Consider the following 144179-nt stretch of genomic DNA (forward strand, 5'->3'; position numbering starts at 1 on the left):
AGCCACTGCTGTAAGGCTTACCTTAGCGAGTCTACAGATCGAACAAATCTGCCTTGTTTCTAGATTTGCGCAATGTTTCGTTAAAAGAAGCTTCTATTGCAGCCTCACGTAACTTTTCATTTTTCATTTCCGTTTTTACCACTTTGTGAGACGTGGGTGAGACAACTTCAGCACTTACGTTGCTGACACGTACCTTTTATCTTGTTAGCGAAGGTCATCCTCACCTAGATGTGTTTCAAAACGAGCACATACACGCGGACACACTCATACAAACGTGAATGAAGACACGACTGAAAAGTGTTACTTGCCAAACATTATTTTTCAAGCGGTCATTCAGCTACGTGCCCTAGCCAGTAGAGAAACGCCATAACCAAATATATCTCTCTAGTAATTTTCAGGAGGCAATATGTCCCGGCATGACGGGCAGCTAAGTATTCAAATGTATCGGGAAGGGGCGGAACGAAGCAAATGGCATTTATTGTCTACGAAAGAAGAAGTTCAATAAGCACAGAAGGCACACGATGACTTTCCAAGTGATGATCAAAGCGATATTTAATACGCGTGCAATGGCTGTTTATGCTATCGTCTATCACCAAACACAGAGTTAGAGTATCAGTGAAGTACTGACACAAGACGGCACATTGTTTAGATCTACTGGTTGGTTGCTTTGGCCGTATTTTTTTCGCATTCACTGCCTTTGGTCACCGCGTCTCCACTAGGTGCATTATGAGCCTTTGTCTCATGTGTCACCGCCCTTGTCAGCAATGACAGGAGCGCTACTTAGGCTGTACATGTGACTGATATATGTCAGTCACATTGATCACATTAGCGTTGACTGACGCAGCCAGGAGTGGTTATGGGAGAGTGGGTAGCTTAGAAGTCATGTGCGTTCGAAAAATGCAGAGACATTAGCAGTCACCTTTGTGTTGCGAAACACCTGATGCATATTGGGTATGGTATTTAAATTATGCGTACTATCACTTCAAAGATGAAACACGCTGGCGTTGCTTAACATTTTGATATTTATACACAGCTCTTAGAGACTATGAAGAGAGAGAGAGAAAGGTTAAGTGAAAGGCAGGGAGGTTAACCAGATGTTTTTCGGTTTGCTACCCTGCACTGGAGAAGGGGTAAGGGGGGATAGAAAGGTAAGGAAGGAAAAAGGAGTAAAAACGCACACACACTCATGCACGCGAGCAACATAGTCGTTTAGCGACGTTGGTTGAGGAGAGAAACTTCAGCAGCGCCTTCGTCGCTTTCTGGTTGGAATCTAGCTTCTGCCCGTTCTTTCTCAATGCGGCATGTCTTTTCCCATGCCTCTGCGATCCCATGCCTCTTCGAAATCAACTTCCGAAATTGCGCAGCGGATCTCGAGTTTCCTCATTTTCTGACTCACTTCCACACCGAGCTCTTCCGCCAGAAGCAGCAATTCGTCTTTTGTTAGCTTCCTTATGTCCATGGTAAGCAAGAGCCGACTACACCAACTTTCGAAATAACCACACACCCTGCGTTGGCAAACGAAAATTTATATGCCCGATCGAACCCGGTTCTAATCGTCTGGCAAAGAGTAGACGCTACAGCACTCACCGATACCACGAGCGTGCGATGGTCTTGTCTGCCGGAGACGTTGCCTCATCTGCCGATCCCATTCTCTGATTGAATCTCCGCTGGGAAACCAAGGCGAGACTATGAAGAAGATAATGAAAGACCACGCAACGAATTGGCTTGCACGCAATTGAGGATTTTATTTGAAAAGTTTACCGTTGCTTCAGAGAAGGCTTTTAATGTTGGCTAAAATTTTCAGGTGTGGGGATATTCTGAGTAAGACCTTTCTTAGTGGCTATGGGTCGGGCTTCTTTTTGAATACCTCACCTGAAATTGACCTGGGGAGCAACATAAACAAGTTTATCTATTCAAGTGCTCTATATTTTGGTATAGCCATGCATGCCGACATTTCATACAAAACAACGACGCCGATGCCATGCGTGCCTCATAGGCGGGCTCGTAATGATACGGTTAGTGCGAGCAGCTACACGACCCTGTCGTTGGCGTTGACCCGTGTTAAACAGTAAGGTAATCTAGGCTTGAGGCCATGTCGATTTAGCCTGAACAAAGAATGATGAACTCACAGAATTAGAGTGCGCCAAATATTCGACACCTGCATAACAATGTCTGTAGAGCACGGAAACAGTAATAAATAGCGGATTGGAGCAGTTGATGTAGGAAGAAAAAATAAAAGAGCTGAACGGAAACAAAGCAGATTTTGTCAATTTCTGTCATAAATCAGAGACGCAGTAATATCCATCGATCCCCCTTTTCCTCATGTATTCCTATTTCTTTCTGACTCGTAACCCTGGGGGTACGAGTGCGGCGAGTTGTTGGACCAAAGATTCGTGTGCGTGCCTGGGCGCTCTACCACCACTTGTCACATCGTATCTTGTATGTTTTCATTTTTCTTTTGTTTTTTTTTTTCCCTCTTCTACCCGTGTCGTTACAGACGCTCAGGCACGGTCGCTCGTCGCCTTTGTTCCCCGCTTTTACGACAGTGATAGATCGTGTCGCACAGCGCTCCGCTGACGTGACGAGCTGCGTTTTCGACTGTGTTCCATTCCTTGTTCACACTGCGGCACCGCTATTCGTTGCGGCCAATCTGTTGCCTGCGTATTTGTTTACGCCATCTATGTCTCCCCCCACCCCCCTGCACACTGTTCTTTTTATTACGATGATGACTTTCTTTCATCACGGCTCATCGCTTCGCCCAGTGCAATGGTGCGATCAATGACCTTATCTCACTATTGGCGCTGAGATATCGATGATTTTGTCGCAGTGCAGTTTCCCGTACTTTATTTACATTCCCGGGATTGCGAAACTTTGTTGTCCCATGCTGCTTTTCTTAAAAGGCTGTCATTGTCGATGAGATTATTCGTCTATTACGGTTGTTCACCTACATGTCTCTTATTGTGTGGTGGAAACCTTATACTTTTATGTTTCGAAGTCGCGTGCGGTCCAAAATATATGGTTCAAAAATATAAATGTATGTGAGCGCGTCACCTGCGTGTCCACTTCGCCCACCTCGTGTTTGCGGCATCGCGTGAGTAAGAAAGTTGGAGCCATTTCAATCTGTGAAGGTGGGTGAAAAGCGGAGCCGCCAGGCACACTACCGTCTCCGCTCTCGTCGCCGTTCTACATAGGTGCGCTGCTCCTCGGGTGTTCGTAAAATGCTCGGTTTACGCCTACTTGCCACGCACGACCGCGTCAACGAAGCGCCTGGACTCGGCTGACGCGGCGAAACACTTACGAAACGAGTGCCGCTGCACTGAAGGTTTCTGCGAACCACGTGGTGTTGCATTGCCTCCGGGATCGGCCCACCTTTGAGCGATCAAGGATGTAAGTTGATTACGTCATCACCTGACGTCATGCAGCCACATCATCGTGTGACGCCATGACGACGTCAAGGTGATGCGACAGATTTTGTGATCTGTGACGTCATGGTGACTTACATGATGGCGTAATTATGTGACGTCATCAGAGCAGGTAACTTGGATTCTTTTTCAGTTCCTCGACTGAGGTCGCAAAATCAAGAAAGTGTGATATTTACAGCTTTACTGTAAAAATAAGAACATCGCGTGAGCGAGCGCACTGCATGTCTTCATCATTGCACGAACAACGGCGTGAAGGGGGGTGAAGAAGGGAAAAATGAGTGCTCCACACTGGTACTGCGGCAAGGGCCCTGCCACGGTCTAGACGAGGGGAGACGTGGGAGTCACGTTCGCTTCTAGTCGAGGACGGTACCAATTTGGCTGCGTCCGTTCGCTAGGCTGTTGAACAAGATATAAAGTTGGGCTAGTTGGTACGCATCACTCGTCTGTGTGTTTTACCTTCTTAGTCTACGTCTTTTAGCGCTGATTCAAAGATGCTATTGGTTCTTGCGCTGCTGTCGCATTCTTGACACTATTTCACGCTGCCTACAGGTCCGCCGCATGGGCTCAGAGCTTCATTACACATCGCCATGGGTCCAACCAGGATTTGTCCTTCGTATTATTAGATAGTTGTGATCATCACCGGTAATGTTTTTTTTTGTTTTGTGTTTGCTAAAGCAGTGTGCAAAGTAATGTTTGTTAAAACAGTGCACTTATAAGCTTACTGGGGGGCTCCCACATGCCCCTAGGTCCCTTGAAGTGATATAGTTGTGTTATGCCACTATAGGAAGCTCACAGCTAGGATAAACACATATGCAAAGATGCAAAGATCCCGGCAAACATGCGATACGTGCAATTTGTATCCGCATTAGTAAAGAGTCCCTCGCGACCCTCAGTACCGCCGGCTTATGCTAGAGACTGATGGCAATTTAGTGCCACCCGCTTCCAGAATTCAGTTACAGGCGGCCCTTTAATACACGAATTTTCTTTGTGCAGGTCCGCGCAGTAAATGTCCCTGCTTGCAACAGAGTTACAGATGCGCAGCCACTGTGTTCCTGTATGTGGCCCCTCCTTTTAATTATAGGCGTGCCCGGGGAGCAGATTCAATCAGCCTAAACCAACGCCTGATGTTGCAACACCACGTGTTCCGTGTCCGTAACGACCAATCTCGCAGTCTCAAATTATTATGGTTGTGCATTGCTATAGGCGCCTTCTCCATGGGCCATATTGCAACTAGTTAAGCGTCGAGCCCTTGGTATCGAATACTAACGCATTATCATGCGAAAATTTAAACAAGGAGGTACACCTGCGTATAAACCTGATTCCGTTGATCACGAAGCATCAGAGTGATCTGTTATAGTATGAAGATCATTAAAAGAAAACTACATAGGAGAGACATTTCGCAGTGACTTTCCCAGTGCTTTGTCACTTGTCATGAACTTGACGCAGTTCAATAGGTGTTCCAAGCAGTTTTACGGTCTTTGCTTTAGCACGATTTACAGGAAAGGCGGAACTTCTGTGATTACACCGTGTTAGTTTTTGCTACGAAGCAATGGGTGGTCGAGTTCTGTTAACGGCTGGGGTGTTCTAAAAAGCTGCGTGCTGATGTTTGCGGCTGGTCTTAAATTAATCACCTCAATTAAGTGTCCGCCGCTGCGTTCTCTGCATCTGTCATCGCAGGTTAGTGTCGCTGCTCATACGAGAACATAAATCTCTATTTTTACTCGGACACGCTGACAACTGAAACAAAAATGATCTTGTAACTCGTTCACCACACTACAATTTATATACATTTTGCATTGCGTTTGGGGATTGGTCATTTTTATAATTTATTGACTGATATCAAGTGTGTAGCGTGGACGTGTGTAGTAAAATAGTAACAGAATGCAAACACTCTGACATTGGTAGATTTAGTTATGAGAGCGTTCGCGTAAGAAAATAAGAGCTTTATACTATTTCGAAACTGGCCAGAGGTCTGAAAAGGGAAAAAGAAACATTCCACCATTGAGCCAGGCTTAAGCGTATTAACAACGAGAAATGACTGTTGCGAAATCAATTATTGAATACGCTTAACTAACGAGGCAACCGTTCAGCAGGATATAAATATTTAAGTGCAAGTGCTTTCGTATCAATGTTTTCATGCTTCATTAAAGTCATTCAGTTGAAAATTGTCAGGCGTTGCTAATTCCATGTCATGCCCCGTGATGCGTCGTAGTCTTGTGAGCAGGAACTGGTGCCACCAGGATACCCGCATGTGGAGCAATCTAGTAATGGGGCGAATTTGTCTTTCTTTTCTGCCAAACTTGTGGAGATAATAATAACGTTGAGCGATCTACCAGAGACGAAAATGAATGTTTACTTTTCCCCAAATGTTGAGTTAAATAGAAAGGGAATAGCCGCTCTTCGACACAAATATTACCCTTACGCGTAAATACAATATAACGTGATGCATGAAGCAAAGAAAAATGAACCAACGCCCTACACTACACCGATGAAGCAACACTACAACCCCCTTTTAGTTGACTGGTATTCCGTTTTTCTCGGTTTTAGGGCGTCTGCGTTGTCCTCCATATATCTGCCTTTTCTCTGTCTTTTCTCCTCTTTACTTTCTGTGAAACGACGTGCAAAAACACAGAAGAACGATTCATGTTCGCTGCTCAGCCGAAAGCTTTCTTACTATTAGCCGTTTATATATGATTGTGCATGGCTCACATTGCACTCAGAGTACAATACCATGGCGCGGCTGTTCAGAGGGAGAAAAGATGGTGGTGGCTTCGAAGTTGTCTGCACTGTGAGTTCCTTCGGTTTCAAAACGATGACGAGATTAGGCTTGACCTGGAACTGCTGTTAAGGTTTGAACTCAGCGGTCATCTTACTTCAGAGCTTTCCACCTTTATCTCGTCCCAAGGGAGCTGTCACTTAGTGTATAAGGCGCAAAGCGCATGCGGGGTATGGCCTGTCTCCGTTACATCCAGTTAGAGATATAATACAGAAAGCGAAAGCCGTCTTGCTCCATGGTAACGTTACGAAAGGAAGCGTTCTTGCCCTTGTACTTAGAAGCTAATGTGCGTAAGGTATTGGTACTGCTACGTGTATTCATTCTCTCTCTTTTTCTTGCTTTCTCTCTCGTTGTTACCTTGAGTTTGCGGTTCACCCCTTCTTAGATTATTTGAAGCGATCCCATTCCCCAGAGCGCGCAAAGACTTCCCTTGGATCCGGGAAATTGGAAGGTTGCTCATTTGGCTGCTATCAAGCGAATAATGCCTCACTTGGGACATGCTCGCCGGGAAGCATCCGTATAATGTAGTTTTCTGTTCGCTCTTAACACACAGTTCTCCTTTCACGAGTGGCCCTTCTTGGCGTTTTATTGAAACACTTCGTGTTCATTTTTCTTCTATTACCCGTTCTCATCTTTACTGTTCATTGCGTTTTGTTTTTTACTAGATTTGCGAATAGTTAGATTAAGGACGGTAGACTCTCTCGTTGCCAAACATTTTGTTTTACCGCAATCATTAAAACAAGAGCGTATCTCTTCTTTTTCTGCGTGGTTTCCGAGATTTATGCGTCGGGTAAAAAATATGGTATTGATTGTCTTGTTTACTTTGTCATCTTTGTCTGTATAACTTTATGAGTTCACATTGCTGGGCTAAAGCAGACGTTGCAGGATATGAGGCTCAATATTGAGATTTCACTGTCATTTTAGCCGAAATATGTCTGCGAAGGTAGAGTCATCAGTCTAATTTCCCGGTGGCTTTTGCCGTCTTGCCTCTGTCAACCAGCTTCGCCCTGTCAATCAGCTTCAGCTGTTCTTCAACCTTCGAGCAAGAGAGCGCATGCATCCCACTGCTCCGGTGCTGATGTGTTGTTTATCAGCACTACTTTTGTTTTTCTGCTGGCCCATGTAACGTTGTGAAGTGTTAGGTGTTCCCCGTAAAGCGGACATTTATTGTCATATGCTGCCACATAGATTTAGCAAGTAGACTCAGGTTTGGATATCTACTCGTCTGCAGTCGTCTCCAGGCAACCGAACGTTCACAACTAAGGTACTTTCGGGGAGGGGGTAGATCCTCCTTAGAGGTCTTTGGTGTCCTAAAATTGCTCCATGGCGTCTAGTGACTGTCCGGTTCCCCGTCGTTGTGCGCCCCCGGTTGGTGTATGTTCGGGCGTTGGCGTCGGTACGCTGCTGAATCATTCGCGCTTACAGCCTGAAACCGAGGCCAGTAGTTTTGTCGCCCATGGCGCGGCAATTTCGAACCACCGCACGGTTCAGTCGCTGCCTCCGAAGGCCATCTCCCTCCCTTCTTTTGCTTTCCACGTTCGGCGCTAGTCTGGGCAACGGCTCTGCCATTTTACGAGTCGCAACCACTGCTGGTGGAATGAGAGATAAAGAAAGTCGAAGGGGCGTGGTTTATCCCAACTGAGCTGTTTCGCTCGTTTAATTCGTCTTTTGAGGCAGCGTCGCGAACACTTTCATTATCTTTCTCACACGTCTACGCGGAGCCAACGCGGGAATCCTGACTCACCCGCTTCGAAATGGCGACGCCTTTTTTTACGAGCCCGTAAAGTGGTCTTATTGCCTAATCCCATTGCCGTACAGTCTTCTGGTCAACTCGCCGCGTATCAGCCATCTATCTGCCAGTATAAAGTGTACCATCTCTTTGTGAATATCTTGTTCTGAAACGTTTTGTTTCTATCTTTGGTGAATGTGTTAGTCATATGTTATACTAAATATCGATGCTTTGCTCATTTTCCTCACTTGTCCTTTGCAGACTTGTCCTCAGGGTCTTGTAAAGGATGGCCACTGGCCTGCGCAATGCCTCAGAATGTGCACACGATAACGTAAATATCACGCATAGCGTTTTCCCAAATGACAAAAAGGACGGCCTAAGAAAGCCTGTTAGCATAAAGTGGCGAAGGGAGGTTGTCTTTTCTCTGCGTACAACGTTTATGTAGCTCATTCGTATTGCCGTGAACAAAGGCTTTCTGCCCCGCGGACGTGTCCTAAAAGGTACACCTGCCTAAAACACTCATCGAATGAATACAGCAGAACTGTTATTTTACTGCAAAATGGGGATAACTGTCAATCTACCATTCCTTTCATAAGAAGTGATAGCGATTCTTTCAGAAAGCGGAAAACGAGTTACCACTCTTCAGAATTCTTTTACTTGTAAGGGAGTGGATCGTATAGTCCAGGCAGTATCGTAGTTATACAAATATTCATGTTTCATTCGTACCCGAATCCTAACTAGCAAAATCGTTTCACATGGCTGGTATCACTAATACAACTTAAAAAAATCGCTAGACACAAAATTTAAGAAGTTACTTTTAAGCACAACCCTTTCATAATTTCTTACGGGACGTCGTAGTAAAGACAAATAAAAAAGATGGTGTAGTAAACCGTTTCAGCTTCATTTTACTGCACTTATCCTGAATGAAATGTTACAAGTGCAGTGAGGCGAAGAACGACGTCCAACATGAGAAATATTTCAGTGTTAGAAATGTCACTTAAGAATTTTATTTATCACCACCCACATACTGTTTTGCGTAGAACTTCCTGCCTAATCGATTTTATTTTTTTTGCTCCTTTATTTTTGAGCTAGTCTTTACTGTAATATATAAAAAAACATAATGGATCCACACGGAACTTTTCATTCCTTTCGTCGTGGGCTACAACGTGACATTATCCGCTTAGCAACAGTAATTCACTTATCCCTGCCTACGTCGGTGTAAAAGAGCCCAGGGAACACATGAAAGAACTGGCGTTTCCGACAGAAAGGAAGTCTATAAGCTTCATTGACGCCTCTGAGGAGAAATATAAGGAAGCTCGCATGAGGAGCAGGCGCCAGGGGAAATCAAAATGTTAATCAGTATCAAATGCAAACGGTAGAATCAGGCCCATTTTTTCTTATTTTTTCCCAGTACGTTTCAACGATCGGGGTAATAGCAAGAGGTTCCTGTTGGTGTCCCTTATCAAGATACCCTGGCAAAGGAAAAAAAAGAAAGGCACGTTACATAGAAAGCCCGAAACGCCGCTGAACGCTTTCGCGGAATCCCTGTATTAGCCATCTGCTCTCTGCCTCGATTATATAATATAACAGGAACAAAGGCTCTACTCAGCCCAGCCAAGCGGGGAGCGCAGAGAAGAGTATCGGATGAAATCTTGTTTTGTAACAGCCAAAGCCTGAACTCATGTAAGTTTAACGAAACGATGACATTACGTACGATGTTGTTTTTGTCAAGTCGCTAACAAGGGCAGTTATAACTACGCGGAAACGGGAGAATTGCAGTAAACCTTGAAAAGAGTGAATTCCCCATCATTCACGAAGCTAAGGTACACTTCAGCGAATGAACATGGTTAAAGGAACTATGTTTTTTTTCTGACTTTCATGTGTCAGAAAATAGTTGTGCGAAATAACGTTTGTGTGCGGATGTCAGCGTATATGTTTGAAAACAATGGTCGCAAGCTTCTCCCAACAAGTGTGATGTCACTTGTAACATCTTTTATTTCATTACAAGTCTAGCATACTCAACAGTACCATTCAGCAGATACATATTAACATTAAACTACGGCAACTACGGCCGCTCAGTGAACCCATGTCCAAACTCTGTTGAGTCATCTGGCTTCCACTTTTGACAGCTGCACCTATTTAGCCCACTTTAGATATGAATAAGCGCAGGTTTTGACAGTTAATGGCGACAAAGTGGTGCGTGTTTCAAGCAGTAGGACCGTCAATGAAACAAAGATAAAACGATTGTAAAAACATAAAACATCGAACCACAATGAAGCATACAGAAGAGATTTTTCCTCGCCTGTCCTGCTTGGGAAAGTGGGGCTCGGTAAGAGGGAATGTAGTTTCAAAAATCAACAACGAAATGCAGCCATCGATTGGGAAGAACAAGGTGAAAATGGCAACTTTTCGTGGTGTTAAAAAAAATTTCATGCTTAAAGGAGCAGGGGAGCGTGTCAGAACTGATTTAAACTTAGTTATGCAACACTACGGTACATGCATCCTAGAACCGTCTGGATTATTGCGCAGCGATGCGAATAAGTGACGCACGAAATACTCTTGAACTTTATATTGCGCATTTTTAACTTTTGTAACCGCGCCAGCTTGCTTTAATAAATAACGCCATGTGGCTGAAATAAAAAAAAGAAACGTTGCGTTGCCTGTGTGAATTGAATGCCTTTGATCGAGAGACGTATCATTTTTCATTTCATATTACATTTGGACTTCACCTCTTGCGAAAGCGTTTGGTTGAAAACAGACTAGAAGCGTGTTTTTCTTTTTAGTTTTTTTTCTGGGTGTTGGTAATGTCGTAATAGTGGCTGGCTGGAAAATGTTCATCCCACCATGTTTTCTTAGGCGCATTTTTCTATACTTGTCTTCGTAAGGAAACAGCTACTCCCTTCCTGAACATTTCGTGGGCAAGATATGTCAGCGTGACGTATCCTACAAACAGATGTTTCGCAGCCATATTTCTTCACGTCCAGTTTAGGAAAGATATTATTCCGCCTCATATTGCTTATGCGAGAACGCGCGCTGCAATTCTTGTTTATAGGTAATGCTGAGCTATGGTTTCGACACAGATGACTTGAACTTTATTCCCAGCCATGACGGCCGCATTCTGATCGGGGCGAAATGCGAAAAACCATTACGAGTACCTAGATATACATGCGCAGTAAAAAAACTCGATGATTTTTATTTATTTATTTATTTTTGCCGTTACTCACTATGGCGAGACTGATAAATATATTGTTGTTTTGGCACGTATAACCCAATAATTTGTTTCATATAATTTCAAACATTCAGCCTTGTGCGCTAAGTTTAGTTTTGAGCTATGAAGTGTTTAGAGGGGCTTTTATGTCTGTTTATAACGGGTTAAAAGCAAGGGTATCGGTTACACAATTTCTAAACAGGCACCTTGTGCAAGGCAACAACGCGCACTTTTAATATAAAAATACTATAGTCTAGAACCCAACAGCTTATCAATAAGGAGGGCAGTTGAACATCTTCTGAAAACTCAGGCCTCCAGGCATAGCAGTATCACTGCGTAGCAATTGGCATCGGCAATGCAGCGCGCTGGCTTATGATGAGGTACGCCTGAAACAGTGCCTCACTTTCATGGCAGCGGCTTTCCTTGGACACACGTGTATCGGAACGTTGAGGGGTCTTTCATATTAGATATCCTTAATCAATTGGCCGAGTGTTTCGCTAATTTTTTTCGTCGCCTGAATGACCCGAAATGTCTCTGACGAACGATTTCATTTTAACATCGTTTGGTGAATGCGGGCCCAGGTTAACAACTATTAGTAAAATAATATTTGACCCTCAGCTTTGACGCTATTTGACGGTGGGATGTAAACACTCGCCAAGTGATGAGGTTTGTGGTTATGGCTTTCGCAGCTTTCTGATTGTCGTCTGTGGCCAAGCACGTAGAGATCACGAAACAACCGTTCCGTAATATTTATACGACCTACTGGGACTATGCACAGTATATGATGGCACTATATTCCGAGCCATCAGTGAGTAAAATTGTCCTGCTAGCTTGCAATGAGAAAAACGAGATTGCTGTCACATGCCCATGAATGTATACATCTGATAATCGTACAACGTGTTCTAAGGGTCCTACGCCTTAGCATCGGTCAGACATTTATAACATGTTAAGGCTAGATTCTGATAATTGATATTTTAGGTACAAGATGCGCAAGGAGGCACAACCAGAGCTGAATTTCCCATACAGTTTTAATATTTTAGGTAAGACACGTAATGAGCTAATTCCTTGCACCAAACCTGCATCAAACTGAGAAGAACTTATTTTATATGGTGGCGAAATCATACTGGCACTACGATGTGCTTACTTGCTAAGTATTGCTCATTTCTGCAAAGCGCCAAATGCCTTGAACAGAAATTAAGAAACGGATTGGTGGCTATCACAAGCTGGAACGAGCAGAATTAGGCGCACTTTGGCAGTTTTATTTCTTTCTACACACAAGACAATGCGCAAGAAGAACGTAAAGAGCAGCAAATCCCGAAGCCCAGCAACGGTATCTGTTTACACCAAGTTTGCACACGGCTCGTGCCTGCAGCAAATTGGAACTTCTGCGCGGTAAATCGCACACATAGACTTCGGGGACATAAATTACATTTAGGTCTGCTTGTTTTTCCTTAAATTGAGCGTAGGAGTACACAAAAAAAATCCAACACAAAGGCGAGAGCACTGGCGCGTCACTGCGAGGAAGATGAACCAATTAATGCACAGTGGAAAAAGAAACAGTGCAGAGGGTAAGGTCACGGAGGCGAACAGTGCAAATGAGAAAAATTCGGCTTGCTATCCAACACTAGATAACAAAAAAAGGGGAAGTTAGATATACATATAAATGTACAGGGGGTGAAAAAAGGAGCAAATATACGCGATCACAGGCAGTCACTAACAGCACAGACTACCACAGCACGGAATCACTCCTGCATCACAACAAAAAAATTAAAAATCAACGCATCTCCACCAAGTGAATGATGTTGAGTTGGCGAAGCACCTGGGGATCGTTCGGTGTTACCGTAAATCACCCGTGACTCTCGTGTATTATTCACTGCAGTGTGCATTGTGCTCTCACATGCTTGATTGATGGGCGCCCAATGTCGGTGTTTTACGGTGTTTTGTCATATTATTTTTTGCTTGTTCGCCTTTTGTTACCCTTTACATGTTTTGTCTTTACGGTGTTTTTTCATATCATTTTTGTGCTTGTTCATCTTTTGTTAACCATTTTTCACAGATGATTTTGGTTTCGATTGTACACGGTGCTGTCGGTTTCGGTTTCGTGTACCTTGACGGCCGGACGCGGATGGTCGGACAAGCCTCGGCCAACAAGAGGAAGCTGACTTCTTGGCGCGAGCGCACGCTCACCTATCATGATCAAGGCGCTCGAAGAACAAGAGGAAGTCGACTGCCCCTTGGCGCGAGCGCACGCTCACTTATCATTATCAAGGCGCTCGAAGAACAAGATGAAGTCGACTTCTCCTTGGTGCAAGCACGCGCTCACTTATCATAAAAGCACCCGAAGAACAAGAGGAAGAAGACTTCTCCTTGGCGCGAGCACTGTCGGTTTCGGTTTCGTGTACCGCGACTGACCGTGACGGCCGGACGTGAATGGACGGACAAGCCTCGGCCCTAAGGTGCTTTGCCCGTAAAATCAATTTGTGCTACTATCACATGTGCAAATATGCTATCCTGATAACCGTAACAATGCCTTTATCGGCCTGAAATGCAATGCTTTCTAAAGTCGGTATTTTTTAGTGACAAAGAGCAACGTGACTTTGCGCCGTTGTTCATATCACTACAAATTCTAAAAGTGGAGCTGTTTATACCAGCCTTTGGTTGAAATCCATCAACAGAAACCTATCATCATAATGAACCGGCACGCACTATGTTCCTCCTCTTCTTACTCTTCATGTTCCGCTCCGCTCCCAAAACACATGGGACGATTTGTCCGGCAGGAGATGGAACTCTGGTGGGTAAGAGAGAGAGAAATGAAGGCATAACAAGAAAGATAGATAGTGGAAATCAAGGCGAATAAACTTACTTGACGAGGCGGCATTCGATCCCGCGTACCCACGATCCGAAGGCGATCATCGTAACCACTCGGCTATCCAGGAGCACTAACAGAACATAGCACAGCATTGCATAGTATAGTATAGTATAGTATAGTATAGTATAGTATAGTATAGTATAGTATAGTATAGTATAGTATAGTATAGTATAGTATAGTATAGTATAGTATAGTATAGTATAGTATAGTATAGTATAGTATAGTATAGTATAGTACAGTATAGTATAGTATAGTATAGTATAGTATAGTATAGTATAGTATAGTATAGTATAGTATAGTATAGTATAACAATGGGGTGGGAAAGGGGTGTCAGGGTCAGGAGGAGAGATGTGAGAAGGGGGCGAGGAGAAGGGGAGAAGGTAAGGTATAGCATAGAAAGAGAGAAACAGAGAGAAAGGAAGGGAAGAAAAACAGAAAGAAAAAAGATAGAAAGCAAGACAATCAAGGAAAAAGAGAAATATATATAGAAAGAAGCAGGAAGCGAGAAACAGAGAGAGAGTGAGAAAGAAAGCGAGGAAAGAGAAAGAAAGAAGGAGCGAGAAATAGCATGAAAGAAATACGAATGACCAAAAACAAAGAAGATAAAAAAATAAAGCGAAGAAAGAAACAGGAAGAACGACAATAGCAAGAGAAAAATGAACAAAACAAAGAAGGCCGCCCAGCGCCGCACTTCCCTCAGGCTCGGGACTCCTACAGCGAGGCTGACTAAATTTTTGTGACTCTATCCAAAAATAGTGGCGGCTGCCAAAAACATTGCTCCCGCAGAGACATTCCGCCTGTGTGCCTCTCTAGCCGAGCTCTTCTCTTTCTGTGTGAAAATATATACCAATACATCACAACAGATTCCAGAAGAACTGCTTGAATTCACACACAAAACAGGCCTTACAGCACACATCTAATACTTATACACACACACACAAACTATTACGCCTTAAGGGCAAGCCTTATCGCTGTAAAAAAAAAAAAGGAGTGTGAACGCTGTGCGATGAGTGCGCCAATGCTTTGAATTACAAGTAATTTCGAAATAGTCTCGAGCTACATTAATCCCTGAAATTTTACTTTTCTTAGCGAAGAGGAATGAAAAGTTGGACTCATTTAACCTTTTCGAAGAAACTGACAGGCAATTAAACGAAAGACTGTTTCTTAATTTGGGCCTCGAGTACGAGGGGTAAAAAAACCTTATCGCAAGAAACCTAAAGGATACTTGCGATATAACTTTTATAATTTTGTTCTCCACCTTTATGACGTCGTTCGTACATTATGCGTATATCATTCGTGAGGCAAGCAAACAAGAGAGAGTAAGCTCTCGACAGAGAGCTTACGGGAAAGTGCCGAAATGTTCTCTGCAGCCCTTTGAGATGTCGGGACCAACTATGAAGGCGATGTTAGATATGACCTTTCATATTCTCTTCCTGGCGGGTGTAAATTAAATCGTTTGTCTTCGCTGGTGGGAAAGTTAATTCTCCGCCACATCGGTGGGCAAAGGGCGACTGCGGTGCCGCTCCCATAAATGTTGGCTGTTCCGTAGGAAAGTTGGCATTATTATTCAGAAGTTACCTGCTGCATATTTCAGGGAGTATTGGGGTCGAGAAAGGTTACCATCGGCTTTGTTTGCTCTAGTTTAATCTTCAGCAGCTGCCTCGCAAACACTCAGTAGGTTACGTATCTTAAAAAAAAAAATAATCGGTACTACGTTCTCCTTATATCGCTCGTAAGCCTTTCATATATTCGCTGTTCGTGATGTTCTTATAATTCTTGAGTAGCGACCAGAATGAATGATCGAACATGGACGCTAAGTAACATTTTCCTCTTTTCTTCCTCGAGGCCGCGCTGCACGACCCGGTAATCCTTTCACAATACATGTACACTGGGGTATTATTGTCGAAAGAGAGGTATAGGCATTTTGAAAGTAGTTGAGCTGATTTTCGTGTTGCCTATTGGGCAGTGTCTTTTTCTCGCGATATTTTGAGTGAAAATAAATGTTCTCTTAAGATAAGGTCGTAAAAAGCAATGTAGCAGAGACGTAATATACCGTTACGAGCATAAAACGTAAACTTCACGTTTTTCAGAACATAGCGCTGGTGCATCGGCCTGTAAGTCTTCGTTATATGTGGACGGCCGCGCTGGAGGAGTTTTTACCAGAAAAACGCGTGTTCGATTCCGACCACGGCGGTCGCATTTTGATGCAGGTGAAAACGCTAGACACCCGCGAACCCTGCAGTCTCAGTGCACATTAAAACCCAGGAGAGGGAAATTAACCGGAGCCCTTCACTATAAGGCGCGCCTCCTAATCATATCCTGGTTTTGGCGCGTAAGTCCTCGTAAAATATTTTAATTATTCTGCTATTTATGAAAACAAAGTTGAAGGCACGAAAGAGGTCTAAATGAGAATGATCGTGCATCCAACATGGCACAAACCTAATATAGAATATTCAACAAGGCTACTTACATTAGGGTACTACATTACCTTTCAACACGATGTTGGGTTCGAGTGGGGTTACTTAAAATATTAACACCGCTTAACCCCCCGAACTGAACACGCAGAAAGCTAGTTAGATTATTAGGGGCTGCCCCGCTTGCAAAATTTCTCTTCATCTCGATAGCTTGATTGTAATTCTGTAACTAGCATGCCAAAGTCATTTGGGTTTGAAGAATTCACAGCGTTTAGCGGCATTTCGTTTATGTACAAGGCACGTACACGTACAATTATACGCACGTACACGTACAATTATACGATTTCATTAAAGTAAATCCGGCTTAACCAGTGGCGATACAGCATCGAAAAGAGCAGGTTTAAATCGAATATGCATAACAGCTTCATCAGCAATCAACTTACAGTTTCTTGAGCGGATTTCTACGAAGTACTTTGGGTGATTTAATCCTTTTTAGACAAAGGAATGCATTATATTGTGCATGCGGGATTGCCGTGGGGAGAGGACTTGAAGCCGATTATAGTTATTCTTCCATGAGAAGTTTGAGCTTCCGTAATTCAGCTAGTTTGGTCATCGTACTTATGAACGCACTCCACTTGATCTGTGACGCAACCATGATGTGAACACACAGGCAAGATTAATTAAGCGGCTTGCTTACAGATTGGGTTCGTTGCTAAGAGAGCACTCTTCACTAACTCCACTACGGTGACCACTAAAACCTTTGAAGAAGTGTAAAGGTCTTTTTTTTTTGGTAAACAACGCTCATTTTAGAAGAGCTCCGCTAGCAATGTGGGAAAAAGAGCTAATCTTAGAGCGAGAACCCTACAATTTTGGCAAAAAGAAAACACAGCAAATCACAGTTCTTATTGTGCTCAAATGAAACTTCCAAGTGTAGCTGCGAATCGCTCGTTGAAAACTGGCCGTTCATCTTTGCTACAGATTCTGCTAATTACGCTCATCGCACATACATCACCTAGTAACCAGCATGTTTAGCAACATAAAACACATCCCACATACCTCTTTCAAGCTGCCGGACCACCTCTCAATATTCATTAGCAAAAAGACGACTGTGCCGCCTTCCTCACTTTCTACACTCGATCACATGTGATGGACTGAAGAAACCTAACCGTTGGCACCGAAATTTCACTTTTGGACAGAAAATGGTTAATTTATAAATGAAAGCTCACGCAACGTATGAGACAGGGGGTATGTGTAGGGAGCAGTGGCGAGAGTATATATAAGTATTTAGGACCCTCAATTGTTGCGATGAGTCGAGCTAAGCTTCTAGGAATGGTCGGGATGGCTGCGGCTGCACAAATGACTTCCCCCGGCATGCACTGGCTGTACGTTTCTGGGACACCTGAATCGTGACGCTGATCACAAAATCGATGGTTGGAGCCTAATAGAATGTTTGCGTTTCTTTTATATTGCTGGTATATTCCCGTTCCTGGCGTTCCTGATTCCCGCGCCAACACCGGGCCTCCGGAGTGCTCATCCGAGTGCATGTGGCGATCGTTGGATGATGAAGAGCGAACGCAGTCAGCGTTCGGCAGAGTTGCTTGCTCGCCCGGCAGTGGTATCTATGAGCCAGAAACGCGTGCAGTTGTTTTTCGCTGAAGCTCACTGGTCTACTTCCATCCGTACTTTTGCGACAGTTGGCTCTCAAACACCGCAAGAACCACCTGAGATACAGCAAGAAAACGCAGTGGTCGTAGTGATTTCATCATTTCGTACCGGCGGCTGTTTGAGATTGCAAGGGGATTGGTTAATGTGAAGCCCCTTGGCAACACGTCCTGTGACAACGCTCGCAAGACTGAGTCAGCGACTCGGATAAATTTCTAAAAAAAAAAAAGAGAAGCAACTTCATAGAGTCCCTTACACATCCGCCTCGGTCGGCTCGAAGGCGAAAGGCATTTTCTTTTTCTTCTGAGCCTATGTATTGAACGTCTCCCGTACCCCTCCGAAAGCTTTCTGCAACTAGCGCGGTTTTGCACTGCCTCTGGGAGTGACCCACCTTTGGCCAAGCAATGATGTCATGTGATGGCGTCATGTTCTATGACATCAAGGTGACGTCATGAGGACGTCACAAATATTGGCGATCTGTAATGTTATTATCGCGTCATATGATGACGTCATCATGTGGTGATGATTTTTTGCATCACTCGCGTTCACGCCGCCGACGGGGGATGCCGATGCGGGACGCCGCTCAATTTTGGCGCTTGATGAGGCATCTATGGCTTCCGCCTTAAAATAAACAAATAAATAAAGACTGAACGCGTAGTGCGGAGTGCGACAGCTAGACGGAGAAAATGTGAAAAACAGCTTCAAAATATTGTACAGCGGTCCCTACGACATGCCAGAGACGTCGCAGTTAATAACCCCTTTTTGTTGTCTAGTATTTTGTTCAGAAGGTATGCCTACATATGCGAAGTTAAAAGAGAGGCAGAGGCATAGATTTATTTATTGCATTGGGGCCCTATTGCACGGTGTTGGGTCAACAGTCTCACGACGACTGTTAAGGAGACAGCCTGAGATGCCTCATCAAACGCGAAAGTGACCATCGGCGGCAGCGGCATCCCGCGCGGTCGGCGGCAACAGGAGTGATGCAAAAAATCACGTGCTGACGTCACCGTAGGCCGTCATCATGGCGTCACTAAGATGTCACATCAATTGGTATCACATGATGAGGCCATCACATAACATCGTAGCTTGGTCAAAGTGGGCCGATCACGGAGGCTGTGCAAAACCTCGTGAGGTGCAGAATCCTTGCAATTCCTCCGATCGTGGAGGCAGTTCAAAACCACGTTAGGTTCAGAAAGCTTTTGGAGGCGCCGGGGAGTGATGAATGCGTCGATTGAGAAGAAAAATAAGACGGCTTTCGCCTTCGAGTTATTTTAGGCGGATGCAAAAGGGACCCTATATGTTTTTCTTTGAGAGAGAGAGACATTATTAATGCATTTCGGCTGTGCACTCGTTTGCTGTTGCGAAATTAGCGTTAGCTCCTTCCTACCAGCAAAAACTTAATCTTCTTTCCTTGCGCCGGGGATACTGATAATATTTTAACTCAATAGCGTTATTGAAGTCGTGTGGCCTGAAGGGCGCTGTCGGCGTTGGCGGTGTTGGTTATGAAAAATCCGCATTCTCGGTGAGCAAAATATCCTGATGGATGAAAAGAACGATTATCAGGATTTGAGCCGGATTTGAAACCTGGTATTCTGCGCTGCAGTGAAGAGCCACCAAGGTGCTTGAGACTGCTTTGGAAAATTACCTAATACAGATGTCATATCGGACGAGGGGACATGTTAACCGCAGTAATGTTTCACGCTAGAAGCGTAGGCGTTACACCTTGTGAACTGATCAATGAGTGATTGGCTCAAAGTGGTCCGCCCATTACAAAAGGCTCAGCCATAATTCATCATCATCAACCATAGCATCAACAACGCGGGCAGCTGCGCGTATTTTCTTACAGACTCGTAGAAGGTACGTTGCCAATTCGCAATGGTGAGTCATTGCGTCGTGGGTACTTCGCAGTTGTACTTGCAGTAGGCGCCCATGGAGAGTTTATGATGGCAAATTCCACGTGCACAGACATTTCCTTCCTCATGGCATGGTTCAGGGGCCCACCGACAAGCGAAACATGCCAAGCGAGTGAGAACGCGAGGCGAACGAGGCCGAGATGGTATCGCGTTCCACCTTTAACGCTAATTCTTAAGCTTTCATTATTTCCCTTATTGCAATAGCAATTATAGAGACACTCTCAACAAATTTTTGTTGCCGCCATCGCCGTCGCCGTCATGTTCTGTATAAAGTCCACATTGATAACATCACCCTGCGCATCGTATGTTCTACCCGCGGGTAAAAGCGCGGGATCGGTGGCGACGAATGCGGCCGAAGCAAGGACCAAACCAGCCGGCCCATTTCTATCACTCGGAGGCCACATGCACTCCGGGGGTCTTTCGAACAGCAGCTGTGAACTTTCATTTTAAGGGTGCAGTCGCTATCGCTGGCGCGCGCGCGCACTATCTCGGCTGATACGGACGCCTCGTATACCCTTCTACGTGATGTGCTGTCAACGCGAAGAGTGTGCGAAATCTAGAGCGCTTTCTAGAGTTACGGGAGACTGCATTCAGAAGAGCTAGCTGTCATTCTAACTTCGTCTAGGATTACACCTGTTGATATCGCATTCATTGCTTCGCGCTTGCGGTGAAATTGTGATTTTTTAGCAGCGGAGGTCTTTGAGCTATCGGTAACTTGGGCTTCGTCGTGCAAAACTCCACAGATGGGAAGTGCAACAGGAAATGGGCAAGCCCCACTGCCGAGTACAGCAGGCGCGAGCGTTAAACGAAAACTGTGCTCGCTGAAATGATCATGTGAAACACGTAAGAGAGAGAGAAAGAAAGAGAGAGAAAAAGAAAGCGATATGAAGAAAGAAGAAGAGAAAAACAGAGCGAAATAAAGGGATTCAAGACATAAAAAGAAAGAGAGACAAAGAAAGACAACGCAAGAGGGAGTAAATAGATAGAAAGAGACAGGCACGAAAAATAGATAGAGAAAACAGAGAGCAAGACAGAAAGAGAGAGAACGAAAGAGACCGGAAAAGGAGTCAGAAAAAACGCAGAGCAAGAAACAGATACAAAAAAGACGTTCAAGAAACAGAGAAAAGAAAGAAAGAAAGAAAGAAAGAAAGAAAGAAAGAAAGAAAGAAAGAAAGAAAGAAAGAAAGAAAGAAAGAAAGAAAGAAAGAAAGAAAGAAAGAAAGAAAGAAAGAAAGAAAGAAAGAAAGAAAGAATTGGAACAAGGAATGCCAACCGGCTTCGCTCTTCCCACTAGTGCGAAGTTGCCGTAATTTTATCTTCTGCGTGAAATAAAAATAAAGGGTACAAGCAAAATAACTTTTAAGAGCAGAGCTGTTTAAGCTCGGCAAACCCCAGTTCGCTAAAACTATCATCCTGCTGGCGCGTACTCTCTTCGTTCTATTCTTGATCTTCGCTCCCCGAACACGTGCACCCGGCGCGCAGTGTCCGGCTGCGGCAATTTCTCCACCCTGAGAGGCAATAACTCGGATGGGTGATAGAACGAGTAAAAAGAGAGAGAGAGAGAAAGAGATAAAAAGAAAGAAAAAGAGAGACAGAGAAAGAACGGAAAGAAAGAGACAAAAGAGGTAGAAGAAACGGAGATCAAGACAGATAAAGAAAAAAGAGAGAAATATAGCAAACTAAAGAAAGACGAAGAGAGAGAGAGAGAAAATAGAAAGAAATAGGAAGCGAGAAGGTACTTGAAGAAAGCGTGCAAAAACCACAACACAGAGAAACGAAGGAGACGAAGAAAGGGAGGTGTTGTAGTCTTTTCATGATTTTGTCCAATATGAATTTTCACCAACTTGCCCTACTGTTTCTCTTAGGATGGGAAAAGCAGAGAGAGTGACATAAAGAAAGGGCGGAAAGAGGAAAGATAGAACGAGCGAGAAAGATAGAGAATATGGAGATAGGGAATACGGACAGAAAGAAAGAAATAGACAGAAAGTGACACAAGGAAGAGATAGAAAAAACAATAGAAACAGAGAAAGAGAAAGAAAGAGAGGAAGAAAGAAAAATCAGAAATAAAGAGAAGCAAGGAATTCCGTCGAGCTCCGCGGTTTGCTCCAGCCTTGTACAACTTGTGCTAGCTGCCCCATTTTTTTTCTCTTCCCGGTGTCCTCAGTAAAACTTAAAATGCATACGAGAACCTCGAAAGTCCTTTAGGTTCTCATTCCACGAGCTAGCTAACGAAATGGAAATCTCGTTGCGGACCTTCTCGTGACTTTCCGGAATTGTTATGTATAAGTTTTACTGTAGATATCCTTGTAAGGCTCATCATCTTGGGAAGGACGAGAACTGAGATCCACTGGGCTAACTACATTAAGAAAAATATGTTTCTACGGCACTCCGGTCACGTTGCGGACGCCGGGATGCGCAACGCCGACGGAGGAAATTGGACCTTCGTATCCAGGCTCAAATATAAAAAAATGGATTGTGCATTCTCTCTTTTGTTATCCCGCCAGAGAAGTGGAAATGTAAGAAAGAATGCAAGAAAATCAAGTCTTACGAGGAATAGAAATGTTACTCTCGCTCAAAAAACAAAGAAACAAAACCAAAATATTATTGCAGGACGAGCTTGTCTCAATGGGAGCTGCGCTCCTTAACTCGCAAGAAGGACGAAGCACTCGCTCAAAATACAGCGCAAAACTTGATGAGAGTCTTATTAAAGAATCGGAAGCAGTACATGCTCTGATAGAAAGCAGCCAGTCGTAAAACAGTCGAGAGTGATTGACATAGTCTCAGTAGTGAATACATTGCAAATAGCTTTGTTTTAATTCCATCGCTTCCTGGGTTACAACTTTTCCAGAGGTGGGCAGCTCCACGGTTCGTCGTAATTTGTATCTTTGTTCTGTTTGCCGGGAGCCAAACCACTTTTATTCCTTATCTCGAAGAATGAACTTTAATCGCGGAAGTCTCGTTTTCGCTCGGGGACAGCGTAGGCCACACACACCAGGACGTAGGACGTGGAATGAGCTAAAGAACAATCTTAACACCACACGCCGGTACACGTTCCAGTGCACGATGGCTGCCCTTCTGTTCCCCTATGTCAGTTTTCTATCATTCTCACTCAAGGCAAATTTACTACCTGGTTTATTCTTAATGCTTTCGGAGGTGTCCGCGTACTAGGGTGATTCTACTGCAGGGTTTTCAAATAGTAAATTCAAGAAATGTAGTTGATTTGGAAAATCCCCATATTTCACATAAGCAAGCTCTGCTAATCGTGTAGCGGTGCCAGGGAATCTTGAGGCATGCAATTGTTTTTTTGCGACTGACACCACATTGATGATGTGCGTTTGTGTTTTCCAGTAGACAGACAGACAGACAGACAGACAGACAGACAGACAGACAGACAGACAGACAGACAGACAGACAGACAGACAGACAGACAGACAGATAGATAGATAGATAGATAGATAGATAGATAGATAGATAGATAGATAGATAGATAGATAGATAGATAGATAGATAGATAGATAGATAGCCTACGTACACCGCCAACAGAGAGCACCGTGCGAGAGAGAATGTGCGGAAGATATAAGGCGCGTTCGTGAAGTGTACAGCTTTGCCAAGGTAGCTCAGTCGGTTGAGCGTCGGGCGCTTACCGCCGCGGCCGCAAAGTTGCGGGTTCGAATCCCAGCGGCGGATCTTTTTCTTGGTTTTTTAGATGCGAAGAAGCTCTTTGACTAGCCTGTGTAACGCTGTCCCTCCGTCCGCACAAACGCGAGGCAACGCACTTCCCTCGGCGCCGGTGTTGGAGCGGTGCCAAGTAGGTCACGCAGCAGCTAGGCGTTGACGTCGCGCTCCCCTCGCACGCTTCCCTCGCAGGTGCGCGCGTACGTCACTCTCTCTCTCTCACCCGCCGGAGCGCCCGCAGCTGCCGGCTCCAACGCCCGCTCACCTTCCGTGTCTGAGTTTCAAACAAACGTTTGCACCAGTAAACGCTACACCGAGTTTCGCTTCAAACGAATCTTCCGGTGCTCACCGCAGCACCCGCGTTAGAGCTGTTGAACCCGTGACGCCACCCGTGCGCAACGCTGCTGCTTCGCATCCCATCAGGGTTCCCTTCGGGGAGATGGTCCAATTTTTTTTTCTTTCTCACCCGTTGGTGTACATTTTATCGACTCACATCCGTAACGGATGTACGTACTTGGTGGAACCCGGCATAAAACACTTTCGCGTTAAAAATTACTCAATCTTTTAAAAGCTGCTAAATAAGCAGAAATTCACAATCTTAGCGGCATTGCAAAGTAAAGGGTTCAAATTTCATTTCAAAAACTGATGTTTTCTTTAGCTCCTGATAACAAGTTTCAACATAATTATTCAGTGAACTTTCACTTGAACGCTTTTCTGGGGTCGCTTGAAGTTCGTTCAAGTGAAATTTTACTATTCACATGTTTCAAGCGTGGCTGTGCAGCCCAGTGGTTAAGACACTAGCCTTCGGAGCGCAGTAGCACTGACTGTTTAGAAAAATTCTCAGCGTCGGCTTTACACATTGTCCTGCAGAGGGCTTTTGCTGAACCACCATCGCACCACCGTATAAGAGCAGCAGCAGCCACGGCGGCCGCGCCACCTCATCGGCGAATAGGGAGACGGCAACCACTGTTCTCAGTCTACGCACGCAGCGATCCACTGGGAACTAGTGTATAACAGCTCTGCTGTAAAAGGAAAATATTTTACAGCACTGCATACTATACTATTGTGACGGGAAGAACTGTATACAGTCCCCACAACACAATCTGAATGTGTTTTTGTGTTTAGAACAAGAGGTGAACGATTTAGAGCGCGATTAGTACTCTACTATGGGAGAGCAGTTTGGCGTCCCACAAATTCAAGCAATGTGTTTAGAAATAAAGGTCAAAGGTTTAAAGTACTTTCTACTCGACTATGGGAGAGCGGCAAGCCCTCCCTAAATTAACAAACTCTATTCTGGGGACTCAGAGGACGAAGGAGTACCGCCAGTAACGTCATACATAAAGGTTTATACGAGGGCGTTCTACAACTCATGCAGGTTCGAAATAAGATATGTCACCCCCTTTGTGGCCATGTAACGAATGGTACTCTAAATAACGTCTTTACTGAAATGATTTTTCAAAAGCTGGTACACTGCTGCTTCGAAAACTCATTTAGCTCATAAAGAACAACCTTTATGATAGATTCCTCTGAGTTATGGAACCAATGCCTGAGGCGTCACGTAGGTATATTGCCATGAAACACAAATAACAGAACAGACATCAACGATGAAAAAGGTGGTAAATTAGGCTTCATGTTCAACAAAATTCGTTATAGCGCCACAAGGGGAGACGTAGTAGAAATGAAGCTTAGAATAACAGCGAGCTGAGCTAGTTGGTAAGTTTTCATTCTAAAAAGACAGGGCGTGTTTGTGTCCGTGTTTGCACGCCCTGGTTTTTTAAGGAGACGTAGGGCTCGCGCACTGCGGCTCCGAGAACTACTGCGCCGTCTGAACAGGGAGGACGCGTATTGTGCGCGTCGCTTTCAAAAGGCAACCAAAACCTCGGAGGAAAATTCATGACCACCAAAACTTTGTCGCGGTGGTGCTTAAAAAACATGGCGACACGGTAAATGCGCTCTCCTTTAGAGAGTCATCAGTGATGGAGGTGAAAACTAGGGCTATCGAGTTGGCTATACATACGGCTAAATGTAGAGGACATGACAGTACCATCGTCACGGACTCTTAGACAGCCTGTGGTATCCTATTACGAGGCAGGATTCGCAGTGGATGTCGTGGTGTAATGAAAGACAACCTTTATAACGACCACACAATATCTTGGTGCCAGGCACACCAAGGAATGGAGGGAAATGAGAGGGCGGACGCCGCGGATCGTGCACTAATATTTCGACCAGCGATACTGGCCACCTCAGGAGACACCTCAGGAGACTCAGGAGACCCAACGCCTCATGAAAATTATAACCCTACAATTGCGAAGGACCTGCTTGCCTGTCAGCATTTTACCCGACAAGTATACGCCCCTCGCCACAAACATCTATCATTCAAGGGGGCCATCAATTCGAGAAAAATTCAAAGTGGGGTTGATCCCCACTTTAAAAGATTGCGCGTCATGTTCCTGACGGACTATTGAGGTTCCTGCCTCTGGTGTGGAGGGAGTCCTACCCGATATCACATAACCTAAGGCCGCTCAAAGCAACCCCCACACCTGACACACACAGAAATGACACCAACACACTCTTCGGAGCAGTGGGAGGCGCGACTGTCAAGCTCTGTCCTGGCTGACCAGCAAGCGCTGATCGATCTACCTGAACAGGCAGATATAAGGCCAGTGGGGCCGTCGACTAATTCTCCGCCCATTTAAATAACTGATGTTTCAAGTTTCATTAAAGTTTTGTAGCGTTAGCTACACTGGCCTAGTCGAACCAGTTTCGCGTGGCTCCTCAAGAGCCGTGCTGCGCATGCTGCAGGATCAGTGATGTCACGCAGCTGGCGCATCGGAGCCGGCACCTCCCGCGCACTCCGCCGCTGCCGCCGGTCTGCGCTTTCCAGAGGAGTGGCGTCGTAGCGGAGGTAGACGTACTGGCACCGGCGTGCGCGCTGCTATTCGCCTTCGCTGTGCAGTCGCCGTCTGACACTGTGCTGGAGCCGCTTGATAGCGCCTCTGACTGGCGTTTGCCAGTGTGGTTTAGCCACGGAGAAGGAGAGCGCAAAATCGCCCCGCCACGGTGGTCTAGTGGTTATGGCGCTCGACTGCTGACCCGAAGGTCGCGGGATCGAATCCCGGCCGCGGCGGCTGCATTTTCGATGGAGGCGAAAATGTCTGAGGCCCGTGTACTTAGATTTAGGTGCACGTTAAAGAACCCCATGTGGTCAAAATTTCCGGAGCCCTCCACTACGGCGTCTCTCATAATCATATGGTGGTTTTGGGACGTTAAACCCCAGATATTATTATTAAGGAGAGCGCAAATGCTGCTAAACGGCGAAGAAGAGCGGAGAAGCTTAACTCATCGGATCCCGAAGTAGCTAATAGCCTAGCAAAATAAATATACATGTACCACGTATGTATACCATGTGTGTGTCATTGGAGCAGCACTAAGCATGATAATCAAGCTAATCCTAGACAATCAGGAATGCTAAGAACAATCAGCTGAACCTTTGCTAACGCCACGATATCCTGACATAGTCGAACTAAGCCGCTGCAACATATTTTTTTGTTCTGTTTCTGTCCTTACATAACGGAACTGTGAATCACTGAGTACTGGCGAATGGAAGGTGCAAAGCCTGCTTCCTTGCAGTGGTCTCAACAATTGTTGGTTTCATTTCGAACACGCTGGTCGTTTAGTGTTTAACGTTTGCGCAATGAAAACTTTGGTTGGTACATGTGTTGCCAAGAAGATGGACATTATGCAAGCATTAGAATGATTATTTTCTTAGAGGCGCCAATTCCACATTCTGTTAACTTGCGATGACAGCTATGCAGAGATTACGAACGATTTTCACCGACTTCCTATAAGCCCGAATTAAGCAGTAAACAAGTGCCTTGCGTAAAAGAGCATACGAAAACAAGCCAATCAGAACACACGCTATGGAAGTTTTCATATGGATCAATGCGTATCCCTTGAAAGGGTTTTGTTAATAAGCGCCAACCTACATTTACAATAATGCACAAGCAAGCTAACGTAAAACTGGAGAAATGATCGCAGCCTTTCAAACGCTCTGCCACGTCACCGTCACCACACCAGTATCGATCTAGAGAGAGCGTTCTAACGGCGCTTTCTTTTGAATAATGGCACGCTGATGACATTATTCGATCATGTTACTGTCACCTGCCTCCCACTGCAGAAAAAAAATCAGCGATGATACGCTGCATTGCGAAAAAAATAGGACGCTAGAGTACAACATACTGTAATGTGGCAAAGCCGTTACATGTCCCGTTTGTAAATGTTCGACGATAGTCTTCGTATGTTTATTCCTGCAATGTGGAGCCCTTGTTGAGAAGAAAAAAAAATGATTACTTAGAGGACTGTATGTACTCTATAATGGAAGAGCAATAAGTCCTGCTTGACATGGCGTACTTATTTTTGTACACTCGGTTAAAATTGAAAAAAAAGACGGGTGAAAAACAACGTAGCACTGCGTGGCCTTAGAACGAATTGGACCGGATTTGGAGTACGAGGTACTTTACAAGTGGAGAGCGCTGAGCTATCCCTCATTTAGCCTGCTTGACGATAATTGAGATCGTGGTTCACGCTCAACAACAAGCGTTGCGTTATTGGTGGCACGAGCAACGAGTACACACTTACCTTTCTCTGCCAAACACTCCAGGTCGAGCACTTATTTGCGGTTTTCTGAATATTCAGGAAATGCGTTAAAAAACTGGTACAAAATCGATGGTTCTGGTTCAAGACAGGTTTACATATGATATCAGACCATAAGGTTACTTAACGGGGAATTAACCGGCGCGATAAGTAATGTAAAAAGTTGAATGAGTTCATTGAAAGAGCTGAAGCTTTCCTTGTGATCAGCTCTGATTGTTGCGCCATTTGGCCGAACACATCTGAACCACGTGCTTCTTTCTACGTAGCCTCTGAGATCCGCATCGGCAGCGCTCGAAACAAAGTTATCCCAAGGCGCCGCGTTTCGTTTGCCTTCGTGTTTTCGTTCTTTTTCGCACCACAGCAGTACGAAGCCAAGGAATACAGTAGTACACACGAACGCTGATGTGCGTGTGCCACTACGAGCAACGCAACCGAAAGAAGTTTCGCGGTTCCTGTAAGTGGCGTTGCTACGAGACACCCAAATAAAGGGTTAGTGTGCCACTACGAGTAACACCATCAAAGCAACTTCGCGGTTCCTTTAAGGCTCGTTCACACCGGCGACTAGCAACGGTAGCGCGACTAAGTTAGTCGCAAAGCGACTGGTCGCAAATGGTCGCAAATGGCCGTTTTGGTCGCAAAGCGACTGCTGTGGCTCAGTCGCTCGCTACTCGATTTTTCAGTCGCGCGACTTCAGTCGCAAACCTCTGAACCAATCAGATGCGCAGGAACAGGACGTCAGCCTATTTTACGGGGCAACGGCAATGGAAGCTGTATACGAGCAGGCGTGAGTTCTATATGGCGACGCATATAGGTCGCACGCAGGTGTGAAGATCGGTCGCTTTCAGTCGCTTTTTGACCGCCAGTCGCAAACGGTCGCGCGACCGTTGCTAGTCGCCGGTGTGAACGAGCCTTTAATGGCGTTGCTACGAGACACCTAAATAAAGGGTTAGTGTGTCACTACGAGCAACGCCACCAAAAGTAACTTCATGGTTCCTTTAAGTGGCGTTGCTACGAGAAACCTAAATAAAGGGTTAGTGTGCCACTACGAGCAACGCCACCAAAGAAACTTCGCGGTTCCTTTAGGTGGCGTTGCTACGAGACACCTAAATAAAGGGTTAGTGTGCCACTGCGAGCAGCGCCACCAAAAGAAACTTCGCGGTTCCTTTACGTGGCGTTGCTACGAGACACCTAAATAAAGGGTTAGTGTGCCCTCCAGATTTTTCTTTGAAAAAAAAAATGTGAACGAATGAGAGCACTATGTACTCTACTCTATTCAAGAGCTTTAGGCAGCTGTGCCTTCGTACAACGCAGCCTAAGACTCGCTTAACGTGCTATGCACAAAGATCATTGAACCAATATACGCAAGCGCTAGAGGCACTACTACACTATATACATACTGATAAATTGATTAAGTATAACTTATACAAACACTAGACGCAATTTTACGATGAGTGCAGTAATACACTGTGCGCTACTAAGACACTATAGAACAGAAACATGTGAACAAAAGCATCATATGCGTGACTATTCGCAAGGCTCCATTTCAATGAAAGAACGTTAGATGGCTATGTGAGCCTTATTTTTAAGCAGCCGCTATTGCCTTACTGGGGCGCGCGTTTTGTTTCGCGCGAAATATGCTAAATGGGTGTCACAGTGATTTAGCAAAATTACTAACATATAGGATCTCTCTCAGCGCGTTCCCTTTAGCTTACTTTTATATCCTGAGCAATGACACTTACCACTTTATAAACGCAAAATTACGGAATTATCCGGAAACATGAGGCATAAAGGCGTTGTTAGATGGGAATAGTGGAGGGAGAGGGTAAGCGGCAGAATAAAATTCGCATGCTCTCATCAACTTGTTATGGAAAAATCATCGCGTAAAAATTTTCGACGAGTGCAACATTGACAGCGATAGGAACGTTTATTATTGGGCTTGCATTTCGCAGATTATCATTTCATTACAAATGGGGGCAGAATTGTGGTGGTTTCAAGCTCTTTGATTTACAGTGTTAAATTGTGCAATCGAGGCTAGCCCGCATTCCCCACTCGCTTCCTCGTAGCAGCCTGTGCTACGTAGACACTGCGCGGTAATATGTCGACTTGGAGATTGGTTCAGATAGAACAGGCTGTATCGTTTCTTTGATTGAGTTCTAGTAGTCTGTAACCGTGGCATCGCCGTCATTTTGTCATCGTCGCGTTGCACAAAGCCTTATACCCATGTGCTTTGACTAAGTCCAAGCAATAGTGGGAGCAAGCTGCCTTCAAAATGTTTCGTGTGACATTGGCAAAATTTTTCAAGTCCCAAGAAATCTGCAGTGAAAACTTCATTGTATGCGACACTACCTCTGCTCATGACATGATTCACATGGGGCGTGGGACCTCCACGCTGATTCACAAAAGAAAGAAGGAAGGGGGTGGGTGGTGGTCACTTCGTATCTTCTTATTCTTTCAAGTGTCGCATTCGCCAACTGAGGCCTCTCATTCTTAATGAACGAATGGCTTACTTTTTCGTGACAAAGAAACTGACACACCTTGGTTTCCATCTTCTTATATTCTACTAAATACGGCAGGAATTATACTGTCTAGGCTTGCTGGAGCATTCGTAAGTACGTCAGCGCAATCTTCATAGTCAGCATCTGTAAACATCCATATTTGCAGAAAACTTGCGCACCCAGACGCTTATGCGCCTGACTTCGAGTGCTATGAAAAAATTACGATGTTCTCTTAAGACAACGAATGTCAAGCAGTGTGCGACGATCTGTGTAAATTTTCTCACATCGAAACCAATTCAAATGCTGAGTTACATCATAGGAACATAAGACCACATTTACTGTGCCTCTACTATATAGTTTTCAAGAATGTACCTCATGTTTACGTTCGAATGACTGCTTGCGCAGTATTTTTCGACGTTCCAAACTGAGAACCTCGAGTCCCTTGTAGCGCAGCATATAAGTTAACTTTGTCTAATGTAGATACGCACTGTCATTTTTGCCACGGCCTCTTTCAGCACACGGGTCAGTTTTATAGAGCCTATCCTATGTTTTCACGTATACTCTGTCCGAAGCCGGAAACACAGCTTACGTACCAGTGTTGGTTAGGATAGCCATTTACCATGTGAACACAGAGACTATAGATACAAATCTGACAAAAGTATACATATACATGTATTGTGTTGTGACAAGACGTCTTTAGTAGCCATGACCTAAAGGGGAAATCAATTTAATTTCATTGTCGAGCTTATTTTTTACAAACTAAAGTCTCAATGGGGTCCCGTGGGCTCGGGATGTCGTGGAAAGTAATGATTTGTATAAAAGGATGCAGACACTTTCCTAGAGAGCAGTCAAATCAAAGTCCTACTCACATTTACTTTTAAAGAGTATTTTGACTAATTCAACAGATACGATTACGCTACGAGGAGTGTTTATATTCGAGACATACATAACAAGTAAAAAAGCAACTGAGGCGTAGCGTGCCATTTCGCTGATATGGGTACAATATCCCTACGGCTCTACTAGTTCAGACTAATATTCAACATTGGCTATGCCAAACCAATGTTCCATTGTGCTGCAGTCCTAAGCGGTACGGTTTATGGAACACTCAAGACTATGATGCTGTAGTCTCTGCTCGAACTTTGCTGGCAAAGTATGTTTTCTTGTGACCTCTGCTGATAATCTAGTTTCACCAATGAGAAGCATAACACCTCAGTCTCATCTGCATCTTCAGACCTTGTCTGTTTTGTTATTATGTGTACAGGAACGCATGAACTAAAACAAATACGACGCTCCCGAGTGCACAATCAAATGTACGCGCAAGCTGTTCTCTCCTGCCTGTCTATCCTTGAAACCGCAGTCGTATACTCGTACCACAAACACGAGACAGCTGTTTCTCAAGACTGTTAGAAATAGCCCTTTCACAGTAGTTTTCTTGAGACTCAAGTACGTAGTCTCTTAACTTTCTTTTAAACAAAATGTCTTAAAACTGTCTTGCTTACGGTCTCACAATTATCTCCTTCAACCACTCTTTTGTTTGGAACGTACTAAACGTTGCTCCGATTTCAAGTGGCACAAACGCAGACATAAATTGCAGGCGCGTGCATCTAGTTTTCCACACCACCTGTAATTTGCGAAAAGAAAGAAAGAAAAGAGGTTAAACGTACGTCATTTTGCTCGCTTCCTTTGAGCCTAGGTTTCTCGAAACAACAGCTTGCACGCCGTCTAAAAGGTTAGACTCGAGGACACAACGCCGCACTGAGCGCGTGGCTTGCCGCAATCTTGCTGCCACCATTTCAGCGTCCGGCATTTCATAAGAATCTCAAGTAGCGCTAGCTTATGCATGCACGGTAACATTAAGCCCTGCTCGCAGCGCACTTAAGCGCCCCCCCCCCCCTCAAGAGAATTTCTAATTTCATACTGTTGCACAAACGGCTCCTCATTCTAAAGGAAGAGCTGGTGTGCTTGGAGTACTTTGCCGCGTTTTCTTTCTTTGCAATATCGCGAAATTCTGCAGTGCAAGTTACGACAACGGGCGAAGCGTATTTGATATCAACGGCATGTTAATTTCTCCGACGAGTCAGGTGCTTTCTCATTTATATCAGCACACGTGTTGCAGATGGCTGCGGCTACGCTTTTTCAGTGCCTGTGGATGCGTAATTACAAAAAAAAAAAAGCATAGAGAACGCTGCATGCTACTCTTGAATAGTATCCGGTCTTTCGAAATGGTGATCGCTTTGGTGTGTCTCGAACGCCTTGAAAAATCTCCACCAACTAGGGGCTAACGGCTTCGCTCCATATACACCCATATGCGCTCATATACAGAGCTCTATACACGCCCCAGTGTTGTAACCGCAAATTGCCTTTGTTACCCACGGCACAAAAAGGTGCACCGCAAGGAAGAAAGACAGGCCGGCGTCTACAGAAGAAGCATACGATTCTCTGGTTGTCGTCCACTTTGACGATTGTCCTATCTCTGTAGAAAATATTTTCAGACCCGAGAAAAAAAAACTGTGCAGTTAAGTTGGAGTCCTCGGTTAAATGTCTTGGTTCCGGTAATCCCCAGTCTTGATTCCGGTAATCCGAAAGAGCAGTACAAGGATGACCGCAATTTTTACAGCACTTTTCTGTATCTTAAGGGGCCCGTTTCTCATACGACATAATGCTCATACGACGTAACTATGCTGTCTAACATCCCAGGCACACACTGCCTAATGTGGTTACCTACATCTACTGAACTTTGATTCAGGCCGATTGCTCACGTTTTCTGCTGCACTAAATGCATCTCACTCTGCCATTTGTCGACGGCATTTGGCAGCACTATGTCCAAAATAAGGATTGTGCAGCATATGCTTTTTAACATGTAGTTTTGGCGTGACACTTTTTCGTTCATAAATTACCAGAATCATATTTACATAGGCCCTACATATCGCGCAAAATAGAGTTCCCGAGCAAGGACGGACGCGGAAAAAGAAATGTGAATCCTGCATCTGCATCGTGCGCAGTTGCCATGAATTCATTCCTAGCATTCGACGCCGGCGTATATTCCATTTCAGTGCACCTGTAAAGAAGTGAGCGCTGCCGCCTTTTCATCTTTTCGGCCAGCTCTCATCCCTCAGTGTAGGGTAGCCAACTGTAAGTGTTTCTGGTTAACCTCCCTGCCTTCTCCTTTTGTGTTTTGCTTCCTTCCTTCGGCCAGCTCTCCTTACCCGCGCAACGCCAAGCGACCCCCCCCCCCTCCCCCCGATGGCGCAGACCAAAACCCGCTATGCAGCAGCACGGTGATTTGCAACCATTCAGGTCCCCCGCGCCTCGCCTTTGAGTATGATTGGAGTCCTTACGGTTTAATGGGCGCCGTCAGCGCACATATTTTAAGCATAGAAAGCACTAACCACGCCACCGCGATGCTATAGGACGCCTTCCATATACGCCGTCACAGTCGTTCCCCCGTAGGCAGCCGCCGCTTCGGTAACAGAAAAACTAAGGCTCGAGAAAAAAGAGAAGGAATATACACACGGAACACGGATGCGTGCGCAAACACTCCCTTCAGTGTGCTGCGTGCGAAGAGGGCATGGCACACTTCCTTAGTTTAGCGACCATGCCTAGATTCCTCACTACCGCGCTTTGTGCCTTTCTTTGCCCCCGATAAATTGACACTTTCAGTCCCAGGGGTACGCGCCTTTCAAGAGGTAACTCACGCTTTCGTGCATGCATACCTATTTTCAAGAACGGTGGCGTTCTATGGCATCCCCTGGCGACAAACACTGTGTCGGTCGCCCGTAAGAATGCTGAAGCGCTATTTTCTTGCTGCTCACTGGCTTCAAAACGAGCTGCTTGTATCTGCTTCCTGATTCTGTGCCTGCAAAAGAGCCCCTATCGCTATCTAGTGGAACCCTTTGCGGCCAACAATGGGCCATAATTCAGAAAAGCGACAAGTTCGTGCTTTGTGTGCATCGGAAACTTGTTTCATACGACATTTCTTATTTGTTTTTGCTTTTCCTTACTATTGTTTATGTCATTTATGGACTTCTTAGAGGTACAGAACACAATCACCTCCTCGTAGAATATCAGAAGTGGGACTCTCAAGCTACTTACCACACTGGCGTAGGGAGGGGGGAGGGGGTTCAAGCCCCTTTCCCCTGTCCCGGAATGTTTCAATTTTGCATGTGTATGTTTAGACGCTAACATACAAACGCACGCACGAACATTATAAATCATGGTTGAATGCCAGTTATGGTCAGCGGATCCTAAAGTGCTGAGGTTTCATATGTCAAACTTTCAGATGTCATTGCGCGGCACGCCATCGCGGAAAATACCAGTCTCGCTACAAGAATACCACCGTTAATGGAGCTCTGCAGCGCCGCTTTAGCAACACCGGAGACCCGATGCGCAGAGACAACGACAGCATTGCTATATACTCTGGCATATTGTAACGTTCGTAATAAGCTTTAGCCAGCCGGCCACTGCTCATTTCAGGCAGAGATAGAATTCATTCATAGTGCAGGGTTAATTGTGCGCAGATACCAGACGATGCCACGCCTATAGCTATAATATGGATACGTTGCACGTTACTGGAGCTTCAGGCTGGTGGGCCGCGCCTCTCTTCCCGAAGCAAACACTGAAGCAATGCCCTGGTCTAATGGTAGGAAACGCTTTGCAAAATATTTTTCTGGCCACTATTATTCACATCGATATAGTTGACCAGTATAAGCTTTACAGGAATTAGGGAAAGCAAAACAAATGCAGCGCTAACATCTGAATTAACTATATTAATGTAACGCGACAAATTACATAGCAGGATGCCCATCCAGGTTCTCCTTGTTTTGCATGGGGTGCGCGTAAAACTGCACCCCGCGCCAGCGTGACGCCACCAGCGGGTCACTAAGCGGTGTCTTACTTCACAGAGCAACGTTGTGTGTTGTTCAGGAAAGCGAAGCAACGCCTGGCGGCAAACTTTAATGTCGCGAGCTATAAAAGCTGCTCTACGCTATATTAGGGGTACCGCGGCACGTGGAGATTGACTTACGCTTATTAACAGCATTTCGCAAGAGCAGCACAACTTGATCATGTCGCCCTTTTCTCTCCCCTTTTTTCTAGACCTTGTTTCCATTGTTCTCATCTCTCTCTCTCTGTTTTGTTGTTTAAATGCGAAGCATTTCTTAGCGAACTTCTGCGACTTTTAGCGTATCTATCTATCTATCTATCTATCTATCTATCTATCTATCTATCTATCTATCTATCTATCTATCTATCTATCTATCTATCTATCTATCTATCTATCTATCTATCTATCTATCTATCTATCTATCTATCTATCTATCTATCTATCTATCTATCTATCTATCTATCTATCTATCTATCTATCTATCTATCTATCTATCTATCTATCTATCTATCTATCTATCTATCTATCTATCTATCTATCTATCTATCTATCTATCTATCTATCTATCTATCTATCTATCTATCTATCTATCTATCTATCTATCTATCTATCTATCCAGCCGCCTACGACTTTGTGCTCTCCTGGTCGCTTGGTTAATCGAATGTACACCAAAATTGGTATAGCGTAACATGACTGTATGAAGAACATAAATGACAAGTCATAACATGCAAATCATGACACGCATGTCATGCACAGCATGACTTACGTGCCGCGCTCATGGTGCGCTGGCGGCCGTTTCGCTAGCTTGATCTACCCCGGAGTTGGTATTGCGCGGCGTGACCGTGTGATGAACATAAAAACACGAGTGAACAAGGAAATTATGACACGCATGTCATGTACAGCATGACTTACGTGCCACGCTCATGGTGCGCTGGCGGCTGTTTCGCTAGCTTGATATACACCGAAATTGGTATCTTGTTATGTGACTCTGTGACGAACATAAATAACACGAGTTACCAAGAAAGCCATGACACACATGTCATGTACAGCATGACTCCTGTGCCACGCTCATGGTGCGCTGGCGGCCGTTTCGCTAGCTTGATCTACCCCGTAGTTGGTATTGCGCGACGTTATTCTTTGACGAACATAAATAATAGGTGTTAACATGAAAACCATGACACGCATTTTCCTCACTGACATAGAAGACGCTGTATGCAGCTCTTTGCTGGCTGCATCGCATTACATCGATTCCCACAATGCGTGGGATCTGCCGGCTTTTTCTTTTCGCACGTTCCTAGTGAGTGCAGTAATCTTAGAAAGGCAATCGTTTACTGTACAGACAACAGCATGCTTTCTCCATATTTAGGCAGTCCGATGAAGTCCCTTGACAGTGCATTTTGCATTCTCGTACATTCGGGCCAAGCAGTAAAAATTTTGTTACTGATATCTGTACGTCTCGAAAGTAACGAGCGCGGGTCGGTGTGTTCAAATGGTTGGCTTTTTTGTTGATTTGATAACTTGCTTATTCTGGGGTGATATTGCTCTAAGGTATACGATTGCTCTCGGCGAGGTTACTAACTGAAGCCAATAAATTGCTTTCGGTAGGGCTCCTAAGTGAAGCCAGTTTCAAGTCAGAGCTTACAGGCTTACCAGCCGGTAAGCTGTGACTCGAAAATATGTTGTATGTGCGTACTGGGACATAGGTTAAGAAGCTATGAAACGGCTATTAGGTTTAGAATTCCGCGCATAATTCTAAGGCGGTATTTCACTTCTGCTTTGCTGTACACTCGTAAATGTGTTGCGGCAGCTTGCGAGCGCAATTGTTCTCTTTATTATAGAGACTTCTAATAAATTAAAGGAACCTATCTGTCTGCTGCGTATCTCAAGTCCTTTTAGGCTGTCGGCTTGAGAAGCCAGTTTTCTAGGACAGTACAGTGAGGACATCCATTTGCCGCGATAGTCCCCAAGTCATAAAAACAGAAAAATACTTCTTATTCATAACTGTGTAAAACAACATGATAATTTAGTTCTGCTTCAGCACTCTTGTATCAGCACCCCTATATTTCCCTAATTTTTTGGGTCGTTTCAGCATTGCGTTTCTGTGAGGGGGAAAAAAAGCCGGGAAAGCTAAGCGCGTGTATGAACAAAAGAGCAAATTATTTTCCCGACAACATTGAAACTTCTTTGAAAAACTCCCAGAATGTACGCCGTCAGTGCGCGACCGCGATGACTTTCACAATTTTCTGAATATTGGAAATAGAGAAAAATAAATAAACTTTATGATCCCATTTTTAAACTCACGCTGTGGTTCACTCAATCTCTCAGGAATTCTTTCCTAGCTGAGGCAGCAGAGAGATCCGGCAGCTGGATGTAGTCCAAAACAAAGATTATTTACTTGTATGCCTTTTTGTTTCGTATACTAACGCGAGTCCACTCGAATGAAGTGATTCACACCAACAAAAAAAAAAAAAGGGTTTTGTGATAATTCCGCAGCAAGTGAGAGCTTTAGGGCAAATTTTTCGTTTACTTTAGCCCTTTTTTATGCTAGCACAGCTGCATCGCTAGTGGCTCTAGTGAACGCACAGAATTCAAATGTAAAAACACTACGTAGCTTAAAGGGGCCCTGCAACACTTTTTGAGTAGGGTCAAAAAGCGCCGCCAATCGGTTGTCGAGGCTGCCGAAAACACGCGAGCCAAATATAACGAAGCGAGCGGCCTGGAACTTACAATCAATTCTCAAAGTCAGCTGAAAATCGCTCCCTCTTCTCTCGACAAATGATGTATTAGTCCGCAATATATGACGCGATTGTCGGCAGTTCCACCATTGGCTGATGTTATAATCATGATAACACCCTCATTATTACCTTCGTTGTTAATTTTGTGTTCAATAAGTAGATAATATGTATGTTTATATTGTGTTATGCCGTTGAAACACCGAACAAACATTAATATTAGCACTTCCGGTCTCACCGACAGCTCGTCTGCTCGTAGTTGCGTGGTTGCGTTTTCTTCACCATGCGCAGTGCCGAAATCGTGAATATTTCTGTGCTTTTGACCATCGCCGGTTGCCGTTGAGAATGGCAGCCGTTTGAGTGTTGCCTCGTCAGCTGGAAGCTGCATCGTCGGCACGTTCTCACGACCGACCGAGGCAGCGGTGCAGCATTTCTCCGATAACAATGCTGGCGCCGGCTAGTTTATGATACCTGTGTTCGCTGTATGGCGAGTGTCCCGTTTGCTGTCTGTTCAGCATGTCATCGAGCCGTACCTCGGCGTATCCTCCCCGTAGTCTCACGTTCCCGAGAAACCGCGACCCAGCAACCAAGCAGACTCGCATTCACGGTAGCTGCAGACAGCCGGGGGGTGGGTCCGAACCGGCCCGATGCCCCACGATCCTTTCTTCTAGTCTTTAGTTCTTTGTTGTCAGCCCGCACTCGCTGTGCGCCCGCATTCGAAGAGCAAACAGCATCGAAGTACCGCCACTGGGAGAAGGGTGCACGCAGCTTTGCCGTGTTGAATACGATGCAAGCGCGAGCGGTGCGACGAGGCGGTGTATCGGAGTGTGGGTCGAAACCCATCTCAGCTGTCATTCGTTCCAAACGCGCACGCAGGTTTGCGTCCATGGTTGGCAGAGCGATGAAAACACTACGGCAGTTCGAGGTTCACACCCAACATTACCAAACCGACTGGCACTTTTCAAGCACGCGCGATACGCTGCGCGATGGGCTCCGCTCGATGACGACCACGCAAGCCGACCGGAAGTGGCGCCACCGACCACGTGGTTGCGCCGAGACGCCGGAGAGAAAAAAATGAAGAAAAAAAAAATGCCGCCGGCGCTGACGTAACCCTTGGACACCTCCTCGCACACCCGCCCTCCCTCCCTCCCTCCACGCCCCACGGAGCTTTACGCGAGCTGGCGGCGTTAAGTGGAGGGAGAAAGCTGCGGAACGTGATTTCTATAATTTGGCAACACCACTTAGACTTGACAGATTCGAAAAATTTTTGCGGCATATGACTCGTGAAGAGCCATACGTCAACATTGAGACTATTCCAATATAACTAAAAGATTGTTGCAGGCCCCTTTAAGTACTTCCATTCAAATCGATGTTGCCTCGTGTTCAGTCTGCCTCCAATCATGAAACAGCCCCCCCACCCCTTTTCCTTTCTGACCAACGGCACTTTTCATCGCACGCACGTTTAATTTGTCCCGCCGTTGCTCGGCGCTCGTCAAAGCTCCCCTGGTCTAGTTTCTATAAACCACACACCACGTTCCACTCCACAGCTGTGACATTGTGTTCCACTACGTGGCATAGCATTGGGCTATAACCAGTGTTGTTCGTGAAAAAGCATGTCGAGTGCGCACCAAACAAAAGAGATACAAAGTGTAAAACGCTGTATTGTGGCTGTTAGTTTCTGTGGGCCATTTTCTACACGCTCGACTAGTTCCGTTATATGGATGTTAGAATCAGTTCCTTTCTATGCAATCCAGTGCAATAGAACGAGAGCCCATTTACCAGGAGAACAAACAAAATTACGAAATACCTCTCTCTCATCTACTCTGAAAGTGTAATTAATTCTTTTCTACAGAGTCAGCGCAATCCCCTATACAAGCGGGCTTTCGCTGTAAAACAACGTAAATGATTACTTGCTCTGCGGTAGTAGGAGCTTTCGAATTACTGAGCGGATTTTCTTGAGCAGCAACTAACTAGTTGTAAGTTCTTCTCGGTAATTATGTGCTAGCTGACGTGCACTACAGCTTCAGGAGCGAGATCATTTAAATAAAGAGAGCTACAAATTGGGTATTTGGAAAACGGTAAAGCGCCGGAAGGTCCTGTATTCTCATTCTTGTTTTCGGATCACATCAACTTCGTGCATTGGCAAAATGTTCCAAATGATGTCTCCAGGATCGAAGATAATAATGATCCGACGACTGCTTGCTTTCTATGTGGACATGAAGTGTGCATTGATGATACTTATGATTGCTGCTGTAGCAGTGCCTTTCGGAAGGCTTATGAAATATTTATCTCTGGCGGAAGCCAAATATGCGCAGACAACGACTGCCGTCACAGTGCGAAAATATTTATCTATATCCCAAGCACTCATGCCGGAAATTATAACATCATAATTCATTCCAACTGAGAACTGCCTGCGTGTGTCTCCATTAAATTTTCCGTTAAGTCGCTGTTGGCTATTTGGCTCTTAGGCTTTGTCAGCGGAAATGTTCGTACGTATGTATTTCTGACGAGCCTCCAATAATCACTCCTTTATTGTAACACTGCAGGGCGTAGGCAGATACGCAAGCTTGTTTGTAAAGCGTTCTCGTTTTTTCTTCGTGCATATTTCTTTTGTGCAGGTCACTGATAAACTGAGTTCAACGTATTTATAAAGCACTATGATAATTCCATATGCGCCCTATGAAACTGCTCTGAAAAATGTCCACGGTTCACTAATTTCCAAAATCGTGCTCCGTATTCGGCACCAACTGATAACAGCTCTTACATATATCTAAAAAAATGCCAGAGCTTGCACTAAATCGTGCAACACTTGAAACAGCGAAACTGGACGATTATGAACTCTTAATTGGGTTGCTTCTTGCTCGTTGCTAGGCTTTAACTAAGTGATGCTAGGTTTTCTCTAGGTTGATTCTCAGCGCAGAGAGGTTCGAGTTAAACCACAGACACTCACAGACACAACGCGGATGTCCAAACTGTATAGATATAAAACGGGCCGTTTGCACTAAGTCTCACAAAGCTCGCCACAGTGAGGCACGGACCCGTCGCCACTCGTACTCCCCATCGACCGACGCGTCCAGCTTCGAGATGCGCGGCTTCCTCCTCTGGAGTGCACAGCCAGGCTATGCACTATAGAGCGAAGTTCGCGCGCGAAGTCTCCGTCGTTGGGCTTTACCTTTCTACTGCGCATGCGCGGCTTGGCCACATGGTGCGGTACCTGGTCACTAGACAACGTAATGCTTGGTTCCTCTTTTTTAATCTTTTTTTTGTCTTTTTATTTGTTTCTCTCTATTTCGTTGATGTTCTCTCTTCTATCTTTATTTTTTTTCTGGATTTCTTTCTCTCTGTTTCTTTTTCTCATTCATTCTGTGCAACGCTTTACTCCCTTTCCTCCTCCTCACCATCACATCTCTCCTCCTCACGTTCACTTGTCGTTTTCACCCCCTATACTATACTATACTATACTAGGCTATGCTCTGCTCTGCTAGCGCGCCTGAATAGCCGAGTGGTTAGGACGCTTGCCTTCGGATTGAGGGTACGCGGGTTTGAATCCCGCCTCGTAGAAGAACTTCTGTTGGGCAAGTATTTTTTTCTTTCTTCTTCTTCATATCTTTATTTTTTGTCTCTCTGCTTGTTTCTCCTTCTTTCTTTCTTTCTTTCTTTCTTTCTTTCTTTCTTTCTTTCTTTCTTTCTTTCTCTTTTCCTTTCTTTCTTTCCTTCTTTCTTGCTTTTCCTTTCTTTCTTTCTTTCTTTCTTCCTTTTCCTTTCTTTCATTTCCTTTCTTTCTTTCTTTCTTTCTTTCTTCCTTTCTTTCGTTCTTTCTTTCTTTCTTTTCCTTTCTTTCCTTCTTTCTTTCTTTTCCTTTCTTTCTCTCTTTCTTTCTTTCCTTCTTTCTTTTCCTTTCTTTCTTTCTTTCTTCCTTTCTTTTTCTTTCTTTCTTTCTTTCTTTCTTTCTTTTCCTTTATTTCTTTCTTTCTTTTCCTTTCTTTGTTTTCCTTTCTTTCCTTCTTTCTTTCTTTTCCTTTCTTTCTTTCTTTCTTTTCCTTTCTTTCCTTCTTTCTTTCTTTTCCTTTCTTCTCTCTTTCTTTCTTTCCTTCTTTCTTTTCCTTTCTTTCTTTCTTCTTCCTTTCTTTTTCTTTCTTTCTTTCTTTCTTTCTTTCTTTCCTTTATTTCTTTCTTTCTTTTCCTTTCTTTGTTTTCCTTCTTTCCTTCTTTCTTTCTTTTCCTTTCTTTCTTTTTTCTTTTCCTTTTTCTTTTTTTCTTTCTTTCCTTCTTTCTTTCTTTCTTTCTTTCTTCTTTCTTTCTTTTCCTTTCTTTCTTTCTTTCTTTTCCTTTCTTTCTTTCTTTCCTTCTTTCTTTTCCTTTATTTCTTCCTTTCTTTCTTTTCCTTTCTTTCTTTCCTTCTTTCTTTTCCTTTCTTTCTTTCCTTCTTTCTTTTCCTTTCTTTCTTTTCCTTTCTTTCTTTTCCTTTATTTCTTTCCTTTCTTTCTTTTCCTTTCTTTCTTTCTTTCTTTCCTTTATTTCTTCTTTCTTTCTTTCCTTCTTTTTCTTTTCCTTTCTTTCTTCTTCCTTTCTTCTTTCTTTCTTTCTTTCTTTCTTTCTTTCTTCTTTCTTTCTTTCCTTTCTTTCTTTCTTCTTTCTTCTTTTCCTTCTTTCTTTCTTCTTTTCTTTCCTTTCTTTCTTTCTTTCTTTTCCTTTCTTCTTCTTTCTTTCCTTCTTCTTTCTTTCTTTCTTCCTTTCTTCTTCTTCCTTCTTCTTTCTTTCTTCTCTTTCTTTCTTTTCCTTTCTTTCTTTCCTTTCTTTCTTTCTTTCTTTCTTTCCTTCTTTCTTTCCTTTCTTTCTTTCTTTCTTTCTTTCCTTTCTTTCTTTTCTTTCTTTCCTTCTTTCTTTCTTCTTTCTTTCCTTCTTTCTTTCTTTTCTTTCTTTCTCTTCTTTCTTTTCTTTCTTTCTCTCTTTCTTTCTTTCTTTTCCTTTTTCTTCTTTCTTTCTTTCCTTTCTTTTTCTTTCTTTCTTTCCTTTCTTTCTTTCTTTCCTTTCTTCTTTTCTTTCTTTCTTTCCTTCTTTCTTTTCTTTCTTCTTTCTTTCTTTCCTTCTTTCTTTTCTTTCTTTCTTTTCCTTCTTTCTTTTCCTTCTTCTTTCTTTCTTCCTTTTCCTTTTTTCTTTCTTCTTTCTTTCTTTCTTTTCCTTTTCTTTCTTTCTTCCTTTCTTTCTTTTCTTTCTTTCTTTCTTCTTTCTTTCCTTTCTTTCTTTCTTTTTCCTTTCTTTCTTTTTTTCCTTCTTTCTTCTTTCTTTTCCTTCTTTTCTTTCTTTTTCTTTCTTTCTTTCTTTTTCTTTTTTTCTTTCTTTTTTTATTTCTTCTTTCTTTCCTTCCTTTCTTTCTTTCTTCTTTCTTCTTTCTTTCTTTTCTTTCTTTCTTTCTTTCTTTCTTCTTTCTTTTCCTTTCTTTCCTTCTTTCTTTTTCCTTCTTTCTTCTTTCTTTCCTTCTTTCTTTCTTTTTCTTCTTTCTTTCTTTCCTTTCTTTTCCTTTCTTTCTTTCTTTCTTTCTTCTTTCTTTTCCTTTATTTCTTTCTTTCTTCCTTTCTTTGTTTCCTTTTTCCTTCTTCTTTCTTTTTTCTTTCTTTCTTTCTTTCTTTCTTCTTTTCCTTTCTTTCCTTCTTTCTTTCCTTCTTTCTTTCTTTTCTTTCTTTCTTTCTTTCTTTTCCTTTCTTTCTTCTTTCTCTTTCTTTTTTTTCTTATTTTTCCTTTCTTTCTTTTCTTTCTTTCTTTCCTTTCTTTCTTTCTTTCTTTCTTTTCCTTTCTTTCTTTCTTTCTTTCTTCCTTTTCTTTCTTTCTTTCCTTTCCTTTCTTTCTTTCCTTCTTCTTTCTTTTCTTTCTTTCTTTCTTTCCTTCTTTCTTTCTTTCTTTCCTTCTTTCTTTCTTTCCTTTCTTTCTTTCTTTCCTTCTTTCTTTCTTTCCTTCTTTCTTTCTTTTCCTTTCTTCTTTCTTTCTTTTCCTTTCCTTCTTTCTTTCTTTTCTTTCTTTCTTTTCTTCTTTCTTTCTTCCTTTTCTTCTTTCCTTCTTTCTTTCTTTCTTTCTTCTTTCTTTCTTTCTTTCCTTCTTTCTTTCTTTCCTTCTTTCTTTCTTTCTTTCTTTCTTTCTTTCTTTCTTTCTTTCCTTCTTTCTTTCTTTCTTTTTCTTTCTTTCTTTCTTTCTTTCTTTCTTTTCCTTTCTTTCTTTCTTTCTTTTTTTGTTTCTTCTTTCTTTTCCTTTCTTCCTTTCTTTCTTTCTTCTTTCTTTTCCTTTCTTTCTTTCTTTCTTTCTTTCTTCTTTCTTTTCCTTTCTTTCTTTCTTTCTTTCTTTCTGTACTCGTCCTTAGGTAGCAGCCTAACAGTGGCACATACCCGTTAAGATTATCATTTTCTGCAGTCGACTAACTAGCAACGACTTGCTAAACAGCTTCACTGGTAAATATGATATGGTTTTGATCTTATTGCAAGATCGTACTTTTAACGCCTTACTCACACTCTGTACTGTAACGCGTTTCATTTTAGTTGTTTTTTGTTGATTTTTTTCCTTCATGTCATAATGGCCATTACAAAAACACCAAAAAGGTACCCTTACTATAGGTAAAAATGGTAATAACGGCGCATAAAAAAGACGGGACAAAGAAAAATACGTCTCTTTTCATTGGTATCATCTGTTGTTGCTCTGTTATTTTGAACGTGTACCAATTAGGCCGCATCTCAACACTTTTATAGTTCACTGCATGTTGAAAAATGTTTCCTCACGTGTCGGAAAAACATCTAAAAGTGGAAAACTCGACACTGCTGGATGTGCTCACAATCGAGCCTTTATAACAGGTTTTACAAACGCGGATTTGAAGTATCGGAATCAGTCAACAGCAGAATGTCATGGTCTTTCTTATTTTATTCTTTTCTGGAGTACGGACAGGTTATCTAATGTAGGAAGGTTTTTGCATTAATAATTAAGCTTGCTGCCAAAGTAGCAGTTATAAAGTGCTCGAAGGCAAGGAGCCCCTTCGAACAGATAGCCCGAAAGTTTTCACGCTGGCCATGCAAGATAGAAAAGAGTGGGAACGAGAATGTCAAGGTAAAATAATCTGGCAGTGGACAGAGAAGGCATAGAGTGCGCTTTGCGGATTGTCTAGATAAGGAAGATGGGAAATGAAATTAAATCAGAAGCATGATCGCCAGTACGGACAACGAAAAACTGATCCGTTTTCTTTTCTTTTCTTTTTTTACTGTTTGAGCGTGGGGCTTAAGTAAACACCGCATGTGGACCCGTTGCCGCGAACACTGTAACAAAACAATCTTAACTGTTGTTTCAGCACGCAAGTGGGATCCGAACAAAAGCATACGCGAAAGGGAGTGTTCGTGCAGCTGCCTTTATGCAGCAACTCCATCACGCAATAAAGTATGCTGGAAATGAACAGCCACAGGAACACGTAATGAAGCAGGCTCGGAAGAATTAAGGGCAAATAACGTATCGTATATGCTCTTCTGTTTTGTATTGGAATGCCTGCGCGCAAGCGAGCGGCTTCTCCGAGTGCCTGCATGAGATATCTGTTCTTTCTTATTGTACGTATTTAGGATTTATGGTGAAACAGACACACAAACACACAGAGGCGGCGGACATTCCATACGTGTTCGTAATTGCGCAGAGTTATCTTCATAAACAAAAGAGAAGTTGATCTTTGAAGGAAATGTTGCCACCACAATCTAATGAGTTGGACAGCGTGAAATTGCTCACCCGTGTTACGCGTACATTTACCATAGACTTTAGGTACTTATATGTCAAAAAAAGTAAAATGGACAGAACGGCTGTTTTTTATAGACAAACATTGGTTACCCAAATGCACACGTTGCACCTTTTTCGTGCAAACTACAAATTCACGTTCCCTTTAGCCTTATTCTCCAAATACATTACTGATATCCTAGTTCTAGTACCTGACAGTGCTTCTTGAAGTAAAATAAAACACATTACACCAACTTGTGCTCTTAAGCATCGCCTTCAAGAGTGGAACCTGTTAGCATAGTCGGGCCCCGTGCGCATCGCAACCTGATTTGCTTGCCACGCTTCGCTTCTAGGCGGACACCCCAACCACGCCACTACGAAACGAACGTCTGGGCACGGAACCCTGGCTGTACCAAACTCTCATAGAATTCGTACTGCAATTCATCATCTCGTCCCGTTTTGTGGAGATTCTTTAGGCTTGGTTACTACCGCTGCTGACTTGACTGATTTGTAAGGTAGCCAATTGAGCCAGAGCTTCGTTAACATCCCTTCTTTTCCTCTTCGTGTCACTCTCTATCTTTCTGTAGCCGGATTTTTTCATTCGAACTTCTAGTTCGGGTCACTACGAAAAGGCACAATGTTATCCTGGGAGCATCGGCAAAGAATGTTTGCTATTGAGTCACGCGCACCCAATTACACGTTACCAGGACCTCAGGTTGTCTATTCAGCCACTTGGGCATTGGTACATACCTAGAAGTTCGCGCTGCGCGTATGTTCAGTTTGAGCTCCTCGGCCATGTTCGTGAACCATAACTTTCGTCCTGGGCATTAACGCTAATGCACAAACTTTTCTTCTCGAGCTGTTTTTTAGGGTAGTTCTTCGTCATTAATTGGTGAATCACTCATCGTTGATGCGCTGCCGCTCCTTTTCGATGCCGCTGTCATTCTTTCAGTGGTAAGTAGCTTTCGTGTGTTATGCTCAAGTGACGTGGATGACCGCTTTGTGCTTAACTTGTGAAGAACCCTTTCGGGCTCAGAGGGACATATGTAGCCCGTCTATCTACATAGAGCTCCGAACCATCTTGCAGATGTTGTTTACGCAGCGCGGAAAGGACGGTGTGCCAGTGCTGGTTAGCGGTAATGGCCAATTACATGAAAGGCCCATTGTCGCCTCGGCCTGCAGTGTGCCTAACAAAGCGGCTTTGGCAGAGCAGGCGAGAAATAAGCGCCGGCGGCGATGTATTAAGGTTGCGTAAACAGAGCAGCACTGTAGGAGCCACAGACGGCGAAAGCTAATCAGTTGCCGAATGCACGATGCTTATCATGAGAAAATAATCGTTGTTAAGCTACTTTTACTACGGCTGTCAGGGATGTCTAACATATTTTTACGTGCTGCTTAATTAAGCAACGCGCTTTAGAAACAAGGCCGTTGAGCGTGAACCAAGTAACACTTTTTCTTTACAATAGAGTTGCGGTTGTATCATTGTACATCTGTCAATAAAGCACGGGATAATATAAATCTGCATTCTTGCTCAAATGATGCTCTGTTATGTTAGAAGAAGAAGAAATTGTCATTAGCAGGCCTATTTTGCAAATTTATACAATCGCTCTCCTGTTAGCCTATGCATGTCCTGACACACAGCTGTAACAAGTGCGTATCAGTGTAATTACATACTAGAGGGTTATTCAGTGCAGTCTCTGTGCACTCGTATCTGTCCTGCAGGGTACTCTGGTTTTTGTGGTCTAAGAGTAAACCCGTGCTGTCACTCCCCCATGCGACGAAGACAGCGATAGCCCATAGTAAAGAGAGCGGGCGCCAGATATGGAAGTACTCACAGCTTGTATTTGTTGCAGGCGGAGCCACGGTAGAACCAAAAGGAAGAGAGATGGGATGGGAGGAGGTGGTGGTGGATTACTTGATTCGCTGTGAGGTAATGCTGACTTCTCTGCGAGTGTTTGTCTTACAGTGGTGGCAAACCACTGTCGGTGCTCGTCGTCGTCTACATAACTAGAAGGTAGATGGGGTCCCGACCCTTGCATGAAGAGGTCGCATAATGCGCCTTGAGTGCCCCTAACCGGAATGATCCAGAGCAAATTCGCCATGCAGATTGAGTAGCCTTGCTCGGCGTACTTTCAGAGAAGAGTGTGTGTTTTCTGGGAGATAATGTAGCTTGCAGAAAGGAAAACAGCTTTGCTACTGCTACGCAGCGTCCTGTGTGGGAGTAGTACAATATTTTCTGGGCTACACATTTTTTCTTTTAAACCAATAGTAGAAAATGGCGTGGGAATTCGGGTGAATCTGAGGATATTTATGTGCCCGTCTGTATTCCGAAAACCAGCATACGAACACGTTTTCTTTAGAGCTGACAAACAAAGGGAAAACGCGCTAACTTGATAGCGTCTCTTTGTCTTAGAGAAAGAAAGAGAGCTAACCTGTAGAAGCCAGAGGGGTTGGCTTGCGGTAGTACCCTATGGCCTGCTACTCTGCACAGGAGAAAAGGGAAAGAGGAAAGAGTGATGACATATGATGACGGGGACAGGGTGAGGTGATGCATATGCACAATATCTACGTTACACCCTGGTTATCTCGGCTCTTTTATTGCACATTACCTGCGTGTCGCATTCTTCCATTCAGCTTGAATACATCGAGATTTCCGTGTTCCTGTACTAAGTCCTCGTATATTAGCCGAGGAATTGTCATTTAACATTATGTCGTATTCAAGTTTCAATACTGCTCCTTGAACTAACAAAATTGGGAATGGTTATGTAACACACGACAAGTACTCGCATACGTGGCATTTATTTAAACAGGAGGCACAAAACAAAACTTTTGGTTCTCAATAAGAGCGACAGACAGAGATGGAATGAAGCTATTCTTTAGGGACGCTGTGCATAGACCCTGGCACACATGTGTAATGCATAACGCAACCTGCGTGCTTCGCCAAAGGGTACAACCTTCACTTTGAGCTACGGCTTCAATTAGTAGGAAAGAAAAACAGGCGAAGGCTTTCGTTGCTCCATTTGCCAACAAAACATAGTGTAAAGCTGCAAGACTCAAGGAAATCTACGCATTACACACGTCTTACAAAAAAGGTTCCTACGCATAATTGAAAATGTCCCAAGTCACTTTCACACACGCGAATAACAGGGCCTACTTTAAATATAGGGTGCTGCAAGTCACAACTTTACGTGATTACCGTTTGTGTATAGAGCGCATGAACAAGAGTTAAAACTAGATCGGATTTTCTTAAGCACTTTTCCAGGTTACAGGATAACACTACTATATATGCAACTAAAAAAAAAAGAATACTGGAAAATACCAACAGGGCGCACAACACATGGAAAAGAAATACTCCGAAATAACCTACCAAGATTATTAAACAGATTAATTAGCGAATGGCTACAACTAGATAACATGTCCTTTAGAGCTACTCGCCGTTATTTTTATCATAAATAGATGCTCTTCGAAAACTTTTTTTGATGCTTTCCATTATAAGACGTGTGTGCGCGTGTTTTTTTTTTCTTTTCTTTTTATCATGCTCTATAATAAGCAAAGTTGCGTTCGCATAATATTATTATCCTGTGTTTTTTAACTCTGCAAAGAATTCCTTTTTCCTAAAATTTTACTGTATTTTATTGTCCTCCTGTATGTTCATTGTATTATGTATTGTTGAATTTTGCTGATATATTGTTACTATATCGCTGCCGTTACCGCCAGTGAAGGGGCTTGCGGCTTCGTCAAGCTGTCTAAAGGCTTTTTTCACCCGTCCCTTGTATCATTACACTGTATTAATGCGAAAGATAAACTTCATTGTCATTTTCGTGCTATCTTATATTGTGGTTAACATGCAAAGTGGCGTGTTCACCACGAAATCGTCCCAGCAGCCACGAAAACCTGCTGTATACTAAATGAAACTATCCAAATGGTCCAGGCTCTTCAACTTGAAGTCCTCTGTGACTGTCTCGCATCTCCTCTTTCGCATATTGTCTGCAAGTGTGCGCTCGTTAAGCCAGGAAATGTTGGCCTATTGCACTCCTACACAACGTTTTCGCATGTCAATGCCTACGAATCGCGCAGGTTACGCTTTTCACCTGTCCTGACTTCTCGAAACCACAAGTCGTCCTGAGTAAAGGCTTCAGTGTGCTTTACAGAAAAAAAACGAAAAATAGACGCCGAGTTATTAGAGTATGAAGATAACTGTGAGTGAGAGCTCAGCCGTGGTGAATATTCATTCCACAGCAAAATATCTTTCTTCCTCTTTCGGTTTGGAAGAAAAGAACGTAAGACGAAGGCTCTCTCAAGGGGACGGTGCGCTTTAAGAACCATGGATAACTTTTTTTCGCTGCCAAAGGTAGACAAACGCCTTCGTCGATGGACACCTAAAACCGACCACTGGTGCTCCCATTCGAATAAGTCGCCTCTCTGATGTTACGAAACTCCAGCTTCGCGCTTCCTTTGATGCTCTGAAAGTGGTGTTTGGATCACTGTTCCAGACTCCTTCTCTGGAAGGCAGTCAGTGCTGATTACTTTGACAAGAGAAGGCGGAACGCTAATAGTGCGATGACCTTTTCCAAAGCGCTTTCCCGTTGAGAACGCCATGATCGCTAACCTTTGCCGCAGAAAAAGAAAGCGGCTGTCAAGATCGCACTTTTCTCTCTCGCGAGTCTGTTTTTCAGGTTGAGTTAGTGTCTTGGAATGCTCTCTTCGGTTCGGACTTCTGCAATGGCAAAGAACTGAAGCCCGCCCTCGTCTGATTATGGTAGCGTAAGTTGACATCCCCCTATGCTTTCTGTGAAGTCAGCTATGTTTTCAGGGGTGCAATATTGCGGTGTAGTGTAACGTGTCTTGCTGAAATCGACCGCAATTTTTCAAGATTTTACATAAAGTTGTTCTACCCTGGTTTTCGTATCACGAGCTGGATCTTTGCAGAAAATGGTCAGCAGTTGTTTTTGGAAATGCTGTGTGAGATATTTTGCACCTCGAATATAAAAAAACAGACTTTTTAAGATTGCATGCTTCGAGACTGAATGAAAAGGAAATACAATATGTTGTTACAACTCTTGCTTTCATGGTTCCCGTATCAAATTTTATTCGTGAAAATGTAATGTAAGTGAAGCAAACTTTATTCCTTATTTAAGATATATCAATCTACGCATTGTTAGTCATCACAATAATGAATGTTTGGGAAAACGTACCTGTGACTGAGGCAGGAGAAAGAATAGCATCATGATATGTTCAGCACTGGCATAGGCAGGCATTATAATTGTATTTAACGCCATGTTCCGAGAAGTTCAGGGCGCATAATGTCGTTATTGTCAGTGGTTGTCGTCATGGGCGTGAGCTGGTAAAGGAAGGCGGCCAGCTTAGTGATTATAACGGGGTAACAGGAACAGGGCAGGCCATGCGAAGCTGCCACCAATCTCGAGCATTGGATTACCAAGGAACGGGAGGAGCGGTGGTGTAAACATTCCGGGCAACGCTGGACTCTACTTCGGCTGGACAAACAGCACCGCGGCCTATGTCCGGCTGCTGCACCCAACGAGTCCCAGAAGCGGGCGGACAATTCATGCATGTTTGGCAAAGCCAAACACTACCGCCACGCCTGCTGGCAAACAAGTCCCCTGCTCCACGCGGACGCCTGCAGCTTTGGCTCCGACAAGAGGCCCAAGCACATATAGGCTTTCAAAACAGCGATGACAAAAACGTCACCTCTCTCTCTGAGAACATTGGATGCACTTTAATAAAAAGTACAGGGGCCAGCTCCGCAAAGCCAGTCACTCTGCTTTGGCCTTTATTGCTTGAGTACAGAAAAAGGAGAATGCAAATTGGCTTCATTTCATCTGCATTTGCACTGGTGCGCCTGCATCTGTAGCTCTGGTGAGTCACTCGTGATCGTCGCCGCTTAACTACTATATTACAGACATAGCAGTGCCAGTAAATGTTTCTTTGCGTGAGACTCATTAAGACGTTAAGCTAGACAGGCGGACAGCACCTTGGTCAGATGCAAGGGCAATTAATAAATCAAGTTACGGGACAAGGCTTGCTACACTTTAATGTTGCAAAACAAAAAAATATAGGTGGTGATGCAGTACTTTGATTTTTCTTAGCATTCTGTGACATCACAGGACTTAAATGCACACACTGGTTAGTTCCCTCTTCACCCATAAATAAGAAATAGGTAGCGCCCGCTAAACCTCGCTATCTTCAAACAGTCAGTCAACGTGTGTACGTTACGAGCTGTAATGGTCATTGCTTCTTTTCAGCGCCGTCTCTACGTTGCCACCACACATCATCTAACAAGAGTACGAGTCGGCATAATGCTTAGCAAGTGTACGTAAGTGCACCAAAATCCCCTAACTTCCATGGAAGGGTTCCTTTCAGAAGCGCGTTGAGGGCGCGCAGCACAGTAGTCCCAAATCTAATTTCCGCAAGTACCGCAGCCACGTGCGATATACGGAGGTGACATGAATCTTCCGGATAAAAGCAATCTAGCGATATTGCACTTTCGAAACATTTCGTAATTCCAAAATGGCTAACCTCCCTGCCTTTCCCCTCTTTCCTCCTTCCCTCTTTCCTCTGTGTGCCTTCTTATGAAATATTGACATAACTTGGGAGAGTTTGCAATCTACTCGAAACAAGGAGGACTTCTATTAAAATAGGGCAAACAACGGAGCGTGCCTGCAGTAAGACATTTCGTCTCGCAGAAAGCAGTGATTTTATTTTTCCGGTTGCTCTGGAAGCACAGAGTACAGTGTCCCGTTGCATGAGAGAGCAGTGTAATTGTTAAGGAATTGATTAGTGCAGAAATCGTAGCCCAAAGCACTGTGCTTTTAGGCAGCCTGCAATGTCATTGTACTAAGAGTTGCTTTTGGAAAATCTTTTGGAAAATCTTTTAGAAAATCTTCAAAGCACGAATGATGAGCAAGCATCAAGGCCGAGGGGCCCGTGAAATCTTCGGAACAATTTCAATGATAAGCTTACCCCAGCGTGCGTCAGTGTCCCTTCAGTCCTCCTCACTGACAAGGAGTACAAATTTTTCCTAGACTAATTTCACCTGTTTGAATTTATGTTGATACCCATGTGCGACTGGAAGTTTTATTGCGACATTTTTTTCGTTCTACCTTGGCAGTTTTACAGTCTATAGCTTTTGTTTAAGTATCTACATATTTGGATCAACCCGCAAGGCTGCAGGCCCTCTGGGCGACTGTACTGCTGCCATTCTGTGCCCACCTATCTAAATATGGCATCATTATTCTTACGCATTCTCTTTCATTGTATAGAATAGTTCCTGAAAATATCCCCCAATGTTGCAACCATACACAGATTACTACAACGTTCGAACCTATAGCCACGCTTCACACACTAACATTCAACCGTGGAAAGACAAATGAAATGATTTTGTTTCCCATTATAAGAGAATCTAATCTGCAAGTCAACAACACCTTCCTGAAAATGTTAGCGAGCCATTTCTGGGCATGCGCACATGGAGAATCGATATTGGGAAGAGGCCGTCATGCAGAATCCTCTGACATGTAATGAACCAATGAGCTCTCTCAAGTCGTAAACCGAAGTTCGGATGAAGGGGCAACTTTCTGCAGCGTCACGATATTTTGCGGATCCACGCCGCCATCAGCTCACGTGCAGGTACGGCATAAACTGCTTCCTAATACCACTCGCAGTCTTGGTGCGATAGCTGAAAATTATTCTTTCTGCTCTACTCTCCGTGTACTTCCTCCAAATGCGATGTAATGCCTCTCATTAAGTCAATTTTCGATGCGCGTCTTTGTTGTTTGCATGCCCATCGCGTGAGTCGATATTGGAGGCACAGGCTACACAGATCCCTCTTCATCGACCGCTACGAGAGCTTCTCGCCAAGCGATTTTCCCATTCGCGCCCTCCCCTTCTGTTCTTCATACCTCACAAAATGGCCTTTCCGCCGGCAACGCTTCCGCCTTGAAGGAAAATGGCTGCTTGCCAAGCGAGTGGCCTTTTAGAGGAGCCGCTGTCTCAAGAGGTTTTTCTGTTTCTTCTTGCATGGAAATTTGACGCTGCTCCACTAACGCAACGAGGGCACTCTTCTCTTGCGTCTGAAAATTTCCGTAGGAGCTGATAGTTAAGTGCTTGCTAAGCAACCTGTGTCTTATTGATACTTTAGGAAGAAATATGAATTGTGTGCCTTATGATACATCGTTGCTTGTAAAAAACTTGATGTAATAAAATAATTCAGTTTCATATTTGGGCCGTTCTTGTTTCTTAAAAAAAAGTATAGAAGCATTATACTAGCCTCAAATGCAATATCTAGTCAGGATTAAAAGATTGGCCAGGGCCACATTTATTATCGGTATAATAACATTTTTGTGTGATCCGTCGCTCAAGCAATTTCTTTTCTCTACACGAATATCTAACTTCTTGACAAGATAACAGGAACAAGGCTATTGGTTAACGCTAGCTCAAGTCCGTGCCTCTTGGCGCGCCCTGTCTTGTATTACTGGCCATCCTATGTATCAATAACATTTACTTTTTTTCCGGTTTATTTCTTTGGCAGCCAACCTGCGGCAGCTAAATGCCGACCATGGCAGTCGCAGTTTAATGTGGTCGAAGTGCTGAGCCACCAACGCATTTAGATTTATATCGGCGTTAACGAACATCAGTTGGTTAAAATAATGAGGCCCACCACAGACTGCTTAATGATCGTATCGTAGTTTTTGCCCCGTAAGGCCCCGCAATTTGACTATTTGTTCTTGATTTCATTTAGGGCTCCCTTGTACCATTGTGTTACTTTTTGTCTGCACATTCGAGAAACTTCGTTTATCTACGCACGATTATAGCGGTTTCAGTGTTTCTTTCTTTGCTGTACATCGTTAATTTGATGACTGGCATAGATGTTTACTGTTTTTGTGGTGTAGTGGAACTAATATTTCCATTTTTAGTGTTCCGCTAATACACTGTTGTTGCACGAGTGAGATTCTAGAACATCACAACGGAATTGCTGTGTGGAGGGTTATGGCCTTCATAAATGCTAGCAAGCTTCAATCATTAAACTAAGCGGCGTTCGTAGGAGACGAAAAGCTAAAGCTAAAGAAAAGAATCCTTCAATATTATTTTTCATGGTACAACGCGGACAGAAGTAAAAGAAAAAAATGACTTTTTCTTGGATGTGATAGAACTAGCACCAAACGCCTATTTTCAACATGGCTGTTGTCGTGTATAAACACGTTGCAAAGCCACGTGTGTAATAGTGATAAATTGTTCTCGAACACGCTCTAAGCTGACACCAAGTCAATGTTTCATTTTCTGTGCATTTAGGCTTCCACGTTCTTTTTCTCAGGCTTTTGTTATGATGTCATTTTGTCTTCAGGCATACAACGACTTCGCGTAGAACAAAACAAAGATTAATGTGCACGGCTCAAGTGTGCACTCTGTGGACTGTCGTGGTTTTTCTGGTTCATATTTCACAGTGCTACTATCGTGTTGCTACGAGAGGAAATGGCGGAGGAGGACCGGGAGGACTAACGTACAACAGTGGCAAAATAGTTCACCCATCGCCGGCAACTCGTATTTCAAGAAGCGTAACGCAATTCTCCTTGTTCGGCCCCTTCCATTGCTCGGGGTTCAGCACGTCAAAATTTCGTTGGTAAGATCTATTTCGAAACTCCGTTGCTTTTGTCGTTTTTTTTTCTTTTTTGTCTCTACGTGGTTGGCTTGTCTTTCGCCTAAAATGAGACGTAGCACCCGCGGAGAACGGGCGCTGTTTCCATGGCGACCATTGGTAGAAATAATGGCATACCACACCAATCTTGAGACATGAGGTGGCTGCAAAAAGACGAATTGTCTCCCTCTTTCTTGCCCAGGCGTTTAGTCATTCTTTATTACGGTTGCTTTTTGTGTTCTTTTCTTAACAATGGTTACCTAATGAGCATGTTTCATGTGTTCTACCATGTGCATCTATCTGAAGTTCGGTTTTGAATGGTGCGATTTCTTATTAGTTTCACGAATACATGGCATGACTTCTTTTGTTATGGGCCTTAGTGTATTCTATGACGTGGCGTAACTATTATTATTCTGAGCAAAATAAAAAAATTACACCAGCTCCCGCTAAAGGGGACCATGAGGCGATGCGAAGCTGGAGCACTTGCACGATCGCGTTCCGTTGGCGTTCTTTGGGCATGCTACCGACCTCGCGTCGTGGAACGCGAAGAGAGACGCTACGCGCGTCGTATCTTCCATCCAGCCTGGCCGTTAATTCTCACAGGGCGAGCGGGGAACGCGGTCGACAGGCGGGCGAGGAGAGGAGAGGGGGGGGGGCGTAGGAGAGGAGAGAGAAGGGGAGGGGACGCGCATGCGCTCGAGCTCATCGCGGCGTTGCGCAGGAGAGAATTTCGGCATGTCTAGCCCGCGTTTCAGAGGAAGTGTGGAAAGGTGTAGGAGATAGAGGAAGTGGAGAGGGGTATGGGAGAGGGGGAGTGGAGAGGAGGTGTGTGGAGAGGGTATGCGCATGCGCAGTAAGGGCGGTCACGCCGCACACCACCACCACCGGATTGAGCTCCGCCTTAAGATACTTCGCATCTAAAATATCGACAGCCCGTGTGCCAGCAGGCGCGCGGTGGTTTGGGTCTCGATATAGGCTCAATGAGTTGCTCTACAAAAACGGAAATCCGAAGTGCGTGTAGGCAAGTAATATGTTATATATAGGAAAGTACTCAGCCCTATGTTATATATTTCAGTGCTAGCATGAGCGTTGCACACAAATACTCTGTAAGCAGAATATAGTGCTTGCGAACGACATTTACAACATATCTTGGTTTTTAAGCGAACGATGCGTGGGCGTTGTTGCAACTGATGCTTTGACGCGATACCCGGCCGTAGCATCCGTGTAACAGCCAACTGTGCCTTCGGAAGGGCAGAATTTAGTCAAGAAGGAAAAGAAAAGAAACTGAATTTTCAATTCCTTCTTTTTCCGTTTTGGTGTCTCTTGAGAATAAGACGCGGATTTCATTATTGCCGCAACTGCTGCTTTCCTGCACATGTAAAGGTGCTGCTTCCTCGCGATATTGTTTCAAGTGTAACGTTCTCTGAGGTGTACAAAAGGCGGAGTTGAGATGAGCAACCCATAGATAGAACGGAAGAGGCACACTTCGTTTGTGAAGGCATCTGTAGAGGTTGTAGAGCAAGCCATAATCAACGCATGACAGCGTCGTGGCACCATGCCGGGATGCGCTAGTCTTTAAGACGCAAGTGTGCACAGTAGAGACACACATTTTTGCTTACTTTTTCTGACATTATCAAGTAAGAGAATCGAATAAGCTTCCTAGCCACAATGCCGTGCTCCTAATACGAAGCCAGGTCCGCGGAACACGGCTATATGAAATCAAGGAAAAAGGCACGGAAGTTTACCTAAGAGCCTCGGAAAGAAACAGGGACTAGTCCCAATGCTTGCCTTAGGGCATGCCAAGAAAACACATTTACTCGAGGCTTTCAGCGGCCCATTATCTCGTCCTGAAGATTTTCCCGATGTTAAACAAATAGAAAACAGTTCGCGGTCTCTGAGCTGCGAGTTCTGTGCGCGAGGCACGAGTGGCCCTCTAATGCATCTTCGCTGTGTCTGGAGCTCTCGTGTTCTCTTCTGCTGTACTGTCATCCTCGTCTTTCCTGAAAGACACTTCGTGCTCACGCTTCAGTGGCAGCGCCTATTTGTTACTCTACGTCAAAATGCTGTAACAATACTGGCAATTGTGCCGCAGTAGCCAACGCTTACTGATCAGTATACCCGGTGGCATAGTGACGAGTTTAACACCATCAAACAGATTGATGGTGTTGGACTGAATATGAACGAATAGAACGTTCGTTGCTTTAAGGGGTGGAGCTGTAAATATCAGAGCAAGATTTTGGTAAACGAGGGCTTTGATTCTTAATGATTGAATTTGTTACTTATTCCTAATGCATATAATGCTTTTGGGCTAGGTTGAAAGCCACATACGAAATTTTCAGTTCAGTTCTATTCAGTCTTATTGGTTTCAAAACTGAAGTGAGCTGAATTGAAAATTTTTTGTGTGGTTTTCAACGTAGCACATGAGCGTTATGTGCATAAGGAATAAGCATCCAACTCAATCTTTAAGTACCAAAGCCTTTGTTTACCAAAATCTTGCTATGATATCTTTAGCTCCACCCTTTTAAGCAACGAACGCTCTATTCGTTTGTGTTCAAAACAACACCATCGATATTTTGTGTACGCAGGAACATCGTAGCCGGCCATGGCAAATCGAAGAACTCGTAGGACTGTAATAACATCTCGCGAGTGCTTCATGCTCCATCGATCTGCCCGAGATGATTCTGTACAGCCCGTGCAGTGGGAGCAGGGAAACAGTTTTACATCTAGCCAAATGGCTGCTCCTGGCGTATGCTTCTGCGTCGTAAAATCGACCTTCCCGGCGTTCACACGCATCAAGCCTGTCAAACATGCACTCGATGGCTTGCTCGCTCATGGAAGACTCTTCAAACTCTGGCTCTCGTTTTCGTTGGGAGTGAAAGTATGACGGTTGGGCGAAAAGACTGAATTGTACGCGCGGGGTAGCGTCGACTGGCGTGCTCTGTAGTATACCAAAAAACAGTGGCCAGAAATATGTCGTCAGTGTCCAAATCAATGCTGTGCGTATACAGGACGTCGTTTGGCAATAGTTGTAAGAAAGGAAAGGCTAGTGAGTCGTTTTTAGGTCATCGAGAAGGCACTGCGTTGATTATGAATGAAAGCTTGTCGTTCATGATTGTTTTTTCTTTAACGTAGCTCAGTATGTCCCATGATTTCCTGGATCTCCACGAGATATACGACGTCAATACACGGAAGGGGTACTCTATTGAAAACATAAAAAATGGTAATATTAGACGACTCAGACAACCTTGAAACATTTTTCAACATAGCGGGCGGGGATGCTGTGGTGTGAAATATTAGTGCGACGACAAAAAAGGAAAACGAAGAAGAACTGTTGGCGTTCGCATAAAAAAAACGTAAATACAACTGATAAATGATCACCACGCAGCCTCTGAAACGCGAGGCCGTACATCAAGTTCCTTCTTTGGCATTTTCCGCTACTTAATCACAAGCACGCTCCGCTAAGCTCATCTGAATATTACATCTAATAACCCTCGCAACTAGTTGAATACCCTCACAGCCATGTAATTTATAGAAAAGGGCGTCGAATTGCTGTTATTGTAAATATTTTTTCTACTGGTGTTTCAAGTGCCTTAGCGCTACCTACGCCTGACGTGTGTTCAAACAGATGCTAGAACGTTGACAATATTGTCACGGGGTCGTGACGTCGACGGAGACAGCAGTCGGCGTGTTCAAGATGAAACTCTTTATTTGGCCGAACTTGTGGCCGGGAAATGAAAACTCAAACTACAGCAATACACGCTGTACACTGATATCGATGAACAGGGCGTCGGCCAGCGATAAAATGCTCACGTGTCGTCTATCCGTAGGAGAGGGTAAACGTCCTTCTTCGTGATTTTGTTCAGGTGGCGATAATAGACGCGGACGCGTAGGGTTCCGTCCTTCTTCTTCACTAACACCACGGGTGACGTCCACGGACTCCTGGAAAGCTGGATGATGTCGTCGCGCAGCATTTCGTCGACGTGTTTCTTGATGGCCTCGCGTTCTCGCGTCGAAACTCTGTACGGGCTCTGGCGGAGTGGCCTGGCACTTTCCTCTGTTATGATGCGGTGTGTTGTGAATGGGGTCTGCCGAATTCTTGACTTCGACGAAAAGCAGTCTTTGTATTGCAAGAGCAGGGTTTCTAGCTGTTCTTGCTTATGCTTCGGAAGGCTCGGATTGACGTCGAAAGCTGGTTGGGGAGCTTGGTTCGTCGGAGTACGCTCGGAAGAATCGGCGAGGGCGATAGCATTGGTAGCTTCCACAATTTCTTCGATATAGGCCTTTGTTCACGTATTTGTGCTCGTTGCTCAAGTTTGTGAGCGTCATTGTTGCTTTCCCTCTCTGCAGCTTGGCTATTCCTCTTGCGACGCAAATCGCGCGGTTAAGCAACAGGTGATGGTCGCCCTCAACGACGCCTTCCTGGTCTGCTGATGTCTGAGTGCCGACGGAAATGATGACACTGTAGCGAGAGGGAATGGTGACCTGGTCTTCCAGCACATTCAAGGCTTGCTGTCCTAGCGGCGTATGCGGCGGTAGTGCTTTGTCTGCGGATAGTGTTATCGACACGGATCTCAGGTCGATGACTGCACCGTGTAAGCTTAAGAAGTCCATAGCAAAGATGACATCTCTTAAGCAACGCTGCAGGATTACGAAGCTCCCCGGATAAGTCTGGCCATCAGTCGTGGTTCTTGCCGTGCAGATTCCAGTTCGTGTTATTAGGTGGTCTCCAGCTGTCCGGATTTCAGGTCCTTCCCAAGCGGTCTTTACATTTTTCAGCTTGGCGGCGAACGGGCCAATCGCCACGGAGTAGTCGGCTCCGGTGTCGACCAGTGCCGTGATATTGTGGCCATCAATAAGCACGTCAATGTCGGTGGTTCATCGTCTTGCGATACGGTTAGGTCGCGGCGTCGGATCACGGCTACGTCGGTTTGTCGCGCTGCTTCGACGTTGCGTCGACAGGTCTTCTTCGGGCAGCGAAGTTTCGACGTTAAGGCTCCGTTCGGCTTGCGGCGTATTCTTTAGTTTTCGTCGCGGCGTCGTCGTCGGCGGCGGCGGAGGATCTTCGGTGTTTCGTTGTACAGCAATAGCACCTCCATAGGTTGCTGCTTTTAGTTTTCCGGATAAGGGATAGGTGACCGGCCCCAGGTTCGGCCAGAGTATGGTCGGCGTTGGGGGGAGACGTAGCGGCCTGGCGACGGCGATCGGGAAGGTCCTCGGGGGGACAATTGCGCTCCTGCGAGGTAGTCGGTGATGTCGTGTGGTCTTTCACCCCGCTCTGGACACGGCGCGTTTACGGCGAAACCACGTAGCCCCATCTGTCGGTACTGGCAACGGCGGTATGTATGGCCGGCTTCCCCGCTGTGGTAGCAGAGCGGTCGGTTCTCAGGGGCACGCCAAACGTCCGTATTCCTCGGTGGGTAGCGCTGGCCGATAGGTGGGCGAGGTGGGATCGGGGGCTTTCGACGTAATTGCGGCGGCGTGGGGTCCTGACGCGGGTGCGGCGTGGCGACGGCGCGGCGTGCGGCACTGGCGTAACTCATTACTTCTGGCTGAGCTTGCGGTGCTTCGCGAATCCCAAGTGATTGTCGGACTTCCTCGCGGACAATGTCTGCGATGGAATCCACTTGAGGCTGCGGCGAAGGTAACAGTTTGCGCAGCTCCTCCCGCACGATCGCTAGAATGGTTTTGCGCAAGTCGCCGGTGGCTAGTGAGTGCACTTCGAAATAGGTTGCAGACAGCGGAGAGCGGTTGTATTGTTTCGTTCGCATGTCCAGTGTCTTTTCAATAGTCGTAGCCTCGGTCAGGAATTCGGCGACCGTCGTGGGCGGGTTGCGGACAAGTCCTGCGAAAAGTTCTTGTTTTACACCCCGCATGAGCAGGCGAACTTTTTTGTCTTCAGCCATCACAGCGTTGGCCTGGCGGAAAAGTCGAGTCATCTCTTCCGTGCAGCTGGTGACGTTTTTGTTTGTTAGCAGCACCCGGGTCTCCAGCAATGAAGCGGCCCTTTCGCTGCGGACGACGCTTGTGAACGTGTGCAGGAACGCCCTGCGGAAAAGATCCCAGGTCTGAAGTGAGGTCTCCCGATTCTCAAAGGAGGTTCTTGCCGCGTCTTCCATGTAGAAGCAGACGTGACGGAGCTTGTCTTCGGTGCTCCAGTTGTTAAAAGTGGCGACACGGTCGTATGTTTCAAGCCAGGTTTCCGAGTCTTCGAGTGATGAACAATGGAAAGTTGGCGGCTCTCTGGGTTGCCGGAGCAGAATCGGTCCAGGCGGCACAGGGGCTGGCATCGTCGCTGTGGTCGAGGTCAGGGTCTTGGTTTGCCGGGTCCTTTCAGGTAGAGGGCCGTACTCTGGCGGTAGACCTTGCTGCCTGCGGCTTGCTTGCTGGTTAGCGTTGGCGTCGATATCCCCTTGACGGTGTGGGCTTGGCTCACAGTTGGAGGGGGGTGTTCGGTACATGGACCGGGAAGCTCCTCCACCAGATGTCACCGGGTCGTCACGTCGACGGAGACAGCAGTCGGCGAGTTTAAGATGAAACTCTTTATTTGGCCGAAATTGTGGCCGGGAAATGAAAACTCAAACTACAGCAATACCCGCTGTACACTGATAGCGGCGAACAGGGCGTCTGCCGGCGATAAACTGCTCATGGCTGGGACGCGCCATCTTTTATACATCACGCATCGAACTTTGCAGTCTTATCACTGGTGGTCGCGCAAGCTGCGGAATAATCTAGGCTGTTCGCGGCCTGCGCGAAATCTTAACAAAACGATCTACTACAATCGCGAAGCTTCTCGAACACTGCGGCGCGGACAGCGTCGAGCGCTGATGACCGTCCGTGCTGGTGAAACACGAATACGTCAAAATAAAACAAGTAGTGGGCGTGGTAATGTGATGCTGTATTCAGCGTTTTAATTATTGCAGATGAGAAAGTTTATGTCCACCCTTGTAATGGAAAATTCACCCGTGACATCCATGGGCCTGGTTCATTTTCGCCATTGAAAATTCAATTTGAAGGCGATCCTATTTAAAACTCTGTGGGTGTTCTAACATTTTCAGAGCAAGTTAGCATGTTCAGAGGAGATATGAATACTGCCATAACCATCATGATCGATTCAATCACGTGATCTCGTTCTCGAGGCGCGTGTCTTGTTCGGAACATCAGGGCGAACTTGAGTGCGAACTTGAGTGCTTGTTCTTTTCGTTTTGACCTCGTCAAACAGGATCGATTGATGACTGCAAAGTTTCAGTCTGGCGATCTGATTGGATTGTAAGCAATCTGTCCCGTGCACGCGCAGCTCACGTTTTTCAAATACGGAAACATCGCGGGGAAGGCGGAAATTGGAGTTCCGCCTCCTTCGTGCATCTAATAAAAAAATAAAAGCAGTATACCTACTTCTACTTTCTCATTGTTCTTTCAGTTCCATACACAAAATAAAGACAAGAAGTAAAGAACAATGCAGGCGAACAACAATTAATTCTTCACAATTCCCTACACGTAGCTTATTTTCTGCTTACTGTATAGACCACTGTTTGAACGTTGCCGTTGTTGCCCAAAGGAAATGGTGTCTCTAATGCAGGAAGAAATAGGAAAGGTCCTTGAGCTCTGTTCTCGTTCGTAGAAACGTATCCTGCTCGAGGAGCTAGGATAGTAAAATATTGACCTAGGTGATCTGAATTCGAAGACAAAAGAGCCGTGAGTGAATACTTTTAATTCGACGCAACACTTCAAAACACGGTCACTTGCACTTCGCGACTAAATACAGTTTCAGTGTTACGGTGATTCGGCCCTCTCGAAAGCCCACCCCTGACTTGGTGTGTGACTGATGTGAGCGTTTTTTTGTTTTTTTTTAATGTATGGTTGTACATTATTGCGCTTTGCAGCAATAGATGTGAAGCGAGTAAAAGCGTCATGAAAAAAAGAAGTTCGAAACCATTCTTGGTGATGATTTGAGAAGCTAGTTACGATTGATAACGGCCAGTGATAAATCCGCCTCGGTGGTACAGTGGTTACGGTGCTCGGCTGCTGACCCGAAAATCGCGGGTTCGATCCCGGCGGCGGCGCTTGCCTCTCGATGGAGGAGAAATGTTAGATATCCGTGTACTGTGCGATGCCAGCGCTCGTTGAACAGCACTAGACGGTCAGATGACGTGCCTAATAATTTTATCGCGGTTTTAACGCGATTGCGTTAAAGAGCTCGTATCGCAGAAATTCCGCCGTCGGTGTCGGTGTCGGCGCCGTTGGTTGTGAGCGAAAAATCATCATCTTGTCCGTGACCGAAAAATCGAAAAAGCTGCAAATAAATAATAAAAATGCTGGCTCCGAGTGAGAATCGAACCCAGGCCGTCTGCGTGGCAAGCAGGTGTTCTACCACACAGCCACCCCTCTGCTTGGAGTTGCACTGAAAGCAACTTTCATGCTTTCCAAAAATACGCGTCCTGTATCAGGTGTCACAGTACGAGATGTAATATCGCAGTAATATTGCGTGGTACAAGTGCACATTGTCATCGGGCGTCATACCATGTCAATATCATAACGACTTGGTGGTTTAAAGACAGCCACCCATTACAAAAGGCACACACAATATTGCGCGTATTCCCTTCAGACCACGTAGTGGGTACATCGCAACTTCGAAAAAGTTTCTCGCTCATAATTGCTCCTAATTTAAAGCATGCTACCCATTACGTAAGGCACACACCTTAGTGCGCGCATTCTCTTAAAGACTCGTAGTGTTCGAAGTGCGCACTAGGGGCAGGATATCGCTAGCGCGTTTAGCTCTTAAAGGCGAAGCTTAAGTGTCCCCCAATTTTTTGCAGTTGAAATCCCTGATGTTATTAGTAACGTCTAGTGATGACGAGTGAGAACGATTCTTCATGACCGATATTTGGTTAGTTCGCGTTCATGACCTGCCTTCTGTAGAATGTTGTCAGTTTCATACATATCATTAGTGTTGCAATGCTCTGTTCTCCTTCGAAGAAAAGTATCCGGCTTGAGGAGCTAGGATAGCAAAATATTGACCTACGGGATCTGAACGCTAAGACTAAAGAGCCATGAATGAATACTTTCAATTCGACGCAAAAATTTAAAACACGGTCACTAGCGCGCACGATAGATTCCTGCATACGATACATAAGAATTACTTCCCAAGCGCAAATATTAGCGACAAACTCCAGTCAGAGCAAAAGGTTGCAGGGCGATTTCATCTTGGAAACCCTCGGGGACTGTCGCACAGTACGAACTGTGCGCCCTTAGTTAAGGTTTGTACCATTTGTAGTTAGTAACTGCAGTTGGTCCTGGGAGCATTATTACCAGTTAACAATGAAGTAATTAATAATGCCCTCAACCTAACTGCGTGCCACACAGTTTCCTGTGTGACAAGCAGTTAGCAGCCAAGAATTGCGTACTACGACAACCGCTTCTTAAGAGTGCAGTCTTGTTTCGTTCAATCGTTTCATCGTCGATAAGCAACGGTGAATCAACAGTACTCGTTCATACAAATTGCACAAGAAGTCTGTAACATAAGTGTCTTTGTCAAAAGGATAAGGTTTATTTTCAAACCTTTCAGATAACTTGTACTATGGAAGCCTGCAGGTACCCAAGTGTTCGCTTTGCCTGGACGTGTCTGGGCAATGCCTGTCCATCGCGCACACAGTTTCGGCAGTGGAAGCCGTAGCACTCTTTATGAAAGCTGCAGGGCGTCGCGTCACTGGTCAAACACGGCTCGCAGGACCTGCGCTGTCGGGCGTACCCATCGGTGTACAGAAGCGCCAGATAGCTGTGCACATATCTTTGCCGACGTGGTTACGGACACCAACCGGTGCCAACAGGCGACGCTAGCCTTGCTTTCCCTCGACGGAAGCACGTGCCCCGGGATTATTACCAAATCCCCGTAGGCGCCTTGGCCATCCATCAGCCTAATTGCGTAGCTTTTATGGCTATCCCGGAACTCGGTTGTTTGTGGATACACGTGCTATCTGTGTGTGCAGGCGGAAAAAGACGACGTGAGGAGATCGCGGCCGCATGCCATAAATACAGCCGTAATGAGTCGACCGTATTACGCTGCACGCTGGGAACCAATGACTCCGTGTACATAAGCAACATTGTTTCTTTTTTTTTTCTTGTCACGGGTCAGCTTAGAGCCATTGCGTTATTTTTGGCTGGTGAGATTTATTGCGATCTTATGCTTCATATGCTCTATAATGGATCTGTCGCATTCCAGGAAAGAACGCCCGAGAAAAAAAAAATAACTCAATGGACAGAAAGGTTGGGTCATTCAGGTCCGCAAGGCGAAGTTTATTTTTTGTCCCTGCGCACGTAGAAAAGGAAAAAAAGGTGAAATGGTCAAAGAAAATATGAGAAAACACTGACGGTACTCCTTTGCGAAGAAACTATTTAACAATCGAGGTTTAAGGAGATGTAAACGTCTTTTTTTGTACTTTGAGGCGTTGTCAAACATATTAAGCTGGGCAATAATGTATACTATGTGACGCTTTGTTTATTTGGTGGTCACTGGCTTGATCATGTAATAGCAGGGCTAATCCTTCACCTCAAAAAGAAAATTATACCACCACTGTTGGTCTGGAGGACAGAAAGTTTCTTTCCTTATTTTTACAGTCCAAAACTCTGACAACGATCATACAGGAACCGCTAATGCAAATTTGGCAAAAGGAAGCTTCAAATAAGCGAGTATCGATGACTAATCGTTAAGGTTGGTCAAATGCCGCTGACAGTGCATCCGCCCGAGCATTGGCTGACGCTCGCTTTATGAGAAGCCGGGAGGAATCGCATTTGCGCTTGGACCATAAAATGCACGGCATCGCGGTCTTCCCCCTCCTACTCATTCGCTGCCGATAATCATCTCATCGCTGGGCCATGGGTGTGCCCGCCTGGCGGGATACTTCGTGCGGGCTATGCTTCCCATTCCTTCTTCGTGTTTCCACGTTTCCAACCTACGCAGAAACTCTGATGTCTCTCTATTGCTTACTTTTGCTCCATCTTTGTATCAAGCTGCACGCGCTAAACTGCCATCTTTGATCCATCCTCGAAATCCCTGGGGTCACGGATTGAGTGAGGCATATCGCCAAAGCCACAGTAGTAGTAGAATAATCATTGTTGCCAGAAGATCGTTTTTCTAACGATGCCACTGCAACAAATATACATCCGCAGTTGCGATAACTAAGCAAACCGTGAGCAGGAATTCGTAGATAATCTACTGAACCACAGTAAAGCAATCTGGGTAGTTTTTGACTCGCTGACGCGAGAAGAAACGTTTCATTGTTTAGCAATACATCTTAATAAAATGGTTTGTACGCGAGACAACTGATAGTAGTGCACCACTTTGAAACAGTAATTAAATTATACAGGCCACAGATGACGGCGATTGTCCCTGTGACGCCACACTCAAGGGCAACGCCACCCACAGAACATGTAGAGCTATGAACAGAAACGCTATCCGTATTTAAAAATTGCGAAAGCCTTTCCAAAGCATATGATACATGCGTAGATCTGCTGGTTAACTTTGCGAATAGAACCATGGAAAGTTGGGCTGTGCTTTTAAAGTTCGACATTCCCCGCCTATATTCCTTGCTTGCGCTTCTTTAATTGTTCTCGACTAGGGAGCCCTCCCCTCTCAGGATGATACAGGGCATCGGTCTGAACACTGTTTCAAAAATAAACGTTTATTTTTTTCTCTCTCTCTTTTAACTCAATGAGTTCCTAGTTATGTTCTATATTTTTTAGCCGCACGTAAGATATCCCTGGATTCAAAGTCGAGGGCTTGAACTTTTCAGGCCCTTATGCGTTTCTCCAGCTTTCTGCGAATGAGACGAAACGCTTGCATTCTTGCTCCCTGCCTTTCGTGACCTGCACTAGAGCTGTGCACGGGCCGTACTTCCGAGCCCGAGCCCGGCCCGTGCCCGCTGACTTTGTCGAAGGCCCACCCGAGCCCGACGGCAAAGAGCTGCGAGCCCGCCCGGCCCGGCCCGACGTAAGAAAACACAATCCCGGGCCCGGCCCGGCTTTTTGAAGGTTCGTTGCGAAAACAAAACATCGTTTTCCGGTACTTTGGCATTTTATTGAGCATATCAAATATGATGAAACGACACACAACAAAGAGTCTCTATTACACAGATGACAAAATACAAGTAGACGGCCTCATGCCGTCTACTTGGAGTAGACGTCTACTTGGAGTAGACGTCTACTCATGCCGTCTACTTGGAGACGGCCTCATGCCGTCTACTTGGAACAATGGAGTTCGCCAGCCAAAGCCGTCAAGTGTATGGGGTATGCCCATGCAAGAGTCAGCTTGCACGAAGGCGATCTACGTCGGGTCGCTCGTCGCTGTCACGTGCATTTTCACTCATATGGGATTTGGCCTTAAATCTAACGCGAACAGTCGCGTGGCGCCGTCACCAGCTCAGGTGTTGTTACTTCTCTGTTTGTCGGAGTGCAACAGAGGGAGCGCTTTACCTGCTCCCCTTTTGTTTAAAGTAGCGAATGGAAAGGAGAAGCGGTAAAGGGCGGTCGCGGAAAAAGCGCTGTGTGCGTGCTGGAAAACAATTCCCGCTCATTCTCTAAATTTCGGGCTTGAGTCGGGCTTTGCGCCGGGCCCGAGCCCGGCCCGATAAAACTCCAAGTAGCCCGAGCCCGGCCCGGGCCCGAGGTGAAAACACGTCGGCCCGCCCGAGCCCGGCCCACGGGCCGGGTCGGGCTCGGGCTCGGGCTCGGGCTTTCGGGCTACCCGGAGCCCGTGCACACCTCTAACCTGCACATTACAGTAGCGAATTTGTGATAATATTAGCATAACTTCGTACTCGATAGGAAAACACCGCGCACATAGAAGCACTGCGGCCAACATTCTGTGTAGTCTTTCCGTGACGCTGATCTTAATGTAATACCAGAATTTTATTTCGGAGCTTTCCCGATTATTCTTAAACAGGCTTTCCATGGATCCTTTGAAACATACACGAGGTTCTCTAAATATACACTCGTAGCTCCATTTTCAAGACCAGCACACGCTACGACACCTGAGCCCGTCGCGAAGCATTTGTGTGTACATTGTATCCCATACTAAGGGCGATAGCACAAATAGCGAAATTCTAGCCGACACCATATTTGCGCATCGGCGCTTAGTCTGTTATGTAAAGAAAATACTGGGATCACATAGAACCAGGATGCAGCCAGGCCGGGAAGCTACCGAACGACAAGTGCTCTCTACTGCCCTCGGCGCGGCTTAGACCTAGGCCATCATTTCGCAGCATATTTTATAAAGCTCTATCACTCACGCAGTACTACTACTTAGGCGCTTATGTTTCGTGTAAATTTAGTTTTGGTTGTTTATATTGTGTTCCTGCTGATGACACGGATTATCGTCCTCTGACACTGTCTTTAGCTGCTTTAGGTTAACTCATTCTATTAACTTTACAGTCTAAGAAAACGATAACGTTACTAGTGTTTCCGCGCGCGTATTCGTGTTGTCATAAACAGTGCACTTCCCAGGGAACCAATGCAAAGGCAGCAGCTTCGATTTTGCATGTTAAACAATAGCCGACGCGAGGGGAGCTAACGCGAAATAGTACTGTTAAGAGTTCCACGCACAGGCTTTCAAGTCTTGCTCTTTTCGAACCTCTCAACATTACCACGGCAACGCCGAGCTACCCTTTCAAATTCAAGTGCAGATGCGTGCCACGGAGCCCTTCTTGCAATGTGCGTGACACCCCGTATTCTCAAATGCGTGCCGGAGGAGACTTCTTGGAATGTATAGAGTTCGTCCAACACAAACACGCACAAAAAGCGTGGTAGCCTTCTATGAATAGGGAAGTGGCCCGCAGCTGGCATTCGTGACTGCTTGCCATAAGCCATTTTTGGGATGACGCACAGGGTGTCTTTTTTGGTATTGTGGGTTACCTACACGCCTGATGGGACAAAAGTTGCTGTGTGGGATGTAGAACACTCTGAATAGACGCACACAAAATAAGAAAACACACCCATATAGACACAGAGACCATATGTAAAATGTGAATTAATGAGCACGCAAACATCAAATGGGAACGCAAGCTTCAAGTTACATTGTGTCGCTGTTTTTTAAAATATTTCTGAGTGATGGAGTAAACAAATAATGCTTCCTTCTGAGGTGAAATGTGCTGAATTTATGCGATAAACTGTCAGCTTTTTCTTCCTTTTCAGCATGTGAAAAACTGCAGTCAAATTCGTTTACGAAAGGGCCTGACAACCACTCTGCGTTCAAAGACGAGAGAGTGGTTTCTTTCTCGCCTTTACTATACTTCCCACAGGAGTTATTTTATCCTCGCCACTTATTTCTTCATAAAACAAATGGACATTGTTGACACTAAGCGTTGAGCCTATCAAGATCTTGCGCTTTTTGTCTACACACTGTTGTCACCGCTTGCGCAATTGTAAGCGCACAAAACGAAGTGAAGTCAGTTGATCGTGCACGGTAGTCATGCGAGGCAAGGCAGAGCGGGCGTGCTATTTCAAGGAAAAGCAGTGTAGGAGACAATTTACAACGGAGACTCCTCGTATATGGACGAATAAAGAGCTTATTTCATCATGACATCACGTCAACAGGCCACTGGCATTGCTAATTGTGCCGAAAGTACGGGAAGCGCCAGGAGAGAATAAAGCGCTCACTCTTTGCATTTTCAGAGGTCGTTTAAGGGCACTTTAGGTTCTCGTCACTATCTTAGGGAGCGCCCATTGCCAGAGTATCTCGGAAGCAATAAAGGTGGCAAGTTTTTTTGGGCCTTCGTTCAGGCAGAAATTTACTGGGCGGGAAAAAAATGGAGGAAGGGGAGGCGTGCAGCTGACTGTAATCGTGCAGTCATATAAACATTTATACACTAGATCTCCTCCAGTATGGGGCAGAATCCTAATGGCATCACATGGCACGAGTCAGGACAATATAGTAAAGCACTCGGGCGTACGCTTTGCAAACACTCCTAAAAGCCAATAAAATGCGTTGCTGGGCTATAGTTGGTACGTGGATAATTTCTAGGAAAGTGGCACAGCGAAAGGCAACGGCAAGAGACGAGGCAATATTGACGAGCACACGTCCTTGTTGCCTCGTCACTTGTCCTTTTCTTACGGTGCGCCGCTTTTCTAGAAATTAAACTCTTAAAAGTCCTTCGTGATCATAGATATATGTGACCATTAAATTATATCACTGCGTATTCGGCACTGTCGAAAATTGAGCGTGGATGTAAAACAAATTGTCTGTTACTGTGGAGGCGCTGGTGGCTGCCAAGAGGATCAGAGGAGAAAAAAGGCCAGTCCTGAGGCCAGATTACTCACTTAAATAAGTTTTCCCAATGTCCGACCATTCTATCGCTTTCGAAACGGCGCGTGTAAACTAGAAGCATTGGATGGGAGCTTGCCTTACTAATATAGCTGCAAAATGTGCTTATTGCTGTAAGCCTGTACTTTTCATGCTCGTCTCAAAATTCACTAGCGCTGCAAAATCCACCCCACCCAGCCCTTCCGAACCCAGATCTACCATAACCCCGTCTTGGCCCGCGAAATTCAACTGTAGAGTTATGAGGGATGTGTGCGTGTTTTCGTGTGTGTTTGTGGGGGGGGGGGGGGGTTACTGCACGGCAGTTGCAGAGGTGCGAGCACGGTACCGGCCGAAATGCTTGCCTAAAATCATCAAACTGGATAAGCGATGCTTGAGAGGCTGAGCTTATGTGCAGACGTTATCGCTGCGAATCATTGTGCCCTACTCCTGGATGAAGAGGCAGATTCCTGGTACTAAATTACTAAGCAATGATGAGGTTGGCGGTCATTCTGTGCTGCATCATTCACTACGCATTCTGTGCTATTCTAGCCCAAATACATACTGGTTAATTTCTATATTAGTGTATGTGAGCGAGCGGGTACTTAGTGAAAGGGACGGCAAGCTGGATAACAGCTGCAGCTTTTCCAAGCGGCTCTCCCTGAACGTAATTAAACTTACGTCCAAACTTATCGCAGCAATCCAATTACAGACTGGTACGTTGTGAGCGTGACAAGATTATCTGTAAGCTAATTTCCTCTTAGGAATGACCCTCGCCCTTATACATTTTTTTTTAAATTTTTAATGCTGCGACCGTTACGGAAATTTACCTGTAGTCTTCCATTGATTGTCCTTCAGTGTTTGTGAGCTTCACTGGTATTTACTAAAGCGAAAACTTTAAAAAGCCAGTGTCACAGAAAATGCGGTGTTGGTGGCGTTGTCCGTGAGCAAAAAAAAATTGGTGTAATTAAAGAATAAAAAGCAGGGTTCTACCTGGAACCAAACGTAGACACTGTGCGTTGCTGTCGAGTATTCTATCGCCTAGCCAATACAGTGCTTGTAACTGGTTCAGAAAAAAAAAACCGAAGCACATTCAAGCTTGGGTGAAACAGGCGTCATGTCGGGTTACAAGTCACATTTTAAGAGATCTGAGATTGCGCAGCACCCTCCACGGTGGTCTAGTGGTTATGGTGCTGGCCTGCTGACTCCGAGGTCGCGGGATCGAATCCCAGCCGCGCCAGCTTTATTTTCGATGCTTGAGACCCGTGTTGTTGAGGTCCGTGCTTGAGGCCCGTGTACTCAGATTTATGTGCACCTTAAAGAACACCAAGTGGTCAAAATTTTGTGGTGACCTCCACTACGGCGTCCCTCAAATCATATCGCGGTTTTGGGACCTTAAACCCCAACCATTGCTATTAGTATTGCGTGAGAGAAGCGAAGAATCGCACTCGGCGTCACACCACGTGAATTACTTGACGAGTGGTAGGTTTAACGCTACCCTACCAATACCAAAGGCTCAGCCATAATTCATCATCCTCAGCGGCAGATGCAAGAGCATCACCAAAGCGTGCCTCTATGCAGCTGTGCGTACTACATTACTACCACGTAGTGGATACTTTGCTACAGAAGCGGAGTGCAGGATAACGTTATTCCGTCGCACTCTTAAAGGCGAAGCTTCAGCATGCTCCATTTTTTTATGAAATGCTTACAACATACACAATGTGTGAGACGTGATTCATGATTTGAGAAGAGATTTAAGACCTTGGGGAGGGGTAGGAACAATGCAATCGACTAAGAAATCACGGCAATTTAATAAGTGACTCGTGGGATCATAGGCTTTCGCCTATAGGCATAGACTTTCGCCTTAGCGTTGCATCAAAGGGCCGTGAATTTTAAGTAGACACTTCATGTTACGAAGTTCTCTTGATCTTTATGAACCATGAATAGAGCCCATACCCTTTTATACCCAATTTGTTCTCCTCCACGTACATGGCATAATAACGTGCTTCCGCTTTCATTCCTCTTGTGCATGTTCTAATCAATGCCGCCGTTCAATAGGCAACTCTACAGCTAGTTCTTTCAACGCTATGTTGCATAGACCTTTCGTAGGGGCGCACAGAACTAGTTCAGAAGAAAGTGCGCAGGACAGGAACGACGCTCACTTGTGAGCGTCTTTCCTATCCTGTGCACTGTCTTCTGAACCTCTTCTGCACTCCTCTACGCAAGATGCTGAACAAACTGGACCAAAAACCCATTAATTTGATGCGTCGGCCTATTGAAGCCCGTATGTCATCTACTTTCGAATTTCTAAGATATCTTAGTCTTTGTTCTCTATCCCTTTATCGGTGCCCTTTCCTTTGGTCGCACATAAACCAGTAGTTACGTAACCGTGCGCCGCTGCACTGCTCAATCTTTTGAAATCTCTGCTGTATTAGACGTGAACGTTAATGCATGGCGCCTATGACGTGTTCACGTACCTTACGCCGCAAGATTATGCAGAAACTTCTTCCCAATGCAGCGCCGATAATCCTGAGGAGTGTAGTGGGAGTTGTGTTGCCTGGTTAAGTATAGGCGACGACAGCGTGTTGCGGTCTCTGCTTCCCCATGTGCCTTTTTTTTTTCAGGCCGGTAAAACTTGCATTGCCAGCCTTGTTTTTCCAGAACGTCCTAGATTCTGATAATTAGAGCACAACAATTCCCGGAACGCTCACCCTGAAATACGTGCTCCTTTAATGAAACTGTATGACATACTGCCGCTAGAAAAAAAAAAAACATACAGAGATGAGAGCCCTAAAGAGGACGACATATGGGCGGCCCATATGCCGCCCATTTATCGTCTTGTTCGTGTGTCTCATCTGTGTATGTTTTTTTTTTTTCTAGCGGCAGTATGTCATACAGTAAGCAATACCAACTAGGCCAAAAAGAAAACGCTGCGCTTTCGACGCTATGTTGCGCTAATACTTTTTTTCCTGCGGTAGTCTCTGGCCTGCTAAACTTTGCCAAGTGCGTTCGCTGACTGTGCCTCAGGCTAGCATTGCGAAGCCGATTCCTGTAATAAACCACACCTCAGAAAGTGCGAGCCTGTGCAACAAAGTTTTCAAGCCGAGAGGCTCTTGCGCTGAGCTGTTCAGAAAGCGATTTAATTCTTTTAAAAGAGCGAACAGTGCCGCGGGCAAGACGGCTCCGTTGCTGGCGAAAGGAGAAAGTTTATATTAGAGCACCTTTCAACGCCAAGACGTCCCTTCGAAAAGCGTTTTTCCTTGAAAACTTACTTTCTAGAAGCTGTGCCGTTTTACAATTAGTGTTTCTAGAAACAACGTGCAGTTTGTAATGTTAGGTGGCGTGAAGGAGGAAGGGCAAAGTAAAAATTATGTCGACGCCAGTTTAAATGTCTTTGTGCTTGTCTTTGTGATTTTCAAATCATTGATCGGGAAATATATTGCTCGTCTCAGCACTATAGTAGTTTTTTGCCCGGAAGATGCATATTCCACAGACTTTAAATATACCTGTGTATATGAAAATGGCCCACACATTCCATATCACAAGCCTTGTTACCGTGGTTGATGCGGTTAGCCCTCTTTCTTTGTATGGGTAATCAATGGCTAAATATTTTCCTATAATGCTCGTCGACACTACACTACACCCGAAGACACAACGCAGGAATTACGACACAGCATTACAATCCACCGTATACATACAACACGAAGATGAGATAGAAGTTTATTAAACGACGTACAATTTTTAACCATTTGTACAACACACTGTCAACTGTACCACAGCACCTTCCCCCCCCCCTTTCCTTTGCATGTCTCAGGCATATTTCACTTACTTTCTTTCGACATGAATTATAAAAACACTCTAAGACACTATAATGTACATTTTAAACACTCTGAGGTAATATAAATAAATACCTTGTGCACCGAGATCGTGTCACGCCAGGTACGCGGTAGCGAAACCATCTATACTACGTGGCGTTGATTTCATTTGACGTGACCTGTTGTTTAGTGTGGTTTTCATGAACGCCAACTTAATTGAATCGGAATGACCCACAACTCCACGTTCCGCTTGGCAAATCCGCTGCCCTCTACTGTTTCGGTAGGCCTTTGGTAGGGGCTGGGTCAATAGGTATTGCCAAAAAGAAACAAAGCCTTCGAGATTAAGAGACGTTTCACGACATTTCTGATAGGGGAAGTGCGCATCAGGCGGCACATCGTGAAAAAGGCGGATTCTTCTCTTCTGTGCGGTTGTCCCCGTTTCTCTGTGCCCTGAAAAGAACGCTCAAATGCGTTAGACCGACTTGAAAATTCGCCCTTTGTCAGAAGAAAGTGAGTGACTCTTCGGAGGGTGATAACGATTACTCTATTATACACACTATAAACAGCTGACTCAATTGGAAGTAGGCTTTAATTTGATCTCTTTGTCTCTATTGTAACGCTCTCTCAAAATGTTGGGTGGAAACGCTACAAAGGTTAAAAAATAAACATCAAGGGACGATCTATATTGACCTCCAAGGCAAATAAAACAGACGACGAAATGTTCCACATTATTTTTCTGTTTTTCTTATGCGAGCGCTATAGAGATGATTTACTGCCGTAAGCGAATAATAAAGTGCAACGAGTAGCAAAACATAATCTTTTGTGTTCATGGCGAATCCCGCAGGTTTTATTGGTTTCTTTTATCCAACGCAAATGTTCCATTACCTTGAAAAACAATGACAGCTGTCAAATTAAGCACATTGTGAGTATATTTCGTCCTTCAGGCATGATGTGGCGGTTTTCAAACGTCTGTCATGCGTTTATGCACTTCTCTATGCGGCCGTGCCTTGACAGGAAATATGTTTACGTTTCAGGGTAATGTCTAACAAATAACGTTGGTATTTTAAAAATGAAACGAGAGTGGTATAAAAAAGAAAGGAAATATGACTCTGCGCATTTCGAACTTTGCGATAAAAAAATAAGTGCGAACAGAATACATAAAAATGACGTCTGGTGTTTTCCCCATTTTTAACAAGAAATGAAAAAAAAAATATGGAGGACAAAAGAACCAAATAAATACAGACGACCGATTCGTGGTAAAGGAAGCGTGGTGTATGGTATTTACACGCTAAACGTGGTGGACGGCCGTCGTATTTTTCCACTGGCGATGCGAAGGTACGCGTATGCGACATCGTTTGTAGAACATATTTTCCTGATATGCTGAAATGAGGCGACGCAAATTACACGTACTTAAAGAAACTGCCCCTTGGCTCACGTTTACTTCCATGCGTAGGAAAGGCAAGGCTGCCAGAGTCATGAAGAAGCCGTAGCCATCCGGCGATAACGCCACATAAGTGAATGAACAAAGCGATGCGGTTAAGCAGTCGTTGTCGCGGTGCCAACACGGGACGTGACCCGGATTTCCTCATATGAGGAAACGACAAGCACGCATTCTTTATGACTATGACCTTCATGACCTCCAGAACAGAGCGTCATGGTTCTTCTCTTCGGATCACCGAGTGCTCAAGGATGCAGATTGCATCTAGGGGGAAAAACGACTTGTTCCTCTGTGCCAGCGAACTCAATTTCCGCGTCATGCTCTCTGAAGGGCTATTTAGGAAAGTACTTTTTTGTCTTTGTAACCCGCGACGAGACCGCTCCCTCCTGGCGGATTAATCTTGATTTCGTAAGATAAACAGTGCAGTTTTATGGTGCTTTAACACCGGTTTATAGTCCTCACGACTGTTCGTTTATCTAGCCTTGAGCACGCTAGTCTTTCCCCATACTAAAAGGACCACCATGCTACGCCTAGACACTCTGCCTGTCCTCTTTCGACTTGTCATTGACAGACGATAAATCCTAATATTCTTCAAAATGAATGCAGGGCCTTCGTAATATCGGTGCTGGAAATATTTCCCGTGCCTCACATCATTTCTCACACTGATGCATGCATGATGCAGTCTGTGGTTAGCATCGCGGCCTTCAAGTCAGTAGGCTGTTTACTCGTGAAGAATGACCCTCCCCATCTGGTTGCTCCGCACGGGCGAAGAAGTATGAGGTGATGTTGATTACATGTGACGAAAGGTAACCTCCACGTTTGCGAGTCGCTTGCAATCGTTCACAATATCCTTCCGTCTTCACGATGGTGATGCTATCGATTTCAATAACAGCCTGTCTTACGCAGTTGGTTGTTAAAGATTTGGTTTTTATTGATGCGACAGTGTTACCTCGTTTTGCATCATCGCTGACCCTGGCCTGGAGGATTCAGTTTATTACGTCGCAGAGAAAAGAACGCAAAAAAGCATCCCGAGGGCGAACGACGCCGCGCAATATTGAGTTCGCATTTCATATTGTAACAGCCCGGTGCCGTGGAGGCCACCTTTAGTTTTCCATTATTTTTCAGCTTTGCTGATGCGCTATATTGGTGGCTTCGCTGCGAAACATCTCTGTGTTTTATTGCGATAGCAATTATATGGACAGTCTCGGCTGAATTTTGCCGTCGCCGTCGCCGCCGTCATGCGCCGTATATATATATATATAAGTATTATATATAGATAAAAGCCCCAAAGAAAAATAATTCAGAAAAATGATTCCGAAGCGCGGAATCGAACCAGGGACCTCTTGCTCCGCAGCGAGTGGCGCTAACCACGGCGCCACGAAACGCAGACCCTCCACGTAGCTAAAGGCGAGCGTTATATACACACCCTTTACCGCTGGACGGACTCAGAGACGGCAGGCGCTTATAAGCACTTCTTCATTACCAGCGAGATGGCGCTAGGAGCGCGACGGCCGCATTTAAAAGTCGTCGGCGAGGTCGCTCGCTTCTTATAATTGCGCAGGGAGAACCTTGCCCTTCCGCTGTCTGCTCGCGCGGTTTTCTCGTGGTGAGGGGAAGAGGGATGTTTCGCACTTTCACCGTGATGTCCGCGCTCATGTTACGGAGCGTACGAAAGTCACTCGAGCTCAAGGGACTCCGCTAAACGAACAAACAGAAGATGAGCGCGAGCTATCGTCACAGCTCGACACTTGAAGCACGCTAGTTTCCTTCGATGCTTCGGCCGCCTTTGCAACAGGAGCGCTGTTCAAACTGAGAGTACCCATTGGCGAGCCTCACTTCGTATAGCATTAGTTTCTTGCTATCGCATTCATTGCTTCGCCCTTGCGGCGAAACTGTGGAATTTTTGTTTCTAAGAAATAAAGCGAACTATTTATTGCAAACCTTATTTCAAATGTTCCTGTAGTAACTATCGCGTGCTTCTGCAAAATGCTGAGAACGTTTCCAACTGCGCAGTGTGTGGCATCATGAAGGTAACTACCCTCATTTGAAAAGGTCAACCTGGAGCGCCTAAGCGTATTCTTTGTTTTTTTATGAACAGCAGACTAATTATTGCTCGCAAATACCTCTTTGATGTCTTGCGCATGCAGTTTAGCATGTGAGGACAATCATCTTTACTCAACTATTGCATTAAAAAGCTTGAAATCATCTTTATGATAAACAATATAGCTGTGTGTGTGTGTGTGTGTGTGTGTGTGTGTGTGTGTGTGTGTGTGTGTGTGTGTGTGTGTGTGTGTGTGTGTGTGTGTGTGTGTGTGTGTGTGTGTGTGTGTGTGTGTGTGTGTGTGTGTGTGTGTGTGGTGTGTGTGTGTGTGTGTGTGTGTGTGTGTGTGTGTGTGTGTGTGTGTGTGTGTGTGTGTGTGTGGTGTGTGTGTGTGTGTGTGTGTGTGTGTGTGTGTGTGTGTGTGTGTGTGTGTGTGTGTGTGTGTGTGTGTGTGTGTGTGTGTGTGTGTGTGTGTGTGTGTGGACAGAGAAAGAGAATTACTGGTTATTGTAGCGTACGCAGCGGCGTGAAGTGCAGCAATGAAAGCTGCACGCACGTTTCCAGAAAGACAAAACTCTCTATGAACGCGAGAAGCCTATTTTCGGAATACGCCAGAATCCACGTTAATTTATTGACTTCATCAACAATGCCACTTTTCATCAACAATGCCACTTTTCCTTGCTTGCAATTCAGAGGTAGGGTTCCTGTGTGCATAATCTTTTTAATCTCAGTTGGGCATGTAATTAACGCATTCGCCCAGCTTGCAGCAATAAGGTGTCGTCAAACCGCATCGCTATGAATAAAGTTTTTTTTTGGAGTAAGAGCAAATGCATTGTGTACAATGATAAAGAAAAACTGCTGAGTAAAAAATAAAATTGAAAGCTTTTTCTTATGCACTCATAGTTGTTTAAATAGAGAATGGAGCTAGTGAAAGCCGATAACAAAAAGCAACAAATTCTCAGAGATGCCATCGCTTAATGGCTGTTTTATGTCAGTGAAGTGACGTGTGGCCTTGCCTATGAAGTATTTTATCATTAAGAGTGGTTTTGGCGTATATTCATTATTGCTATTGTAAACCATGTTAGCATGCTGGGCCTTCTGTTGTTCCTATGAATACACAAGCACGCCCCTATACTCAGGAAATGTTATCTGACATTTATGTCAAAACTAATAACCAGAAACATGGTCAAAACAACACTACAAAGGGTTACGCCATAATACAACACATTTGTGAAAATCGATTACGGTGCAAACAAAAACACCAAAATTAGGTCTCCCGTATAAGTGTTACGCGGTTCGTGGAAGGCAAACGCAGTGAGATTTAGGAAATCTTACACAAATAAACAGGAAATGAATTTGTATTCCTAAAATAAAGCGTATAAAGTATAGGGTCACAAATTAGATCTGAAAGTCTTACAGTACTCACAACTTAGGAGTATCTTGGAGGCAAACCTTCACAATTCTGCGCTTTTTTTACTTATAATGAAAGGCGGAAAGACTTCCAGGAAAAAAGTCGCAGGTAATTCCTCCACGTATGCTCAGAAGATGTGCTGTGTGCTCAGTGGCAATAACACATAGTACATCACGCTCTTAATGCAGTGGAGGAAATACAAACGCAGCGGAAAAGTGCCCAAAAGCTTTTGGAGGATGTGTAGGAGCACAAGTTTTTTTTTTTTTTTTGTAGCATAGCGGGAGTGTCAGTCGCGGAGTAATTAACAGTGACTTCTCAATCCTCCCTGTTGTGCACCATCAGACACTAACGACGAATGCTGTTGCTCTCATATTTGCGGCAATGAACATGAATGCAGTGGTGCAGGGTAAGGTCCATGCTTCCAACGCCTACAACCCCGCACTACAGCCACCCTTCATCCGGAGGCGGAGGAGATGGCGACTAGAATTCAGCCCTAGCGAAAGAAAACAATGAACATTTCTCGCAGTCACATGGGTACCGGTCTGTTCTGCTGTGTAAGCGCGCCACCGCTTCACTAAGACAAACAACTGACCGTTGCCTAGCTCTAGCTAAAGCAAGAACGATAAAAAGAGAAGCATTGCCCGGATTCACAATCACGAAACACCCGTTTGCCTTTTTGGTAGCCGCCTTGATGCTAAAGGCAATTTATAATTGAATCCCCACTCAGCTTATCACTGCAGTCTGGAATTGTGTCCTTAATTTTTCTGTTTAGCCACAATAGCCAATCTTACATTTAAGGTGCCGACGTTTAACGTGAAAATATAGTGTTATTAACGTGGATCCGCACTCTAGTTGTATCTGTCTCTGACCGTGAGCCTCTCTCGAAGGTGTGTTTCTGGAGCATGTATGTATTTCTAGGACTGCGTCCCCGTTATTCCTTCTTTCTCTGACTTGACTAAATGTTAGCAGAAGACCTTTCTTTTGCGAATGGCTGACGCCCCCTAAGAATTGCGCTGAGCTATCATCTCATCTGACAGTGCATACTTGTTCTCTCAAAACGTTAAGCTGATATTGTTTCCCATTGTTCACAAAACGAGTTTGCTCGAGTATTTATTCATTGAGGCTTTTTCTTGTGTCTCTCTCTCTCACTTTCGTTACTCTTCTGTAGAAAAAATACTCGCTACATATTATATGAATCTTCCTAAAAATATTATTGAACATTTTTCGAAAGAATAAAAGTTTAAAACTCGACTTATGACAGCCTAAAACCTACATTGATCTTTGGTAACGGATCGTAAATGCTACATATTGAAGCAAAATATGTATTCGTACCCAAGAAGAAGGAGCCATAGTATATCTCAAAAACGAAAATTCAAAACCAATAAGGCCCTGTACGGAGGGAATTGCCTGCCGCCGTCGTTTCTCCCGCAGCTGTATTCGCACAAGGGGTTATATTTCGGGCCGTAAATCAGATTCCTCCATGCAATCTCAAAGAAACGGCCAGATGTCTCGTCGTGCTCGCTGGCGTGTACCAAGAGGGAGAAAAGGCACGAAATGCAAGAGAGAGAAATTCGGTGGCGAAACCGCTTCCCTCCGAGTACAAATAGCGAGAATGACAATTCGCTTCTCGCTTCCAGAGACTGTTGAGCATGGGAGACACGTAGGTTTTTCCCTTCATAAATAATAAAAAAAAACTCTTCCCATCTTTTTTTGCCGGCCATCGCCACTATCTGCTACCACAGCGGGTCCCCTCAGCGCCAGAACTGTGCAGACACGCGACAATGCGCATTGAAAAGGCTCGGCACTTTCGTATGCCCCGTTGCATTGGGCGCCTAGATAGACAAAATACAAGATAAGTGAACAAAAGAAAAGTTGCGAATGACCCCGCAACAGAGAATGAAAGTAAGAAAACGCTGTCAGAACAATCTACAGCAATATTCGCAGAATCTTCCATCGTCCACATTTCTGTTCGCGATAGCTCCCGCGCCACGACGTTCGTAATGACATCCTCGCTCCTGGGGCTTCCAGCAGCCCCGCCGAGACCGGTGTAGCGTCGAGGAATACACGGCATGTTACTGTGTATTTTGTGTCCATCACTCTCGAGCATGGTCTATCCAAAACCTCCAGCTGGCTCTTCTGTGGGATTTTTTTCTTGAACCTCAGTCCGAATTACGTGGCTATTTCCTTGTCGACAGGTCCCACGTGACCCAAACATGATATACGACCTGTTAGGGGCATTACCTAACGTTTTATCTGCGAAGGCCAGTAACCATGACCGCCATGGTTTCTATTATAACTGTCAGATCCTTTGTTCTGCACACGTGATACCTAATATCTTATATGGTCGCCGCTTCTTTATTTTCTATCTAGTACTTATTCTAGTGTGTACAGTCAGAGTGCCTGCAGGTGTCCTTGAAGACTCCAGATGAGTACCTCACCGTATTGAGAGAAAACTTGTACATTTCTTTTACCCTGTCCGGCAAATCAAGATTCTCACTGCAATTCTTTGCATTATAGTGACAACTGAAGCTTTCTCTGGAAGCTTTTTTTTTCAATAATAAGCTGTGCCAATGTGGTGCCAGGATAGTCTAAAAAATTCTTCGTCTTCTAACCATGTGCAACTTTCAAAAGTGCTCCTATCGCTTTATTAGTTACCCTCTAACATTGATCGCAAAGCCAAGTTTAACAGTAAGTAATGCTAAGGCGGTTAGTAGTCATCATGCTTCTAGACTCGGAACACAATTGCATTTCATTAGGCATTGCAAGCGTGGTTTTCTGGATCGAGCGACTATGCGTGTGTTTGTGTGTGTTTATGTGACCTAGCACGCGTCATTTCACATTTCATGGTATACTAGTGACACGTTTCCTGTTAACCGTAAGCAAAGAGGTTCACCAGTGCATCATGCTTGCGTTCTGGCCACCTTTTGTTGTCATGCATGATAATTCTCCTTGAAGGAGATTCAGACAACTCAGCGGGTACGCGTCGTGTTAAAGATGGAAGCGCGGACGCGAAAGAGAACGAACATTGTGCCCAATAAGAGGTAAACGAATGAGAAAGAAAGGAGAATATATCTGCAACACGAGAAATGTGTATTGCGAAAAAGTGCTCTATTTCGTTTGCTGTTCTGGCTCGCCGTGGTGGAATCGGTCGTTCGCGCAGGACGCTCGCGACTCTTTCGAAGGGGACTGGAATAGAATTGTCATCGTCTGGGTCACCGTTCGCCCTCTCTTACTGCAGCTTTTGTACTACGCTTTATTTTTGTGGACACACCATGAAGCGTTCTTTTTTTTTTCGAAGTCTTAAAAGGAAGAGTCTGGACGTGCGCCACATCTCTATGTGTGGTTTCATACGTATTCATATATTCTTTCCTCTGTTGAATCTTAAGATATATGGTGGTACGATGAGTTCTTTGGGCAGTATTCTCGTAAGTCAAGAATGTGCTCGTATAGTATTTGGTAGACTATAAACCTTGCAGCTATTCAAATGGTGCCTTTTAGCCACATTTTACTTCACGACAAGATTTTTCGAGGTTGACGGTATTCTCGAAGTAATATTGATAGTGAAATGTAGTACTAGGACGGCGATGCACGCCAGGTACGACAGGTAACGGTTTGGTTCAGCTTCAGTTTTATGGGGTTCGAAGTGGCAAAGTGACTCAGGCTGTGGGAGACGCTGTAGTGGAGAGCTCCGTACATTTTGGACGACTGGGTTTCTTTAACGTACACTGGTATCGTTCCGTACATGGACCCAGGTAATGATGTGTAGCAATAGAAATATACACGCTGTCATGCGTTATGTGCAGTGAATCTGAATCATTCACACGATATGCAGCCCATATAAGGTTCATGGTAGTGCTGCTGGAAATGTCACTAAATGAGTAGCAGATTCAAGGAAAAGTGGACTTTTCTTGCTATGAGCGTTCATACTACAATAATAAAATATCTAACAGAAAAAAGCCCACGAAAATAGCCTGAGAACGGCTTTTTCAATAAATGTCAAACAGGCGGTAGCGGCACTAAATGTGCTCCTAGCTCACAAACGCGAAATGGAAAGTACATTTCAGTACAAACACAACCAGCAACTGCGTCCTTTTCCCTGATTCTTGACATATTATTCAGTTTCCAAGAAAAACAATTCGAATCCACCACTCACTCTCAATGCGATTCTTTTAAAAGCAATTGCTGTTTTTTTTCTTTTGTCGGACAGAGCCTCCGGAGCCCCCAATAGGTACATATTATATCCTCATTGACTTCTACCTGGAACCTGAGCAAAAAAGACGCCCCACATAGAAAATACACGGCACGCACTTTTCTTTGTGGGGCGTCTTATGTGTTTGCTCTGTATCTTTTACCTCATGAATACGTACCAACTAGGCCCAAATGAAGTAATATTTTACCTGGAAGCCACATTAGATTGTTACCTTAGACTACGAGTCAAGACAGGTATTCTTGAATGGGCAAAGGAAGATTATCAGCACCTGAGGCACTTTCCATCTGAGAAAGTTAGCGAAGCCTGTAAAGAAAATTTCTTGGGACTGCTAGTTTCCGTCGAAATACATTGACAACTCTACAGTTATTGCTGAATTTTCTTCTTTGTTATGAATAGGTTTACTGAGCACAAAGTGCAGATGAGATCTGATGGAAACTGTGAGATATTTGTTATATTCAAAGAAAAACACAGGCGATAGGTCGAAGGTATATCGAGCACTACAGGCGTCCGATAAGCTGCCAATTACGTTGGTCCTCACTGTTTTTCGTGGATATGCCTCGCAACTAGCATTTCCCGTAAGAAGTCCTTGATTTGCGTGAAAATTTTGTAGAAGTGTGTACGAAGCTGAGGGTACGGAGTTTCCCAGCAACGTCTTTTATTGTCTGTTTTCTGTAGTTTCTTTCGATGACAACTCGAGAATGTTGTTCGTATTGTTCATTATGATCATTGTCACGCTAAAGCCACTCTAGTAAGTTGGTCTCTTGACAATCGTTTGACATTCGACCCCTAAAATTCGAGGTACTCTGAATTCATGAATGTTTTTTATTGGATTACTGGTTAAAATCGAAATACCATTGTCAAATCCGGTCGGTGGCTGCGAAATACGATAACGCACATTTACTGTGCTTTGTATCCACTTCAGGAAACGCTCGATGCCAAAATGCGTTCATTCCCTTCCCTAAGGCATCTGTCCTAGCTCGAATTTCTACTTTGGACCGCTAAATATTAGGAATGAAGTCAGTGCCCTCAATCTTTCCAACAAACTGCCTGCTCAGCGCTGTCTGTGCTAGATTGTCGTGGGGACCGTTTCTTACGCTGCTCAAGACATTAAAAGCAGAAGTTCGGGAATTTATTTTATACATATTGAGCTTTAACTAAAGAGTAGAAAACATATTCGTGATTCGATGTAATGTACCCGTAATGTGCCCTCTGCTTTTCAGCATGCCAAACACTTGTCAATCCTAAGCCGGGGCTGACGCCCGCCCCAAATTAACTGCGCAGGTCTCTTAATAATGTTGTTTCACTTATAAGTTTTTATAATGCTGCTAAAAATTGTCGTCATAAGAGTATTGGGTCAAATGCATTTCGTTCTTAAACCTTCAGGTCTGAGATATAAAGACATTTTTTTTCTTTTTCACATGACAGCAGAGCAGCTTTATTTCTGAGCTAAACGGTAGAGCAAAATTGTCTTGGTAACTCAGACATCTAGCAAAAACCAATTACAAGAATGCTTTTGGCAGCGCAAGTTACATTTTGAGTGAAATATACATCATCTGCTCCTCACCATCAATTTTTCATGTAGTTATCCAGTTCACCTCCACCTGTTTTAATAGCAGCCCTGTTCATACATTCACTACGATCAAATGTACTTCTATACGGGCATTTTAGAGTTCCAATATGCCCACAATGACATCATTCTCTAGTAGGCGAATTGCTGCGATGCGCACCTTTCCCTTCTCATTTTTCATATGACCAGTATTTGATGAAATGGCGCTTTCTTTCGTAATCGATGATTATCCATACTTATTTCGTATTACTTAAACGGTAGGACGTATATTGCAGTGCATTTCCTCATCACAGAAAGCCCAGCAGATACTACGATGCATCCCAGAGTACACGAATGTAAATGTTTAATATCAAAGTTGTTAAATAATTATGTCAACTTGCATATAATCTGTAGAAGAATATCTTGTCTATAAATGGCAATCGCCTCATTATTCGAAAAGAAATGTTATCAGTGCCTTTTGAAACGGACAGATGTTATAAGAAAAAAAAATTCCATCTGGGGTATTAGCAATATGTGTGTTCTCTGAAAGGAAGTAACTAAACCAGTATCCTGCCCTGTACAGCTACTGAACCCTGCCCTGTACGTTGGCCGTTATTCGACTATAGAAAGCTTTTCGGGGCGTCTATGCAGCCGTGACGACCCCTTCACACATATAGAGAGAAATGCCCCAAGACTGCGCAACACCTCCAAAAGGTGTTGCGCAGTCTTGGGGCATTTCGAATATCGGCTGTCTACCAGAAAGCTAGACAGTTGCGTTTCACTTGCAGCTATTGAGGCAGCGATGTGATGTAGCGATCTGCAGATTGCTCGAAGTGCAGCTAATGATAAAGTGAGAGCATAAACGAAGAGAACCACCTATCGGGCGCTAAATCAATAGCAAAACTAGGCCCGCTAAGGGAAGCTTAGATCCCAATGCGGGGCATTTCTTGTGGTCAGCGTTAAGGCGATTATCGGGACCGAATAATGCCGGCCAGGCTCTGGCATTGTCCGATGCGAAGGAATGTGTTATGTTCTGTTTTCGCCTTTGTTCATTCAATAATATATTGCTTGCAGTCCCCTAACGCACTCACCAGTAGTAAACTGCGTATTAGGAAACAGATGTCTGGACTCCAAGGATAGGCCCCTGCGTAAAGGTGTTTTCCTTGAGGGCCTTTCAACCAAGATGGGTACATTAGCAACTAACGGGTTGCGCTGCTAAGCTCGATGCCACTGCAGTCCATTTCGATAGGGACGAGATAGAAACAAAAACACCCGCGTGCTTTAGAAAGCTGCACGTTAAGAAAGCGCAGTTGGTCGACATGAATCATGAGTCCTCCGTTACGGCGCGCCTCCCAGAAGTGACACCCACGAATTCGTTTTTATATATCTCCTTGGCTAGATAAGGTATATGGAGCGATTATAACGAACCTTTTACAACATAGTATTTTGGACAATAAGAATGACAGCGCAGTGTAGGTGCTTAGCCAGCAATTTATTTAGAGACGGGGGAGGGGGGTGCACAATGCAATGTGGGATTTCTCTCCCAGAAATATATTTTCTGCTTGATTCTCAATTTGAATCAAATAGCGTCAGTATCAAACCATTAGGTGTTATTAGCAGCTGCTCAGCCAGATCCACACTTTGACTGCATCTTTTAATATTGTTGCAGCGTTTTTCTCGGAAATGAACAACAAAATACATCTGACGGGAAGAGAGCCCATTACGAGGAAGCATCGTTGTTCGCATACGTAGCTGCAAAAATGAGGCTGGCCTACAGAGCGACAATTCAGGCGAGTGGCTAGTGACGATATGACTAACTTGTAATACAAATCCTCTAACTTACAATTGCAATCTCTGTATAAAAATGCACTATAGTAAGCCAATTTGACCCTTTTACAAATTATTTATTTTTAATTCAAAAGTGTCTCCAGATATGCCCAATTTCAGTGAACGATCCGTTCTAATCCACATCAACATTGTCTACATGACTTCGCTTTCAATTCACTTCATAACCCTTGCTGCATATTTATTGCTCCCTATATGTCGATCTGTTAAGGAATGTTGCCGTCTCCAGTGTTATTCTTCTTGTTCCCCTGCAACTTTGGCTCACACCCACTGTGGGGGATTGGCCAAGAATTTGGTGGTTTTATAAAATGTTTTATTAATTTAGAAGGGAGGTTACGAAATAGAAACATTATAAACTTGATAATAAATTTTGACACTTGATCAAATATGAAAAAAAACAATAATAAAATAAAATAAATCAATGCTCGAATTTTTAAAATACATACATGTGTTGACACAGTAGGATAATAATTAGATTATCTAGTTAACCCCGGGAAGTGATCTCTCTCTTCTTTGCTCTGCGTCATATGGCCTCTCTTGTTGTTACCTGCATTTGATGTTTCCTTTTCCTCATGAGCTCCAGCGTGGCGTGACCGAAATTCCTCCCGTTGTTCGAAAGGAGCAAGCTTAACCAACTCTGGTCGCTCGCTTCCGTTTTTCACCACCATGCGAGTCCGCCATCGATTTCCCATAGGAACACGAGTATCTCTGCCACTCTCCGAATACCAGTCTCGTGTTCTACCGATTCTCTAGCTGGTATCCGTCGATTTGCTCATTGTGGAAATCCAGTCACGGTTCGCTAGCGATCGAAGTCCTACAACGAACACCTACGTCCCTCTTCACTCATGGAAAAAGGGAGAGGTCCCGCGTTCATGTTTCAGTCGATACCCAAAAGAAAATGTGGAAACACTTAAAGTGAAATGAAGCGGCACAACACAATGGCCAGCTGCTACTTTTTTTCATTTTTGCAATTTCAATACTTCGCAAACGTTCAAGTTATTTTCTGTTTCGTACGTTACCGCTTTGAATAATAACGACAACAACAGTCATGTTTGTATTGTTGGTTCTACCTTATTGTTCCTTAAAGTTTATGTGACGTCGGGAGGTCCATTAAGTCTCAAAAGCCCAATCAGATAAAGACGTCATGGTTTATACAAAGTGGATCACGCGTCTCGAAGGAGCGAAAGAAAGGTCGTCACACTAACGGATGACTCAGGCTATGCTTCTGAAATTACTAGCCGCGGAGCTTTTCGTGTTCAGTGCAGGAGGTCGTGTGCCTGCACTTGCCATTTTGTAGTACACGTATTACGGTAATACGGGTGCAGAGGAACCATGCGCCGTGTCAAATGTTGCTCGTTTTGCTTCTCTTACAATTTTTATCCAGAAGAATTTGAAAATGAAACTCATGGAGTAATACGCGTAAGTGCCTAGCGGCATGTAAAGCTTTCGCCTTTCGTAAATATTTTACAAAGTACCAGCAACGAAGCAAGAACACCTTGTTATATATATATATATATATATATATATATATATATATATATATATATATATATATATATATTGGGAAACACCAATACATCAAAACACACACACACACACACATATATATATATATATATATATATATATATATATATATATATATATATATATATATTGTAGTGAGGAAGAGAAAGAAGAGCTTCCGCCTCTGTTGTTGCTGTGCGCGCGATCTACCTTCGTGTTCTGCGAGTGCTACCTCGACTGTCTAAGACGTTGCTGTCTCATAATAAATCGTCGTACGACATCTGGTGGAGGTGCTGGTGGAGGTACTTCGCGCGAAGTCGCATTCTTCATTTTGCGGAACTTCGTTCTTCGGCATGGAGCACCACGCGAACTGCTCAGTGACAGAGGGCGCGTGTTCCTTTCCGAAGTAATACAAGCCCTTCTCGCGGCATGCAACATCGTCCACCACAAGTCCACAGCCTACCATCCGCAAACGAACGGCTTGACGGAGAGGTTCAACCGTACTCTCGGCGACATGTTGACTATGTATCGCCTCGGATCATAGCAACTGGGACACTGTTTTGCCGTTTGTAACATACGCTTATAACACTGCCACACAAGCTACCACTGGCTTTTCGCCGTTCTTTCTACTATATGGACGAGAGCCCTCTTGCACAATGGACACCATGCTTCCGTACCGACCCGACACTTCCGAGTGCACAACGGTGTCTGAAGCGGCCAAATACGCAGATGACTGTAGGCAGCTTGCGCGTACACTTACGACCGCCGCTCAAGGTCGCGAAAAGCTCCGGCATGACAACGAATTGTCTACACAACATTTTGCGACCGGTTCACTCGTTTGGTTGTCGGTCCCACCGCATAGCCCTGGACTTTCAACGAAGTTTCTTGCCCGTTATGATGGCCCTTACCGCATAATTGACCGCACATCCTCAGTCAACTACGTCGTTGAACCTGTGACGCCATCCCACGACCTCAGGCATCGCGGTCGTGACACGGTGCATGTCAGCCGACTCAAGCCATATTACGACCCTATGATCCTACCTGCGCCTTAGTCGCCAGGATGGCTCATTTTCACTCCCGGGGCCATTGTAGTGAGGAAGAGAAAGAAGAGCTTCCGCTTCTGTTGTTGCTGTGCGCGCGATCTACCTTCGTGTTCTGCGAGTGCTACCTCGACTGTCTAAGACGTTGCTGTCTCATAATAAATCGTCGTACGACAAATATATATATATATATATATATATATATATATATATATATATATATATATATATATATATATATAGCTACGCGTCGTATTTTGATGTATTGATGTTTGCCCTGCAAAGAAACCACGCTGCGATGTTTCAGAAGCTTCACGATTGTTTTAGATCATTCTGTTAGGATTGCGCGTCGGACGCGGATAGTCTAGTATCTTCGGGAACATACGCGGCCACCAGCGATATCGCTAAAACCTTCGATAGCACACACATAAAAACCGACACGCTTTACCGCTTGTAAGATTATCTGACAAGATTAGCTTTTCAAAAAGTCCGTGAGCGTCTCCTGTGGTGCTAGTGAAGAAGGAAGATGACACTAAGTTTTTGTGTCGATTATCGTCGCCTGAACAGTCACGATAAGGACGTGTATGCCCCCCCCTCCCTCGGATAGACGACGCCCTGGGTCGATTACACAAAGCGAAGTACTTTTCGTCGGTGGACCTCAAGACTGGCTACTGGCAAAGCGAAGTCGGCGAGAGAGATCGAGAAGACTGCCTTCATAACACTAGACGGCCTGTTCGAGTTCAAGGTCCTGCCCTTTGGTTTTTGCTTGGTGCCTGCGATATTCGAACGAGTCATGGAAACAGTACTGGCTGGATTGAAGTGGCAGACTTGCCACGTATACTTAGACGACGTTGTTGTGTATGCCTCAAACTTCGACGAACACCTCTGGCGCCTTGAAGCTGTACTTCAAGCAATCCAGAGCTCCGGACTCACCCAGAAACCAGAAAAGTGCCGCTTTGCATACGAGGGGCTCTTCTTCTTGGGCCAGGTGATAAGCAAGCCCGGAGTAGCCCCGACCCGCAGAAGACAGCCGCCATCGCTACATTCCCGCCACCCGCCGACAAGAGGGCCGTGTGTCAATTTCTCGGCCTGCGCGCATATTACAGGCGGTTCGTCAAAAACTTTGCCCGTATCGCCGAGCCACTTACTAACCTTAGCAAGGACAGACGTCGAGTTCAAGTGAGAAACGCCGGTGAATTAAGCATTTCAAGAACTAAAATGACGTCTGCAGACGCATCCGTCACTTGCGCATTTCGACGAATATGCAAGCAGCGTAGGACTCAGCGCCGTTCTCGTGTAGAGGACTTACGGGCTGTAAAGGATCATCAGTTGTGCTAACTGGTCGCTATCAAAGGCGGAAGCCAACTGTTCAGCAGAAAAGGAGTGCGTTGCCATCGTCTGGGCTACATGGAAGTTTCGCGCCTACCTTTACAGCAGACCCTTCAAAGTTGTGAGCGAACACCACGCCTTGAGTTGGCTAGCTAAATTGACAGACTTGTAGGACCCTTCGGGTCGCCTCGCTCGGTGGAGCCTTAAACTTCAAGAATTCCACATTACCGCCGTTTACAAGTCTGGAAGAAAACACTCCGACACCGATTGCCAGACTCGTGCCCCCATCGACGCAATGCCGCAGATGACCAGCACGACGACTGCTTCTTCGGAACCATAAGTGCCGACGACTTCGCTCAACGACGAGTCGACCCGGTACTCAGGGGCCTTATGGGATACCTAGAGGGCGTGCACCGTTGTCCCGAAGGTATTTAAGCGAACACAGGTGTCTTTTTTTGCGAGACGGCGTTCTTCAAAGAACTTCTCGGCACTTGGAACCAAGTACCTGTCGTAGGGTCTTTAGCATCTGGACCCGAAGTCTTCTAGGCCCTACATGATGACCTGACTGCAGGACACCTGGGTGTTTCCCGCACGCTCGTAAGAATACAGGAAAAGTACTACTGGCCGCGCCTTGCCACCAACGTCGATCATTACGTAAAGACTTGCCAAGATTGTCAGCGACAGAAGACACCGCCGATTAGGCCAGCTGGGCTTCTACAGCCCATAGAGCCACCTCGCCGGCCGTTCCAGCAAATTGGGATAGATTTACTGGGGATGTTCCCACTTCGACTTCCAGAAACAAATGAACCATCGCATCTACCGAGTACCTAACCCGCTACGCCGAGACAAGGTCCCTGCCTAAGGGCAGTGCGTCCGAGGTAGCCAAGTTCTTCGTTGAAAACATCGCCCTGGGTCATGGCGCGCCGGAGGTCTTCATCACCGACAGAGGTACGGTGTTTACTGCTGACCTATCTCAGCCAATATTGAGATACAGCCAAACAAGCCACTGCCGGACCACAGCGTACCACCCACAGAAAAATGGCTTCGCCGAGCGGCTAAAGAAGACCATCGCCGACAAGCTCGCCATGTACGTCGACGTCGAGCATAAAACGTGGGATGTCATCGTTCCGTACGCGACCTTCGAATGCAACGCGGCCATGCAGGAAACGACGCAAATGACGCCGTTACAGGCTAGTCCACGGAAAGAGCCCGGCAACAACGTTCGACGCCACGTTACCCAACGTCTCTGACGAAGAATACTTCGATGTCACGGTCTACGTTGAACGCGCCGAAGAAACCCGAAAACTCGCCCGTATGTGTATCCAGAGCCAGCAAAAGACCGACAGCCGTCGTTACAACCTTTGACGACGCCACGTAGAATACTAGCCTGGCGGTCGTGTCTGGGTCTGGACGCCAATAGGCCGAGGCGGACTTAGCGAGAGAGTTCTTCGACGATACTTCGGACCGTACAGGGTACTTCGACACCTCGGTCAACCCGAGGTGTCGGGTATATATATATATATATATATATATATATATATATATATATATATATATATATATATATATATATATATATATATGTATATATATATGAGGAAGGACGTGTCCTTCGATCCGGTCGAATTACTGCTTTGCAAGGTAGAGGACGTGCAACAGGAAATCTATATTAATCCGACGTTTCAGGCGGGGATCGGCCTTCATCAGGGAACACATATTAATAAAAAGTCTGAAACGTCGGATATTAATAAATCCCGCCTGAAACGTCGGATTAATAAAAATATTTCCTGTTGCACGTCCTCTACTTCGCAAAACACACGGAGCCCGTGCTCTGGCCTGGACTGTCGCCATAGCGAATTGTCGCCGAGTCCCGTCGAATAAACCGCTTAACAAATTGGTGGAGAGTGCTGTGCTCCCATTCGATGCCTCTGGAGCTTCGATCCCGTACCCTACCAGCTACCATGCCTCAAGACGCCGCCCAGCAGACGCCTCCGCCTACACCGACCTCATGCCCCGGTGTCCCTCGTATCCGCCACCCCCCAGTCTTCACTGGCGCAGATGGGACCGACGTGGAGGACTGGCTCGCGATCTATGAACGCGTGAGTGTCCCCAATAAATGGGACGAGGCGGGAAAATTGACCAACTTGGTTTTCTACCTCGCGGGTGTGGCCGGTCTGTGGTACAACAACCACGCATCCGATTTTACGACGTGGTCCGACTTCAAGACCGCCATCATCAACGTGTTTGGCCGCCCTGCCGTTCGTAAGCTGCAGGCCGAACAGCGTTTGCGAGAACGAGCTCAGCAGGCCGGCGAAACCTTTACCAGCTACATTGAAGACATCCTCGATTTGTGTACGATGCCTTCACGATGCTGCTCGCCAAAAACCCCAGCACAGTGGCCGAGGTCATCACACTCTGCCAGAGCTTCGAGGAGCTGCGCCGGCAGCGGTCGATGACCCGTCGCTCTCCATCCCGCGACGCCGAGCTCGCTGGCTTGTCGACCATATCCGACCACTCCGCCTTGCTCTCAGAGGTGAAGTCATTCGTGCGCGAGGAAATTGCGCGCCAGTTCTCGCTTCTAGACTTTGCTCAACCTCAGTACGTTCAACAGCCGTCAACCACTCTTCCCCTTCCCCCAGTCGAGCGATTGAGCAGGAAATCGCGGAGGTCATGCCTGAGTACCACCAGCACCATCCAGCTCCTGCACCACTCAGTTACACCCAAGTTGTCACCAGGACGTCGCCAGTAATACCTGCGGCAGCCCCACACAGTTACGCCGAAGCCGCCCCTAGACATCAGTCCTTTGAAGCGGCTGTGCCGGCTACCTACGCCGACGTCATGCAGAGGCCACGACTGCAGCCAACGATGCAGTCATATCAGTCGCCACCCCGTCAACCACGTTCTGCGCCATGGGCGGGCCCTGCTCCAGCAAACCGATGGCGCACACCCGACAACCGCCCCATATGCTTCGCATGCGGTTACGCCGACCACGTGGCGAGTTACTGCAATCGCGTCCAACCGCCTCAAGTCGCGTCGCCCGCCACCAGCCAGTCAAACCGCACATTTTACGCCCCACCTACGCCTCTGTCGCCGACGTCACGCCAAGCTCCATCTACTCGGCGCTCTCCGTCTCCACGACGTCGCTCACTGTCGCCGATGCGCCCACGTCCGGTCGCTCGCGACCAGGAAAACTAGTCGTCGCAGTCCAGGAGGCAAGGGCTGCGACGCTATCGAACTGCGAAAGCCCTCAGCGAAGCCCATCGAACGTGATAGACGTGTTTGTCGACGGTGTTCCCGCATCTGCCCTTGTAGAGACTGGAGCCGCCGTATCCGTTATGGACCAAAAATTGAGCCGATTACTGCGAAAAGTGAGGACGCCACTTTCTGGGATGTCTCGCCGTACAGCGAGCTCCCAGAGTATTCATCCTACAGCAATATACACAGCTCGCGTCGTCATTCAGGACGTTTTGTACGACGTCGAGTTCATTATAATTGCTGCATGCTCTCACGACGTCATCCTGGGATGGGATTTTCGCTCCCGCCACGACGCCGTAATTCATTGCGCACAAGCCGAAATCGAACTCTCCCCGTTCTCAGATCTGACGCCGGCAGACACTTCATCGGTATCGAGCAAGATCCTCGTCAAAGACGATACCAAAGTGCCTCCAAACTCGTCGACGGCTGTGTCAGTCGACTGCGCCGGTCTCTCCGACACCATTGCGCTCATTTCGCCATCTGACCACGTTTGCACAAGGAGAGGCTTCCTGGTACCTTTCGCGACCGTCCAAGTCACTCAGGGCAGCACCGCTATTTTTGTTAACAACCCATCTCCATACATTGTTACGTTGGTGTGAGGGGAATGTCTTGGCAGAGTGGAACCCCTCGAAGACGCACAAGCTATGGACGCACCCGATGACACGCACTGTCCCAGTTCCGGTACGCTCAGTGCTGTTTCCGCGTCCGATTCGTCACCTGCTGATGTGTTTAGGTCCTCCATTGCTGACGACCTCACATCGGTCCAGCGTTCCCAACTTCTGTGCCTGCTGGAAGAATTTCGTTCTTCTTTCGATGTCGGGCAAACTTCTCTCGGGCGCACTTCCGCTGTTACGCATCGCATTGACACCGGCGCCCAACCACCACTGCGGCAACGTCCATATCGCGTGTCTCCCGCAGAACGCCGGGTCATTAATGAGCAAGTCGACGATATGCTTCGACGCGACGTTATTCGACCCTCGGATAGCCCATGGGCGTCTCCCGTTGTTCTAGTTGCGAAGAAGGACGGTTCCGTGCGGTTCTGTGTGGACTACCGACGGCTCAACAAGATCACTCGCAAGGATGTTTATCCGCTGCCGCGAATCGACGACGCGATTGACAGCCTGCAAGGAGCCGAATTCTTTTCGTCTCTTGATTTGCGCTCGGGGTACTGGCAAGTACCCATGGCGGATGACGCTCGACCGAAGACAGCCTTCGTCACGCCCGACGGCCTGTACGAGTTCAACGTCATGCCGTTCGGTCTGTGTAATGCGCCCGCGACCTTCGAGCGCATGATGGACACCGTTCTGCGCAACTTGAAATAGCACACGTGCTTGTGTTACCTCGACGACGTCGTGGTTTTCGCTCCGGACTTCTCCACGCATCTCCAACGTCTGCCGCATGTTTTGACGCGTTTGCGCAACGCCGGCCTCCAACTGAATCTGAAGAAGTGCCGATTTGCAGCACGGCAGCTGACAATCCTCGGCTACGTCGTGTCCAAGGACGGAATCCTTCCTGATCCGGCCAAGCTACGGGCCGTGGCCGAATTTCCCAAACCTACGACCGTAAAAGAACTGCAAAGTTTCGTAGGACTGTGTTCGTACTTTCGACGCTTCATACGAAACTTTGCCACCATCATATCGCCGCTGACGAAGCTCCTTGGAAGTAACGGACCCCTAAATTCGTGGTCGTCCGAGTGTGACGACGCGTTCGCAAAGCTCCGTCGTTTGTCGACGTCTCCTCCCATCCTACGCCACTACGATCCTACGGCCCCAACGGAGGTACACACGGACGCCAGCGGTGTAGGCCTCGGCGCTGTCCTTGCGCAGCGCAAACCAGGGTTCCCCGAATATGTCGTGGCATACGCAAGCCGTACGCTTACCAGAGCCGAGACCAATTACTCAGTCACGGAAAAAGAGTGCCTGGCGATCATATGGGCCCTTACAAAGTTTCGACCTTATTTGTATGGTCGCCCATTTGATGTCGTCACCGACCATCATGCACTATGCTGGCTGTCGTCATTGAAGGATCCCTCAGGCCGTCTCGCCCGCTGGGCACTTCGCCTGCAGGACTACGACATCCACGTGCTGTACCGCAACGGACGCCAGCATGCTGACGCCGACGCCCTCTCACGCTCTCCCTTGCCTGACGACAATGCCCCCTGCTCAGTATCTCACATGGCTGTTGCTTCAATCAACGTTCACACCATCGCTACCGAACAGCGAAAGAATAAATGGATCACCTCGCTGATCGACTTGCTCACTGATCCGTCGGCAACACCACCCACTCGCGCGTTGCGTCGTCAAGCTCACCATTTCGCCGTTCGTGACGACCTCCTGCACCGACGCAATTACAACGCCGACGGCCGCCAGTGGCTACTAGTCATACCCCGCAGTCTGCGTTCTGAAATATGCGAAGCCTTCCACTCTGACCCGCAATGCGCGCACTCTGTGGTATCCAAAACTTACCACCGCATACGACAACGATACTTCTGGCGTGGGATGTACCGCTACGTGCAGAAGTTCGTTCGCTCCTGCCTCGATTGCCAACGCCGAAAACCTGCAACGCACGTGTCGCCAGCAGGTCTACAACCATTACCTTGCCCTAACCGTCCGTTTGGGCGCGTGGGCATCGATTTGTATGGACCCTTTCCTCTGACTTCGGCTGGTAACCGCTGGGCCATCGTCGCTGTTGACCATCTAACGCGATACGCCGAAACCGCCGCCCTCCCAGCGGCTACAGCGCGCGATGTTGCCTCCTTCCTACTACACAGATTCATACTGCGTCACGGTCCACCCCAAGAGCTTCTCAGCGATCGAGGCCGTGTCTTCTTATCGGAAGTCGTGGAAGCCATTCTGAAAGAGTGCCATGCTGTTCACCGCAAAACTACTGCTTACCACCCGCAGACGAATGGCCTAACCGAACGCTTTAACCGCATGCTCGGCGACATGCTTTCAATGTACGTCGCCGCCGATCACACCAATTGGGATGCCATTCTGCCCTTCGTCACCTACGCCTATAATACCGCCCCTCAGAGCACTACTGGTTTTTCACCCTTCTTTTTACTGTACGGAAGGCACCCGTCGCACACCATCGACACGATACTTCCATACAAGCCGGATCCATCTGAGTGTGCGCCTATTTCTGACACAGCCAGGCTTGCTGAAGAGTGTCGCGAGCTTGCCAAGACATTTACGACGCAGGAACAAGAGCTGCAGAAGAGCATTCGCGACGGCACCACCACTTCTGAGCCCACGTTCCTCCCTGGAGCGCTCGTATGGCTCTCGGTCCCTACCACTGCAAGTGGCCTCTCTTCAAAACTGCTGCCGAAATACGAAGGCCCATACCGGGTCGTCGAGCGCACATCCCCGGTCAACTACTTGATCGAACCCATCGAACCAGCTTCGGACATGCGACGTCGAGGGCGCGACATAGTCAAAGTGAAGCGCCTCAAGGCCTACTATGACCCACTCATAGTGACGAGCTGTTAGGTCGCCGGACGGCTCCCTTTTCGTACCCGGGGTAATTGTGGCGAAGCAATTGGTACTGTTTAACGGTTGCGTTCTCCAGCGGCTCCTAGTGGGTCGTCCTCTTGAAAACGCCGCTCGCTCTCGGAGCCCGTGCTTTGGCCTGGACTGTCGCCATAGCGAATTGTCGCCGAGTCCCGTCCAATAAACCGCTTAATAATAATAATAATAATATATATATATATATATATATATATATATATATATATATATATATATATATATATATACATATATATTCGGGAGATTACGCGGCCATCAGCAATAACGCTGGAATATTCGATAGAACACGTATAAAAGCCAACATGCTTTAACGCTCGTCAGATTATCGACGACTGACACTGTTTGCCGCTACCAGTGCACAATGTGTATTGCCTGTAGTTTGTGTTTTCATTTCCCGGCCCTAAGTTCGGCAAAATAGTGTTTCATCTTGAAGACGCCCCCTGCTCCTTTGTCAACGCCACGATCCCGTGACAATCTATATGTATATCTTACGTAGTGACAGGCAGTACTCTATTCAAATGGATTGCGTTCTCACTTTCATAGATGGCGAATCAAGTGTTGAAAACAGCTGCAGCGCAAAACAATCGTAAGCACGAAAACTTGTACAAGTTTAAGTTTGTTTTGTATTTATTACTTAAGTCCTGTTGGCGTCAGGCCCCTCTCTAATACAAACAGACGCTTGCACGTAAAAGTCTATATAGGCCTGATTGTGATAAAAACCTAATTCTAAGTCAGTGCGTGTGATGTGTTTGTGTGCATTGTGGCATCGTTATAGTAACGCTTCATACGGACCACGTATGTAAACCACTCGGAGAAAATCAACCTCTAAAACATCGGAGCCTCATTTCGCGCCGAAAGTGTCAGCGCGTAAGTAACCTGTAGTACAGTTTCGTTCGGTTACTGACACCAGCAACCGATTCTTAGAAACGCAAGGATACTTTGATTTAGGAGTACGATAAATAACCCGAGAATGTCAAAATTAATTCAGTGTCCCCCATTGCGATGTCCAAATAACGATGTCGTGTTTGTGACACGTAAAATTCCAAAATTAATTTGAATTCTGCCATTACGCGACGAACAAAACACCCGATATTACTCACACAAAGGAAATATTCAGGAGCCGTTCCACTGTCACGAAAATTGGGGAAGCGAAGCGTGGCATGTGCATACCATCTATCTATCTATCTATCTATCTATCTATCTATCTATCTATCTATCTATCTATCTATCTATCTATCTATCTATCTATCTATCTATCTATCTATCTATCTATCTATCTATCTATCTATCTATCTATCTATCTATCTATCTATCTATCTATCTATCTATCTATCTATCTATCTATCTATCTATCTATCTATCTATCTATCTATCTATCTATCTATCTATCTATCTATCTATCTATCTATCTATCTATCTATCTATCTATCTATCTATCTATCTATCTATCTATCTATCTATTAAATTTCTCCGGCTGAAACGAAATAGATAGATTGCTGTGGCGTGAGGGTAACCAAGGCGTGAGGGCACGCCTACGCAGTTGGCATCGTTTCTATTGACTCACGTTCCGGCATCGGTGCCACAACGTGAGGTCATGCGTTCGCATACAGGCAACAATAAAACGTGGCAACGTGAAATGACAAGTGACCTCGATCAAAAATCATATTGCTATATCAGAAATGGCTGATCGCCGAAAAGCTCACGATCGAGCTACCATCAATTAGAGGAAAACGGCTGATAGAAATACGCATGTCACCGGCGCATCTTCGCTGACCTCATTCGAGTATACGCTCAAGGAGCCGGGTTTTGCGTGTACGAAAGCGCTGCCACCGAAATCTGCCGCTCGTAACAAGCTTCGCTTCAGAAGGGTTGAACACCCTGTTATTGATTCATATTGGGGATGGCTGTGTAATGCCGTGCAACCGCATCTACCCCATACATTGCCCAACTTTCGTGTTTCCTAAGGAGAAGCAACCGAAAACCTTCCGCGGAAATAAGGATTTGTTGCGCCTCGGGCGCCTGAACGAGAACAGGGAGGCTGGAGGGAAGCCTCAGGTTCCATGATCCTATTTCCGTTCCCCCCCGAGAAAGTCCTTCGCACACGTGCGGCCGCCTTGGGCCCAGGCACTACGTAGCAACAAACAGCATTCTTCGAAACATGAAAGTGCTTTTTCCTCTGGTATCCTCGAGAAATCTGTGCCTTTTGTGTGAGGGTTTCTCACTAATTTTTATACTTCGCCTTCATTTGTTCTCCTTTCTTGTCGCCTTTGCGTCTGGGAGCCACCGCGCTATGTTTGTCTCGGAGCCCTCAGGGCGCAAGCCAGAGGAACATGCAAGGTGGCTGCGTGCAGAGCACTGCTACGAGAAAAAATGCACCATTGCCGGCCATTGCATTCGCGTCTTCTTTGAGGATTGCCGTATCATTCACGCTGGTCGAGATGTTCCGATAAAAACGATGCTGTGTTTATGAAGTGGTCATTGTCGGACGTTACTTTTTGCCAATAAAAGGAGCTAAGCATGCAGACATGGAGACAAGAGAAGAGATAGGAAGGGCACAAATGTCCGATATAGCGATTGATGCTTCACAGAGTGAAGAAAAATGTGGAATTAGGATTTTCTCTCCTGCTCTTGGTTGGTCATTTTCTCTTCGCCTTCCAAATTCTATGCCCGTATTTGTAGCAGAATTTTTAGCGATCATTCTAGCTCTCCGTAAATTAACAGCTTCAATAAGTTCTGCAGTAATTTTGACGGATTCTTGATCGGTATGTTCCTCCCTCATTTCAAATGGGGAATCGCACGTTCTGAGTGTTTTCAAATCATTAGTCCCACCGCATATAAATTTTATCAAGTTGATTTGGGTTCCAGGACATAGAGGGCTATTTATGAATGAAATGGCAGATGCGCTAGCAAAGACATCTTTGAATGGCCTGGTTATTCAGGTATTACCGGCATCAATATTCATTATAGGTGCGACATTAAGGAGGAAGTTGTTGTTAGATGAATTTTCTGCACCGTCAATAACTAACACATTAGAAATTCAGCATTTGAATATTTATTGGAATAGTAAAATACGTCAAACACGAGCAATTGAAGTCGCAATCACTAAAGACGTTGTCAGACTCCATACCTAAATTTTTATTTACACAGGGCGGGTCTGGCAGCTCCCCCTAATTGTTCTTTTTGCGGAGTACATGAGACAACAGAACATTATCTGATTCACCGTAATAGATACTCTACCCTGCGCAAATTGACTTTAGGTACCGTCTTCCGACTCCTTAGATTAGATTTAGGTGCACCAAATATACTTTCCCTCAGGGCTTTGCCTCTTGGATATAATGGCGGGAAGATTGCCGATGCCCTGCAGGAGTTTCTTAAAGGTTCGCAGAGATTTAGGCTATAGAATCAATCTTCACTCTCGTTTTGCTACTTTTCGAAATTTCTTTACTATTTCTTATTCAAATTCTCCGCTTCATTGCCTATATTATATTCTATTATTCTATTCCTATTTTTTTTTCATTTTTACTTGTTTCCTCTTCAATACAAAAAAATTAGCTTTACTTTAACAATTATATTTTAAAATCCATCCGGTTCTTGGCCAGTCCCCCAGCGTGGGTGTGTGCCAGAGTTTATAGGATCTGCTCTACTCTATGTTCCCTCTTTTACCAGCAATCCAGACGAATTTGCTCAAATTTCTGTCATTCTAATTTTAACAGCGGAACGGTCGAAGCCGACCGTTAGACCGTGTACAGCAAACAGGCAACTATCATCCTCATGAAACGGCACACCCTCTCTACGTCATCTTCTTCGTCTTCTGCTTCGCTCACAGAACAAGTGCTCACAGAAGAAGTCCGGCGTTGGATGCAATAACTCTGATGGCCGATAACCAGTAGAGAGAGAGAGAGACATAGAGAGAAAGAAAAGGAAAACAGGCAGAAAGAAATACACACAGAGGGAAAGCTATAGAAGGAAACAGGCACCAAAAAGATAGAAAAAAGAGATAGCAAGACAAAAAGTGAAAGGAAGGGGGACAGAGAGAAAAAAAGGGAAGAAAGAGAAAGAAAGGCAGAAAGAGCGAGAAAGACGAAGAAATAAAGAGAGAGATACACAAATAGGAATAAGCAGAGGCGAAACGGAGATACCAAGACAGAAAGAGAAACCGAAAGAGAAATAGAGAGAATCAAATAAATAGAGAGAAATAAATAGAGAGAGTGAAAGAAATAGAAAGAAAGAGGAAACGAGAAATAGAGAGAGAGAGAGAGAAGAAAAGAGAAGAGAGGGGAAAAAGATAGAAAGAGTGAGAAAGAGAAAGAATTAGAGGGAGAAAGGCAGAAATAGAAATAAACAGAGACAAAAAGAGATAGAAAAAGCATAGAGAAAGAGAGTTAGAGTAAAATAAATACAAACAAGGCAGGCCGCCTAGCTCCGCACTTCCTTCAGGCTTGGCAACGCTATTGCGAAGCTGCCTTCATTTTTTTTATATCCCTAAATAAATTCTACATTATAAACTTAACTATGCACTGTTTACTAGTACACTCTACTCTTTACAATACGCCAGAGATTACTAAAGTATGTGCAGTAACATATTATTAAACTACTGGACACATTGTTGTAATCTGTGGCGTATTGTAAACAGCTCAAAATGCAGTTTATAGATTTAGTTTATGGACCAAGCATAGATCGATGTGTCCATAGAATGATCTGCATCAAAAATGTAACTCCCAAGTAGTCTGCTTTTGAGAGTACCAGCAAAAATTGGAAATATGTTTTCGTATGCACAGCAACCATCACTCGCTGCACATTTCACGTGCGCATTTAGTGTCGCACTGTTGACCCTGTATGTCAATCTGTGAGCATGCTAAAATAGGAGCGAATCGCTCGCATGGATCGTGCATGACATACTGGCGGCAAAATGCGCTGAATGCAAGGCAGGACTGCGCAATTCTGAAAGAAACGAGACTCGCACTGCGCAAAGAAATGTGGGGGGGGGGGGTGATTTGCGGGGATAATAAACATCTCGCTACCGCGGTTATAAAAATGCATGGCCGTTCTAAAAAACATTTTTAAATTGTATATGCTTCAACTTTACTTGCAACCACTCGCCGTATCACTGCAGAAGTGTCAGTAGGCAACTTGAACGCTTAGAGAAATAAAAAATTACACCATCTCCCGCTAAAGGGTACCATGAGGCGATGCGAAGCCGGAGCACTTGCGCGATCGCGTTCCGTTGGCGTTCGTTGGGCATGCTACCGACCTCGCGTCGTGGAACGCGAAGAGGGACGCTACGCGCGTCGTATCTTCCATCTAGCCTGGCCGTTAATTCTCACAGGGCGAGCGGGGAACGCGGTCGACAGGCGGGCGAAAGGGGGGCAGTGTGGGAGAGGAGAGAGAAGCGGAGGGCACGCGCATGCGCTCGAGCTCATCGCGGTGTTGCGCAGGAGAGAATTTCTGCATGTCTAACCCGCGTTTCAGAGGAAGAGTGGAAAGGGGGAGGGGAGAGGGGGAGGGGTAGGGGAGGGAAGAGAGTGATGGTGAGTGGAGAGGTGTGTGGAGAGGGTATGCGCATGCGCAGTAAGGGTGGTCACGCCGCACACCACCACCACCGGATTGAGCTCCGCCTTAAAATACTTCACATCTAAAAAAAGAGCTCTAGAAGAGGAGCGTAAATACCGCAATAAAAATGGGTGTTACAAGCGTGGCACGCACACAGAGCGCTCTTTGTGGAGTTTCTGGCAAGGTTACCTCTACGTGGGATACGAAGTGGCTGAATGACTTTGTGGGTCCTGACTTCAGACGCGTGCAAATGCACATTTACAAAAACAAACATGCAGAACAAATTTCACGACGACATGGAAACGCAGAAACGTTTTCTGAAATACCGGGTTCTTGCAGTGTACAAAAAAATACATACCAAAATGTTTTTGTCGCATCTGATTTCGCCGTTCACTAACAAATATGTTGCCTTTTCTTAAGTGATTCCTACATAAAAAAAAAACTTGAAAGAAACACGAAATTTATTAGCTGTTTTAACCAGTAAGAGGATTCATTATGTGCATTTCCAAATTCCTGGAGCATCGCCATAATTTGCTTTGCCGACTTCCACCAAATAATACGTCAATAATAGAGAAGAAGGCATTGTTAGAACTTATAAGACACTGAGATCTTTAGCCTTCTCAGGATGCAGTACCAAATAAATTGTTTCGAAGCGTCTACTAAGAAACAAAAGTGGGGCAGCCGGTCACTCTACAGGTTAAATAATAATAAAACTATTTTCAAGGCAAGGTGAAAGAAAGAATGTCGAAGTTCTAAGAGAATTCAGTTAAGCGAACTGCGCAACCTTTTATTTTCCATGCTTCTTACGGATTAGATTATGTGTTTACCAGAATTTACTTAGTGAATGGCCTTATAATATAGCTTCATGTCGCAGTATAAAGGTTGATTATAAATTTTCTGTTGAACGAAGGCTACGTACATATAAAAGATTCCATTCTTAAACAAAGCCGGTGCGTTGAATGCTGTAAGGAAGCTAGCTGTCATTAAAGCGACTTTGTTTCAGACACTTTGCGACGCGTTATCACGAAAACGCAGGCGCGTCTCTCGCGTCTTTGCTTTAAGCGAAGAATTATAACCCAGCTCTCACTAATAAAGAAATGGCTGCTAGTATCTCCCAAAAAACCTGCAACAAAAGGACGCATAAATTGTACGTACAAGTTAAAAGGTAAAAAAAAAAACTAACGCACCTTCGCAAGCCTGAAGGAAGTGCGGCCCTGGGCGGCCTTCTTTGTTTCGCTTTCCGTCTTCCTTTCCTTTCTTCCTCTATATTTCTCTCTTTCACTTAATTTTATGCTATGCTTTACTCTCTCCCCTCCTCCTTTCTCTCCTCCCCACCCTCACTTCCCTTTCCTGCCACCTTGCCATCCCTACTGAAACGTTCCGTATTCCATTCCAATAATTCCGTATGCTTCCGTAAGAATTTTACGGAAATATATGGAATACATATGGAAAATATACGGAAAACATATGGATTCCGTATGGAAACATATGGAATTATTGGAATGGCTTACGGAACGTTTCAGTAGGGATACTATACTATACAAGGCTATGCTATGCTCCGCTAACGTGCCTGATAGCCGAGTGGTTAGGACGCTCGCCTTCTGATCGTGGGTACACGGGTGAGAATCCCGTCTCGTCAAGAATGTCTCTCTTTCCTTCTTTATTTCTCTCTGCCTCTTTCTCTTCCTTTCTCTCTCTCTCTGCACTCGTTCTCTCCCCCATCAAAGTTATTCCATCCCGCGCCGGAGAAATTGGTGCACGTGTTTTGGGAGCGAGCCAGACGATGAAGAAGAGGAGGAAGAGAGCGCGGGACGGTTCATGGTGAAGACAGTTTCTGTTAGGACTACCCGGCGCAAAGAAAAGCTTGAACATTTTCGCTCTTAAAAGGAGGCGCCGTCATATTATCAGTAAATGCATGGCCGTTTCATATTTAAGTTTACTGTTCAAATGTTGGGAATGCTTGACCTCGCGTCCTATACAAAAGGTCAAAAGGGGAGGTTCGAGATATTACTGGCGTTTAAAATGCCCAAGAGTGCTCTTTACACAGCCTAATGTACACTCAGCGCGTAGTGACGTGGGCGTGCGTGGTTGTTAGAGAAAAAAACTGATTTGTTAGTATAATCTGTTTTATTAGGAAGTATAATCTCGCTATTACAAACACATCTATACGGCACGCTATGACTTCTGTATCTGATAGTTAATGAGCACCAGAGCTTTGAGTAAACGTGGAGATTAGTTGTTGACTAAAATAGATTAGGTATTACAATTTGGCTTGTAAGGCTGCATCTCTCCTGGACACTGAATTCGGTACCTTGGCTATTCTGTACCTATGATTAATGAAAACCAGAAGCCTGCGTGTGCGGCACCCTAGTAAATGCATGCAAGCATGCTAGAACGTAAGTACTTTATGCTCAGCGAATAGAAAAGACGCAAATGTGCCTTCTACAATATGTGCCTATTTGTCTGAATTATTCGGGCATGAACGACAACTCCCGAAAGGCAGCAAACTAAGCAATCAATTTTGTGATTTTGTCTATTCTTCAGTCATATCTGGATCACAGTCAACCTGAAAACTGAATTACATTTGCACGTGCATGTTTTTTCAGACAGTAGGACCTGGTAACAACTCCTCGCTTAACTATTGTCGTATTTATAGCGCCATGGAAGCATCGATGTCTGCCAATAAAGAAGCGACGTTCAGAGATTCGCAGTGTGCACACCGGCCGTTTTTAATACGGACCGAAAAGGAAGAAACTCTCGTTAAATATTAAGAAACGTGGTTATGTTCGCTTCCCATTGAAAAGTGTACTGCTTCGGATAATCTGCGGCGGTATACAATAAATCACCGGTAGGGGACATAATATTTTACTTTGGCGTTGCACTATAAACGATAGGTTTTTATGCCTCGTAGATAACTGAAATACCTTAACACATTAATTCGCACCTTAATTAGGTATGCAAATTTGACTTGTTGGGTGTGTTCCATGGCAACGGATAAAGTACGGCACTGGAACAGCAACAAAGAAAGGAACTGACACAGCTTTCGTGTTTTCAGTTTCCTTATTTTTCTTGCACCCCTGTTTATCTGTTTGTGTTTTCTTTTAATAAATACTGCTTACCTCACACACCCTCTGCTACGTAATTTAGTACATTGCAAAATAGAAGCTTTACTTACACCCCATAAAAAAAACACCATAGAAGCGACAGAGAAGACACGACAAATTTGCAATACCTTGCATTTTTTTTCTCAACCAACCGCTAACATGTTTTATAACGTTAATAGGTGGAGTGTACATTTTTATCGGTTTCCTTTAAAAGCCAAAAACACCTGCAGCGGTTCAAGCAATGAATGACGTGATGTACAGCCGAACAGTTCTTTGCATTATTGATACGCTAAATTCATTAGCGATGTTAAATATGGGCTATTAGACATCATTCGAGCCGCACTGAATATTCAGCGATTTGTGTTTTGTTTAAAGACTAGCCACTTTACAACGTCAGTGGTGACAGAAAGCAATCAAAATGAAGCCTCAAAGTAGCACATTTAGCTTAATGACGAAACACTTAAGCTCGTGATTTGCTGTTTTGTATTAGTTCTTTTTTCCTCGTAATGCCTTGGGCTGTAATCACTGTGCCTAAAGAAACGAAACACGTGCCAGCGCACCGCCATTAAAGTGCATAAAGATAGAGAACGCACCGAAGTGTATTCACCAGTGGGTCTTGATTTATGCGAAAATAATAATATTTACGGATCTTATTACGCATAGACCAGATCAACATTTTAAAAGAGTATAATAACGTTATCCATGTTTGTTTCTGCTCGCTTTCATTATGTCGTGTCTTGTCCCTTACACTGAAAAATGTGTAAACCTCAATAAGGAATTTATATCGGTTATCAAATACTGATTAATATTTTGCCTTTGAAATGTGGCAGCGTATAAAGGGAGCAATAAGCAAAGTGCGATGCTTAGTGATTAAAAATTCACCGACGATTACGACACTTCCTAATGCGAATTCTGAGTTCTTGCCTATATCTCTACAAGTTCTTGCCACACTAATATAGCGCTGTAATATACTGTCAGCATAACATGGCTTATTCTACTGTGTCAAACTTCTCATACTGCTTTATCTTTGTCCTGTTCTATTAATGTGTGTTCCCGCTTCTCTAAATTGTATTTCTTCCACTTCCATTCCCTATGTTCTCACGGGCTTCCGGCTTTCAGAAATGACAAACCTCCACCAGGTAAATTGCCTTGAAATCTGAGATCACTCACTTGAGATGAGAAAATACAACCAGTAAATTACAGTGCATGTTCGTGATATTGCAGAGTCATAGCCTAGCTGGGGAGCGCAGCGGTATGCTTAAATCACTTGCATTAGGACGCTAGCTTCCCCACATCACTTTCAAAATGTGTCCCGCATACGCCTCGCGAATTTACCTTGAAACATACAGCGTTTTCCCCGTCACTTTTAAGGACCTCACAATGAAGATCTTTTTTTTTTGAGGATCGTGTTCAAACATTTTTCTTTATACATATGCTTAAGACACTGTGCAATGGTTTTTCGTTTCATGAAAATTTCAATACGATGTTTCATCTGGGAAGGTTATTTTATTACCCTGAACTATACTCGAAGAGATTCGTAAAACAACATCGCGTCGCCATTACTTCTTGCGATGTTTATTCGCAAACAAATTAATACTACTCTTACTCGACGTTCCGTGTCCAGATAGCTGTATAGCGGTTGGACAAGAATTTTCGGTAAAAGCGCGACGGACAAAAGCGTTTAAGTAGATATGCTTCTGTGGAACACGGGAAAGCCGGTAATGATGAAAATGAACCTACATCTATCCACCTAAGAGTGTTTCTAGTGTACGGGAGGTGTTGTGAAAAGTCGAAGACATGTCATGACAAGAATTCTATTGGAGTCCTGAGGAACTCGAATCTGGGGAGCCGGAGGCCCCTAGATCAAGTTGGTGGCTCAGCGATTCAGGTATAAAAAACAACAGAGTCACTCATGCTAAAGACAAAGGGCGTGCAAACACGCACACAAGAGAGAAGTAAAGGCACCACGAAGGCCCACTAACAACTGAAAAGGCGCACAACAGCGTGAAAGACAGAAGGCACGAACACTTATCTGCGCATGCCCAAGCAAAATGCGAACCTATCAATCCGGCACGCGTGGTGGTCTACGTGAGAGATAACTATTGGGAGACTTGATATCTTCTTTATGCAGGTTAATCGGTGGTCGGCTCACGCATGCGCTACCACTATTATCTATATGCTAGGCCTGAACCGTTAAACGCTCTTCTTCATTTCTGTGCCGTTACCAAATCTTACATTCATCGAATTTTGACGTGCACTTACACACTCGACAATGTAAAGATGGAACAGAAGGTAAGCCTCCGGTTAGCGATCTCTTATGTTCCTATATTCGCTAGCTAATGCAGCGGCCCGCCTGTCCTACGTAGAAGCGGCCGCAGCTGAAAGGGAACATATACACCACACTTGTACGGCAATCAGTGAATTAGTTGGCGTGTTTTACGAAACAAATATCGGTTCGCTTCTTGTCTTTTACTCGCTCACTCTTCCTCTGCTCAGCGGCAAAAATCTTACCTAGATTATCGGCAGCCGTGAAAACAACATTAACGTCGCATATACTTCCTACTTTCTTTAGCCTGTGAGAAATGCAATCACTGTACGGTATACCTACAACACGTTTCTTCCTATCACTTTCTGCAACCATACTCGGACTTACCATAATGGCATTCTTTAAACGTTCAGCGGCAGTGACCGCTGCATCACGAGGATAACTGACATCTAAAAGACCCGTACCCTGTGCGTTAAAGGTGGCACTCATTTTGTGCTCCCATTACTTAGTGAAAGAATACTTAAGGCATGACATGGCTATAAAGTTTTTTTACAATCTTGGAATGTTTTAAGGAGAAGTTAACAGCGGTCTAGAAGATCTAGGAGGAGGAGGATACAACGTTTATTATTAGAAATAAGAAAGAAAAAACTATATTAAAATAGCAGGCAATATTATCCTAGATCGTTGAAGGGTGGGTTCCCCATTTCAGGACACCCACCCTGAAAGAACTAGGATAATATTGCCAGCAAACGTGGTTCTCCTGAAACGTTATGGAAATGAAAAAAAAATGTATTCCATCATTCTGAGGCAATTCTTTAGTGAAGTTAGCCCTCCTCCGTTTAATTCAAATTGTTAGCTCACTGACGTAACCACCAATTCAAAGTCTTCACCACTACAGAATATCAAGTAATCGTCCACGTACGGAAAAACCTTAATAATGTAATTACCTAAGGCGTCCGCTAAACGTTTGTCGAACTTGCTAAGGTATAAATCACTAAGAATCGGAGCAACCTTAGAACTAATGCAAAGTCCTGTAGTAGTAGTAGTAGTAGCAGTAGTAGTAGTTGTGGTGGTTGTAGTAGTAGTAGTAGTAAAACTTTATTGTGTACAGAAACCAGAAGGCTGGAACGCCAGTGCCCCGCAGGGAATATGGGGGTGAAAAGCGTAGTCTGTCCGGCAGGGTGATGCTCCTATTCCAAGGCCCCACTGGCACGAGCCATCCATTCAGCTCTTCGAATCAGTGGTAGCTGATCATCCAGGGCCTAGCTAGACAGCAGCGCCTCCCATTTGTCCCGTGTGTCATTTGTTTCGTGCCCTTCTCCGTGCTCCTCAAGCTCCCACGTGATGTGAAAAAGTATTGGTGTTGCTCCACACCACCGACATATGTATCTATACGCCGTGAGGTAGATCAGATGGAGAGTGTTCAGATTTATGTAAGTGTTCGTCTGTAGTCTTCGTAGCAGGTTCGCCTCCGCAGCGCTACGTTTGCCGTGTGGGGGCAGATAGATCTGTCTATTTTCTCTATAGTATCTTATAATCGTTGCGTCAAGGGTCTAAGGGGGTAGGGTCCTCTATTGCAGAGTATGGGGTGGCTTGCTGATGTATAAAGACGCGAGCCACCTCGTCCGCATGCAGACTCCCTGTCAGGCCCACGTAGCCCGGTGCTCAGGTCACAGCATGGACGTACTTCACATTGAGGTCCCATCCAGTCCCAAGCGATATTCGGAGCGCCTGTGCTCCAATTTCGCTTTTTAGATAGTTTCTGCAAGCCGTTTGCCAGTCAGTAATGATGGTGAATGGAGCGTTTCGTGTCCATCCCTCTTTTATTGCGAGGGCTATGGCGAACTCTTCCGCTTTTGTTGTGGAGGCTCGATCTATTGAAGCACAGTCTGTAATTTTCCCTTTACGGTCTGTGACCAGAGACACAGCCTTCCTTGCATCGGTCTCATTTCTGCGCACAAATGTCTTCCTTCCAACCTACCGGTGTCAACTTTAAATACACGGAAATGATTTCTAGAAAAGCCTCCGTAGACACACCACACTTATAAGTGAGACCCGTTTACTGCACTTATTCATTAATACAATATTTACCACATTTTAATAACCCTTCGCGCGGAAAGGAGTAATAAAGGTATTTGTTATCCTTGCTAAATGCTTTACAACCACCAGGGTTCTCATCTGAGAGACACTGAACAAGCGCTAGAGAATTACACATGCGAAAAGGGTCTGAAAAATTCAGTGAATTTAAGCAGTTCCGCAAGTAACTGGGAACAGCGATTTGTCAGGTGCCTTTTGCAGAAAGAATAGCTCTAAAATGAATCCCGTTCTTATGCGTTTTCGCTGAAAAAAAGACAATTCTAAAGTGAGCGATTTAGCCTTCTTGACATTGCATGCTTTTCTCTCAAGATAATGTCTTAACAATTGATCGACAGCACGCTGCCTGAATATTGATGGTTTAAGTTCTACCATCCTAAAATTCTTTTTTATGGCTGTTAACGCTTTTTCTGAGAACATGCTGCCTGGTATAATTATGAAATAACCTCCCTTATCTCAAGTATCCTTCCTTATCTGAAATAACAGGCTTGAGTTTCTTCTCCACACAATACTTAACCAAAGGCTGGATAGGATCTGGAGTATTATTAGAACCCTTGATACTAGCAATGCAGTTTGAAATGCAGTGCGAGCGCTCTTCTTCAGCGACTAGTCAAGTGATACTGAACAGCAGGCTTAAGACGTCCATTGGTTCTAGATTAGGTTTAAAGCAATATTTGGGAACAAATGCTAGGGTTGTACAGTGACTATCATCTACGGCATGCCGAGGACAAGTAGGTTATTTGCTGATAAAATAGTAGAAAAAAACTTCCTCTTACATGGTTGAAGCTCACGAAATTTCACCCTCCACAAGAATTCGGCATGCTGGTCAGCTGCGCACATCCAGTCGGCGTACAGCTGATCCTGGCGGCGAACGTCACGCGGAGTAGAGCAGCGGAACTTGAGGTATTCCTGGTAGAATCTGACTTGACGCCAGGATTCCGCGGTAAGTATGGCACGAATTCTCCTGGCGTTCCCGGTTTAATTGTTGAGGCCTGGCATATAAATGTTAGTGGTAGCGAATGCGTGAGCAAACCATAGATTAACCTGCATAAAGAAGACATCAAGTGTCTGAATAGTTATCTCCCACGCGTGCCGCATTGATAGGTTCACCTATTCATTGGGCATGCGCAGATAAGTTTTCGTGCCTTCTGCCTTTACCGCCGTTGTGCGCTTCTTCAGTTGTTAGTCGGCGTTTGTGGTGTCTTGACTTCTTTCTTGTGTCCGTGTTTACACGCCCGGCTTCTTTAACATGAATACTTACCAACTAGCTCTGCTCTGGTTTTTTACCGAGTCACCAAAAACTATGCCGATGATAATTTGCAATCTATGCTAGCGCGTTTGCCTGATCATGGGTGACACCAATGTTAATGAACTTAATCTTCCGTTCGCTGCAATCCTGACAGCCACAGCCTCATATAGGAATTGCCGGCTCTAAACTTTCGCCTGATTATTCATTCCTAATTTGCCATAGCTTTGCGCCCGCGTATTTAATTGCGATGTTGCAAAGTTGCACACCTGCTGGTTACGTCAAGGCGTAGTCAACACGTTTGAGCTCGTGCAACGCACACAAATACTCCATCTAGAAGTGGGAGGAGGCCACTTGATTACCCAGCGAAATGCGGTACCCATCTAAAGAGTGGTCGGGAGAAGGACGAGGAAGGAAAAATGCATGTAACCGACGCATTCGACTTCGCAGCTTTATCTGGTGTAGAGCACAAAAGCCCGAGAATGCATGCGCGACGCTGGTCTTTAAACAGCGCTCTGGCCCTCGCCGTTCGCCACTGTCGCCAACTGAGATTTCTTATATTAGTGCAAGGACGACGCGTCAAGCAAGGTTCCGCCTGTAGTATGAAACGATGCTGCCAAATTTCACGATCATTTACATCATTACAGGACTGGACAATCCTGCATTGAGGCCTGCACTTCTCTGCTGCAAACCAAAGCCCGTGCGCAACGGTAGTGACCGACCGAGTTTCCCTATGACGGTTCCATCCCTGTGACCAGTCCTAGACGATCAGTATCTGAGTGATTCTAAGATGTTGCGTGTCACTGGCGCTGTTACGCAGTTGCCGCCGTGTGTCCACGCGCTAATCCGCCTATTAACGTTTGGCTGAATGTAGGAAATGCGGTATAGCCACCTTCCCATCGCCTCCTTCGCATAACATCGATTTCCATGGTGCGTGGGAGGTGCCGCACTTTTTTCGCCGCTTCCCTCTCCCCTAGTGAAAGGCAAGCTGCAGTTTAGTTAACCTCTTTTCTCGAAAGCACTAGTTGAGTGGTTTATACCGTCGTCACGTCTGTGCATCAGAGCCACCTAAAGCACTGTTCCTACAAAGAATAATCAATGCTCACTTTACCGGGACTGCGAGGGAACCCGAGTTTCAGTACATAAAACACTTTGCCTCTGAAGCGCACGTCCTTCACTAACGCACGAACAGCAGCATTTCTATTGCGCTGACAAGCCTCGACACATTTCAGCGATGGAGAGGCCTGCGAAAGAAAAAAAAAGTGATACGGTTTGGCTACACCAAACACCGTGGCATTATTCGAAAGCACGTTCGAAGGTCGCGGACATCGCCAAACGCGGTTAGAATGTCAAAGATCGTTACGTACTACAAGCGTGCCAAGCACACTGCCGACACTGACAAAGAAAGTGAAGCCCGAGTGGCCTAGGCACATGCGTAGAAACGGCGAAGGGCCGAATACCACCGGCGACTAATTCCTCTAGTGAGTCCAGCTGAAGCGTCATGTTCTTTTCTGATATCTGCAAAATCTCGATAGGTAGGGTACAGGGTGCTTTCGTAGCAAAAGAAGTCCGTCTATACAAAGAACGAAACGGAATGAAAAAAGCACTTACCACATTCGCCTATTCTTCCGTGCACCGCATGTTTGTTGAATTGAGAACAAAGTAGCGCTCACAGTCAAACAATGCATCATTGTAGCGGCCTCGCACTGTTCCGAACAAGTGAAGGGTCGTCACTGCCAGGATGGGACGCGCACGTAACACGAACGGAGCAAATTGCGGCGCGAAGTCTTCTAGGAAACACAAACAGCCCACACAACGCACCGATGACGCCATCTTTGCCACCCTGCCCGACACGCAGTGCTGCAGCTTATTAGCCCCGAGAACGAACATTGGCAGCGCGGCAGTCGTGGCGATGTGACGTCACGGCAAGGACTCGCTTGCTCCGCGGCCGGGGATCGCCTTTTTCTGCGCCCGCCGCATACCCGCTCTTTCGCGATACGGTGATGATTACTGCTCATTCTTGCGATGCAAATCTCCCAAGGGAGAAGGTAGATGTTTACACTACTAGCGAAAGTTTAGTAAGCTGCAGAAAGTTTGGATAATATAGCTTATAATGGACGAATTCCCGCTCGAGCGGATGATTCACCGTGAAAATGGTGATGCACGAGAGCAAGACATTCGTTGTTTCCACCGCATACTCCAAGACATCGGTGCTAAAAAATTTACGCTAATGGTTCTAACTTCATTACAACTTGACGTAGACTCCGTGGTTAGAACACGCGTCCCGAAGATTACAAATTAAATTAGGACGTTTTCAATTCACTAACTACATTGCGGCTTATCGTACAAGTTAGGTATGCCTTTGCAGATTATCTAGATGATTTGACAGAATTGCGCTTTCTGCTACAGAAGACTTTAGATGAATCTGTCTATCGTAAAGAATCACTTAATACATCCGGGAAATGAAACAAAATAATACTGCCACGCACATAATGGTTTCGGAAATTATGAGGTGTTAGTATACTAACGTTTTCAGGTAAACGTTTCTTCTCAACACACGTCTAGAATTGGCCGTATACCCTGATTTGCATGAACTGCTGGTCAGATCAACCGCCGGGTCACGAGCGGTAACGTTAAATTCTCGTGGGAGCACTGTTCATAACAATCGTCTGCAAAACAAACGCCTCGAAGTCGAAATGAGCGTTTTGAACTGTTTCGATGGCACTCTCAGTGACGTGGCCCAAGTATTAATTGAACGTCCTTCGCCTTAATGAGTCAATTAATGGTCTCGCACGTCATGTCCACATAAAGGTTCATGATGCTCAGGGGTATATCGAATGCAAAAGAAAAATTCGGCAGATCCCACGTACCGTGGGAATCGACGTTATGCGAAGCATGCGCGTGATGGTGGCTGGCGTAATTTTTCACATTGAGCGAACGTTACGGAATGACGCTAGACAAATGTGGAAGTGCTATACGCACACTCATGTATTGAAAAGTATATGTATTATATAACCAGTTGTTTACTATTGCGTAACGATGCCAACAAGGGTTTTACAAACACCGGATGCGGTAAGCTGATATGTAGTACTTATAATCTTCAATACTGGATAGCGCGAATCCAAACAGGACAAAGAAGGAACAGAGATGCACAGGACAGCCGTTACTCGTAACTTAGCTTCATTCAGGAAAGTTTCCCTAGATATACACAGAGCCAAGTGGCACGCGCAGGCGCACTGCACGTACGTTACAGTCGCAGTTACAGTTGTCATGCTTATACTTGTCCGTTATGACGGACACGCGCGCACGTTTCACGAACCCGTGTGTATGTGTAGAAGGGATTCTTGACAGTTCTTGAACAACGTCGTCATCACCCTGATCAGTGAGCACCAGCAGCCGGACCGGACTTGTTCATCGGACCCGTTTGTGATCGCGGCTACGATGGGTCTAAGTGTAGTGAAGTGCGAGGTAAAGCACAGCTGGTGGAAATCCTGGGTGCCTCTTACGATGAAATGATCTATGATGCCTCCTGTCCTCGGACGTGGCAGCGAGGTTTCTCGATGCCCTGTCCACATCAAGCCGTCTTTCACGCAGCATAAAGACCAGGCGTTGTTGGGTCTTGATAAATCAATGTTGAAGTCACTGGTAATGATAGAGGCCTGGTTCTCTCGGCAGATTTATTGTAGGAAGCATTGATCCCGGTTATTGCGTAATCAACGTCGTCCACGTTGCAGACCACGTGAACGAGTGCATGGTAGTTGAGCGCCTTCCAGGGGTGTTATGTCTTCAGCTTTCTGATTTTTCTTGCGTCCGCAACGGTGGTGTAGCGGTCATGGTGCTCGGCTACTGACCCGAAGGTCGTGGGTTCGATCCCGGCCGCGACGGTCGCATTTCGATGGAGGCAAAATGCTAGATGCCCGGGTACTGTGCGATTTCGGTGCACGTTAAAGAATACCAGATGGTCAAAATTTCCGGAGCCCTTTGCTACGGCGTCTCTCATAATCATATCGTGGTTTTGCGACACAAAACCCCAACAATTATTAATATTATCCCTTACCTTGCTTATCAAAGTGTGTGTTCGCGGTTACTGTGTTGATTGAGATTTTGTAACACGTCTGGCACACACCCGCATAACATGAACTCTGGTATGTGGGTATGTGCCACACGTGACTGAGAGAAAGGGTTTCATGCAGTACGCGACAGGTATTTTGCGTTATTCATGTCATGACCAGTGAATGGTGTTCGTCATACACTGATCCCTTGCTGTGCCAGTTTCGGTAATTACAAGTTATGGAGACGACCAGGAGAGGGCGGCTAGATAGATAGATAGATACGTAGATAGAAACGCCCAAAGTGCCTGAGGTTCGCTAAGAAATGCTTCGCATTTAAAAAATTATTTTTTGAGCTGGCTATCTAAACTAGTACTTATACAAGTGAAACAGCGCCGTTGCTACGATGCTGCATGAAGACACAATCTGACATCAATAAGGAGTTTCCGATTAACCTCAACTTTTTTATGTTGTGAAATGAAGCCCCGAAATTATTGCGAGAAAAACGTGAAACTAAACAACATGATGAGTGAGCGAGTACACAAGAAAAAAAAAACACACCAACTGCGGCAGTATTCTCGGGCGAGCGCTTTCGAGATATTTTGCGATGCGCTTTCCTAATCGTGCGTGGGGCTTGGCACACCGGCAAGAACGCTGTCCGCCGATCGCGGATGCGTCCGATGCAAATAACACTTGTGGAGGCGAAGCCATCATATTTTTTAAAGGAATCGCCCGTGAACAACGCAACCTAATAATGTGAATAAGGTGTCTTGCGTGTCAAGACCACGACATGATTGTGAGACATGCTGCAGATTAATTTTGACCGCCTCGAATTCTTTAACGTGCTCCTGTATCTAAGCAGATGAACGTTGCTTTTCACACCCCTCAGAATGCGGCTGCTGTGGTCGGGAATTAGACCCATCCCCGAAGTTAGCAGCGCGGCACAACAACAAACCTGGTCACCACTTTCAAAGTGTGCACGACGGCGCGCGGGCACCGTTGGGGACTGTGAAGAAAAAATGCATGTGACTTTTTGCCGTTTTACTAGGAACATTATCGATGCTGTTTTCGTCATTCATCTGATGCTTGAGACAGGCAAAAAGCGAACATAAACAGAGGAACAGCGCACGAAGCAAGCGCGTGATGTGCTGGCTCGTCACGGCGGGCGTCGAAGAGTCCTTGCAGTGACGTCATCCACGCCTCCCGCCAGGTGACGCCCCCCCCCCCCCAACTTCTCGGGGCTAATGAGGATACGCGAAGAAATGACATACAAACATGGCCGCTGCTTCTGCCCTGAAGCACGATTCGGACTTTCAGATCCAGCTTGACATATTGAAACAGCAACACGGCGATTGTCGAAACACAAGCTTGAGGACAGAGTGCGCTCTTGGAAAAATGTTACTACATTGAACACAATTATTCTTTATTGCAGACAGGAAGCTAAAATAGTGCTTGCTGCGACTTCACACCATTGGGTCTTTCATCAGTCTAGCTGACACGTAGCAATGGAATGGCTGTGTGCGGTTTTTACGTGCGCCAATGCGGTGTTGGCGAGAATGGACGCGTTTGGCCAACCGCGTTATTGCACAATATAGGGACAAATCCCGTGCTGCAGACGTTTTTTAATTCATTTTAGTTCGTTCCAGTTCACTCAGACATTTCTTCGTGCCGCATCTAAGTTAACAACTATAATAATGGGATAAACGAGCCAAGCGGATAAATAATTGCATTTTGATTGCTCCAAATTTCCTGCTTGGCTACAGGGCTCTTTTCAGAAAATGCTAATCAAAGTGCTTTCCGTTCGGCGCACACTAATTTTCTTGTGGGCTTTTAGGCAAAGTGGCATTGTACCTCTGGAGACTCTCTGTACATTATAGTCTGTGCGGTTGGGCTCGCTCTATGAATACACAGGCATTTGTTAAACACAGCAAAGGGGCTCTCCAAGTTCATAGCATGTAAACTGAAACAACATTGATGCTTTATTTTTCCCTACAGGAAGAAGTCGAATGCGCCAAAGGAGCTTTAGTTTTGTCACGAAACAAACTAATGTGAAAAGCGGTTCCCAGGCTGTGAATATGGGGATAACAACAAGCACCAAAAAACTACTTGCAATCTTTTATATGTAGCTGCGGTAGCATGCGTCGGCTTACGTGGTAATTGGAAATACTACAAGCAACCGAAATGCGTGTAGGCAGCAAATACGATGCCGTAGGAAAAGAAATATACCTTTCTATTTGTATAGTTGTGATTCCTCGCCCTGCAAGAATTGTCCTTGTGCATGCAGAACATTTTCCTGCTGGCCAGTTCCGCTGTAATGCCCTGCTGGTTCAATGAGTAAGTTACCTTAAGGCGTAATCTGTGACTGGGCAGCCGTGCACGTACTTATCAAGCCGATTAGCCATGCGGCCACGAAGGCAACTTATCCCGCATTTTGCTCGTGTGAATTGCGAACTTCCACTCCCTTTATTAGGTGTCCTCGGAATCTCGATTAGAGAAAACTAGAAAAATTTATGGGTTAGATATGGATTACGATATAGAAGTTACATGCCGGTAGCAGTCGAGGTAACCAATAAACGCGCCCTTTCGCTTTCAATTTCGACCATGTAACCTATACCACGAGACGAAATCATGAAAACATGAAAAAGACGAAAAATGTAACCTCTATTTTATCGGTTACTCATTTTAAAGACGATAGTTTTTCTTGGGATACTTAAACGGAGAAATCTTGGTCTGTCTTTCTGATTGTCGGCACGTCACTTGATTCAGCCACTCGGCCAAACCACTTGCCCAAGGCCCAGCCATCTTGAACGGCTGACTAGGTTCATACTTGTGTACATTGTCAATCAAAAAGCAAACATTACTCATATCTCAGGCGCAACATCACTAGGTCAGTATTAGGTGGCGTGTTCCTTTAATAGAAAATGTATACATACGTAATTCTAAAGATCCTAGTTTCTTAAGCTGCACTGAAAATGCCACTGCGCTGAAACTTGCCTTCCTCCGTGCCCTCTGCACGAGCTCATTGTTGTGTTTCGGTTTCGGTTCTGTATTGCACTGTACGAATGCCATGGGGCGCCGCTCTGGCATTCCTGTTTTACCCAGGCGACGTGTAAATAAAAGGGCGTATGGAGAGTACTCGTATAGTGCGGACGTTTCTTCTGCTTCAGCGCTTCGCGCCAAACCGCGTGTTCGGGCTGGCTGGCGTCCCCGCCGGTCACGTTGGTCACCGCCGGTCTTCGCCTGCTGCTGCGCCGGGACTACCAGCCCGCAACACCGCGCTCATGTTTCCCGAGGTATTGCCAGATGGCGTCCATGTCTCACGCAGCGCCTCTTCTATCGTCTTTAGACGACATTTGCAGCGAAGCACGCAGATACGCGGCCAATGTTTATAGGTATACTTACGGGTTACTGGATTTAGAGTGTAGAGCCGCTTTACGCTCTCCCCGGTGGCTTAGTTCGCGGCTTTAATTAACTGCTTCCTCTTTGAACACTTCGCTGAGAAAACTTTAGCGCCAACGCCTTGTCAGTGGCAGGTGTGGCTTGTTTAGAAACTTTTACAGACGTGCATCTTCGCTCGTAATTTGTCCTGATAATCAGCACATCTCGTGGGCTGGCAAATACTCTGGCAATTTTCGTGGTGCTCCGGTAGCTTAGAAAAATGATTAAGGTTTGCTAGAGACACAACTCTTCGCAGTGTGGAAAGAGTGTTAGTGTGGTCGTGAATCAGGAACAACGACGTGTCAATGCTGTATCTCGAAGAAATTACATATGTGACATCGTTCTCCAATGGTAAGGAATGTTCTATTTGTTCAGTGTTAGTTCGTAAGATAATTATGGTACAACAATACTGGAAACGCTTACACCGGTGGCACTTGTCTCAGATTGTTATCGGCAAATATGTAGCCCCAAAAAGTGATTTCTCCAATATGAATAGTGGCAATAACAAGGGTGCGCAAAAGGTCGCAAAGCATTTGCGGGGCTGCAGTGAACCAGACTGATCGGTAACGTTCTCAAATTGGAGTACAGCAGAAGCAATGCTTGCCTGATGTTTGCGTAATCGTTAACGCATTTTCGAATGAACGTAATTCTGAGTAGTTGTTTTTGAAATTACCGTGGTTGTACTAGTATTGACCTACACATAAAATAAAAGCATTGATCGAGCAAATAAACCTTCGAATGTTCCATTAGCAGTCTCAATGACAAAGATAAAGTACAACTATCACGACGAAGATAATGTCCTCCAACAGAGTCATAATATAACAATAACCAATGCAAATGCACTGCTCTTAGCCACAATTACCCAGACGTTGGACTGTTCAGAAAGGAAAGATGGAAATTCAAGGTTCTCAGATCGTTACTTTGATGCATTGGAAAGCTAAATCATTGTTCTAGCCCACAAGACCTAATTGCTCCGTAGAAAAAGTTGCAAACTGAATGACAACAGAAATATCCGTCGTCGCAGTGATCACTGAAGACGCGAGAGCTGTTTTTAATTGTTAAAGTTTAATGTAATCAGTACGAATCGAAATAATATCCGAAGACAAGAAGCCGCATAAAAATAAAAGAATATGTATCTCTTCATTGAAAACTAGTAACAGTGGGTGATTAGAATGGCGGTTCACCAAGATTCCTCAAGAGGAAAATTTATAACTGCTGCATCTCACCGGCAATTACCTAGATAACCGCTGTCCCAGATATCCAAGGTAACCGCTGCTCATTAGGAACAACAGAATCGATTCGAAGAGAAAGCAAGTGTGTCAATGTTAGGCAGGAACCTGGGTGGACAGATGCCGTTCAAAAGTGTGCGGAGGTAACGTGTCAAGAATTAAATTGATGTCAAGCACAGCACCGGTTTTATTGAAGAAACAGGGAAGAAGCCTTTGCCCTGCAGTGGGCTGTCATGGTGCTGCTGATGAGAATGATTAGTAGGCGCAAGCTGTCCATGTAACTACTACTTTGTTTGTACTGCTACACTATCGTTTCAGGGGAGGAAAGCTTTCGGAAAATGCCAGGTAACCTTAGGCCCATGCTACTTGACTTTCCCAAATGTGAATTTCTCGTGTAACTGCAGCAATTGACAACAAAACGGGCATAGGTAGATGTGTAGCCATGGTAGTAGTGGCAGCATCCAAGAGAATTGCAATCCATTTCATCTGCTCTATGCTTCTAAACGCTAATATATTTGTAGCGTTGGATTGCTCTGCACGGAAATTCAGGTAGAACGGGAATAAACGAATGGGAAGCCTTTTTTTGTTTGCTTTCAAGCAGACGTGCAAACTGCTAAGTGGTTGCGCACTGACGGAACTAGGGCAATAGTTGCGTGAGTAATAGTGTGTACACATACCAATACAGTTGCGTTCCCTTCGCTACCGGCGACGAGGAAAGGCGCGACCTCGATTTCCATGAAAGCGGAAAAGCTATAGAGTAATAACCCTACATTACCGCAACCAACTGGGGATCATGACGTTGGCCGTAAGCACGATAGCACTCCCGATCACTTTATATATCTTCGTTCGCTATCCACCGGAGGCAGCATAAACCTGCGTCATGATTTCATTTTGAACGCCAGTGCCAAGACAAAGGAAGAAAGCTAGGTTAAGCTCTTCACTATCTTCAAGTGCTCTAGCTTTACTAGATTGTGTGGTGCTTTCTTGTTTTCTCTCGCTTCACTGGCTGACATTATTGAGCACTCTGCTTGCTCATTCAGCGGTAACATAGTCTGTAGGTATCCAGGAACGCCCTATGTTGCCCTTATACAACTGTTCTGCGGTGGCTACCCTATCAGTGGCACTTTTCATAAGGTATCAATCATAAGGTACTTTTGCTTCTCTGATTGTCCTTTTAGCCTTCTTCGTGCTGTCACAGTGAGAGTATTACAACACCATGTGAATGTTCCGACACTTCGCACGATGGTTGCCTTAGCATATCCATATAGCCTAGAACGCTCGATTTATTGAACAGCCACAGTAGCGCTCGCTCTTACGTCAGCTTTACATTCGCTACTTTACGCCGCATCTAAGAGAGGTTAATCGATGTTGTCATCAGATCGATACAAAACTTCCCATCATTCTGAGGCCCTCATTTCCTTTTTTCTCCGCGTTCACCAGCCTGCAGAGCCCCTCTGAAGTGGCAGCAGTTCTCAGCAGAAGTATTTTCTTGACAATGCGATGTTCGTCTTGTTCATAGTGTACCGCTGAGCTTGCTCAGACTTTATTTGTAATTTGAAGGCATTGAATTAATGCAAAGTTTTTTTCTGCAAAATGGTTGGCTCTTTTTGCCATCGTTTCTTCTATTGATTTTCTCTTTGTTTTTCAATTGTATATTTCGCTTCACAGCATTAAAAAAAAGACGCTGATTACTTTTTTTTAATTTTAAAGGCTTCAAAATTCAACGTGCTAGTTTATGCACACTTGTATGTTCGCTTGTTTGTTTGTTTCCTCAAAATTATGGAACATGCCCACTCTGGGGTATTGGCCAAGACTGTGTATCGCAAGATCTCTCTGATAACTTCAAAAATGAGTAATAATAATAATAAAAAAACTAAATTAAAGAAAAAGACTGAAAAAAGGAAATGACTTGTTTCCACTTCTGTATCCGCCTACATTGCAACACCCACAAATACTGTAGTGGAAGAACAAAAAACGAAAGTGATGAAGAGCAGACAATATAATTGCGTGAAGAAAATATATTGTTTCACTACAGCACTTCAGTAATGCTAACCTATAGAATCTAATGGCAAATTCTACCCCCTTCTTGGTCAATTGCCAGCATTGGGCATGAACCATCATTACTGAGGGCAAGAAAGAGAAGAATCAATCATTAGCTTCGAAGCAAGGAAAAGGCATGGTGCCCACAAAATGCCCACGAAATGTTTCAGCATCAGAGCGATTCGAGAGAATGTTCGTGTCGTTTGTGGGCTCACCAAACACCTAGCTGATGTTCCGAAAGAATAAGCCTAACAGCAGAAAAAATGAACGAGATTACTAGTCCAATAACGACGAGCAGTTATTGGCATTAGCTAGCGCTAATGCCAATAACTGCTCGTCGACTTTAAAATAAAGAATGATAGGTGCACGGAAAAGGGCCAAGAGTCACAGCTATGCTTTAATACAGACACAAACGGTACAAGTAAAAAAAAAAGCGAAGTGATATCTTCGTTTACACAAAAGACGTCCGTCGCAGTAAACGCGAAACGAAACTATATTTTAACAGCTAAGCAAACATCCCTGTAATGTGGACAACCAGAACAGTCGCGCACCAGCCCGCTTATCTAGATATTCCATTTTCTTCGTTGTCTGCTTCCTTCATCACTCCGTAAAAATATAACTTTCCCAACATAAGAACTAAGGCGTTTTCTACTGCTTTTCATTTTCGTAATTAATTTCGTCATTTTCGTGTCGAAAGCCGCCAGCGTCACGCTACGGCAACGTGCCTTTCTAAACGTCACCAAGGTTGCAAGTTGGGCCTGTTGGTTTAATATTAGTGGGTATAAGGTTGCACGAATAACATTGAAAATCAGTGAGGTGGTTGGTTAGCCATTTATTGCGGAGATTGCGGATGTAAACCTATGTTCCAAGACTGCATCATAACCGCCAGAAGTGGAAATGAAATTACGCGTTTGATCATAGAAGCGCATAATAGATAGGTGCGTGAGTGAGGCCTTAATTGCACCGTCAGCAAAAGAAATTGCTTTTTTGAGTGGTTGTGCACGTGTTTGATGCTGTTCGTTGGGACATGCGCATTTATGTATACATCAAGTATAAAAAAAGGTCACTCTGGTTTGAAATAAATTGTTGGAAGTTTGCACCCTGTGTGCTACGTCGTCTCTTCTCGTGTCCGTGTCCTTTATGCGCAACGTTATACCCACTGGCTAAGATTTCATTAAATCATAACGTCCAACAAAGTTCCTGCATCGCTGAGCCAATGCCCGAACACCACTCGCCGCTCTAATGTCTGTTATTTTTTCTATATTATGTCATGGAGTTTGCGTCGATATCTTAAATGAATTCCTAACGATGCAATTTCCAATTAAGAAAGTGAAAAGAGGGGCTCCCCCTAAAGAGCCTTAAATGGGAGCCTCTTTGTGTGGCGCTAATGCGGAGGCGAGACACAGAAAAACGGCATGAAAGAGCTGAAAGCAATGTTCCAGCAAGACTTCAGGCCTGCATGCCATCAGTGGATTCAATGTTCCAGCATCCTTATGTGACATAACCTGAGAAGCAAAACATAAAGCATTACTGGAACTTCTCTCCAGGTCCCAGCTTCTCTGTAAAAAAAACAAACAAAACTGTGAACGAGATATCTAGGACGAGGCGTCAACGCAAAAAGAAGTATCCTGCACAACTCATCTCACGATGACTGTGGACGTTAGTGCGGTTATTATTTGTGCAATGTAGGGACACATCTCGCTGCCTCCGCTGACACACGCCATGTGTGAACCATGTACTGCAACAAGGATCCTCTTTCCACTTTCGATGATGATAACGATAGTGACTATAATTGCATCCTATTTGGGAAATGAGTGACGTGAATGAAGTTGATTGGGATGTAAATATTACTAGACAGTGGTCTGTTCACCCAGCTCTTTACCCACAAGCCGCCTTGCAGTAGTTAATTCACCGTAGCTGTAAAGAAAAGAATACGAGATTCACCACAGGCTACTTTACAAAATTACGGTATTTATGCCTTGTACCAGGACGCCACAGCGCCCGTTGGCGTATTCCCGGTCTTTACAAAGCGACACAGACTTTAATTCAGTATTTTGCTCCGATTGATCGGCACAGTTTCGTGTTTGTCACTTCGAGCTTGCCGATCACCAAACGAAGTCTTCTAGTGGCTTCAAACGATGCATTTTTTACTGAATTGTCGGAGCAGCGTGTCCCTTCATGTCGTTGTTAGTTGCCAACTCAAGTGTTCTAAAGTATTTTTAACAATGCTCGCACATTATTACTAATGTTCTTTGCCAGGTTTACTGTTTACTGTGATATAACTGTCTCTAATGCAACAAGTTCCAGTCAAATTGAGGGCTGGTTTTCTTACAAAAGCATTTCCTCGTTATGCATACATACGTGAATTACCGATATTTGAGTTCATACCTAACTGGAACTCACCAAAATATTTAATAAACCTTTTCCTCTCCTGTGACGTATTTTATCGATCAGAGTACCTTAACATAAATGAAAATCTAGTCTTATTATGCGGTGGGCACGGTGTACCTTGTTCTAGCGAGTTTTCTTCGACAGAATTTATTTAAAGCCATTATGTGCCTATAGATGAATCTACTTTATCATCTTTCATGTTCTTAGTAACACAGCTAAATTTTAACCTGGCTTCATTGTTCAAACCTTACTTTTCTTTTTTTAGTGATAACAAGGCAGTGGTTTTTCTGCAACCAGCACTGTCCTTTAAACCAGTAGTTTGAATGCATCTGTTTAACAGAACGCAGTGAACGCGCACAGTGATTTCTGTGCGTTCATTCTCACTGCCGCACTCTCAAGTTCGCTAGCTGTGAAGAAATAAAAAAAAAAAAAACTCAGTTAAATTTGTATACGTGGTTATAATTAGGCTCATGATAGTGTAGTCTAACCTGATTAGGCGCATTTTAGTTAAGGGCATGGATAACGTGGAAAACCATTTCCCACTACTTTGCATTCGAAATATTTCGTTTAGCACAGTGGCAGTGGCTACAGTGGCATAGCCAGGGGCTGGCACACCGCCCCTCCCCCGAATTTTTTTGACATGGCATACAGAGCCTAAAACGAGACTCGACCACATCTGCCTGCCTGGTCCTCGCTTCAGAACAAGGAAGTTCCCTCCCCCCTCCCCACCCCGAGAAAGATTTCTACCCACACCCCTGATAGTTTATAAACCATTCCGCGTAGTTCAGCTCTATGGGCTCGCTTGAATGCGATCCATGTGCATAAAAAATCGACATAGATGCAAATAACTCAATGATGAAAAAATCCTCGGTCTCAGAGAAATGCAAACCCGGGAATCCTGCGAGGCAAGCAGGCGTTTTACTCGCCATGTTCAGCGCAAAAAAAGGAACACGAAAACACAAGAAAGTGCACGACACAAGCGCTGCACTTTCGTGTCGTGCACTTTCTTGTGTTTTCGTGTTCCTTTTTTTGCGCTGAACATGGCGAGTACGTTCCAACTAGCCCAATTTGCCACCTTACTTCAGGCGTTTTACCACGGAGCCATATCAGTGCCTGAAACTGCTTCGTAAAAAATGCTATAAGAATGTCATGAGGAGTCTCCTTAAAGCATGTAATATTGCGTGGCAGAACAGTGGAATCGCACCGGGTGTCTAAACATGTGACTTGTGCGAAGAGTGGGTGAGTTAAAACCGCCCACCCATTAAAATGTGTGTAGGTACGCAGGGGCGTGTGACACCTCGCGTAGTGGGTACTTCGCCAATTTGCAAAGGGAAGAATTCTGGCATTATGGGCACGTCGCAACTCTACTTGCAGTAGGCATTCTAGGTTAGCTTGAAACAGCCGATGTTACGGCAACAAACGTTTCTTTCCTTGCCGCACAGTTGAAGGCGACGCGCACGGGACCCGATTAGGCGTGTCGCGTTCTACTCTTGAAGACAAAGCTGAAGTGTCCTCCAAGTTTTTAATATGGTGTTGGGACATTCATTGAACCGAAATTATTACGACCGTAACTCATCGAACTAGGACAACAGGCGAGAAATCTTTTCTTCCACACATCATTGCGAGACTAACACAGACTTTTAGTTAATTACATCTGGTAACAAAGTTGGGCTGAGTTTCTATGCTTTCTTTAAATTCCATTCCTTGTTTTCATTAGCAGGGGAAATGTACTTTTAATGGCAAAACAGTAAAACAAATAAGAAGTTGGAACAATCGTGTAAGAACAGAACTGAACCATTCTATTTAACTCGTTAGATGTATATACGTAACTGACGAATGCGAAGTATTCATGAAGAGGCTATGTCGTAGTTCATGACAATGAAGTAAGCATAGCAAATATTAAATTTCGCTGGTTAGGCATGGAAAAAAAGGTCTGATGCATTAAAAGAGTACATGAACCAATACCTAATCATTTCGTACACTGTTTTATTGCGATAGCAATTATATGGATACTCTCGGCTCATTTTTTGCGTCGCCGTCATGTCCCGTATATGTATAAATATATAAATAAAAGTCACGAATAAAAGTAATTCAGAAGAAATAATTTCCGAGGATTGCGACCTGAGATTCGAACCTGTGACCCCCCGTTAGGCAGCGCGCTGCCTTAGACAATTACGCCATGCTTCATTCGTTCTTCAGGATACTAATCACATAATACAAATGCACTTGACGTTGTACTTGACGTTGTGTGAAATCCACGGGACGTCACACGGGGCGAAATTACAATTATGCGAGACGCGGGCCACGCTGCATCGTTGCCCCGGTGCGTTTGCGTCGTATTGCTGGCGACCCACGCTAGTTTTCTATTTTGGGGTCGGCCAGGGAAAAAGAAGAGCGTCCCGTGGCTCGTGGTGGCGCGAGCTAGTGGGAGCGCTTTGGCTCTTGTAGGCTTATACCACAGATGTAAATAAACGAGATGGCTGAACCAGAATCACGGTATATATCACGCCCCTTGACCAGAATCCTGAGGCTAAAATTACAGCGCAAACGCACAAGACACCCACGAAGTAAAGAAATGTACGACAGAAGCGCTGACTAACAACTGTTTTATTCTTTCATACGTGAATTCACATATAAGCCCAAGGCAACCTTACCGCGCATATGCACACAACAATAGAACTAAACAAAAAGTGTAACAGGGATAATATATTGTGTTGCATACGCGAAGATATGAAATCATATTGAGATAAATGGTGCAGGCACAAGGAATTAAAGAAGTAAGAAGGACCAAGAAGCGCGTTTGCACAGCAATTTTGTGGCAGTTGCCAGCTTGCTCTCTCCCTCTTTCTCTGTGTCCTTGTTTATCTATGTATGCAAATCAAATAAATCAACACCCGCAGGCAACACCAGCAGTGGCTTCCCGTGCCACTGCCAAGCGCTGTCTATTTTCTTCTCTTGAGGTCCGGCGCTTTCCTGTTTTGTTCGCCGCCCAAAGAAAGGCGCTACAGGGTCTTGGGATGAAGCGAGCGCAATACTTCGAGATTGGCTTGCTTTCTGCGCGTGCGTCCTGGCGGCTCGCAAATTTCTTGGGTCCCCAAATCTCAAACTCTAATGCTTCGCCGGAGTTTGCATGTGCGCCTCCGACTTCTACTTTGACATGCAAGGCGTGGTCGACCGTGTTCGTGCGATCATCTCTTGAGGGGGACTTTTGTACGTCTTGTGCTTTCACCGCAAAGTCTGCGTTCAAGCTCTAGACCGCACGAAGGTCAATTTTCTCGCTGCAGCGGCCGCGTTTGCGAAAGAAGTGAGCTGTTAGCTAGAAGAGCCAAAGTAGGGGCCAGGTCGCACTCGTCCTGTGTATACGTGTGGGTTGTTTTCGTGCAACCTTCTTTGTGTTTGAACAGCGCGCTGCAAGTATCGAGCTGTGACAGTTATTTGTGCGCACTCGCCTCGCGTGTTTTCTTTTCCTGCGCTTTTTGTGTTTGAGCTCTGCGCAGGAAGTTTATAGCTGCTTGCCGTTCTTCCTATGAGATTTCAATTTCTTGCTATTGCAGTCATTGCTTCGCCCGTAAGGTGAAACTGTGATTTCTTTTATTAGAACTACACCCTAAAAAAAAAAAGAGTCCTTTGACTGTTTTTTGCCACGTATATAACTATCTTCAAGGGACGTGTTAACTTTATTTTGGAGAGCCGTGCGTCCCACGACTCTCCGAAAGACAGTTAACGTGTCTCTTTGAAGACAGTAACCGATAACCCGAGTACTTCTCTATTCTCGTTGTTTTGTGCTTCAACACCTGTCACGGCTAACTCCCATTCACTTTATTTTTTCTCGTATGGAGATTTTAATTGTCATATTGAAATTGCCTCTCTTGCTCCCCCCTCCCCCTCCTTGCCGTAATTGACGCCTCTGCCTGACGAGAGAGAGAGAAAGAATGCAGTGGAAGACAGCGAGGTTAACTAGAGTACGTCCAGTTTGCTACAATGTACATGGCGACGTAAATAGGGTAGTGAAATGTTTATTGACACGCTGCACAGATGCACACAGACAGGCCCTCACGAAAAAATGAAAAGAAAATCGAAGCACAAGTTCGCCGTTCGTTACTTGCTTTTTCGTGTATGTCTGCTCGAGCGCACTTCTGCAGTTCATCAATACACCTTCAGTTCAGAAAATAGACTCAGCCTAAGCGCACTCCAAAAATCCAAAAATCATTTTTCGTATGTAAGAACGTTCGCCGTTCAGTATAGCGCCAGTACGTCATTTAACTTTAATGCGTTACCCCCGCGACGCTAACAGAAGCCAGAGACTCACTCATTTCTTTTAAAGTATGAGCATATTTTGGGTAACGCACCGCAGTCACGCCATCCGGCTAAGCCGGACGGCGCTCCCAACTCGCTCGTCGTCGACACGAAACAGTCACCACGTGCATGTCAGTAATAGATGTTTAAAGCTCCATTTAAAGAAAAAGAATTTCGATCACACCCACAGTGACTGCTCACTAGCTACGTGGCATTTTCCAAAAGCCAAAAGTATATTATCAAATAAAGTGCAAGCATACGGACTTGTATTTGTGATGTTTCATCGCATTATACATATAGCGTTTCGAGCGAAGAGCGAATAAAGGATCGAGGAGCGAGGAGCGAGTTTATTTGTTTAGCGAAAATGAATCCAAAGAAAGCTTAGGCAACATTATTTGTATTTTAATGGCGCTAGCTGATAGTGACATAAGGCTACAGCGGAGCGGTTGACCTCTCGTGACACTGAAAAAAAAGGTGTGAAACAAAAGTCTGGAAAGGGTGCAAATAAAGAAAGCCTTATAAAAATGTAGTATTGGTTCTACTTAATGGTTCTATAGAATATATCAAATAATGGGGATTAAACTGAGTGGAGATAAATCTTGTTTGCCCCTGGATAGTTAATTAAAACCTAAATAAAAGTACCTCTTGTACCGGAAAAGCGCCTACATGTCTGCTATAAGTGAACAGGAAAATGACGCTTGGTGGGTACGTAGTGCTCAAGTGTTTAGCTAGAAGGAAATATACGTACTACGTGTAGTACTTAACTAGGATCAATTATTGGTCTCACCGCATTGTAGAATGCAAACCATCGCTTTAAACAGAACTTGAAGGGACGTAAGAATGGGCTTGTTGGTGGTGATACATGGTGAAAGCCGTGGCGCACCAAAAAAGACACGGACAAAGAAAGTGACGAAGCGCATCCTCCAGTCCTCACTTTCTTTGTCCGTGTCTTTTTTTGTGCGCCACATGTTTCACGAAGAACTTGGAAGACGGTGTTTAGACTGCAGGTAGAGTCGACGTCAAAAGTTTAGAGACCACTACGTCAGAGGAAGTTTTGAATTTCTTGACAATTCACGTCTGTCTTCGGTCAAACTGCACAGTACATGTTAGCGCGTTTTAGAACACCCCCCCCCCCCCCCCCCAAGATCGGAAATTCAAATTCAAGGCCATATCTGCAGAAGCAGGGAGAATATTTAGAACGAAGTTCCGACTAGCCGTCTTTCGAACGCAATATTGAAAACGCGCTGAAGATTCCGGGTATTCCGATGAACGAATTCTGTAAGTCATGCCACTTATCATGTTTATTTGTCAAAGGTGCCGATTCAAAATTCTCACTAAATTCTTGCTGTTTAATTCCGAGGGCTCCCCGCGCTTCGAGAGCTGTTGTGGCGTGCTCACCTTTCTTTAGCTTGCTTTTTCCTTTCAGGGTGGGTAGCCTGCTTTTCGGCGACTTGTTCCTCCTTCTGCTTTTTGATACGTGTCTGAGGTGTATAGCTTCATACTCCTATTTCGAAGCGCTTACTTTATCGTCACCCCTGTGGCGCTACGTCCGCGCATTTTTGACAGCTTTAGAGATCTTATAGCACCCTTAAAACAAAGTAAGGCTTTAAAGTGCGTATCTGTATAATCCCGTGCGCCTTCTAGGTGCTTTGCAATTGTCTTCGCGTTTGTGTATATTTTTTAAATGCTTATAGCATTTCTTTAGCTACCTCGAAACCATTTGCACCGACCAATCGGCCCACCAGCCTACTAACCACTAGTGACGTTACGCACGGACATAGCCCGCATAAGCTAAATAACAACAGAACAATTTACGATAAAGATATATACCGCGCATCATCTACATTTTGGTTGGAATAGCACTTTAAAACTGCGTTAGTTGAACGAACTCACCATGAATGTGCATTCGATCAGAATGAACATGGGCACAAAATATGTCCCGAATTTACGCGACTCTCTATATGAAGTTTATTCAAAGAGCACGGCCACCAATGTGCCCTGAGAACCTCCCTCACCCTAACTGCGCCGCTAGTAAAACAACGAAAGATGGGGCTTTGTTCGAGGAGCTGGCTTATTTGTTAGACACAAGCAAATGAAACCAAGTGACAATTAAGCAAATGAAAGCGAAGGGGAGATTATTCGTTGTTTTCAATACTAAAGTGCTTTATGCCGGGGTCCACCATGACTTCACTGGCGCGTTTTCGTCGCGGATATGACGTTCGTAAAATGCTCGCTAACGAATGACAAAAAAAAAACTGGAAGAAAATGTTTCATTGACGCGAATCACCTGGGGGTCTAAACGACAACTTTTCTTCTAGCGATGGCACGTGCTGGGCACTCAACCCGCTGCGCTATAGGCGCACATGTACGAAGCTCCACAAACGCGCCTTACATCTCTTACACATTCCCTCTCGCGCGGTGCCCTTGGTTGGCGAGATGGTGTCGCTGTCTGGGTGCTGTAAAGCGATATACTGCGTCATGACACTGACGAGCACCGATAGGAAGCGATTCGGTGACGACACACTTAGGGCGCCTCGATGCTAGCGGAGCAACGCTGGCCGTACTCGCATCGAGGAGGCGCCCTAGACGCTGTTACGTGCTTCGCCTTTCGCGTCGTGTTAGCGTGGGGCGGCTCGTTGCCAGAATAGTGCAGCTTGGACATGCAGCAATGGTGTTTCTACGCCGCCTACTGCTTCGAGTGCGATAGCACCGACCAATAAAGCTCTAATGCAATGAGCGCCGCAGAACGACAACGACGTTGACGGCGAATGTCACGCTTTGGTGGGTCGAGACACGCCGACAGCGGGAAGCTCAAGCGTTCACAGCTCGCGTTTACAAGCGCGCGTTCACAGCTCAAACTACGAACCTTTGCCTCCCACCTTCCCGAAGCGCAATGTGGCAGTGTATGCATAAGCACAAGCGTATGTTGCCCTGTTATTGGGAGGGCACAGCTTGCCGTTTCTCTCCTCAATTGATGACGCTCTCAAGGAATGCAGCCTTACTATGTCCTTGTTGATGCCATCTTTCCATGGGATTTTCCATATGCTGTGTTCAGGTATATTGTAGCGTTAGCTACACTGACCGAGCTGGGGCAGTTTTGCGTGGCAGTCCGAGAGCCGTGCTGCGCATGCGCGAGGAGCAGTGACGCCACACGGCGCACAGCTGGCGCACCGCAGCCGCCGCCGCCGCGCGCGCCTCACCGATGTGCGCATTGCAGAGGAGTGGCGTCATAGCCGTTGCAGACAAACTGGCGCCGGCACGAGCCCAGCTGTGCGCCTCCGTTGCGCAGTGGGCGCTTGACGCTGCGCCGGGCGTTGGGGTCATAGAGACGGCAGCGTGTTACTACACTGACCACCGAGCTGTCTTTATGGCAAAAGAGAAATATACATGTGTCACATAATGCGTATACCGTGTGTGTGTGTCATTGAAGCAGCAGTAAACATGATAGTCAAGCAAGCAGGAGAGCTAAGAATAATCAGCTGAACCATAGCTCACGCTACGTATATCCTGGCATAGCCGAGGTAAGCCACTACAGTTTTTTTTTCATAACTTCAGTTACCACAGTAGTTAAATCATGACTGTTGACATCAGTCGTCGGGATGGCCATGTGCCACTGGGCGTCAACGTGGGTGCATCCACGTCAAACGGTGCTGTAGCTGCCAAACACCAAAGGACATTGTACAAGCTCTCATATATCAATGGAACATAAATAATCAACTTGTTCTGTGAAGACACGTTTCACTTTCATGTTATACCGATTTCTGTGATAGAGAAATCAGCCATGTTTCTTGAACTCTAGCGTGGCAATTACGACATGTATTGAAGTGAATGAAAATGAACAAGAAAACACACGTTCTGTCAGTGTGGCCCGAGCCCACAACCATGGCCACGTTAACCTATACAATAGAGGCAATATTATATTGCTGATTTCTCTCACTGCAGCGAAGACAATTGTACACGAAATCTACATGTATTTAATAATTTGTGCTGGTGAGGGTGACGTTTCATTTCTTGCTCGCTGAATATTTACGAGTTGCGGGCCGAGTATCCAAGAGCTGTAGTTGGTAATGAGCTGCTGCCGATATTCGTTTCCATTACTACTGAGGAGTAGGAGAGCATACGGACGTGCGACTTATGCTGTGTGAGTTTTAGGTCACAAGTAGAAACATGGCATCTGTATAGATGCCATGTTCTTCTGATGAAAAGGAACTTCACGGCTAGTGAAGTTCCTTTTCATCATCACTAACTGGCTAACGCGAAAGTTGTACTAGAAGTGAACATCCTGCGCACTCCTTACTAGCGCAAGGGGGCTTGTCGTACTCTGAACCTACTGGATGTGAACAGCACTACTAGGTGTGCTATTAAGGCCTCTAGTTCCCCTCTCTTGGCCACAATGAAGCCATGATTTACGTGTTTCACTCGGGTTCCTTTGACCATTGACGTAGTTTATTGATACCTCAAGTAACTAAGTACGCGTATGTAGCCTAAAGAAAGCGTGTGTATTGTACTGAATAACGAACCATACTGCTAAGCCCAATGCATTGTTACCAAGATGAATACCGAAACATCTCTCTTCTAGCAGTAGCGTCTAGAATGCTCAGTAATCTCGCAATCAGCGTGAGAAAACTGGTCCGAGTGCCTTTCTCTGGCCATTAACAAATCAAGAGAGGGGGGTGGAAAAGAAGGGGGCTTATCTTAGCGACCGCACCTTAGTTTCCTAGCAAATAAAGTGGGTAAGTTTGGCTTCAGTTATCGAATGCCTCAGTGTGTGGGTAGTTTACGTGCACTCTCTTCCTTTTTTTCTGAGCGAAGGCTTTGAGCGGGTCGTCTCTTTAAACGATGCGGCTTTCGAAGCAGCCACCCGCTTACTGGGAGGAACGGCAAAGCCTTATTTGCGTAAATAAAGTCTTAGCCGCAGCTGCGCCTTACAGTCGCATAAACTGAGCTCCCCGTCTTCGAGACCGCGAAGAGCTCCATTTGCAGTCGGGGTTGCATACAGCGCTAGGCAAGCTAAGATTTTTGTTTTTGCCATTGTTTTATCTTTACTTAAGAAAACTGCATCCATTGCTTTTTTTCTCTTTATCATTAGTGTCGAAATGCTTATTATTGCAAACATGCATAAAAAATTCAGTGGTTTACGAGCCTCTGTGGAAGCACGCTTTGAATTAACGGCACGCATACGTCGCATATGATTTAAGCCGTAGCCGTGGCTCTAGCTGTTCTTGTAAGAACGCGGCCATAGCTATGCCCTGTGAACCATTCATGATACTCCCTTCAAACGAAACTCCAGTACCGAAAATTCTCGTATAGCCCCGAAGAAGGGGTAAATATGGCGAGTGACTGCAAAAACGAAATAATAAAATGTCTATAAACATGTAAAGAAAACGACGTAGTTTTCTGCCCAATGTGTTATTCCACGAATGCCTTCTGCTACTGACTCACTCTCACCATTACACGTTGCAGTATACGCATTACGATCTTGTCACTAGGGGGACAACGAAGGTCCTAGCGCAATTGTTGTTCTCGCGACATTCGGCAACTTTCACTGATTTCGAAAATATATTGCGTGGAGGTAGCCACATGAGACTTCCATTAAAAATAACTGAACGGTTAAGGTTGAAGTAAAAGCATTGCTTCTTGACGGAAGAAAAATTAAAGATGGCTGCTCAGTAAGGCACATTGTAGGCCACGTACGTGTTACTGCCTGCATATGGCTTACGGTTGCCTTGACTAGTGGTTTTTCTAACTTTCAAATGGGCTTGATATACTCTGCATCTTTTCCAGCGACTGCCAGTGATAAACAGAGGAAATGCCACTTCTTTTTTTTTTCCGACGGCTGCACAACAGAGCTTGTAGGCGCAGGTTTTTTGGTACTCTTGACTGATCGCCTCTTCGTTGTAGCAGGTTAGTTCTCGAACCAACCTACAGATATTTTAAGGGCTTGATTACTTTACTACAACGAGAAAAAACCTGGTGACTCTTCATTGTTTTCGCAATGCACAATGTAACGAAGTGCAACGCATGAACAAAATTCGTGACTCAAAAAGAAGAAAACACTCACTTTTGCGAAGGTTTGTTATTGTTTGTCGTTGAACAAAATACCACTCTCATTTCTCGTTTTTTTTTTCTTGCTATTTTCGCTTTAAACAAGAGCTTTGTGGTTTGCACATCCTTTCATGTTGTTGGACACAAAACATGAAACCTTCGGTGAAGTATAATTGCTCATATTATCCGAGGACACCGGAAACGCTGTTGATGAAAAAAAATTACTGAAGTAAAATGCCGAGAAATACACGAATAAGTAAAATGCTTCCTTGATTATGAGCAATTTCGACTGCGGGGTTGCCTTCGGCGTTTAGATTTCTTTTTCTTATAAACCTAGCGCCGCTATTAAAATAAAAAAAAAAACGACTGAGCTGTTGCCCATCAATGGTGGTCTGTGCTGCGTCATACTTCCGCCATCCGTTATAGCCCAGGAAATTAGGAACGCAGTCAAATGGGCCATAAACTTGGATTGGTAGGGCTTGATAATTAATTTCGAGCTGTTTGTCTCAGCCCGAAAGTGAGCGCACGCGATGGTTCAAAGGAGAGAGCGTAGGATGCAGCTGGAATAAAAGTACGCGGAAATAAGAAGAGGAATAAAAACGCGAAGACCTTCTGATCTTTGTGTCCCATAAACGGGCCGATCTTTACGGCGTGATACATCAAAAGAAAAGCAACGTAGGGTGGGGTTGATGATCACAAGCCTCCAAAATCAAGCGGGTGTTTTACAGCGAAAGCTGTTATGAGAATATTTCAACGGCCGTTTTTGGAGCAGTAGTTGTACGTCGTAACCACTATCGCGCGAAATAAGAAAAGAAAACGAAATAAGAAAAAAATTCCAGGACGGAATGGAGTTCGAACCTGGGCTCTTTGCGTGGGAGCCCAGTGTTCTACCTCAGAACCATCTACCTCAGTGCGCTGACGGCTAGCGTACGCTAGCCGTCAGCGCACTTTACGAACACTTTAACGCAACAAGAAACGTCATTACCCGCCGCGAAAACCGGGTTCGTTAACTATTCTCGCGATTAAATAGTAAGGCCCTAACCACACCAAGAAATTATATATGGACGGCTGATTGTACACATATAAAATAACGTGTCTTGTTTTGCGGGCGGAATGCGAAATTTGATTCATCACTGACCTTCTGTTTCATGATGTTCTTTAATAAATTTCTTTGATTTTGCTTTGGGCGTCATGCGTTTTAACCATTACTGAATTCTACACACGATCTCAAGTAAACGTTTTGGTGTCGTTCTGCCGCAATTTCTAGGAGACTTCAAGGACTGCTAAGCTAACTATTCACCACAAAGGCCTTTTTTGGTTTTCGCTTGTCTGTTGAAGAAACCCACGACATATACGACAAAACTTTGGCTCTGTTTAATGAATACAATGAGAAGACTTTAAACAGGCTACAGCGTTTTCTAAACAGCGCAAATATATAGTGAAGTTAAGCTACATCATACTCGCTTAAGGTCAAGCAGTGCTAACACAAACAATGAGAAAAGTACATAAGTTTAACGAGTCTTTTAGTGGCTAATGATGCGCGTAAATAGAAGGCAAGCTGTTCTGCAGACATTGGTTTCCTAGCAGCTGTAAATAAGAAGTTCAAAACTTGGTCCACAGCTTTCCGTATGACCAGTCACTCCAACTTTGAGCCAGCCTAGACGGGAGCGGTGCTCGAACTTTTCGGCGTACCTGCAAACACGACATCCTTCGTTCATGCGTTGGGTGAAACGACGCAATCGTGACAATTTAAAGCAGCCTGCAGGCGCTTCTGCCGTCAGATCACGCGTTTTTCTGCACTGAACATTTAACTGTACCGACAGAAGATAAGGTCTTGCCGCGCTGTCAAGTATAATTGCGGCTGATACACCCAGCGTGAGTCGTCTGCCACTCGAATCTGTCGCAAGAGAACTTAGCCTTTCTGCTCAGCGGAGACGTCCAACAAATGTGCGTCGGTTGAATCGGTTGAATGAACGCGCTTTCCAGCGCCAGTCTTTCCACCCGAGGCTCCGCGGTTTGCGCCGCCTCGTGAGTATCATATCTTTACTACGAAAAAACCTTAATTAGAAATTGTTTGCGTCAAGTTATCGCGCTCACCGAACTTGAGCACCTGTGTGAGCTCTGCCAGTTTGTTACCTAATGGCATTCGTCGACGCATAGAAATGCTGCTACCAGGCATGTATGTGCGCTTGTGCGTAATTTAGGCAGATACAAAGAGAGAAATTAAAGAGAGTATTGCCACTGGGCCGCATGTTCAAGAATTCGTTCCTAGTAATGATGGTGCTCTACAGTGACCGAGTGAGCAAATTTTAGTTTACGGTGATCTTATCAGTAGAAAGCGATAATTATGTACTGCGTTAATAGGGTTAAAACAGGAAAATTTGTGATTGGAAATGAAACACGGTACCTTCATGCCTCAATAATCGTCACAATATTGTGCATGAATACTCGGCTGGAAGAAACGGTCAAACAATAGTTTGTTGGATCGTTATTATGAAAATGAAATCCAGGTACACCGCGCTGTTATCTCGAACAACGAAGTAGGGATGTGTTACTGGTGTCTGTGATAAGAAATTACGGAAATGCATTCATCTTTCGTAACGTTCATACATTGTATCAAAGGACAGGCATCCTTAATTCTAATGCGAGAAATTTATTATTGTTTTCTTAATAAGTATAGAATTATTTACAGCGAGCTAGGTAGATTTCATTTGCGCGTACTGTATCATATAGTAAAATGTAACTCGTACCTATTTCTCTTACTTGGCCAGCTTAATCCTACAATAAAATACCAATAGTCAATCTAATCTGAGAGTCGAGGCGTAGTAAATTGTACAGTGCTGAAGCAACTGTCCATGAATCTACTAGAATCATCTTTTTATAGAAGCACAAAATCCATCTTAACACGCTGGTCAATTTGGCGCGCAAGAGAAGGACCTTCCCTGTTCCGTGCGATGGCGTAAACATTTCACTGAGCTCCAACTCTTAGGAAGTTTCGGCGAATGACAAAAAATTGTATGAAATATTAAATACGTAAAGTTCACAACTGCTATCCAAGAACTAGAGATAATGGGATGTAGGAACGTTTTACGCGTACATTATGCGTAACCCCAACATAGAGAATGAAATAAGCTTAGTATTGCAGAGAGGAGGAGTTTTTAGAGATGTTCCAGAAATTCCATAATGTTTACAGGACTTTTACAAATTATCAATTATGTGCATGCGTATGCTGCACTTTAGATTAACTGTTTTAGAAAACTTTTGTTTAATCGTAGCTTAAACCTTAGATTTCATAAATTGAAAAAATGTTGCGCGCAAGTGAAATATACGGAACGTAAAACACACAACGCGTAAACGGTGGATCATCGGACGCATTTTCCGAAGGGGCTAGGTTCGGTCCGTAGCTGGGGCATGTTGATTTTTCATCCACTTTAATTGTTTTGCATTTATGTCGTAATTACTTTACTACAGATAAAAAGCTACAAATAGTCTCCCTTATACCAACATTAGCTTCATTGTTTTCTGTTGGATTTAGTAGGCTGTGTTTAAGAAAGAAGCGGGCCTTTGTTTGTTTGTAGCCTATGCATATTGGCACATACCCACTCAGGCGGATTGGCCAAGAAGACGTATTGTGGCCTATGAATGATAATTATATTAATGTTTATCTCCCAATCATTGAAGTAGAAAAAAAATAACTAAGATAAAGAGCAATAAAGTGAGAGAAGAAAAAGAAAAGGGAAGGGGAAGAGTTCTTTCACAATAACGGAAGGCTTCGATCAATCCCTCTTCTTTTTTTTAACACATAAAATACGTTGCCTGACGCACTGCGGAGCCGTAGGCGCTAAACAGAAATGTGCATTTGCCTTTTCTACCCCGAAATCATAAAAAAGGAGAACTCGCTGTGACCATCTAACACGCTAAACCTATAGGGATGGTTAGCTTGTCATGTTTATTAGCTAAAAGATTATTACAGTTTACACACCACGACTTCATCTCTTTGCGATAACAGTAGAAACAATTTCAAACGAAGGCATTGTGACTGTAGATGATTATCTCTAGTAGAGCAAATATTTGTAACTGTTCTGTAAGAAGAGTGGCTGTAAAGAAAGGGTCATGGGATATCGGGTGAAAAATTAAAGCTCGCAATACGGCGTTCTAGATTATGCTTATTTTTTCTCATCTTTCTTCCGTAATCGTTAGCATAACTGTTCTCGCATCGTCAAGCCTTCTTCCGCCATCTGGATTCGCCACACCCATTCACAGATATCGTTAGGCGAATGGCACCAGCTTTTATTCTAACGAGCTCTCCGTGCCCCATATATAAAGTGGCAAAGAAAGTTGTACAAAGAAAAAAAAAACATTGGGAAACCCAAATTCTTCCCCTCTCTTTCAGGCGTTCAATATGTTTCATTATATAAATCGCCGGAACGCTCTCTTCGTTTACAGAATCTCTTGCTGTCATCGACCCTCTACAGTATGGGAATGAAGCGCGCTGTTTTTCGAGTGTTTGTTGAAAGCGCACGCGCGAGAATTTGCAATTGGCATCGTGCCTAGGCGGAGTGCTGCTCATGATCATTTATCCTTTGTTGCCACTTATTTCTCTGCCTCATCAGCAGAGTGACCGTACATCGCGTTCTATGACTCGTTGTGCTTCTCTTCATTTCATTCAGCTGCACGTCTTCTGCGTGTCTTAAACGGATTCTTTACGAATTACTCCGACAGGAGCGAAATTAAACACATTGGCGCTTGCTGATAAACGCTACAGAGGTGCGTTCATCTCGTAAGTGTAAGCAATGTGCAAGTACAACTAAACAAATACAGCAAGGTAAGACCGTTGCACAAAATCTGTGCTATAGTATATCGATGAATTGACTTTTCGTGAGCATATCCAAGTTGGAAAAACTATTTTAACTTGTCCGATGCCCGGGGGCACTCCGCAAAAAACGAATTGGTTGAAGCGAGGGTACAGCTTCTTTGAAAATCAAAGAAGAAAGACTGCAATCCCGTGGAATTCACCGTGATGGTAGTAGGTTGGGAGGCCGTGAGGCCCCAGATTGAAATGTACGTTAATTAAAGATGAGAATTGAGCATCAGAAGCTAATGAATAAATTCTGAGTCGCGGCATCAGAGCAGAAATTTCTACAATAAGTTTTTTTTTTTATTATGTATGCCTTGACTCTGGCGAGGTTCCTAATACAGCACCCTGCTTTAAGAACACCTAAGTACCCGAATTTCCAGAGTGACCACAATCTTTCATCACCACATATTGTCAAGTTAGTGCAAGAATCACCTTTATTTTACAAATTCACCTACTTATCCGGTTTATACGCTATTTGAATTGAGAATATTTTATTATATTCATATATTGTTCTACAAACTTAACATAACCCCAACAGCAGAGCGAGAAAGACAATGTGAAGAGACCGTGAATGCTGCCAGAGGAAGAGGAGAAGAAAAAAGATAACGATTATGTAGCACGAGTAAACTACCGAAGGCGCACTGCTTTCGTGGAATTTTACATTTGGCGCAGCCGAGTAAAGAAGAAGATGTGGGTGACGTTCAACGTGGTACAGCGAGACGGCCAGCCTGTCGTGTCGGGCTACAAGCTCGACGAAGAAGACGTCGTGCCTGCACCTGAGGCGGCAACTACTCCGGAAGAAGCCGATTCGTTCGTGAAGACGAAGCTGGAAGACGCCGCCTGCTGTGGTGTTGTTGGCTGAGTATTGAGTGGTTTTAGCTTTTGTGTCCCTAGTCGAGTATCTGCTTTTGATTTTATATCAATCTTCGGTGCCGATGTCGACCAATTCTCCTGGTCAGGCGCGATCCGCCTGGTCAGCGTCACTGCCGTCTAATGACTTACCGCTAGACTTGTTTTTCCGCAGTGGTGTCAGCAGCATTCCTGTTGCACTGGTGCCCACAAATGGAGGTTTCATCAGGCTCACTACCCCCAGGCTGTCCAGAAGGAGCTTAAAGCCACGTCAAACCATTTTCAGACCATCACCGACGTGCGCCAATTCGGGCGAGGCGGCATAGTGTGTAGGTCACCAGACCAGACCTGTGTGCAGGATCTGCTTAAGTGCACCTCGTTTGCTTCAACCCCGGTGAGTGCTTTTATTCCGCCTCACCTTGCGTGTACTAAGGGCCTCGTACGGGGCGTCGACTCCAAGTTAAGTCCAGCCGAGACACTAGACAGGCTTTCTGGAGCAGGCGTCATTTCCGTTTACCGATGTAATCGCATTATTAACAACGAGAGGATCCCAACTGAATCTGTCATTGCGACATTTGTGGGCACAACATGCCCGTCCGAAATAAAGTTATGGCCTCTCATCTTTCGCGTAGAGCCCCTCGCTTCTCGTCCAATTCAGTGTAAAAACTGCTGGAGGTTCGGCCACAGTGCGGGAGGATGCAAATCAAACCTTCGTTGCCGTACCTGCGGAGAGAGCCATTCTTCAAGCGACTGCTCCGCAACATCAGCAAAGTGTTGTCTCTGTGGAGGGAGTCACTCTGCAGACTACTCCGACTGCTCTGCTCGTGCTCAGGAAGTACACATACTAGAAATTATTGACCGCCGCCGCTGTTCGCGAAGGGAAGCTGTTGATATGGTTAAAGACAGGGCCTTCGGATATTCTGGTGTTGCAGCACGACACACTTCAAATCTAGATTCTAATCTATCGCAGGCAATTGAATCTGCTGTGGAGAAGGCAATGACTAAGGCTATGGATAAACTAATATCCAACCTTTCCGAATGTTTCATGCAAATGATTTCAAATCAGATGACGCCAGGAATCCAGGTTCCTACAGCGCCTGAGTCAACTGTCACCATTGACACCGCTGAACTACATAGGCTAGTGCTGGACAAAATTTCTGCATCTGCAGATAAGGCTAAGCCATCTGTATCACAAGTGCAATCAGACCAGGTCTACGCCTCAGCCAAGCACAAGTGATGCCACAGACATGGAAATTGATGCTCGAGCTCATAAGCGTGCAAGGTCCCCTATTTCTGCTGCTCTCAAGTCAAAAACTAAAAAGACTGAATCGTTGCTTACGAATAAAGATAACGTCAAGGAAGCGGCAAGCACCTCTGCGGTGCGCTCACCACCATTGGTCAGTTAAGGGTACTTCAGTGGAACTGCCGATCTATATTCTCAGCCTCAACTGACTTAAATTACCTTTGTAATCAACTTAACCCTGATATTGTAATTCTCCAAGAAACCTGGCTTACACCGGATAAAAATTTCTCTCTCGCAGGTTTTCGTTCTTTTCGATTAGATCGCCAAACACGTGGCGGTAGTTTAATGATTCTGGTATCAAGTAAAATATGTCATAGGGCGCAAATTTCTTTCAGAATGTTGGACTCTGATTGTGAAATTATAGCATTAGATTTGTGTCTTCCAGGCTACCACCCTTTTTCGATCGTAAATTGTTATTTCCCCACCGGTGTACAAAGTACGAGCCACCTCGACAGCGTTTTGACAGCCTGTAGAAAAGAAATTGTACTAACAGGAGACTTCAACTCACATCATTTGTCTTGGGGGCTTAAAACAGATTTGTGTGGGAGGCGACTGTGGGAGTGGACCATTGACAAAAATCTTTCGTGTATGAATAAAGGGCAGGTAACATTTGTTCGAGGTCAGACTCGCTCAGTGTTAGATTTAACGTTCTGCACAAAAGCGATCAATATTTTATCATGGTCCGTGGTTGACTCGGCAACTAACAGCGATCACCTTCCTGTAGTTTTTGATATTACTTGCCCAATAATAACTTTAGATCAGCCAACACGCATATATGTCAATCACAAGAAATTTCAAAGCTGTCTGCGTTCTGCTCTTTTAAAACTTCAGAATGCCAGTGGTCAGGAAATTGCGTCTAAGATCGGCTCAATACTAGACGGATCTCGGAAAAACTCCGAGTTCGTTATCCCATCGAGTAAACGATCCTCTTCTCGTTGGTGGAATGATGAATGTACGCGCGATTACAGAAGACGAAAAGCTGCCTGGAAAAAGCTCCTACATAATCAATGCCCAACAAATTGGAAAGACTATCAGTTTCTCGCTGGCGTATTTAAGCGCACTGTTAACCGTGCAAAAGAAGAATATGACATTAGACATTACGATTACCTTTCCAAGTCAAAAAATAAGCGTGCTTTGTTTGCGTACCTTCGAACAAGAAAAGTACTGCCAACGCCTTTAACATTAGAATCTTGTATCTTGACGCCGCAAGAAATGAGCGCTTCACTGGAAGAGATAGCCAAAGGTTTAGAACGTCGCTTTACCACTAATCTATCGGCTATTCGCAACATGTCGGTATCTTCGCATGATTTTCCGGCAATTTCTTTATATGAATTGACTCAGACTGTATTATGTCTACCGAAC

The sequence above is a fragment of the Rhipicephalus sanguineus genome, chromosome 5, assembly GCF_013339695.2.
Source record: "Rhipicephalus sanguineus isolate Rsan-2018 chromosome 5, BIME_Rsan_1.4, whole genome shotgun sequence".
NCBI lineage: Eukaryota > Metazoa > Arthropoda > Arachnida > Ixodida > Ixodidae > Rhipicephalus > Rhipicephalus sanguineus.